The sequence below is a fragment of the Cajanus cajan genome, chromosome 6, assembly GCF_000230855.2.
Source record: "Cajanus cajan strain Asha chromosome 6, NIPB_CcT2T_4, whole genome shotgun sequence".
NCBI classification, from domain to species: Eukaryota; Viridiplantae; Streptophyta; class Magnoliopsida; order Fabales; family Fabaceae; genus Cajanus; species Cajanus cajan.
This window is the reverse complement of record NC_138522.1, coordinates 57,771,228-57,889,125: the sequence shown is the minus strand read 5'-3', so window position 1 is coordinate 57,889,125 and position 117,898 is coordinate 57,771,228. Positions and strand designations below refer to the sequence as shown.

General features: G+C 31.2%; 14 protein-coding genes across 17 annotated transcripts; 8 read left to right on the top strand and 6 right to left on the bottom strand.

The window, feature by feature from the left end:
• Positions 1-5,814: 5,814 nt before the first annotated feature.
• LOC109812268 (bifunctional protein FolD 2) lies at positions 5,815-8,476 on the top strand. Its single transcript, XM_020376193.3, has 5 exons — positions 5,815-6,020; positions 6,113-6,296; positions 6,459-6,616; positions 7,293-7,505; positions 7,911-8,476. The coding sequence occupies exons 1-5, from the start codon at positions 5,928-5,930 to the stop codon at positions 8,145-8,147; spliced, it is 885 nt and encodes a 294-aa protein (XP_020231782.1). The 5' UTR covers positions 5,815-5,927; the 3' UTR covers positions 8,148-8,476.
• Positions 8,477-9,865: 1,389 nt separating this feature from the next.
• Positions 9,866-14,426, top strand: LPA1 (tetratricopeptide repeat (TPR)-containing protein). Of its 2 annotated transcripts, XM_020376192.3 has the most exons (9): positions 9,875-10,239; positions 10,351-10,454; positions 10,934-11,069; positions 11,402-11,633; positions 11,845-12,002; positions 12,842-13,030; positions 13,139-13,239; positions 13,441-13,537; positions 14,054-14,426. In XM_020376192.3, exons 1-9 carry the CDS (start codon positions 9,997-9,999, stop codon positions 14,126-14,128), a joined length of 1,335 nt encoding a protein of 444 aa, XP_020231781.1. In that variant the 5' UTR covers positions 9,875-9,996; the 3' UTR covers positions 14,129-14,426. The 2 variants fall into 2 exon arrangements, 1 of the variants encoding a protein (XP_020231781.1); XR_002240915.3 differs by lacking the exon at positions 14,054-14,426 and having other exon boundaries at positions 9,866-10,239; positions 13,143-13,239.
• A 2,076-nt stretch (positions 14,427-16,502) lies between these two features.
• LOC109812262 (rapid alkalinization factor) lies at positions 16,503-16,856 on the top strand. The gene has a single exon (XM_020376186.2). It carries the CDS (start codon positions 16,503-16,505, stop codon positions 16,854-16,856), a length of 354 nt encoding a protein of 117 aa, XP_020231775.1.
• A 1,333-nt stretch (positions 16,857-18,189) lies between these two features.
• On the bottom strand, positions 18,190-20,165 carry HSBP (heat shock factor binding protein). Of its 2 annotated transcripts, none has more exons than XM_020376165.3 (5): positions 19,992-20,165; positions 19,638-19,691; positions 19,264-19,287; positions 19,132-19,174; positions 18,190-18,603 (listed from the first exon to the last, which is right to left on the bottom strand). In XM_020376165.3, exons 1-5 carry the CDS (start codon positions 19,992-19,994, stop codon positions 18,461-18,463), a joined length of 267 nt encoding a protein of 88 aa, XP_020231754.1. In that variant the 5' UTR covers positions 19,995-20,165; the 3' UTR covers positions 18,190-18,460. The 2 variants fall into 2 exon arrangements, with proteins under 2 accessions (XP_020231754.1, XP_020231753.1); XM_020376164.3 differs by having other exon boundaries at positions 20,068-20,128.
• A 1,060-nt stretch (positions 20,166-21,225) lies between these two features.
• On the bottom strand, positions 21,226-26,032 carry ALG3 (asparagine-linked glycosylation 3). Its single transcript, XM_020376188.3, has 12 exons — positions 25,736-26,032; positions 25,486-25,658; positions 25,330-25,398; positions 24,897-25,054; positions 24,744-24,810; positions 24,593-24,646; positions 24,258-24,346; positions 23,970-24,086; positions 22,621-22,760; positions 22,455-22,533; positions 21,743-21,799; positions 21,226-21,648 (listed from the first exon to the last, which is right to left on the bottom strand). The coding sequence occupies exons 1-12, from the start codon at positions 25,920-25,922 to the stop codon at positions 21,480-21,482; spliced, it is 1,359 nt and encodes a 452-aa protein (XP_020231777.1). The 5' UTR covers positions 25,923-26,032; the 3' UTR covers positions 21,226-21,479.
• A 912-nt stretch (positions 26,033-26,944) lies between these two features.
• Positions 26,945-27,833, top strand: TSPO (TSPO(outer membrane tryptophan-rich sensory protein)-like protein). The gene has a single exon (XM_083059074.1). It carries the CDS (start codon positions 26,960-26,962, stop codon positions 27,710-27,712), a length of 753 nt encoding a protein of 250 aa, XP_082915200.1. The 5' UTR covers positions 26,945-26,959; the 3' UTR covers positions 27,713-27,833.
• Positions 27,834-29,077: 1,244 nt separating this feature from the next.
• LOC109812236 (xyloglucan 6-xylosyltransferase 2) lies at positions 29,078-30,942 on the bottom strand. Its single transcript, XM_020376158.3, has one exon. It carries the CDS (start codon positions 30,711-30,713, stop codon positions 29,343-29,345), a length of 1,371 nt encoding a protein of 456 aa, XP_020231747.1. The 5' UTR covers positions 30,714-30,942; the 3' UTR covers positions 29,078-29,342.
• A 5,217-nt stretch (positions 30,943-36,159) lies between these two features.
• Positions 36,160-39,599, top strand: TPK1 (thiamine pyrophosphokinase1). The gene is made up of 6 exons (XM_020376128.3): positions 36,160-36,355; positions 36,449-36,545; positions 37,810-37,882; positions 38,080-38,181; positions 38,441-38,690; positions 39,088-39,599. Exons 1-6 carry the CDS (start codon positions 36,220-36,222, stop codon positions 39,204-39,206), a joined length of 777 nt encoding a protein of 258 aa, XP_020231717.1. The 5' UTR covers positions 36,160-36,219; the 3' UTR covers positions 39,207-39,599.
• Positions 39,600-42,106: 2,507 nt separating this feature from the next.
• Positions 42,107-44,470, top strand: EMB1644 (Small nuclear ribonucleoprotein family protein). Its single transcript, XM_029274159.2, has 7 exons — positions 42,107-42,276; positions 42,442-42,483; positions 42,557-42,655; positions 42,728-42,805; positions 43,078-43,117; positions 43,627-43,794; positions 44,121-44,470. Exons 1-7 carry the CDS (start codon positions 42,274-42,276, stop codon positions 44,135-44,137), a joined length of 447 nt encoding a protein of 148 aa, XP_029129992.1. The 5' UTR covers positions 42,107-42,273; the 3' UTR covers positions 44,138-44,470.
• Positions 44,471-44,824: 354 nt separating this feature from the next.
• On the bottom strand, positions 44,825-48,561 carry LOC109812229 (Transducin/WD40 repeat-like superfamily protein). The gene is made up of 8 exons (XM_020376149.3): positions 48,377-48,561; positions 48,043-48,250; positions 47,836-47,931; positions 47,673-47,747; positions 46,810-46,920; positions 46,342-46,433; positions 45,919-46,003; positions 44,825-45,492 (listed from the first exon to the last, which is right to left on the bottom strand). Exons 1-8 carry the CDS (start codon positions 48,505-48,507, stop codon positions 45,121-45,123), a joined length of 1,170 nt encoding a protein of 389 aa, XP_020231738.2. The 5' UTR covers positions 48,508-48,561; the 3' UTR covers positions 44,825-45,120.
• A 2,188-nt stretch (positions 48,562-50,749) lies between these two features.
• On the bottom strand, positions 50,750-54,080 carry LOC109812261 (HSP20-like chaperones superfamily protein). Its single transcript, XM_020376185.3, has 7 exons — positions 53,920-54,080; positions 53,037-53,223; positions 52,664-52,823; positions 52,521-52,552; positions 52,383-52,439; positions 52,247-52,307; positions 50,750-51,074 (listed from the first exon to the last, which is right to left on the bottom strand). Exons 1-7 carry the CDS (start codon positions 53,922-53,924, stop codon positions 50,995-50,997), a joined length of 582 nt encoding a protein of 193 aa, XP_020231774.1. The 5' UTR covers positions 53,925-54,080; the 3' UTR covers positions 50,750-50,994.
• A 25,895-nt stretch (positions 54,081-79,975) lies between these two features.
• ABCC4 (multidrug resistance-associated protein 4) lies at positions 79,976-86,501 on the top strand. The gene is made up of 11 exons (XM_020376140.3): positions 79,976-82,280; positions 82,370-82,690; positions 82,993-83,079; positions 83,176-83,805; positions 83,948-84,112; positions 84,429-84,723; positions 84,955-85,169; positions 85,343-85,648; positions 85,736-85,799; positions 85,990-86,229; positions 86,317-86,501. Exons 1-11 carry the CDS (start codon positions 80,214-80,216, stop codon positions 86,415-86,417), a joined length of 4,491 nt encoding a protein of 1,496 aa, XP_020231729.1. The 5' UTR covers positions 79,976-80,213; the 3' UTR covers positions 86,418-86,501.
• Positions 86,502-89,745: 3,244 nt separating this feature from the next.
• Positions 89,746-101,719, top strand: LOC109812219 (ABC transporter C family member 14). 2 transcript variants are annotated; one of them, XM_020376138.3, is made up of 11 exons: positions 89,759-92,062; positions 92,157-92,477; positions 92,741-92,827; positions 92,924-93,553; positions 93,696-93,860; positions 94,084-94,378; positions 94,659-94,873; positions 95,416-95,721; positions 100,942-101,005; positions 101,085-101,324; positions 101,412-101,719. In XM_020376138.3, the coding sequence occupies exons 1-11, from the start codon at positions 89,942-89,944 to the stop codon at positions 101,510-101,512; spliced, it is 4,545 nt and encodes a 1,514-aa protein (XP_020231727.1). In that variant the 5' UTR covers positions 89,759-89,941; the 3' UTR covers positions 101,513-101,719. The 2 variants fall into 2 exon arrangements, with proteins under 2 accessions (XP_020231728.1, XP_020231727.1); XM_020376139.3 differs by lacking the exon at positions 95,416-95,721 and having other exon boundaries at positions 89,746-92,062.
• A 5,847-nt stretch (positions 101,720-107,566) lies between these two features.
• Positions 107,567-110,661, bottom strand: NLA (SPX (SYG1/Pho81/XPR1) domain-containing protein). Its single transcript, XM_020376142.3, has 6 exons — positions 110,302-110,661; positions 109,676-109,920; positions 109,084-109,338; positions 108,551-108,688; positions 107,886-107,944; positions 107,567-107,798 (listed from the first exon to the last, which is right to left on the bottom strand). Exons 1-6 carry the CDS (start codon positions 110,471-110,473, stop codon positions 107,693-107,695), a joined length of 975 nt encoding a protein of 324 aa, XP_020231731.1. The 5' UTR covers positions 110,474-110,661; the 3' UTR covers positions 107,567-107,692.
• Between the last annotated feature and the right edge of the window lie 7,237 nt (positions 110,662-117,898).

Below are 117,898 nucleotides of genomic sequence, written 5' to 3'. Positions count from 1 at the left end.
TTCATATATTTTGAATTAAAATTAGTATTTTATTTTAACAATCTATGTAATAGTATTGTCATTAAAAGTTGATGCTAATTATACAAAATAAATAAATTTTAATTAAAATTTTAAAAAATATATTTAAGATTTTTTTTGAAAGGTGAAACCATTTAAGATATTACACTTAAATTTTGTCTGAAATTATTGTGACGTATTACATAAAATAATGTGCAATCGATGAAAACTATGACATGGTTAATAAATTTTAAAACTAATTAATTACACCACATATGATTTTTTATAATTATTTTTATTAAATAATAATAATAAACAAATTTTTATATTTATTTATGTATCACGATTTGTACGAGTGTACGACCTTAAAATTATTACATTCAACCGAAATAAAGATATTTGTAACATTTACATCTCAACACATATAAAACTAGATGTAGGGTTTGCATGAGTAAGTTTTTTTCTAGAAATATTTTTAAAAGAGAAAAATAGAAAAAATAAATAAATAATTTTTTCATAAGCTGAATTTAGCACAAGCCAACTTATAAAAATTATCTTTTTAATTCCTTCAATTTTATTTTAATTTATGTATAAGTTAGTTTTACCTTATATAAGTTAGTTTTACCTTATAGAGAAACTTATCAATTTTTTTTGTTATTTTTCTTTCTTAGAAATATTTTTAAAGAAATTTATCTAAAAAGACCACAAAAGATAAATACTAATTGTATTTTGTTTTATAACTATTATCTTTATTTGTTTGTTAAATAGGTTAAATATTTTTATATTTTTTAAATTTAAAATTATCAAATATATTTAAATATATAAATTATATTTTTAAATTTATAGCGATGATTTTAAATTATGGTATAAGATTTATTTTTAATTATTAATATTTTAAAAAATTATTGAAATTTAATTTAGAAATAGATATAAAAATATATTAAACTGGGATGAATATTTAAGTATATCAAATATACAAATAAATATTAAAAAAAAAAGAGAGAGAGAGAGACTAAGTTGAGATGGCCGAATTTTTTTATTTATATTTTTACTATAAAAAATAGTACGTGAAATGTATATTTAAAAATAGTGAAAAGTATTTTAAAAAATATATTTAATTAAGAAAGTTAAGAAAATGAGTCTCACTTATCAAGTTATGTATTTTAATTTATAATATAAGAATAAATAATTTATATAAATGGAAAGAAATAAGAAATAAAGGTATATATACATCGTACATATCTATGCTATTACCAATTTTTGGTGTATATTGTACACATTTTATTATTGCTTTTTTTTTTTTTTTTTTAACTTTTAAAATACGAATTTTTTTCTGAAATAATATTTTTTTTAAAAAAAATTACAAGAATGATCACTGTGCAGGATTATTTACCAAGATAGAACCATTTACTGTTCAAGCTCAGAATTCGGTTCCCCGGGAACCGAATTCTGAGCATCAAAATGTAATTTTTTTTGTTTTTTCAACTCAGGGAACCGAATTCTGAGTTGGTTTTAAATTTTTTTTTTTCGTGTATGGGGGCAAATGTGGGCTGATCTGGGAAGCGGAACGGCCCGTTCCAAAAGCAGAACGGGCCGTTCTGCTTAAAAAAACAGAGTGCAAATTCTGAATGTGAAACGGCCCGTTCTGCTTAAAGAATTTGCACTCTATTTCTTTAAGCAGAACGGCCCGTTCTGCTTTTAGAACGGGCCGTTCCGCTTCCCAGATCAGCCTACATTTGCCCCATACACGAAAAAAAAAAAAATTTAAAACCAACTCAGAATTCGGTTCCCCGGGAACCGAATTCTGAGTTGAAAAAACAAAAAAAATTACATTTTGATGCTCAGAATTCGGTTCCCGGGGAATCGAATTCTGAGCTTGAACAGTAAATGGTTCTATCTTGGTAAATAATCCTGCACAGTGATCATTCTTGTAATTTTTTTTTAAAAAAATATTATTCCAGTAAAAAATTCTTTAAAATACTCTCTTCAATATTTTTTATTTTTTTTATTTCATAACTTTATTTGTCAAATATCTCACACCTTTTAATTAAACTACTCATCCATATTTAACATCAATTATTTTATTATTATCATTTTTTTTTACATAAAATACACGAAAGTATGAAATACTTTTTGATGCTAGTTATTAATAAAAACAATACTAGGCAATCACTTTTCATGTTTATTTTTATGCGAATACATTTATTTCTATGTAATCAAATTTAAGTTGAACTCATCAATAACTTCACTTTGGTAAATTGCCTTATTTTATGAAGAAGTTGTGATGTAAATTAATACATATTTTATTTTAATTTAAAAAAATAAATAAAATACACAGAAACACGTAAAGTGTATAATAAAGTTGATATTAATTAATTGATGGTATGAAATGTGACAGCACTAGCTCATGTATGGATCTGTCATCCAACAGAAGGAATCTTGTTATCTTGCCCCCACATGAACAGAATAGAATGCTAGCTAGCTACCACTCCATACTTTGTTTCATTTCATTTGTCTATATATATCTCCATTACTCCACCCTCTAATATCTTCTACTTTATAATATACCACCACAACACACATATATAGAAGAATTATGAAACCTCACGTTTCTGGTGAAGGCTCTTTGGCCAAGGAGTCTCGCAGATCCGTCGGAGAGAAGCTCCACCAGGTTTGTAAGGCAGCCATGGTGGCCATCACCACCGATGCCACCAACCACCGTACCCTTCTCACCTGCAACCACGTCCACAAGCCAGAAGACCCAATTCGAACCTTAATGTTCTTAGGCTCTTGGAGTCACACATAGATCATATCATAGATATCATTCACAAAATTCAATAATATAACTATGCTATACTCATTCATAGTGTCACATGTGTACATGCAGGCCTTAAAATTGTTATAAGCTTCATGGCAGCAAATTAATTAAGTAACCTATGGACAAAAAATACTATGCATCTGTGTCTGTATATATCAGATCAGATCAGATCAGATATGTAAAATGTTTTCTTATAATTATTAGATTCCATTTCATCTTCAGTTTCTGCAGTCTGAAACACTATACCACCTGCTTCATTCCTTTTGCCATTAGATTTAGGACCCCATCTCAAAAACAAATGAAATGATTTTTGGAAATTAATTTAGATTAGTTCGGAGATTCCGTCTTATTATTTTTTTTTATTATTTCAATTTTATTTTACTTTTATAAATACTTTTTCCAAAATAAAAATGAAAACATATATATACAATCTAGACTATTCTCTCTTCTATTTAAATTTTAATTTGATTTTCTTTGTGAAGCAACTTTTAAAATAAAAAATTAGTATATATAACTTGATGATTTAATCCTCACTCGAGTATAATTAAAATGGTCAAGTTGGCTCATTTAAAAAATATTATTAAACTTAATATGATGTTACTCAAACTTAATTAAATATATAGTTCGGAATTTTTTTTCTTTCAAAATATATATCTTACCCAAGTAACCCAACCCCACACGTGCAGCCGCCTAAGCACCCCTCCATTGGGAACAAATTATTATAGCTAGTGGCACACTGCCTTTGTATATTTTATTTAAATAAAAAATATAATATAAAAATGTAAGAGAAAAATATTCGGTTTAATACATGTATTATATTGGTGAGTGGTGACAATAAATGTTAATAGTGATTTTATTTAAAGGAGTGTTAAAGTTAGAAAGAAAACAGTTTACAAATAATAAATAAAGATATTAATAAATAAAGGAGAGTTGCAGTTATAAATAGGTAAATATATCTTAAGAAGAGTAGAAATGAAAAACATAATATTTTGTATTTATTGTTATCATTTTAAAAAAAAATTCCTTAATTGATTTAAAAGTAAAATGGGAATTTTGGTGGTGACTTGCCTAAATTGGAGAAAGAATCTTGATCAAAAAACAAAGGACATACCCATAGTTTTAACAAATTTTGGCTGATATATATTCTTTTACCCTTACCATACCTTTCTCATAAGAATTTAAAAAAAAAAAAAAAAAAATTTTGGTAATAAAAATATAAAAATATATATAAAGTTCATTATTATATAAATTAAAAGAATTTATCCATAACCAAAATAAAGGTAATAGCTTTCTTTTTACACATTTTTTTTCTTCTAATTTTACCCTCCTAACTATTCCATAGATTATTCCATAGATTACTTTAAAAACTATTTACTCTCTAACAATTTTTTAATACAAATAGTAATGACTTATATCTTTAACTAAATTTTCTCGAATTAGGATTTTAGCTTTAAATATAAAATAAATTATATTAAAAAATAATTAATATTTGTTTTATGTGCGTTCATAATTTTCAATAATATCAATACTATGATTAAAAAAAAATTATTCACATTCTCGAATTAACCATCCCCTTATATATAATTTTCATAATTTTTCATTTTTTATAAATAAAGAAACACCAAGTACTTTTTTCTCATAGTAAAATAATTTGAGAACTCGTATAAACTAACTATAAGGGAGTACGTATAATTTATTTTATATTTTAAAAATATAATTAAATATAAATTTTCTAATATGTACACACGATTAAAATAATGTATTAAAAAACTAAAGGTAGGCTTCATTGGAACAACATATAAAATATGACAATCAAACATTTTTCTTAACCAAAAACTGTATAAGGTTAAGATTTTGATTCGAGTATAAAACAAATTATGATAAAAAAGTATATGCTTATCTTATGTCTGTTCACAAAATCACAGTTCTCAATGATGGTGAATATTTTTTTATTATGTCATAGATTTAAAAAACAAGTAAATCAAATTGGTCCCAAATTTAAATTATGTTGTAAATATGTAATTATGTTATAAGAAATTTTTTTATCAATAATAATAATCTTATCTAACTTAAATAAAATTATCTCCAATAAAGAATATATACTATATAAAAAAAATATAAAATTACACCTGAATTGTTTAATTTGGTTAAAATTAGTTGTACTAAATAATGTTAAAATTAAAGATACTTAATTTGGATAAAAATCCTTCTTTTAAAGGTGGCTTGTTCATAAAAATACATAAATAAAATATATATTAATTTTATTAATTATTAAGCATGATTAAAGAATTAAAAAATATATTTCTAAATACATTTATTGTAATTTATATATAAAAAAAAAGATTATTAATTTTTACCCATTCATGTATGATGTGATTTGAAGAGTAAAATTGTAATTTTTATATAATAAAAACATTAATAACATACTTTTTAGCACATTATATTAAACATTCTTTATTATTAATTAAAATTTATTAAAAACCACATTTATGGGTGTCCTTTTGTAATATTACCAGAAGAAAAATATACTAACAGTACATTCTTTCAAATGATAAATTATTAAGTAGTGCATAGTTACTTAGCGTGTTTTAGATTATTTGTGAGTTAAACTCACCATAACAAATAGTTGTTTATTTTATTTTATGAATTTTTCATAGTTTTATAATTACCATGATTTTCTATTATCAAACTAAACACACTGAGTGTCCATAATTTTAACTAAGTTATTTATAACATGTATTTAAATTTTTGAATTTTTAAAAATATTAATAACACTTGATTGTCTGTCATACAGAATTAATTAATTTGTGTTTTATAATTAAAAAAATTAACTGATAAAGATTAATTATCAATAAAATCATTAAATATTTTACATTAATAACGTACTTTACCATACCACCTATTTTGGATGCAATTTTATTTATTTATTTTTATTGTTTTGAAATTGACTACAGTGTAACAAGTGGTTGCATAGAGGAAGTTTATAACATTGGAGCAAACGACATGTCGTTGAGGTGCGTCTGGTGATATTGAGACCATTTCCGAAGTGATAAGAGATTGGTAGCAACAGACAACAGTTACAGAAGGTCTCAGCTCTTGCTCACTCTCACAAATGGCGACCGTCATCGACGGCAAAGTCGTTGCACAAACTATCCGATCTGAAATCGCCCAAGAGGTGCGTCTCCTCTCTAACAAATACGGCAAGGTGAGTCCTTTTTCCAAATTGGAACATTACAACAATTTCCATTTCCCAATTCATAATAAGCATCCGCGAGTGAGTGTGTGAAAATGTTGCAGGTTCCTGGATTAGCAGTGGTCATAGTAGGGAACCGAAAGGATTCACAAAGCTATGTCGGAATGAAGAGAAAAGCCTGCGCTGAATTGGGAATCAAATCCTTCGATATCGACCTTCCCGAGCAAGTTTCCCAAGATGAAGTAATCAAGCAAGTTCATGACTTGAATGCTAACCCCGATGTTCATGGTTGGTCCTTTTTTATTATTTCCTTTCATTCGATTTCATCCTAGTTAGTTATGAATTAGACTCACGTTTTTGTGCCTCAATTACTTTACAGGTGCTTTTTATTTCATGTATGTGCTATTTTAATGTTGATTATACTTTTTGTTTGGACCTTTCTTATTGCAGGTATATTGGTTCAGCTTCCGTTGCCTAAGCACATAAATGAAGAGAAGGTTCTCACTGAAATTAGCATTGAGAAGGATGTAGATGGCTTTCACCCTTTGAACATTGGCAAGCTTGCAATGAAAGGCAGAGACCCCCTGTTCCTTCCCTGCACCCCCAAGGCAAATGCTCTTCGATTCGAAAGATTTTGGAATAATCTCTATTACTATGTCAACAATTGAATGAATTTTGCATGCCAATTTTCTTTCTTTATAATATAGGATTTTTTTTCCCTTGCTATTTATCAAGAAAGACGGTTTTGGAGTTTGGCTACTTAGATTAGAAGGGGGGAAAACACAACTCAAACTGTTATTTTGTATTATTATTTTTTTTTAAGAAACTAACCTGTCAATAGTGTCTTATTTTTTCATCAAGGTGTTCCTTTTATTGACTGGAATTTGGTGTGAAATTTACTGGCGTTGGGAAATTTTATTTTTCAAAATTTCTGTCTGAAGCATAATTTTACATGCGAGTTAGCTTTAGCTGAGACATTGGTGTTTGATAGAACCTTTTTATCTTATGTTGTTCTTGAGAGGTGAGAAACTCCGGCCAGGAATGATGTATGTAAGAAAATATTTGAACCCTATTAATCATTTAGAATAAATGTGTTGGATATATTCTTCATTATTACTAAAAGTAAAAAACTTTTTATACTAGTTACTTAACTCTCTGTGATCCTCACTAAACCTATGGGAAGGTTGTTCTAATTATGCTTTTTCTTGGTTTGATTTAAATAGCTCTTGCTGATCAAGTTTGTCAATTACATGCTTATCATTTAAGTTTGCTATCTGTGTGCAGGCATGTATTGAACTATTACAGCGAAGTGGTGTAAGTATAAAGGGAAAGAAGGCAGTTGTGGTTGGTAGAAGCAACATAGTTGGATTACCAGCTTCATTGCTGCTTTTGAAAGCTGATGCTACAGTTACTATTGTCCATTCACACACAAGTCAATCAGAGAGTATCGTACGTGAAGCAGATATTGTTATTGCAGCAGCAGGACAGCCAATGATGGTAATTAGCAAAATATATATTTTTTTATCTGCCTCTCTATTCTATGTCCTTGTGCATTACTTGTGGAGTTTCGAATTCTATCCCTTGGGACTTGGATGTTTCTTATTCTAAAGTGTCATGGATAACATTAAGTATATGTCAAATGCATTAAGCAGCTTACTGTAAGTTTCTCCCATGCAACCCCCCGTCCCTGGTACTTGTGCAAATATGTTAGATGTGCAATAGCTCTCAAATGCAACTGATAACTGGTGCTATTCAATGTCATTTTTTAAACTTAAGTTGATCTTCCTATCACGACACTGGTATAATCAGTGGCTGCACAAAATGAACCATAAAGTTTTTAAAAATTTAGTGGTTCAGGGCCTTGTATTTTATCCCTTCAAGTCAAATTCTTTACCTTTTCAGATCAAGGGCAGTTGGATCAAACCTGGAGCTGCTGTCATTGATGTTGGCACTAATGCTGTTGATGACCCAACAAGGAAGTCTGGTTACAGGCTTGTTGGAGATGTAGATTTTCAGGAAGCATCTAAAGTTGCTGGTTGGATTACTCCTGTTCCAGGTGGAGTAGGTCCAATGACAGTCACAATGTTGCTGAAGAATACTTTGGATGGAGCCAAGCGCCACATTGAGCAAAATAACTGATCTTCCTTTAATTTGAATAAAGAAAGGTACTTACTTCTAGGTGAAATTTTTTGGAGAATTGGTTTTATCTTCAATTTGGCTTCTGCTAAGGTCGATGAATGTATTTTATGAAATCGCAAGGATCGGTTATCAAAATAGATAAGTATGTAAAATTGGTTCGACCAATTAATAGTCTTGTTGCTTAGATCCCCCTTAAGCATCTTGAGTAAAAGTCCAAAATTGTCTTCCCCGCTTTCCCCTCCCCAAAAGAAAAGGATAGTCGATGTTGTATGATTGGTGAGGTTGAATATCAATCAAATAAAAAGTACCAAGAAAATTACTTGTTGCAACTTTCAGGTTGTTAGTAATATGTACACTGTGTCGAAATAGAAATGTCGAAAAAACATGTAATGCCTCTTGTCATTGGCGGATCCTCATACAAAAATTTAAGCTTCGTGAGGGAAAAATCACTGCAATTACGTATCACGATTATAATTCTATTCAAACAAGAAACTTCATGATTATGTTATTGATCTTGTTCTCCCAAAAGGAATTCTTGCAGATTTTATTTTATTTTTATTTATTCATGTAAGCTCATGCAGATTATTAATCAAGGGCAATGGCTTGTTACTTGCTAGGAAAGTAGAATTGGCATGTCATTAGTATGAAGTACGTGTTAATTTTTTTATGATTAATTTTTGTCAAAAAATTTGATTCACTATTTTTAAGGAGATAATTATGTATTTTTTTTCATCCAGAGATTGATGGTTGAAAGAATTTAAGCTCTTGCCATCTCTAGCTAATCTCCTATCATTCCGTAATTTTTACACCACCTCAAATTTACAAAGCCCTCCCTTTTCCATCTTTTACTGGTATAGATACAATACACCATAATGATCTTATTCTTTGACATGTTATTCAAATTCAAGTTTGCATTCCCATGAACTGAGCTCCGTAGCCAAAAAAATGCTGTTCCGGTGCTTTCACAATCTGTCGCTTCTTTTGAAAATTTTGCCACACGCATGGGGAGATACAATTATATCACACTATGAAATAAGCGTATGACTGCACAAAATGTGGGGCACTCTTGAAGCCTCCGGATTTACAAAATCCAATGTCTCAGATGATCATTGGCCGATGAAGATTGGTCTGTCTTTAAGAAAGTGACGTGTTATCTAAATCTGGGAACCAGTAACACGCGTAGATTTTATGAAATATACCTTAATTATCCACAAGTAGAACTAGTGTTAAAATGTCATCAAGCAATAGCAATTGTACCATAACGCTATCTTCTTGTCATAACAGTGCCTCGGTTAATTTGTTTTAGATGCCATATGAACAAGTGTATGTACTGTTTTCGTTATCTAAAAAGTAAGTATATCTTAAGACCATAAGGTATTCTTTTAACCTTGGGATCAGAGCAACTTAATAAAGGCTCCGTTACTTTAGTTTATAAGAATTAACTTTAAAGCAAGTGATTTATTTTTAACATATTCTTGTATGAATAAAAATCGATTTATGTTTAGCTATTATTACAAAAACAATTTAAAAAAAAAAAAATCTTTCTCTAGCAACTTTTTTTTAAGTAATAACTCAAAGATGACATTTTTCTTTTGCTGTTTTTGCTGCTTCTAATTTTTTGAAAAGATTATCTAAACATCTCTAAAATTTCAATAAATACTTTTCTAAAAAAAAGGGGAGCTTAAAATAAGATAGTGTGTACCATGGAAAGAAGCGACGTCGTTGAAATGAAAGTCAGGGAGCTCTGTACCTTAAGATCCTCACCGTCCGTTTCCGCAATTGGCAAAAGCCGAAGGTTCAGATTGTGGCTTGTTTGGATAACACGTTAATAGCAGTAACACTTAAAGAAATGGAGATACGAAACTTGGCCATGGCTGTGGTGGCAGTGCAGCAATTCCTGTGCTTCACAGACTTAAATTGGAGGAACATAACAAGGCCATGCATTCCCCCTCACTGTGCAATTCTTCTACGCTCACAGAAAAGGGTTAAATATTCTGTGATTTCATGCTCTTCATCACAGACCCCAGAAGCTGATACTCAAACTGCTGAATCTTGCGTAAATTTGGGTCTTGAGCTCTTCTCCAAAGGACGGGTATTATTATCTTCAACTCTCCTCATTCTTCTATTTCCCTATATGGTAGAACCAACCATGTAGTTTAAGTGGGGCATTAAAAGTTCCTTTTTTTCTTAATGGATTTTGCAGGTTAAAGATGCTTTGACCCAGTTTGATACCGCACTTTCCTTGAACCCTAATCCTGTGGAGGCCCAAGCTGCGTTCTACAACAAAGCTTGCTGCCATGCATACAGGTATAATATCTTTTCACAATGGATGAGTATGAATTAAATAATTTTCTGTCGGTAATTATTATTGTCATTGGTAATAAATAATTTCCTGAAACTGTCCCCAGATAAGTCTGCAAATTTTGGCCTATAGTTTATTAGTAAAGATTATGTCCGCGGGTATGGTGTTTAGTCAATAGAACATACTACTTGAGTCATGGGACTTGTATATTGTGAAATTATAAGGCAGTATCTACTTGCCATCACTATATGTCCTTGATGAGTTTTAATTCTTAATCCTGGGTAGTTCCTAGGCTTTTAGCAACCAAATGACTAAGCGTGTAGGTGTCTTAAATTTGTTAAATTTCTTTGGTTTCTTGCATTTTCTAGATATAACAAGACATATGAAAAAAAAAATGATTTATACAGGGTACTGGTTAGCTAATACCTCTATTTTTATCTTTACATTCTAATATGGATGTTATTCGATCATTATTTTCACGAAGGGGAGAAGGAAAGAAAGCAGCTGATTGTCTCCGCACTGCTTTGAGGGAATACAATCTAAAATTTGGTACAATCCTCAATGATCCCGACTTGGCCTCCTTCAGAGCTCTACCTGAATTCAAAGAACTACAAGAAGAGGTTTTCTAATCAGTTCTCAAGCATTTTGTAATGCTAAGTTGGCTGATCTTTGTGTGCTTTATTATAGCTGTCAATGACTGACTTTACTAAAAGTTTATGTTAAATGAAGGTTCAAAATGACTTAATATGTATCTTGAACATTAGTGTCTCTGAAGATTATTATATTCTCTAAATCAATGATCAAATAAGTCTTTGACTCTGATGTTTCCTCCCCCTGCCCCCATAGCTATTGTTGAGACAGCCTGCAATATCATTGAGAGGAATAACACTTGAATGTTAAATATATGATGTTTTTAACATTGATTCTTATTACTGTTCTGATATGTAACCAGGCTAGGCTGGGTGGGGAAGATATTGGCTACAGTTTTCGGCGAGATCTAAAACTTATTAGCGAAGTTCAAGCACCATTCCGTGGGGTTAGGAGATTCTTTTATGTGGCACTGACAGCAGCTGCAGGAATATCATTGTTTTTTACTGTGCCGAGGCTCATTCGTGCTATTAATGGTGGTGATGGTGCTCCTGATCTCTTAGCAACTGCTGGGAATGCTGCCATTAATATTGGAGGTGAATAATGATCTATTTAACTTCCTGAAGAAACAATTCAGGATCAATTTATAGTTATTAATTTAGTGTGCTACACTCTCTGTGTATTTGTCTCTTTGTGTGCTTGTGTGTATTTGTTTTCTTTCAAGATAATTTGAGGGTGTAATACCTGAGAAAATACCTTTTACATTGCTTCATTAAATGACTAAGCACCGGAATCAGCAATGTGCAGGTATTGTCGTTCTTGTGGCATTATTCTTTTGGGACAATAAAAAAGAGGAGGAACAACTTGCACAAATATCTCGAGATGAGACACTATCAAGGTTGCCTTTGCGCCTTTCAACTAATCGTGTAGTTGAACTTGTGCAGCTACGGGATACAGTTCGACCAGTCAGTATCTTTGTTCCTTTTACCTCTGCTCGTTCCCTGTCTCTCTCTACCACATTATATTGGACTTTTTTTTTGCTTTACTATTTATATATTGTTTACTTTATGGGGGAAGGGGTTCTTACAATACCTAGAATATTTTCCCTACATTAGGTTTTCGACTAACAAATTTTTTAAATGTTTATATATTATATATACATACATAGATACAAATAGTTACTGTATTAATATCTCCTCTCCCTAATTCTGTCCTGTACTAATTATTACTCTCTTGGATCCTTTATATATGAAACAAATAGCTACTCTTTTTTTGTCCTAATTATTTGAAACATAGACTCACTTAAAGAAGTATTAATTGCTAATTTCCTTTTTATACTTTCTTTTTGACACCAATTTCCTTTTATACTTTTCATTTGTTGTGAAATCATTAATGAGACTCCTACTCATTTCTCATGCAAATGGATGCAATTATTGGTCTATTAACAATACAAGTCAAATTCATTGGTGAGAAAAATTATCCCTTGAATTAGGTGTAATGTCATTAAATTTTACCATTTTAAACCATTTAAGTGGAAGGATATTTTTGGAATAAAAATTAAATTTATGACATTATTAATTAAAATTAACTATTTTAACCAGTTTTGTTGGTTTTCATGAATCATTTATTTCTTATATAAAGGACTGAAGAGAGTATTATTTAGTGACAAACTAATATGAGTATCAAGTGATGACTATTTGTTCTTTCTTGTAGCAACCTCTACTGTTTTCTCTTATTTATTCCCTTTTGTTCTTTTCCTTTTCAACACGAATGTTTAATGCTTTAACCGAATCTTTGTTTTTAGGTTATAATAGCAGGAAAAAAGGAAACAGTGTCTTCAGCTATTCAAAGAGCAGAGAGGTTTCGCACTGAGCTCCTTAGACGTGGTGTTCTGTTAGTTCCTGTTATCTGGGGAGAAGGCCGGGAAACAAAAATTGAGAAAAAAGGTTTTGGTCTACAGCCAAAGGCTGCTGAAGCTCTTCCATCTATTGGGGTAAGACTCGATATAGCAATGTACCTTCATGAATCCCACCAATCCCACCCTTCGTTAGAAGCCTTTGTTTCTTTGATGAGATGATACTGACCCATAAAACATTGCTAGGAAGATTTTGAGAAGCGAGCACAGTCCATAACTGCGAAATCAAAGTTGAAATCTGAAATTAGGTTCAAAGCTGAGGTTGTATCGCCAGCAGAATGGGAACGGTAATATGCTCTGATTTCTTGTATATTGTCTTGGCTACTATTATAATCTATTTCTTCATTAAATGAGGGGGAAATTAACATCAGCATATATAGTCAAAGGTGGATTGATGTCAACTAAGAAGTTCATTGCAGAGAAATGTGGAGAGAGAGAGAGAAGAGTTGCTAATAGTTGTATTCTAATTCGTTCTAACTTATAACTAGGTGGATAAGAGATCAGCAGAAGTCTGAAGGAGTATCACCTGGTGAAGATGTGTACATATTACTGCGCTTGGATGGACGGGTTCGAAGATCAGGGAAAGTAAGTTCCATTTCAGAGCAAACTTGTTTTGTTTTTCTTACCATTGTTATGGAATTATCATTTATTAGCTTGCTGGTTCTCATAAAAAACTATGAGCTTCACAAGACTTGATTTACAAGCCGGATCTGCTCTTAATACTGTCTTTAAGGCAAGCATAACGTGAAAGGATTACTACTTTATACGGATTCATCATTTTGGATGCCTTTATGTGATGACTTGTTTACAAAGCTTGAAGATCATGCAGATACTGTTGTATACTTCGAATTCATTTTACATCTGTGTTATCAGTAATTGTGATATTTTTCACTTGACTAGCTGAAATTGTATAAAGGGGTTATTAATATATATTACTTCTCAACTATGAACTTTTAACAAACCAGTTTGATTCAACGGAAATTTTGTGTGACGAGTTCTTAAAACTATTAAAGAAATTCACTATCCGATTCTTTTACCTCCCGTGATTGCAATACTGTATCTCATACTCAGTAATGTACTAATAAGTGCTAATGCTTACAGGGTATGCCTGACTGGCAGCAAATTGTGAAGGAGCTACCCCCAATGGAAGCATTTTTAAGCAAGCTGGAAAGATGAGAAGTATTGTGAAGAATTCGGAGGGTGCAAATTTTTTTTTTTTCCCCTGTCCAAGTGTCATTATAGTCCTGGTATCACCTTTGTTGGTAATGTCCCACATCAATATTTTTCGTGACCATTGAGCTAAACACTGTACATCCATTCCTCCACGATCACTACAGACAATTGCAAAGTAAATGTTACAAAGGAATATTAATATTGATAAAATATTTTGGTGACAAATCTATTTTGTACTTGAGCGAAGTTGTGTATTTAGACTAAGATTGACACGTGAATGCATCTGAATTTATTAATCCTACTTAAATTTGATTTTAATTCCGCGAATTGAGCTTGGTACTAATCATGCAGTTTGAAAGTAACACTGTCAGCTGCCAAGGCTTAAGTTGTTAATTATGCATATATTGGACTAATAATATTACTTTCAAATACATAATTAAAAACTATCAACTGTGGCCTGTGGGGATAATTCAGCTGTAAAATTTAGCAAAGAGAATATATTTCAATATTTCATGTAATTTCATTTTATTTTTTGTGTATAACGGTCCAAAACCCCATCATCGATTGTAGCGGGTTTGTATAATATGATATGGCGACAAGAGTTAACATCTGTTGCAATCGTAATGGATTCTGCCTGAGGCGAATCTTTAGAAGTCAAATACATTCAACTTTTGAAAAAATAAAATATTATTCTAAAAAATGTTCTTTCTTTTGTAAAATAAATTACTTCATCTTAATCCACCTGGCAGGAGAGAAATTACGGGGAAAAAACGAGTTATTTATTTATAGAACACCTGAGTTATAAATTACGAATATTTTCAATGTTACAAAACACAACAAACACGTGAATCACTCTTTTTTTTTTTCCGTCTTAATTTTTTAATATTTAAAATTACATTGGATCCTATGTAATCCAAGTCTAAGTCATAAACTTACTTAAAGGTAGGGTTAAACTTCTTTCAAGATTTACATTCTTTGCTCATAAAACTCAAATTCAATATCTTATTTAAGAATAACCAAGCTTTTGTTGTTCGATTTGACACTTGTTGACATGCATATTTTTCGTATTAATTTATTTTAAAAAAATATATTTTTTAACTTTTCCAGAAAATTTTTAAAACAAATAAAAAAATATTTCTCAAAAAGATTTATTTTACATACAGGCTCTAAGGGCCATTCACAATATGAAGGATGCACTCTCAATATATATGGGTTAGTGTGTTTGGAAATTATCATACATAGTAAAGAGCATACTATTACCTATCACTAAACTGACCCATGGTTTCACCCGTTTGATTTAAAATCAATTGATTACGCCTTTAACATTTTATGGATATGGTATTGATGTTGTTCTTTTAGGATAAGCACGATTGCTTGCTTTAAGAAGAAGCAGATCCTGAATGTGAATCTGCCAACGGAATTTGGCAGGTAAAATGACTTATAGTGGTCTTTCGTGGCCAACATGATTTCAAACCCAACATCAATTTTTAAGGGCTCTAAACGCAACAAAACATTGATTTTATCCGTCTGCGTAATCCATACATCTTAGGCCCAATACTGCACTTTTCAGACTTAACTAGTTAGTGCTTTGAATCTAAACCTAGTATCATTCATTCCCCTTCATTCTTAATATCATTTTCTTGGTAGGTTTTGAATCATCTTGTTTATCGTGTACCTAACTTTCTTCTCAGCAATTGAAACACATTTGAACTTGAAAATTACTAGAAGGTTAGTATTATTATTTTCATTATCACTATTATTCTAACATTAAGAGAGCCAAACAATTGGATATTAACTATTTTTAACCTAGTGAAAAACAAAAGTGTCATTTCCGTAAAACAGCCCCTTGTTATACAATTGAAATCCTTTTTTATTTTTTAAATTGCACCAAATATATCTCTCAACCAATTGTGTCTTACTATTTTTTTTTAATAATGAATTTTATCTCTTTTAACAAATTCTTTTTTAGAATCAAATTCGTGACAACATAATTAAGAAGACAAATAATAATGACACTCACTTTAACATTCTCTTTTTAATATTTTTTCTATTATTAATTGAAAATTACAAATTTTACTGAATTCTATCGAAAGAGAAATTCATTAAATGAGATACAAAATTCACAAAACTTTTTATTAATTATCAACTAATAATAAATATATATATATATATATATATATATAAAAGTGAGTGTTAGAAAGTATGCTAAGACTCCTCAATTTAAAAAAAAACTCATATATCTATCAACTTTATTGTAGTTTATCAGTAAACTTAAATTCTCCTAGAAGTAAGTTTAGTCCAAGTAAGCTTCTATAAAAGGGTAGAATAGAAAGAATGGAAGAGTTGAAACTAAGAGCAGCTTCTTCACTAGAAAACAATGTCAAGTGCTTCTTTTGTAATGGCCTTGTACGTGTTCATGGTGGCCATGTTGTTCTTTCCCACCATAGCGGGTGCAATAGGTGAGCACCGCCTAAGGTGGGTGCCTAAGACAACAGCACCACCTTGCGAAGGCTCCATAGAAGAGTGCATAGGAGATGGTGAGTTTGGAATGGATTCTGAGTCACACCGGCGCATTTTAGCAACCTCACAGTATATAAGCTACAAGGCGCTGCAACGTAACACTGTGCCATGCTCAAGGAGGGGTGCTTCCTACTACAACTGCAAGCCAGGTGCAGAAGCTAATCCTTACACTCGTGGCTGCCCCACCATCACCCGTTGTCGTAATTCTTAAAACAACCTCAACTTTCTTTCTAAGGAAAATGATACTTATTACAACAAATTCATGCAACATTTTATACGTCTATCTATCTCTATTACATCATTTATTAATGATTTAGAGAAATAGACATTCAAAATGATGTTATGAAAATTGTTGATGTGCATTATTACCCTTACTTTAATTACACCTATGCCTTCTAGTTATGAATTATGATGTTCAGCCTTGTTATGTTTTACCTTAAATGTTGTTTTCCTTTGCTTTTGTAATTTTATGTAAATTAATCTTAACTGGTGTGCTATACAAAAAATGTTTGTGCACTTTCATTTGCTTATTTCACCTTAAACACGAGTTTCTGATTACGGGGAAAAAAGAATGCTAGAAACATGATGTTTACATACAATGTTTGCATTCATAACTAAACAATTTTATAAGGAGTTTAACCGATTAAAAAACTCGTCAATTCAGATGGTGTTGAGTTTTCAATACGGATTTGCAAATCTCAAAATCTTTTTTAATGCACATAAACAGCTAGGCAGCTATTGGGAACTGTAAGTAAACAGTAGTAAAACCAAATGAATTGTTCATGTTAAGTCAATCCATATGAACTTTTTTACACTGAACCGATTATCTCGGACTCTACATGCTTTAATAGTTACTTATTGAAGCTCATGTGCGAAGAATAGTAGTAAAGATATGATATATCTTGTGCATCTCTTCTTTCAAGAATCTAGAAATAAACAAGATTAAAATAACATATCTTTTATGCATTGTTAATATAATTTTTTTTACTATTAATTAGAAATCACCATAAATGTAATTTTAATAGCAATTACAAAAGTCAACACCTACCATTCACTCATGACAAATTGATTAAATAACAGTACAAAATAAAATATTATCATAATTAAATTCTTAAATGTATCTATTTTACTTTTAGGCTTTTATTTTGATCTGAAAACAACAACAGTAATAATAAGTTTTAGGCTAGACTATTTTTCTTTCGGGCACCGTGTTTGGTCCTCCTACGGGGATGAGTAAAACTTGTTAGAGCACTATTACAGCTATATATAATAGAATAGAGCTGCTGCGTAAGATGTCCAAAGAGGGATGAAAAAGTTAGGTGGTAGACGTGAAATTAAAAGGCACACAACATTTACCTATTGTTTTTCCAGGGAAATATTTTCGAGTAACAGTTGTTCATTATATTGAAATGAAGTGCACAAAATCTGTTTTGTTTAAAAACTGCCCTGGTTCTTGTCTTTATGAAATTTTGGAGGTTGTGCAATCCAAAACTAATGAACAGAGACAACCCAAAACATGCAAAAAGAAGAGGGGAGGAGGGAAATGAAGTAATCGAAATTTAAATATTAAAATATCGAAAATAGAAATATCATCCACAAATAGCACCCAGTCTAGCTCATCTCAAATTGGAAGAAAAAAAAACACACACACACACACACACACTCACACAATTAATCAACAGTACTGTGATTTTTACTTAGTTTGAACTGTGAGTTTTAGCTACCAAAGAGAAAGTCCACTAGATACACAGTAACAAAATCCGGAATGTATCACGAGACCCATTGAAAACACGGCAGTTGAACAGGAAATGTTACTCAAGCAGAACCCTCTTCTTTCTTCGACTCTTCTTCCTTTGGCTTAGCAGGGGACAGTGATGGAGTGCTCTCCACTCCCATCTCTGCTCTTAGATCGTTGATGTTTTGCTCCAACTCCTCTATACGGTTTCCCATCTCATCAAGTGCATTGACGTCAAGAAAAACATTACTTAAGCAATTTGAATAATAAGCAAATCAGCAGCAATCATGCAATAGCATTGGTATCATAGCCCATCCTGGCTTAGCCAGCATAGATGACACCACTCAATCACACTCGTAGTACATAAATAGCACAAAGTCAAAAGTCACAAATTTTGCACACTTTGCACAGGTTGATGTCTTGAGTTTATAAAGAAAAGGATCAAGATGCAACTGTGTGCAGAAATAATTTACCATCTGTGTGTAAATATGCAATCATATTCATATTATGGATTTGAATTTTGATTCCCATTTTATAGTATAATGGAGTGGCCCGTGAATTACAAGGAGCAATTCAAAACAAACAATTCAAGGATTTAAACATGACATAACCAAACTTTGAAACTCCCTACTTAACCAAATCTCCAAAGGCATTCCTTGCAAGATTGTTATTATCGAAAGTAAGTTAGCAACAAGAAAACCACCTAAGATCTCCTGTCATCTATCAACTTGAACAGTGTCAAAAAGGATATTCTTTGAAATGATGGAGTCGGACATTGTCTGGAACCTAGTTTGCTGGAAACAAAATTCTTGTTAGCAGCAGTGTAATATATACTGAAAATCAGCGATACAGGACTACATGCGTAGTTGAGTATTCAACTCACCATCTGCTGAAGAAGATTTTGCACCTGAAGAGAGAGAAAGAGGACAGACAAAGGTCAAAACTTGACAAACAAGAGCATAGATTAAAGCATCTAACTGGAACCTATCCCTAATGTAAACAACATATAGATGAATTTGCATATTCGCACTCTCGTTATGGAATTTGGGACAACACTCAACAGAAATGGCTCAAAACATTACACCAGTAGTCTAAAATCTATTAGATGTTACAATCGGTACGACACCAATTTGCATACTATTCCCACTTTCATCGTGAGGACAACCAGTTACTAGCATTATTTACATTCACATAAACACATGCAAATGAAAATCGTGGATCAGAACGATTAACTTTTCAAGATGCTTAAAAACTTACAAAAGCTGTCATATCAGCCGTGTTTTGCTTTGGGTCTTCTGAATCATGTCCGTCCTGTCATCAAAAGGAAAGGGGAACCAAAGCTTAACAAGTGAGATAAAATAGAAATGACAATTAACCATCCAATGCAATAAGCTCCAATATATTAATACCACAGAAGATCCCTAATTAAGCCATACAAACTCAAAAAGGAAACTGAATTGGTTACTGGTACTCTACATTAATGAGCCGGTTTTGGAATTGGATTTTGAAAATCCTAAGCGATTAAATATTAAAATTGATAATCGTATATGAACACGCACAGAATAAAGCCAGGCAACGAATAGGAACAATAATAGAAAGAGAGAGCCTAACCATGATGCTGCACCTGCAAATCCAATCAATTTCCAAGCCTAAACAACGAACAAACAAGGGTCAAGGGGGTACTCACACTTCCACTAGGGTCCATTTAATCTTACCCAGCAAGTATAAGTATATTCTTCACTCTACGACTCACGCAATTACATATTTACATAAAACACACCAAACACTACCATTTTTCCTCTCCACGCACACTTTAATAAGAAAGAAGTAAAAAAATGCCGACATAATTTTTAATTAAATTTAATTAGAATATTTTGACATAGTAAATGTTCTAATTACACATTATGAATTTTATTTGACTTTTATAATACCAATTATTTTTAAAATTATACCTGAAATAATTTCTGTTTAGACTGTAAAATCTTTATATTGACAGTGCGTTAAAATTAATTTCTCACTCACTTCAGGGCCAATGCTTATTAAATTTTACCCTAAACAGTTTAGCCTTGCTTTTTATTTTAATTTACTATTCTATTCTTTTATTTTAATTTTATATTAATGGATAAAAAATATTAGCTCATACACATTTTTTTATAATTAAAAAAACATAAGATTGGTTATCTATATATTATACTAATGAGTCATTTCCTCATTTTTTTAATTAATTTTAAAAAATACAAATAACAAAAAATTCATATCACTTAATCAAGTGATAAGAAATTGAATTTTAACCTTTACAAATAAAAAAAATAAATAAAATAAAAACTCAACCGACAAAAGATGTCAATTTTTATTTGATGTCTGTCAAGCCTTCAAGAGCTTACCCGTATTTGGCAAAACACACTCCTTATTAATGAACCAATTATTTTTTTCTCATTTTAAAAAAGGAAAAGTTGAAGAGTCTTTCAGCGTTATTCGATTCTATTTAAATAATTTGCACGCACGGGATCATATTTGAAGAGTTTATGCCATTTCACTCCATTATTGATAATTTTAACATTATAAAAGGACGGGAAATCGTCACATATCAAATGCATAACTTAAAGGAGGAAAAAAAAACAATAGATGCATGGGCAAGTCATTCCCCACTTTTGAAATAACCATACTACTCACATTAAAATTAAAACACAAAAGAAACCAATAACAATAAATTGCAGGATACCAACAAATTTAGTGATATTCGTCTGGCAACTTATTCGACAAAGAAAAATTCTCATTTCCTCATTTTAGTTATCAAATATCAACATATTTTCTTTCTAAATATCAATTCCTTTATGCTATTAAATGCCAATAATTCCCTTTGACACACTCATCATTTAATTACTAAATGCAAAATTTACAAAATGTTGACACCGATATCTAAAGAATTGTCGCTCCTACATTCTGTTTTACGTAAGTTAGTTATCCTTAGGCTTGCACCAAGATACGCCACATACATCTACATCAACGGGGAAGGGGTGATAACTGATAAGGAAAATATCATTTGTCCAGGTCATATTTTTTTCCTCCACAAAATAGGGGGAAAACCTTTGGGAATTTCTATTTGTTTTTGTGAGAGGATGGTTTACTTTCTGCATAAGGATACTCTGTCGGAGCAGACCACAAACCCCATAGAATAATTAAGTGAAGGCAGAGAAGTAGCGCAGAAGAAAGGCTGTTAGAAGGATAGATATTCCAGCACAGCTCCACTCCCACGAACAAAATCAAACTGCTTGAGCGCGTAGAGAAATAAATTACTTATGAATTCAATACAAAATAAATTCGTTAAAAAAAATAAACAACTTGGATGTGGGTTAACCTACCGCAGCAATGTTGGGTAATGCGTTCTCCACAACAAGTAAGGTAAGCTATAGAAGTACCTGTATCATAAGCCAAATTACAAGAGTTAGCACACTGTATTTTTAGAATAAAAAACCACGGAATAATACTAAATCGTCCTACAACATCCTCCTACTAATCTTCCTACTTCCTTTGCGTGGAAAATATTGAATACATCTACTTTTCCATATAGATTTATGGGAGGATTTAGCATTACTCAACCACAAAAGCGAACAAATGTTTTGTGTGTATAATATCTGTCTACCATAATTTGTTCAAGGTTCAACAAAAACAACGAAAATACTTTATGAGAAAATATGATCTATTGTATAAGAGAATTAGTAATTGGCCATCAATGGGAAAAGTTGGTTTACCCATAACACATATACAAGAAGGACAACACCAATTGAAATATCAGCAAAGATGAAAACTCGGAGGAAAAGCTGGCCAATATACAATCATCTCGTACATGGCAATAAGTGGAAAAATAATTCTATGAAGAATGACTCACTGTATTAGAAATAGAACACATTGGTCATAGGTGCATTTCCCATCATCTTAATAGAATGTATATAACCTGATTCTGTTACAAGGTTTTTTTTCCCCCTTTTATACATCATTTTGATGAGTAAAAATAAACTAAGCAGCAAGCTAGTGGTTGTATCATTAACAGAAAAATATTCCCAGCAGACTCACCATGAATAGAACTGGTAATGCAATGACCGAGCACATACAATGCCAATGAAGTTCCCGACAAACATAGTTGTCACAATATCTGAGCAAAATTCAAAACTTAGCATCACCTATCATAAAAATTGCAAGTAATGTTATCTTCTTAAATCCTATAAGACTGATTCCTTACGTTCTTTAGTAAGGACCTTGAGGGATGATGAACTGCTCTTGCCAACCTTCTTAGAAAAAGTGGAAGAGAAGAAAAGCGCAAACCTCAGTCTCATAAAGACATATCTAGAATGCAGAAAGTTGCATAGCCCTCCTTCATGTCTGTAAGCAAATAAATAAGTGAACATATATATAACCCAGCTGCATGAATATTTCAATTATATATACATCAGAAATCCTATATATCCAAATTATGATAGAAACTTTTGGGAGGCAGGTCCATGGCATGGCCAATATTAAAATATTAGTCACACCATCACCACCACCATCAAAGTCAAAAGCCATTTCCCCCTACTTGGGACTAACTGTATATATATATATATATATATATATATATATATATATATCAAACAATGCCATTGTGTAATGTCAAAAAGTAGATCTTTGGAGAAGCCATCTAGATCCAAATCTTTTTTAGGCTATGCCATAAGTACTTGCAGGAGAAAAAAATAAGAAAAACAAAATGAATTGAGCTTCTTCCATAAGTTAAAATCAACTTATACTTTCACATAAGTTCTCTCGTCTATCTTCTTCGAAAAGTAAGAAACATAAGTTAATTTTAACTTAAGGGAGATGCTCCATTTTAACTTAATGGAGAAGTTTATCCAAACAGGGTCTTTATGGGTTTCACTAAGGATCTTTCCTGGTCTTCTTCTGCCTTCAACTATTAGGCTATCCTCTATCTAATCAACTCTAGTCATTTGAGCTTCTATTGGTCTTCTTCCAACATGGCCAACCCATCATAGATGCAATTTTACCATCTTTTCCCAAATAAGTGCCTCTACTACTTTCTCTCTAATGCATTCATTCATCTTATCTATTCTAAATTTCTAACATGTATAATAACCATCACAACATTTTCACCTCTACAACACTTAGTTTATGCTCACTGCCCAGCATTTGGTACTATAAAAGCATCAGTGGTTCTCATTATTTATTGAGTCAAAACAGAAGATAAGGAACTGTCAAATATATAAGTTGACCAGATAAATTAAGGTTTCCTTATCTAATATACATATAAACCCTCCTGCTATAGGTTAATATCAGAAAACCCCCAAAACTCAGCAATTCACCTCCCTAACTTTAATAAATTGTGCAGGCTAGAGTTAAACTGCAAATTTAACCCCTCATACATGTGCAGAAAGCCCCTGTAGGGAGTCAATATGTACAGTTTGGTAAGTTCAAGAAGTCTTGCTGAGTTTTAAACAAAGGAGGGCTTTTCAGCAATTGACTTATAGTTGAAGGGGGTTCCTACCATTTTTTATTAGAAAATAATAATAAAATAAAATATAATAAACCTCTTATACCTACTTGCACCAACTATAATGCGCAAATGCAGCAAGTGATAGCAGGTGGGCAGCCAACAAAAAGATTGCAAATCCCTTGGACACAAATACTGGTTCAGGGATGAATTTGAAGTTAACAGACCTGATAACACAATTGAAATAATGCATCAGGAACACCTAACTGAACCTAGTAAAAAAAGTACACTTAAACCCTCAAATTTAAGGGTAACACAAACTCAGTACACCAACCTCAAGATCCTACTCTAAATCATTTGATGTTTGAATTAAATGAAACAGTTTGCATCTCAATTACCAGAAATGGATGAAGACACGGCCAAGATTGAAGGCACCTGATATGTATGCAATTGGATACGAAACCAGGAAAGGAAGCCCCAATAATATCTGTATAGGTAGTTAACCATGTAGGAGTTAACTAATGTTACCAAAATTGGACATTGCTCACTATAGAGCACCAATCATTCTTGAAGCTCAAGAAGAAACTCACCTGACAATATGGAAAGATTATTTAAGGAAAAATAACACCCAACCATCAGGTATCTACTATTAAAAGCATTTTGTATGATGAAAATAACAGCCGCATGCAATTATAGAATCACAAATATACAGAGAAAATGAAAGGTAAAAGACCTGAACCAGTGCTGCACCAGCTAATGCCAATAACACACCACTGATATCCATAGCCTGCATGTATGTGAAGAAAAGCAGGCTATCATCATGTAATGAGACAAAAAATGCACCACAAGATAACTGTAAACATTGCATGTATGTATGTGTGTACCTTGAGCATGAGGAGCAGTAAAGGTGGAGCATAAAGAAGCACATTCATCTTCACCGAAACAGCTCCACTAAAAATTCAATCACGAGAAGCCACGTAAACATGTCATCCAATCATCCTTACAAAAAAAAACAAGTTTAGGAAGCGAGCATTTACCTAAACAAAATCAACCCAAGATTCCACCTTCGGTGCACGAGCAAGAGCAATGCAGCATGAAGAAGTGTCATCGCCACACAATCATTGAATAGACGAAGCACGAAGATGGAATGCACTCTTTTCGACAGAGAAAGCAAGCAGAGTGCCCACCACGGAACCTGTCAAACATTCCAGTTTTCAAAAAACAATGAGAACAAATTTACTTGAATCATTGCTATGATGGAGAATGATTGTATTAAAGTCTGTTTACATAAACTTTTTCGGAAACACTTCTAAGAAGAAAAAAATAAGACTAAAATTTCAGAGAAGGTAACGGGAAAGCTCCTAGATTAACTCATGCATAAGTGAATTAGAGAAGCTCATTTCATTTTAATTCTCATTTTTCTCTAAAAAAAAAGTGCTTCTAAAAGAGTTTATCCAAACATGCCCTTACCACATCGGTCTTGACATAGATGGCGAGAACGATAGCTAGGTTAATGATATACAACACTCCGAACAAAATCTGCAATAAGAAAAGAAGAACGCATAACTTAAGCATGAATGATTTGATTTGTTAAAAATTGAGTAAAAGATTAGTAGAATGCGTGACCTGGGCAGGGTAAACTTGTCCTCCAGTGAGATACTGAAATGCAGAGTAAATGTATAGAAAACCTGCAGGGTAAACAAGAGGACCAGTGTCTCCCTTAAGGTTGCGGTAATCTCTCTCTCCTTCGAGAAACCCGGTAACCTGTGACATGTAAGCGTCCCAATCTATCTTCGTATCTGAAATTGTTAAACGCTCAGTTCCAGCTTCTGCATTGAATTGAAATTGAAGGAGAAGATGTGGAATTGAAACTTACAGGGGACGAATGCGATTATGAGGAAGACGAGGAGTGCGTCGGCGAAGAGAAGAGCGAATGCGAAGGGTGTTTTGGGGTTTTGGAGTAGAGAGGTTCTTCCTCTTGATCTCGGAGGAGGTGACGACTGCGTCACCGATTTGACGGCCATCGTTTCTCTGCTTTTCAACTTTCTGCCTCCAATTTCCATTTCATCGATCAACACCCTCACTTGGATTTGGATTCATTCAAACATGAATAAGAAGCTTTTCTCTCTTTTAGTTTTCGTTTCTGGGCTTAATCCCGTGGGCCATTTCACCCAACGACTACACTCTTCCTTTTATTGCAAGAAAAAAAAACATGTTTTCATTCTCTCTAAAAAAATTAAATTCAGTTTTACTTTCTGTAAGCAAAATTATTTTATTTTTATATTTTTAATTTGAAAATACATCACATTTAGTTTAAATAGTGCTTAAAAACAGTTATAAAGCACTATTTAAATCTCTTTAAAAACTAAAACTAGCACATTTTTAAATTAAAGGAATTAAAATAAAACAAAAAAAATTAGAGGATTAAAAATGAATTTTAGAAATTTCACAGAATAAAAAATAATATAAATTATACACTGTTGGTACAAAGTACAAACGGTTAATAAAGAACAATTCTTAAAAATAGTTATTAGTTTTAATTGAACTTTTACATACCAAAACTACACAATCTTATCAAATTTATTTTCATAGAGTTTTATCGCTCAATTTACAAAAATAAATCACAAACTTTGTCCTCTCGTATATAAACTCTCACAATTAAAATAATTTTTATGGTTAATATTTTTTAAAAATTTATAATAATTTATAAAGACAATACAATTTTTCATATACACATTTTTCTTTAGATGTTTTTATCCTCTTGATTATCTTTAAATTACTCACTTTTCAAGAATGAAGGACAAATATATTCTTTCAATATTGAGTTAAGAGAGGATTTGAACTCATTCTACGTATATGTTATACCTCATCATCAGCATTATGGTTCGTTTTACCTTGTACTATTACAGTATTGAATTGGTAGACTATAGCAATGATTGAATTAACGGCAGTAACATTAAGTGTTTGGATTCATTAAATTCCTGAGAGTTTGTTTAGTTTTATAATAGTATGTCGGCAAAGGCAAGGCGAATGAAGTAAAGAGAAGAGAACAGGTGTCGGTGTGGTGTGGGGTGGGGTGAGGTCATGAGTTCCTAATCCTATGGTGTATGTGGATAGGGAAAGCCGAAAAAGAACGAAATGGCATATATCCACGTGCAGTTTGGAGCTGCTTCCACAACATTCCTATCTACGTCTTCCTCTGTCACTGTACATGTCTCATGCACACGTGTCCACGCAATCTCCTTTAAAACCAAAAATGCCACCCTTCACTTCCCCACTCGCTTCTCTTTCCATGGCTTCCAACGACCTCAAACACCGACTCACACGCGATGCAGACACCTCTCCGGCCGCCACGAGGAAGAGCAGCGGAGGAGGCAAACGAACGGTGATGGCGAAACGCGGCCTCAAGTCACTGGCCATAGCTCTTTCCCTCCCTCTCTCGCTTTCCGCTTTATCAGCTTCCATAGCTTCCAATCATGCTCTTACTACGGCAACGGCAAGGCCCTTCTGGTTCCCACCCTCATGGGCCCTACACTTGACGTGTCCGGCTTCAAGCTTCTTGATGGGCCTCGCCGCCTGGATGGTCTGGGCCGACGGAGGCTTTCACAGGAACCCCACGGCTCTCTTTCTTTACTTCACTCACCTCCTTCTCGCAGTACTGTGGGATCCTCTTGTCTTCGCCGCTGGGGCCACACGTCTCGGCTTCATCCTCTCTTTAGCCTTGCTTCTCACCCAGCTCGCCTGCTTCCGTGCGTTTCGCCCCGTCAATCCCATCGCCGCTGATCTCGTCAAGCCTTCTTTGGCATGGATCGCTTTTCTGTCTCTTGTAAATCTTAAGCTCCTTTTTCTCTGAACTCAACGCATCACATGTCGATGGACTCCAGACTCTGTTACGTAGTATGCTTATGCTTCTGTATACTATCACGTCACATGTTCATGTTGTAAATAACATATGTTGTACTCTCTTTTCTTTCTTTTTTTTTTCTTTTTTTTCTGCTTTCTGCTCTGCTCTTTAATTTTACCGTGTTTTCAGATCTTTTAAATTTCAGAAACTTTCTACTTTTTGTTTTCTTTTTTAAAATTGGTTTCACCAACTATTTATTCGTGAGGGATCTATATGTATAAACAGAATCTGTAACTTTATTTACTTAATAGCTGAATTTTACTTGAAACGTTTTATTAGATGGATTTTAATCCAGATAAATCTATTGAGTAAACTAATTGTTTAGTATGTTACGTTACGGTTTCCTTTTAGAAACTTGACATAAACTAAACACAAATTTGACGTTTCTATTTTATTTTTATTTTTTTGTCATCCTCTTCTTTACTATGGTGCATAGGATGTCCAATGTTCTTTTCATTACTCTCTCTTGGTTATAAATTTATAACAGCGCTATATCCGGGGGGATTGGAAACATATACGCGAGTGTTTAAATATTACTATGTAGTCTCAAGTTACCTTAATGAAGAGGCAAAAACATAGTATTGTTTACAGAAATAAGACGGACGTTACCTTCTCCTAAGCATACCACGGCTCTTAGAAACTAGAGTGGGGTTTGATACAGCAGGAAAAAACGAATTGAAGCCATAGGACGAGAGGAAAGTAAGACAAAAACCAGATCATGAAAATGAGATTTGATCAAAAAAAAATAGGGAAGGCTGAATGTAACGTGTAAGGTGTGTTATTTTTTTTATCAAAAAGAAATTGAAGCAGCTATATGACTAGTTTGGCCTAGAAGGTTGATCCATTCAACCATTGAATCTGACTTCTGACTTAGCACGTCACCTGCTGACTCAACGACTCCACCAGGGAACCAGGCTAATAATAACAATGAATGGTCATGAATTCAGTAACAATGCAGACAAAGTATTGTTTTTCCTGCCTCTAAATCTAGATTTATTTTAAATCACATATAGCCTTATAAACTTGTATGGGCAGGGAGTCCATTCACTGTTTCGCATGGACCATATTAATTATTAAATTGCAGCTCAGTTTTCATAAGAAAGATTTAGACACAATTTTCATACACGAGATTAAAATCAAAAAAGTCCAAAACCCTAGGAATACAGATATAATGTAAAATTCGGTTAAGAATTGAGATTGCGATAATTCCTTGTACTATCAGATCCCCAACCGATAGTGCAATGGATATTTTAACTTCATAACTACCAATAGAAACAAAGATTAAAGCTACAAGGGACCATTGACAACGAATAGTGATATGTGCAGAACCACCATGCAAATGCAACTTTTTCCATTGTACAAATTTTGTGTTACAAACTTACAATCCACGGATATGAATAATTTACAAACATTAGTTGAGAAACTTAAGACCGAGAGAGAGAGGCTACAAATTAATCAACAGCATTTAATTAGTATATGTATATATATATAACTATGACAAATAAACGTGAAGAGCGAAAATGCTAAAAACTCCTATTTCTGTAACTAAACATGACATTTTCCACCAACACCGACATGCTCATTTAGATGATGATACCTTGACTGCTTTGAATGATGGATGAAGCAACCCAAATTCGTCTTTGACCTCAAGAGGGTTGCTAGTCTCATCCCGTATTCTCTTAACTCCCCTACTACCCAACGACTTATGCGTAAACCCATAAATCTGCAGAATCTGATTATCCCCAAAATTGAAAGCCCTATCCATCTGCTTCAAGCACCTCTCAACAGGGTAATCCCCAAACTTCCCACAAGGCTTGCACCCCACGAAATGAGTCACCAAGGGCCACCTATGGTCACCAAAACCAGGACGATAATTCTCAATCATCTCCTCGTACCTATCAACCAAAATCCCCCAATAGCCATGCAAGTAATAACCATTCTCAAGATAAACCTTCCCACCCCACTTTTCCTTCTCCTTAGCCAGCAAATAAACCATGGCAGATTGATCATCAGCTTCAAAAACAGGCCTATCCTTGAGCTCACGCGTGAGCACTTTCCCAGCCTCATCCCTAACCCTACCCTTGGGCCCCATTGGAGCCCAAGCATCAAGAATATCCAACGACCACTGACAGTTCCTCAACAGAAAACTCCCAGTGTTCAACCCAATCCAATTCTTGTCATCATAAACCATCTCATCCCACCCATGCATCACCAAGTTATACTCCTTGTACCTCTCCCATGGCACCTCAAACGCCATGTCCGTGAACATGGCATCACTATCCATCCACCATAAAAACTCCACCTCAGGGTGAGACAAAAGAAGCTTCCTAATCAAAGGAAGCTTAGCCCAAAACCCCGCCATTTCAGCGTCGAGAAGGGCCATATTGTAAAAAACCTCAATCCCATGCAAACGACAATAATCAATTTTGTTCTTAATGGACTTCAAAAGGTAATGATCCCCAACGGGATTCTCACACGGTTTCGGCGACGACCCAGTTACCAAAAGCACACGAGGCTTGTTGGGTCGAAGGTAATTCGGGAAATCAGGGTTCTTGCGGAGCCAGCGAGATCTCTGTTCGTCCCAATCCGAGATTTTGGGGCCGAGACGATAGTTGAAATTCTCGCGGTCTGTTTCTTCTTCTGGTTCGTCGAGCAATATGGTGTTGATGTCGAAGGCATTGTAGTTGTTGGTGGAAGAGTCGGAGGAGGAAACCGACGTCGTTGTGGAATGAAGCTCGCCGAGAAGACGTTGGGGTTCGGGGAGCTTGCGGGAGTAGAAGCGGTTGCGGATGTCGACGAAGTCCTGCTCCGGCGTGCCGAACTTGCCGGCGCCGATGGTGCCGCGCAGGACAACGACGGTGAGGAACAAGCAGAGGATCGTGACCTTGCAATGCCTGAGAGCTCGCTGGAACCTTTTCGCCCTTTGAGCTCCCAAACACTTTTCTAACATTTTTTTTCTTCTTTTTTGTTACCTTCCGCCAATCTCAATTTCAATCTCCGGAATACGAGAAGAAGAAATTGAGAATGGGAATTGGGTACAATTTGAAAACGCAGAAACGCAGCACTAATTTGAAAACATGGTTAGCGCAATTGCCCCGTTGGCGAATGCAGAAACGCGTTGTTTCCTTCGATGCATGCTTTGCCACGAAAAATAAAATATAAACAAAACACAAATGACAAAACCAGACAGGATTTGGTTAAGACAGAAGATTCTCGAGAGAGAGAATATCTGTGTTACCCTATTTCTGTTTTTTTTTTTAATTATTATTAGGGGCGTTTCTTACGTGGAAATCTTTTGGTATTTCTTAAAATTAAAAAAATTAAAATATTTATTCTCATTTATTAGGCGGTTAAAAAAATATTTTCAAATATGTTTTTATTACCTAGAATGTCAAACTTTTGTAACTTACATGTTTCCTATTTTCATGTTGGAGGATGGATATTTTATATTTTCAAGATAATAAAATTTACTTTTTTTAATAAGTACAAATCTTTTCACTTTTTCATTCATATTTCTTCACTCACTTTGTATTCTTCATTTTTAATTGACAAAATATTTTGTTTCTAAAATTATTAATGTCAAACAAATGCATTTATGAAAATTTTGGATATAATATTGCTGAAAATAAATTTTTCAAAAATATAATATTATACCTAATAAAAATAGTTTTGTAAAAAATAATGTCTTAGATTCTTCGATTAACAATGTTTTTTAATAATAAATTAAATATGAATAATTAATATTTTCAAATTCATTTTCTGTGAGGGAAAATTTTTCATGTAACAAATACTCCCTTAATATTTCAACCCGGTTGTTTCATTGAATACCATTATACCAGTGACTAGCATGTTATATATATGTTGGAAAGAAAGAAAAAAAAAAAATATATATATATATATATATATATATATATATATAGGTGATTTTGATTAGATTTATATTTGTGGCCATGTAGGTGAATTCTGAATTTAATTAATTCTATACAAATTCAAATTTGTGTGTATTTTACATGTAATTTTGTAGGTGTGAATGTGTGATTATATATTTGGTCAACCCGCACTTAGAAAAAAAAGAGTCATGAATGGTGGGTTAACAATTACATCAGGTAGACCTCTTGATGAATGTATAAATGGTTGAAAATCGTGAAGGGTGGGGTCTCCAAGGGAAGAAGAATACTGTATTAGTCAAGTGTAATGAATTGAATTTTCATATTTATGAGATTATTATTTTTTATTTATGTTGTCTAAATTGTATTAAAATAAAGAAGAAAATGTACATGCAAATAAGAAATTATCATCAAAAATGATATAGAAAAATATATCCACAAAATTTTTTTTATCACTGTTATTTCATTTCATATATGAAAAATTCTACATTCTCCGACTGAATTGTCCGAAACATATTCCAAACGTTTAAGAAATTAATTTAAATTATAAAATATTAAATTAAATAAATATTTAATAATAAATTTATTAAAAATGTTAATATTTTAAAATTTCAGACTGTACTGGTTCGACTTCAGAGGATATAGCAATCCTCTTCATATATTCCTTCTAAATCAAGCATAAAAACAAGTGGAAAATAGGTGTTGGGAGTGTTTTAAAAGATAAACTTTCTATACGGAGTGTATCGCAACTGATCTCATAAATCTATTTTTATATATTAGGGTATGATTGGTTATTCATCAAATATGTCAAGAACTAATTTTATTGTATTTAAAATGATTGGAATTAGTTTGTAATATATTTGATTATTAACATAATTAATTTCAAGATATGAAAATTCATATATACTTAAATGTAATTATTTACTTTTTTATCAAATAAAATTAATTATAAAATTGTATTTATCCAGATTAATAATTGCACACTATGAATTAATTTTGATAAGAAGTTTCAAACAATATTTAATATGAAAATTAAATTGGTATCTTTTGACATCTAAACAAAAACCATGTTATTTTTATCTCACATTTACTCAAAATCAATTTTATATACTCATTGATTCTAAATGAATTATATAAATGTATGTCGTCTAAACACACTTAGTTGATTCTACATCTACATACACAGTTAGTATAAAATGTTATAAAAAAAAAATTATGTTGTTAAAAGTCAATTTTTTATATATGTGTGTGAGAGAAAGGATTTATATATTTCAAGAATAAATCTACATGTGAAAAGAACTTCAACGCACTGCATTAAAATAATAATAATAATAATAATAAACAATAAATAAATAAATAAATAAAAAGTTCCATGCATTTTCATGTCATGCATGCGAAAAGAATGTTAAATGTTTTGGTTATGGACACTGTTTTCAACTTTTCAGTGTTATTTTTATTTTTGTGTGTGATGTCGGGACAGACAGAAAGTGAAGAACGTTGCATTTTCAATGTGCCTTTACTATGCCGTCTCTGTTCCTTCCTTTCACAATTCCAGAATCCGATCCTTTGCGGGCCTACTCATTACCAATGCTTGGTACCTCACACCTTCAGTTGACAATAATAAAATTACAAATAACTAATTATTTATTAAAGTTTAAAATTATTGCTATCGTTGATATCAAGTTATTAACTATGTAATTTAAAATTATATTTAAGCATGTCTCCAATTCTCTAATATACAATCTGGTCTCTTAGTCTAATAGTTGTAAGATCTATCCTAAAATATAGGTTAAATTAATGTTTTTGGATTCAATTTTTTTTATATGAAAATAATGTTTGGTCAACAAAAATTACATTTCACAAATACAAATTAATTTTTAGTTGTTAATTTTAAAATATTATGTAAATATATCTATGAAAAAAATGCTTAATATACATACCTTGGTTTACATGTATGCCATTAAGTACATAGTTTTAAAAATCGGACCGGTCATCGAACCGGTTAAGGTACTGGGTCAGTGGGTCAAAGGTTGAACCGGTGAGTCATTAATTGAACCGCATGACTCGGTTTTTATTTATTTTTATTAAAAAAATATTCATATTAAATATATTTTATACTTATAAATTTTAATAAATTCATTATTTTAAATTTTAATTTTTCTATCTTATTTAAAATTATTTTTATTTTTATTTTGTAAAAAAATACATAAAAAATTACATGTTAAACGGTATACTAATACAAATTAAAAATATAAATAATATGTACATATATAATATGCTTGCAATTAATATCACAAAATAATATATGTAATATTTACATAAATATTATATTATTAAATATATAATTTAAAATTAATAATATACTATAAAAGTTATTTAAGTTGTATATATTGCAAACAAATATATTAGAACAAGTAATCATTGTTATATTTAATAAGACTCTTTGCTTTTCCATTAAGAGATTCAATTTTCATTATTATTTTTTGTGGTTTATGGTCCCTTAAAAAAGTTAAAAAAAAAGAAAAAAAAATGGTTGAACCAGTTTGACCCACCGATTCACCAGTTGAACCGGAAAATTGACCGGTTCAATCGGGTTTGAAACGGGTCGACTGCATAACCGATCCAACTTAAGATTCGGACCGGCTGGACCACCGGTTCCCGGTCCAACCGGTTCGACCGGCCGGTTTGGTCCGGTTTTTAAATCACTGATTAAGTATGCCTTTAACTTTATAACATGCAATTAAAGTTTAAAAAGTAAAACGTGAAAATAAAAGCTTTTATATTTATAAATAAAAATAAATAGGTTTGTTTTAATGAAAATTTTGAAGTGCAAAATGATTTTATTAAAAATGAGACAAAATAGCTAAGGAGAAATATCCTCTTTATTTATTATTATAAATACTTTTATATGTAATTGTAAGAAAATAAAAAGCTAAATAAAAATCAAATAGATTCTTCCCCTCAAAAAAAAAAATCAAATAGATTCAATATCTTTTGTACATACTTTTTGTTCAACTTGACCATCAAGTTGAGTCAAAATATGACGATATTTTTTTCGAATTTAAAAATGAAGAATTTAGCCTAACAACTCAATTAATTAATCCATAACGTTAGATTAATTTTAACAACTTTATTTCTTGTATGACTTTTTTATCCTATGACATCTTAACCTTAAATAAAAATAAGAGATAAAATTTAAATAATAATAATAAATATATAAAATTTTTAGATTTTCACATTATGAGATACATTATTCCACAATTTACCATCCTAGAGTATCATAGTTTTTTTTTATAAACATTTTTATTGTTTTTGGTACATGGACCATAGTTTGTATGAGTTGGTATTAAAAATTTATAAATAAATTTATATTTAAATAAGTTCTTAGTTTTTTGTAAAATAAGTGATTTTTTTTATTTTGATTCTTATAATTTTTTTTATCTTTTTAAAAAATATAAATATTATTTTTGGATCTTGTAAAAAATAATTATTCTTATAAAATAAGTAAATTTTAATTTCGATTCTTATAAAAAAAAAATCATCTTCTAATATTTAAAATCACTATTTTTAAGTTAGATATATAACATTATTTTAAGGACTTATAAGAAAATTAGAGGTGTTTACTATTGTTTAGGGTTTAGTACAAAGATTATTTTTCCTTTTCTAAATGAATGAGATTAAGAAAGTTAGTTTCTCATATTTGATTTATTAATTAAAAATAACATTTTTAAAAAACATTTAACCTAAACTTTGTTTTCTCATAATATTTTTTATATATGTTTTTCATAAAATCATTCACATGCAGAAGATGAAAATCTTACATTTACAAATTAAAAAAAATTGATATTATATAATCTTTTTATTTTATTATTTAATATGATAAAAATCTTTAAAATATATCATGTTATATTTATTTTATTTATTCAATACATTAAAAAATTATTTTTAAATAATATTTATAAATATGTTTTAAAAAAATCCTATGACCAATAAGTAAATTTTAATTATTCTTAAGAATCATCATTTTTCAAATTTTACAATTCTTAAAAATTATTACTCCTAAACAAGATTTTTTTACTAAACATGTTTTAATAGTTATAAATAATATTTGAGATAATTACTAACTTTTTATTAACAAATAAAAAATTCAAAATAATTTTATATAACAATAAAAATTAAAAATAATAATTTAAAATTTTATAAAGATGAAAATTAAAAAAAAAATTAAAAAGCAAAACCAAATATTTTACATAGCATAAATTGATATTAAAGGCATTGGCATGTGGCACGTTGCGTAGAGCAGTGGAACGCATCGATGTGCGTATAGGAGGAAAGGGATGTAATTGTAATTTCAGGTACAGTTGAAGTTTCACGAGATCAAATCGTGGAAAATTGAGCACATTAATAAATGAATGACGAAAGCAGCGAATTATAGAGGCATAAGCATGTGCATTGAACTTTGTAACGAAGCATATATATAATATAATAAAAAAGAAAAATGGTGTAGACAAGTAAACGGTACTATAAATATTTAGGGAGCAAAAGAAACATCTGGTCTCGTCTCAAAAGATGGAATTGTGTCATTGTTCGACTTTTCTTCTTCCGCCGGAGAGCCCCAACGCGACGTGTTCTCTTTCTCTTAACTACGCTCTTGTTATTCTCAACCAAAGCCTCCCGAGATTCGCTCCTCTGCTTTGGGACCACGGTATGGATTATGGGGCCCTGCACCGCACCCCTCTTTCTCTTTCATATGCATATTATTCATCATTCATCATTCATGCATTCATGCTTGCTACAGCTCATGTACGAGTGTGCGCTGATGGAGGTGCCAATAGGGTGTATGATGAAATGCCTCTTTTCTTCCCACATCAACAACCTTCCCATGTTCGCACCAGGTTGCTTCCTATTTCCAACTTTTTATCTTCTCAATTTTTTATTTTTTTTTAATTTACTTCTAAAATCTTCTTTCTTTAGCTTAGTTCCGATTCCGTGACTCTCTGCTTTGGGTCTGATTGTTTTGCGCAATTGGGGTACTATGTGAAAATTTTCTCACTTCTGACTTTCTCACGATCACTTTTGGGTACTCTCATTTGGTGGTCCAGGATAAGTTCATAAAAGGGCAGGTGTAGTAATAAAATAAAGTTGTTGTTTTTTCTTTTTATACATGATGAAATCCTTCACGTTTGGATTGATGAGTATGATGTCTTTATTGGAAGTTTCAAAGCGGCTGCTATTTTCTGCAACTTCTATTTTACGTATTTGTGGTGGGGATGTGCTTCTCTTAAAAGGAAATAGTCAAATAAAATATGTGAGTTATTGTAGGTTAACATCAATTAGATTCTTTTTGAATCATTTTTGCTAATGTTGTATTAAAGAATTGAGTCCATTATGATTGATCATCTGCTCGATAGATACAATGATATGTCACTCTTACCTCTGGTCATCGGTGACATATAGTGCTTAGTAGTGTCTTGTTTGTTTCTGCTTGTCGTGGAATTCCTATGTAATGCATTTGGTATCATCAATTTCCATGTTAAATATATTGAACCTTGTTATATTTCCTTATTTATATTTTAACTGGTATGTTTGATTGGGGGGAAAGAAAATAGAGAGGAAAGAAAACATAGATAATGATGTCTTTTCCTTTGTTTGATATGAGGGAAAATGAAAATATAAAAAATAAAAAGGAAGAGAAAAGTTGACTTGGAGAAATAAAGTTTCAAAATTTTCCTTCCTTCCACTTTTCCTTCAGTACAAGTTTCAAAATTTTCTATCCTTCCTCACTTTCTTTCCTCGGGGCAGAATTATTAGTTTTTCATGGATATATGTGGAATGTCGCATCCTTCACCTATGAGTGCTAGTCATTAGTCGACAATATCTTTCAATTAATTAGTCTAACTTTTCTTATAAGACGCATGTATATTCATTTTCACTTTTGGGATTGGTGTCAGTGGCATAAGCTCTCCAAATGATCTTTATTTCCATTTTCTAGTCTAAGCAATTAATTGTTGGAGGACTTGGTTAGACTGAAAACGGTGTCACAAATGATTGTTTTATGTGCTACTCTGTTTTGCTGTCGGTAGAGGTGAGAGCATGGTTTGCCATGTTGAGTATATGGTTGCAGATTTCCTTTTATCTAACTCGCCTGGTTTCTATCAGGTTCAAGCCTGATGTTATCAAAGGAGACATGGATTCAATCAGGAAAGAAGTACTTGACTTCTATGCAAAACTGGTATTTTCTCCATCTATATATGTCTATGATTTTTTGTGTGACTCACCTTGCACATGTGCATGTAGTGATGAGAATAAATTTAAAACTCGTCTTTCTGGTTCATACCAAAGTGCCACTTTTTTAATAAATTTGTTACTGTTAAATATACAATTTTGTATAATCATGTCAAGGGTCTTATGTTCGTTTTCCTCGTGCAGGGAACTAAGATAATTGACGAGTCTCATGATCAGGACACCACTGATTTACACAAATGTGTTGCATACATACGTGACCTCACCCCTGATACTGATCGATCAGCTGTGAGTTGAATATCTGGTTATATTATTTATTTTCTGATTTTCTTTTGGAGAGAGGATACATGAGAGTGAACTGGTGTCAATTTTAACCGTGGACTAAGTTAATTTTGGAATAACTGAAATGAATCAAGTATGGTGCTGTATCTGCTTAATCCCTTCTTGACAGTAAAGATTGCTATCATGTTAGGTGTATTTAGTTGTACACTTGTACCATTGGAATTAATCTCAGTTTGGCACCCTTTTTTCCTTAATGGAATGACAGCTTTGCATTCTTGTTGCTGGAGCACTTGGTGGGAGATTCGACCATGAGATTGGAAATATTAATGTGCTTTGCCGATTTTCAAACACACGAATTATCCTTCTATCTGATGATTGCCTCATTCACCTTCTTCCAAAGACCCACTGTCATAAAATCTTTATTCAATCTTCTGTTGAGGGTCCGCATTGTGGACTCATTCCCATTGGGATGCCGTCTGGAAGTTCTACTACCACAGGACTGAAGTGGGACCTCAGTAAGTATTTTATGTGTTCTTTGATAATAATGTTAGGTGACTACTCTAAGTATATAAGTCTGTAAATGAAATTGTGCATTCTGAGGCTCTGCCTGAGTAGGTGGTAGTCATTGCCACTATATCAGAAAAAAATTACTGTGCCTGTTACTACAGTATATAAGATGGATTCGTTTATCCTATGCTAACTAATAAACAATTAGTTAAACACGCTAATTAGCAATCTATCCGAACAGCAACACATGACAGAATAAATATGATGCTGTAGTGTGATGGAGAGCATAAATGGTTCAGAATTTCAGATAAAATCATTATCTTCCATTGCCTTTTTGAATCGCCCAGTTCTTATCTTGTTTGTTAATGGAGTCTGACGATGAACATTTTATTTTGACTATTTCAGAAAACACGGCAATGAGATTTGGAGGTTTAGTAAGCACATCAAATATTGTAAAAGGGGAAATCGTCACAGTACAGTCTGATTCAGATCTTCTTTGGACTATTTCTATCAAGAAGCTCTAGGTTTTACATGTTGTATAATGCGGTGACTCTTCAGATCTTCCACACCTATTAATATGCTCCTATTCCATTTGAAGGCCAGAGCTTCTGCTGACCTTTCTTTATGTTTCATTCTTTTAATTTACTGTGTTTTATGGGAGGGAATTAGGGAATTATTCATTAATATAGGAAGTTCTATTCCTAACAACTGTTAAGCCTTCGAAGTTCAGTTTTCAAAGAGGTTACCTACATTCTTTTACATGTTGTATGTTTTTGTTTTCCGTAAATGAAATAGCAGAATACAATGTCCAAAAAACAAAAGTATAAAGAAAAAAAAAGGAGAAAAGTAGAAAACCTTGTCTTGTACTACTATTGCTTATGCATATTGAAATACTTAACGTACTTTTTTAGTTAGCATTCTACATTGTGTAACAGTGAAATTATTGATTTTTTTTTTTACAATGATCAAACTGAGATTAAAAAATATGACTACCTACCACTATTATATGATATATGATATAGGGAGCCTATCAAGTGAGAGAAAATTTATTATGAAAGATGAGATGGTTAAAATATAATTCTTAGATTAATTTTTTCTCACTTGATACGTTATATATATATATATATATATATATATATATATATATATATATATATATTTATTTATTTATTTATTTATTTATTTATTTTGACAAGGCTTTTCTAACCTCTTAATTATTACTAAGGAATTCAAATACTATTTTTTGCGGGTGCATGTCCTTAGCTTAATCACGAGCTATGAAGGGGGGCAATAATCTAATGAAATCAGCTACTGAAGTTAATGGGCTCACTTAGCACATATAGAGGATTTCCGTATAGAGATGTGTTGTGCTTATAGACTAAGAGGAAAAAATATTTTAATAATTAATATAATTATTTTCAAAAATTATATTTAAATAAATACTTTTAGGATAACTTACTTCAATTGTATTGTTTAAATTTTTTTGTTGTAAAAATTACGAAAAAGATATGAAATATATGATGGTCTGCTTTATATTTAAAATAATTATTAGAAATAAAATGTAAAATATAAGTTAGATAGAAAAAAAATAAGGTTTTTAATCATAAATTCTAAAAAAAATCTCAAAAACATTTTTTTTATGTTTTTTTAGTACTTATGATATTTTTTTATAACAACAAACTCATTATTTCAAGGAAAAAAAGAAAAGTTCAACAACACAAGATATTACATGTTGAATAGAGTGAGGCAAAATAGATTTTTAAAAGCTCTAAACTACTAAATTTTCTTGTCTTTTAACAAAGTCAACTTGACAATGTAACAATTTAAGAAGGCTTTGACAATGAGACATTAATAATTTCAAATTTTGTGAGATTTAAGAAAGGATCGTGAATTTCGTTCACTACTTGATTGCAATCAAATTCGAGGAAAATAGATAGGTATTCTTTCCCAATTAACTGTTGTAAAAAGGCTAGTAGCTTCACTCTCTCATACACTAGACAATTATGTTTTGTGGTCTATCAATGCATTTACAAATTGGTCACTTGCATGTCTCTGATACATACCAACACTAGAGTTGTTTTGGTTAGAGAAAAATGTTGCATCAATATTACACTTTAAGGTATCATCAGGAGGAGAGAGACCATTTTGTTTAGATTTGTTGTTTGGAAGAAGGGTACAGGGACATCAAGTTTTTGCTTAACCTTCTTTCAATCTAGCAAAACTTCAGTGACTTATCGAACGATGTGAGTGTAGTCAAAATATATGTTATTCCAAGTGTTTACATCTATGCTTTTGCAGTTGGACCATAAAGTCATATACTAGAATAGTCGTGTTATTTATTTTTGCCTCCTCATAGACTTAAAGTTGATAGCTCATTTTCAATATTTGTGGTTAACTTTAACCAAATCTTTTCGTGCTTACATGCTTGATGCTAGAGGGTTGTGGACCTTCTTAAGCTTAAATTTGATAGAATATTTTCAATCAATCTGATTACTCTTTCCTCAACTCTCTTTGCGCTTATGCGCTTGAGGTTGGAAGGTCATGGACCCTCTTAAGCCTAAGATTGATTATATTTGAGTCTATCGATGATCTAATATTGATGTATATATATTTACAACCTATTTATCCATATTTAAAACCCAACATGTTAATTCGATATATAGTTATCAATTATCACACATTCATGTGTTAAAAAAATATAATGATAAATAAAACAAAAGATAATTTGCATCCAAGATAAGTTATTTTAATAATATAAGATTAATATACTAAAAGATAAAGCAGATCCAAATTATTGGTAATAAAGAGATAGAATAAATGTTATCTTTATATAATGTGATCATTGTATAATAAAAGAAAAAATAAAATTTAAGTTAATTTGTACATTTGATCTTTTATAATATCTAATTTATAATTTTGGTTCTATACATTTTACTTTCATAATTTTAGTCCCTCAATTTTATGAAATTCACAATTTTGATTCTATTACTAAATACTTATTCCTTGACCATTAAAATTGTAATATTAAACATGAAGTAATATTAAATACATGATATAATAATTAATATTTAAAATAAATTACACTTTTTATTTTATTTTTACTTATAAAAAGGATATAAAAAAAATAAAAAATAGAGAATAAAATTATAAATTAACATAAATATTATTTATCATAATATCTATTTAATAATAATTCATAATCACTGTTATAATTTTAATATTTAATAATAAAATTAAAATTATAGATTTAATAAAATTCGAGACTAAAGTTATAAAATAAAAAATTGACAAATCAAAATTAGAAATAGAATATAATAAAGGACCGCAATACAATTTAGTCATAAACTTATTAACATAAATTTTAAAATAAAGTTTTATAAATATTTTTAAACCCTAATATTGTTACTTTGGCAGCAATTCCTTTAGTGGCTAGAGCCTAGAGGCGTTCGTAAACCCTTGGAGAAGAAGATTGAACATTTGTTTTGTATAAACAGTTGAGTTGAATTGAAGGCTATAAAGAGAGCAATCATAGAGACACGTTTCCTTCTCTTCCGCCTTGGCTTCTTCTTTGAAACGCTCTGCATCAACGACATGGTAAGTACCTCTCCTTTTTTTCAAACGCTAACCTTAGTGCTCATTGGGATTCAACTTCCCCCAACTCATCATTGAATTCGAAGCTCTAGGGTTACCGTTAACCTTAGGCTACACTCTCTTGATTTTACGCTTTTGCCCTCATTCTCAGTTTACTCTTGCTTGCAGCTTCCTCTCTCCCTTCTCAAGACTGCCCAAGGCCACCCTATGGTAACTCTCTTCACCTTTTTATTTCCTTCTGCTTGATTTTGTTATTAATATTATCTTGATGGTGATGGAACAGTTGGTGGAACTGAAAAATGGGGAGACTTATAACGGGCATTTGGTTAATTGCGATACATGGATGAACATCCATCTCCGAGAAGTCATCTGTACCTCTAAAGTAATCTTCTTTTTACGATCCCTTGTCTTTTGTTGGCTGCATGATTGCTGATGAAGATTGATTGTAATGTAGGACGGAGATAGGTTTTGGAGGATGCCTGAGTGCTACATACGAGGCAATACAATCAAGTACCTTCGAGTTCCTGATGAGGTGTGTACACTGTGTAGTGGTGGTAACATTTTATTTTTTATTTCAAAAAAGAAAAGAAGAAACTTTTGGTAAATGGGTTGTGAAGAAGGTGAGCCTTGGCACAATAGTAGAGTTGTTGTCTTGTGATCTGTTGGTCATAGAAAAAAGTCTCATCATTGGGCAATATCGTTTCGGTGAATAGAATTGAGAGTTTGTTGAGTGATGTTTGAGATGGACATCAATTTATTTTATTCTACTAATCTTGCTTTATTGCCATTTGCCAATTATTTTAGGTAATTGACAAAGTTCAGGAAGAAACCAAGACCCGTGCAGGTAACCATTGTTTTGGCTTCTTGTTGGTTTGAGTTTTAAGTGTATGTATAATGTGGATGTCAGTTTAAAAGTTCTACATTGTATTGAAATGCATAAGGTAAGGACCATATAAAATGGAAGGACCACAAACCTAATTCTCTTAAGAGTTTCGGTTGATATGTGGTGTCAGGCCATAACGACATAGGTTCCAAATCATTCGTAGGTATATTGAAACAGATCTCTTTGGTGTTTTGAACTCTGCCTAATGAACCCAGCTAACTTCCCCTGATCAATCTGATAGTTGGTCGTTCAGTTTCGTGTGAGTTAAACTAGGTGATCTTATAAGGGGGGAAATGGGAGATTGCAATGCTCATTATAATAAAAATATATATCATCTTATATTGGTGAATAATAACTTAATATTGCTTATATGAAATGTTAATTTAGCTTTGTATTATGAACAGCTATTCATGCTGCTTCCAGTTGCTGGAAAAACTAGACATTCTCTGATTAATATCACCTTTTTTCAGATCGCAAACCACCTGGTGTGGGGCGTGGAAGGGGAAGAGGCAGAGAGGAAGGTCCTGGAGGACGAGGACCAAAAGGAATTGGGCGTGGTCTTGATGATGGTGGTGCTAAGGGAGCTGGAGGAGGCCGAGGCAGGGGTGGCCCGGGTGGAAAGCCTGGTGGAGGCAGAGGTAAATATAAATCCACTCATTCCATGCATTACCCCTTCATAATCATTTATAGCCTTCTATCGCTCTATTTCACCTTGCCAGAGTTTGAAGAATTTCACTGTCTAGCTATTTTGCTTCATTTTCACATAGTTTAGATGAGTTCCCAGTGTATAAATAAGTATATAGTTATTCGATGAACACATTACTGATTCTTTAATTGGTTGGTTTTAATGTAAAATTTGTGTTTTGTATATGCCTTTTTTTTTTTTTTGTAAAAAAAGTAGCTTAAAGTTAAATTCAGCGTATGAATATTGTCCAGTGTATTTACTTTTTTTTGGTACATACAGGGCGAGGTAGAGGCTGATTCAAACCAGTGGCATGAACTGCTTCAAATGGGCTAGTTGACTACTTTCAGAAGCATTTGTGTTCGTTCTTAATGTGTATTGGTAGCAATTTCACTGCCCGTGTTTCTGTGCATCCTTGAATTTTTATCTTCCAATGTTTTTCTTGTGTTTATTATGATTACAAAAATGTTAGTGCTATTATATTACTCTCGAAAAGCTTCTCTGCTTCCATCTTTTAATTCCTTCCCAACGGCAAACGTGCCTTTGTCTATCTTTCCCTCCAATGAGAAGTAATGATGTAGCAATATGTTGAATTCTCAACCTTGGTATATTTAGATACGTTACTTTGACAATTGTACATGAAACGTTTGAGAGTTTTAACTTGAACTTATGTTTTACTGTTCTAGTAATGACAAAGGCAATAAGAGTCGATTTTTTTTTTAAATTCCTCGTGTCGAATATTTAGCACCCAAGTATTACACTACCTGTATTTGGCAAAGTTGACCATGCGTTTCGTTTTTCCGATTTTTTTTTTTTTGGGTGAATTTGCCGCTAACTACCGAGTATGGAGTTAAATCCATACTTGAGGGATAAAGTGCCAATGTCCAAAATGTCATCAACTTTTCCAAATAAAATCTGATGATTTTTCCGTAAATGATTGTATAGAGTACATAATCGTCAGAGGAATCTAGTAAATGAGAATCAAGTTACTGGTAACCTAGAATGCCATCATATAAAAACGACACTACACACAGATACAATATTACAAAACAAATCAAGTGTTCTGTATATTTTAGTAAAAACAAAAAAGAGCTATATAAAAATGGCCACGTACAAATATTACAAGTGGTGAGGACATATCTGACTACAAACAAATAATGTTTATCAAAATCCAACACCTCGACCCATGTTGTGGTGAAAAATTAAACTATTGGCAAATAAAACAAAAAAAAAGCTCCTTCGTCATTGAACTAATGAAGTTAATGGCTCTGCATGCTATTTGCTAATAGGGGTGATGACGATTTTTCTTGCGAGTTCTTTCTGGCTTCATAACCAATGTGCTTGAAATCCAAGATTGATTTGATTCAGAGGAATCATCAGAGAGCCAACAACATAACCGACCATCTTCCCCACCCGTCCATCCAAAAATGCCTTGGCTAGGACTATTAGTTGGCCCACTATGAAATTTTGACATGGGTAAAATACTCCTAATAACACTTGTATGGCCACCTTCAAGAATTGCTTCTGCAGCTCCAATTGTTGCCACTCCTTCGTAATTTACAGGGAAGTAGCCCATAGTACCAGCATTAGTGCCACCAATCACCCATAGTTTATCAGCTTCTCTGGAGTATTGACAATCAATGAAATAGTCAACCTGCCAAAGGAAACTATCAATTTATGTGACAGTGATATAACATTTGTACATTGGACAATTGAAGCATTATAAAAGTTTTGGAAGATCATCTATTCAGCTTGCTCAGCCAATGTCATGCATTTTTGTCCATAGCACGAAATCTAGAGATATGTATATATATAAATGCAAACTATTCCTTTTACAGAATTTTTCCTCGAAGCTGTGCTGTCATTCCAATTATAAAGACTCTACATGGCTCAAAAGTACAAGAAGCAAAGCCTCTTTAAAGGAATGTTCCAGAAGATTAATGTCGTCCACATACGAAGCCTACACATAAATTCATCTTTATTTTTATTGAGACAAGAACTATGAAGCATGTTGCTATAAAAGCAGTGTTTTTCCAGTTCAGCAAAAAAAGCATATTCCATCAAATTAGGAGGAACTCACGTGATCCAAATTCCAACTTTCTGAAGCTAAAGTACGAGCATCTGAGAAGTTTCCTTCATTTCTACCATCTTTCCAGTTCCAGATACTAGACAGCAGAATAGAATTAAATATTAACATAAAACTTTGAAAACAAGGAAATAGTAAACATATGCAAAGTCATATAACCCACACTAGGAGCATAAGAGTGTAATTGATAGCATAATCAGTATAGTAGAAGTACTATCTGAATGCGCACTACTCTGATCATGACAGTTATGTCAATATGATGATTGTTTGTGTATGAATTTACCTTCAGCAACAATAACTACATTGAATGTGTGACATACAACCATATCAGGCAGAAATACAGTATGAGTAAGCTATGTATAACTGCTACGATTTAATAACAATAAAAAAACAAAAACTAATGGAGGATAACTGTACCCCAGGGTTTCAATATGTGTTAAACACCAAAGCTTCTGGTAATTCTCTCCAAAAATCCCCACCTTTGCAATTGAAGTCCCCATATTAATCACCTACATTTTTGTAAACAAAATTTATAATTTTGTATGAGAAAAATACTGTAGCTCAAGCAAAAAAAAATAACTCAAAGATAAAACATCCTTCATGCAATAGATAGAAAGATGGATCCATCAGAGAGACAAAGATATTTATCTATCTGAGGAGGGAAGATAAGAAATCCTTCAAAACAAAGAATAAGTTGCACGAAAAGAAATATAAGTTGGAATAGGCATTCTCTAGAAATACCCAATAGCAGAGAACCGAGGAGACCTAAAAATACAATCCAATCCCAATGAGTGCTTAGCTACCTTTAATATCGTAACAATCAAGATGGTTGCAACTTGCAAGAATTATCAACTGATGGAAACTGAATTGAAGTCCCAAACTTACTGATTCTAGATGATCATCATCATTGATATCTCCGGCAGTATCAAATGTACAGATCAACCCATCTTCTGAAGCAGAAATAAGCTTGCCTTGGTCATTAGGGACAAAATGAACCTAGCATCAATCGAACATTTTCAACAAATCAGACATAAATCCATCCTCACATTGAATAATTAAATAATTTCATTTTATTCACTAAAAGAATAAAAGCTAGTATAGTACATGTTAAAGGTTTAAAGGATTGATATTGTCTTCTTCATCTTATGTACAGCATACTTTGTGAATGTAACACATTTTCCTTTCCTTGTTCTATGACAGGTTACACTGAACCAGAAATATAAATACATTGATTATGGTGAAGTAGGGTCTAGGAGGACGGGGGTAACTGGTAAAGAAACAAGTTCTAAGAGAAGCCATCAAGCCATAAAATATGTGAGGTCTTCATATTGATCGAGTAATGTTGAAGTAAAGAAAATGGCTACTGGTTGAACAACAAAAATTCCAATCAGTCTGACTAACTAACAATGTTCAACCAAGAAAATGAAGAATCAATTATACTGTTTCATAAATCTGTAAGTAACATCCTCCATTAATTCTTCAAATCTAGCAACATTCCCACAGTTTTTTCTTAGAGAAATACTCTGAAGCTCATTTATTGCCAGTGTTAATTATCCTACAATTTCTAAAAGATATTGAATTAGTTATACTGCATTTCTCATGACAAAATTCTTCTGGGAGGGCATCACCAAGCAAAACAACCTTTCCCCACAGGATTATTATTTTCAGCTAGTTCCATTAAATCAAAGTTTTTGATTAAAATATAAATTGCCATTACACGTAATTCAAGAAATTCAAACAGCACAAACCTGAGTGACATCATCAACATGAGAGTCCTCCAGGCATGCAATTTGCTTCATATTTCTCCAATCCCAGAACAGTATCTGAGGAAAATCATATACTTGAGGACATAGCTTACATAAAACTAGTTCAAATCATGAATCACATAAATCACCACAACCAAAAGCAAACCTGCGATTTACACCCGGCGGCAACTAAATTTCCACTAGTCCCTCCAAGACAGAAGCTGAAAACCTCCTGAGAAGAACCAGCAATGATGGAAGAAACCTACAATTCGACATTCAATCCAACACACTCAAGCATCAAATTACTCATACACTAAAAAAAAAAAAAAAAGACTTATAATTAAACAATAAAAATAATATTAAAAAAATCTACCTGCTGAAATGTCCGTGTGTCCCAAGCTCTAATAGTGCCATCAGAAGAACACGAACACAAAACATGGGGATTTGAAGGACCCGAAAAAGAAATCTGATTGATGGTTGCAGAGTGACCCTTGCACTCTCCATAATATTGACCCGCCACAGGCGAATACAGTTTCACCGCGTTCGTTGACAGTGACACCGCCATTGCACTCCAATCATCCCTTTAATTCACAAAAATAATTGGAACCCAAGTCACGTGTAAGAACAAAAAATAAAACTTTACTATTTTCAATCGAGTTTAAGCATGAATTCATAGCTTCAACGGGGAACTAAAAGAAAGCACGTACTTTGGGACAATTTGGAAAACATAGTCATCACCGAAGTTAGTTTGAATCGAATTTTTGAGGCCGAAGCATTTAACGTTAGTGGGGTTGGGCGAAGGTTGCTCCTCGACATCCATGGCCGCACTGGTTTCCATTTTCTATAGGTTAGAAGAAGAGCGTCGCGTGCCTCATAACAACCAGGGTTTTAGTTATAAGGCTTTCAGGTCCACTTAATTATTTCCACCCACACAAATAAAATATGTTATATATTTTCGCGTTTTTTTTTAATTTAATTAAATTAGAATGCACTGGGGATTTCATTTTTCATGTCCAAAATTAAGAGCTTAAATTTTCATTTTTGTTTATTGTTTAATCAACAGAGATAAATGCTGATTAGTAAAATATAAAATTTATCAACTCTTTAAAATATTTATCCATTTAAAAGAGGGAATTAAAAAAAAAGAGAATTTCAATCACAGATCGAAAGATTGAGCCTTTATTTAGTGTAGTGGAATATGGACATAGGAGGAGAAAAAAAAAATTAAAGTAAAAGGAAGTTAACTTTTAAAAGAGGTGTGTGGAATTATGACTTTAAAATAGTTTTAATAGTATAAATAAATATTATGATGTTTAATTAAGATTATCGTAAAATTTTAAAGAGTATATCAAAATTTAATAATAATTATTTTATCAGTATAAATTAATTCTTGATTGTTAATTTTGAAACACTGTATGAATCATATTTTTGGTAGAAAAAATTGATAATATCAAATTAAATTCATTGATAAATTTAATTAAATTTTGGAGTATCAAAATCGTGATATTGTGATACTTAATTGATTAAAATTAATTAATTAAAATTCTAGAGATTAAATTATACAATTATAATTAACTTCACAAGTACAAAAAAAAATTACAATTAAGCAAAAAAAAACTTATAAAGATGTAAGAAAACTGAAATAATTTGGTCGAAAGAAATTATCACTTTTGCTTGAGAATTGTTGGGAGTTTGAGATAATTTTAAATTGCATGTCTTATCAGTTATCACTTTTCTTTTAGATTGGTAGAAGTTAAGACAAGCATTTTTTTTTCCAAGAATATTGATTAATTTTTACTTTTTACGTTGATTTTCATTTTTACCTGCTCATCATTCTTTATCAAACAAATATAAAAAAAATTCTAAAATTCAATGCGTATTGATTTAACCAAATAATAGATATAATTTTATCAACCAATCTCATTAAGTCATGCTATTATAACATACTTTCTCCAATTTTAAATATAAGAGCATCTTCCATAATTAATTATTTTAGGGGAGTTGTTTATCTTAATTTTGTGAATCATATAATGTCACATAAATTTAAGAACTATTTACAAATTTGACTCCAAGGGTTTTCTCTATATAATCATAGTAAATATAATTAAAAGATAATTTTGTCCTAAAAAAAGTCTTAAGTTGATAAAAGTATCGACTCCAATTTCGACAAGAAAGAACATCTATAATAATTTTCATTGACCTTTTGGATTTTTATAATATTAAATATGTGTCTATTAATATGAATTCATAAAATTCCCTTAGTTTGTAGAATTCATATGGAATATAATAAAATTGAGGTGCAAGAATGTTTTTTAAGTTAGTTTTCTTAGAGAAAGTTGTACCTAATACCATTATTAAAATAATCACAGGTTTTTCTTAATTTTTCTGAAATGGAGAAGAAGCCCATGTTTTATTTAATATATAAGATCTTACAAAGCATATCATAATATCATATATAAGATAAACTTATTGTAACAATAAAATAAGGTATTTTGAGTGATCATATTCTTTTTTTCTTAGTTTTTTGAAGAACTTAAACGAAAATAGTTTACCTTAATAATGGGACTCAAGGGGCATTTGGTATACATAAAATATTAGATTTTTTACGAGTCTAAATTCGAATGCTTTAGTTCTTCATATTTAGTTTATCATATAAAGAATAACGTAGTTCAAAACACATTATTTGATGTCGGACATCTTATAAAAACGCTTTTCTCTTACCATGCTCACCCTGTGTTTAAAACAGTGTATTGGTGACGAGTTACTATGTCAACCTTTAACTCCAGTTCTAGAGCTTGTAAATTTTAATTTATCTAAAAAGCGTAAATCATCTTCTGTAGTAAAGCATTTTAAGAAAGCTTTAAAAAATTGTCTCTAGTATGCTATAATCGAACACAAGTCAAAAGTTTGAATTTCAGTAAACAATCTTCAAGTCATAATTTGAACAAATGTTAGTTTGAAACTTGTCGCAACTGCAAACACACTCGTGTGAGCTACAATTACATGGTAATTTCGAATTTTCACTATCCAGTTATAGAATACCGGATCAATCATCTAAGCAGGTTCAAAGACATGCAATATAAAAATATAGAAATCCAGATACCGCCATTCATGCATGAAAATAAATATCCTCAAATTATACAATATCCTAATTCAACTAGAAGGAGCTTTTTTCTGGTAAATTATAACTGCTAAATGTTTAGCCAACACAGAGAGACACATGAACGTCTCCGCTTAAAACAACTACCAATCAATGGTACAGAAAGAAAATTTCACTCGAGAATTTTCATAAGCATCTATGGCAGCGTCCTGAACTGCAAGGGCATTATGTGCTCGGAGCAGCCTCTTTTTTCTCTGTAGATGCCTCGCCAGCCTCTTGTTCTACAGGCTTTGACACTTCTTGCTCTGCAGAGATGGCAAACAAGTATATTTCAGTCAGCAGAGTAAATAAATCCTTGAATTAAACAACAATGGTCCAGAAATCTATACGAAATATATTAAGGATATTGTAACCGCAAGATATCTTTCTAACACCATATGTAAAACTTCATTCTCATTTTATTCATTGAAATGAATTATAACCACACAGATAAGCCAGATTCAACATTGTAGCAAACATCAAATTATGAAGAAAAAAAATGCGGGAAAATAAGGTAAGCAAATAACCGAGCTGCAGCACATTGAAGATAACACCAAGAAGAATTCAAGATAATTCCTTTCTTTTCGAGATAAATAATCTTGTTCCCCTTGTCCAAATTACAATACCCTTGAAGCATGCAATAAATTATGCAGTACATATTAAACGTTGTCAACTTTGTTGGAGTTAAGGGTTTCTATTTCCACCGATTCTAGTCAATGCATTTAATATCATATCTTGAAAACAAAAGGCAATACTTTCTGAAATTAGGAGGATATAAAATCTCCTTTGTATTTACATATACATTTTGATCCTTCGAAATAGTTTTGTTTACAGATTCAAATTTCAAGTTCTGATAAACTTCACTATCAGAAGTGCCTCCAATTAAGTGATAAATTATCAATTCCATACTTGCCGGGTTCCAACCATACACGAGGCTAATCAATCAACTTAAACTGTTAGTTTCATCACTTATAAGCTAAGAACCAACGCAAAGATGCCCTTACAAAATTAAGTTTATACCATAGAACTGCACGTTTCAATCACAAAGAACCGACACTTCACAATCATCTTCAATTCTCCATCATAGTTCTAATCTGCTGCCCTACTAAATCAACACTCTCCTCCCAACTCCACCACCATACACACCCATCAAAACCCATATAATTAACGGAAACAAGAATCCTTAACTCCAACAAGAATCATTTAACATTTAATAACCCTACAGCTACCTTTAATGCCAGAATTTGCAAAAACTGTAACTCAGTTTTCCTAGTGTTCCTATTTCCTAAAATAGTTAACCAAGGAACATGCACATATAGGCATATTACCATTCAGCACAACTTACTTAATCCCTAATTCAAGAAAAAATGCATGTTTAATTATTGTCAAGTACCATGAAAAAAAAAAAAGTGTCAACCACAAAACAGCACACACATACCTTCATCATCGCTCTCATCAATGTCATCCATTGCATCATCACCACCCATTCCGCCAAATTTCTGCATCATCCAAAAAGTAATCAAGACATGTAACAGTAATAAAAGAATAGTAAATCAAGTGAGCAAATTACATACAGAGAAGTCCATTCCTCCCATTCCTCCCATTGCATCAGCACCCATCCCGCCAAATTTCTGCATAAGAAAATAGTAGGGATAAAATAATATAATTCGATAAGAGTTTTAAACAGAGAATCAAATGAACACGATGGATACCGAGAAATCCATCCCTCCCAAGTCCAGTTCACCTAAATTAACAAAAAAAAAAGGCAATTTAATTAGACTGCGTAAAATTAGAATTATAATGCATTTATGCATTATATAACACATTAAAAGTTTTAATTAGAAGTCATGCATACCGTTACCATCATCTTCATCCTCATCCACCCATTTATCCCAATCTACTTTCACGTAATGTGGAGGCTTGCCTTCTGCACGCAGTAACCTTTTCCACCATCCATTCTCTGCCTTCTGCACTACACAGAATATGCTTCGCACTCCTACATTAATTTTGCTCTCCTGAAAGAGAACGGTGAAGGAAATGCATTAAAAAAATAAATCAAATATAATAAAAAATTTGCAAGTGAAGCATGACACAAACACATACACAATTGCATAAAAAAAAATGCATATAAAGCATTTAAGCTATCAGAACAAATCATTGTACAATTCACAGGAAAAAAGTGAAAGTAAGCATTATTAAAGATGTCATGCTTGGGAACATCTTCTCACCTCTACGTTAACCTTGTCAAAGAGCTCCAGTTTAAGCTCATACTGACGGTCTGCAGCACCAGCACTGCCAGAGAAGGTAAAAACACCCTCTGGCGTAAGATCCACTTTTGCATTTTTGGAATCGGCTAATTGCACCGTGATATAAACCTTGTCAACTCTCTGAGCCCACTTAACCTCAGGGTGAAGACTGCATCGCAAAATGCATTTATAAACAGATGACGTGGAACAATTAAAGAAGACTCAGAAATGCATTACAGGCAAGGAATATTAAACGGGAAAACAGTCGACCCACGGAAAACTCGTATCCCTGACATTACATAATATCGAACAGAGTCACAAATCACCAGCCACGAAAAAAAAAAAGGGAAGGGGGAGGCACGAAGAAGGAAAAAATGAAACGATAGAAAAATTTAGTGGAAATGCAAATTTGTCACATTATCCAACAAAATCTAATAATTAAGCATCGGACCCCCAATTCCCCAAATAAATTTTGGCAACAAAATCTGCCTCCTACCCCTATTTTACCTATCTCTAGAAGTTATTTTCAATCGACACTAGAGTTACAAAATGCCCCCAAAATAATTCATTTCTAGGTTAACTATCATATTTCACAAAAATTTCAAAAAAAAAATGTTCGCGATGTAGGTAAAAAATAGGAAGGACTCTGCATTCTTCAGGATCGCAAATCGGTAGCTAGAGAAACAAACAATTTGGCCGATTACAAGCCCAAGTTACAAAAGAAGAGTGGCATGAAGAAAACAGTTCCAGAAAGAAAAAAAAAATTGTCGATAAGATAGAGGGAAAAAAACCGCGATAATAAGCAGAGGTTAACAACGTATAAGCATTAACCAGAAAAGGAAGATGCAGAGTTCACAGTTTGTACCTCATATTTGATTTGGAAAGGGTTGGATTGAGGAAAAGCGAAGAGAGAGAGGTTGTCTTGTAAAACCCTAGTTAGCGAGAGAAACCCCAAAGTGACCCTCCTTCAACTATGGCTTTTGAACAAAGTATTTATATGCCATAAGATACGTTTGTTGAACGACACTTCTGGACTTCTAGTACCTTCCTTGCGCTCAATCCATTTTAGTTTCTAGAATATGCTCAACTACTCACACATGGCCGAATATAGTAACTACATCGGCCCAACCCAACTTTCATTTTGGGCCCCTTTTACAATCAACTTAAAGGGAAGCCCATATTAAAACACCATCACGACATAGGCCTACATAACTATTTCTTGGTTGATGATATATACACCTCCATTTTTTTATACATACACCCCCTTTTTAAAAAAAAATATTAAATTCCTAAATTATTCTTAATATTATTTGAATAAAAAAAATTATTCTGGAAAGTGTTTTTCAAAAGTTGATGATATATACACCTCATTTTTCCTATAAGTACACCTCTTTTTTCCTATAAGTACAACTCCTTTTCAAAAAAAAATAATTAAAATTTTAAAATATTCTTAAATTTTTGCTTTTTTTTTTAATTTTACATTCACAACATTTAATTTAGTACTTTTTTTTTACAGATTTTTTTTTCTTCCAATTTTTACATGCACCCCATTATCTTTCCTTCACTCCACCTATTTTGGTAGCATGTAAAAATTGAAAGAAAAAAAAAAGTGTGTGAAAAAAAAGAAAAAAGTAGAAAATTGAAAGTTAAAGGTATAAAATTAAAAAATATATATATAATATTTTATAAATTTTTTAAAAAAAATAAAGAAGGTGTACTTATAAAAAAAAACAGGAGGTGTATATATCATGAGCCTTCCGAAAAGAACTTTCCGTCAGAATAATTACGGAAAGTACTTTCCGGAATACTAAAATTACTATTCCGAAAATAACTTTCCGTCGAAATAATTATGGAAAATACTTTCCGTAACACTAGAATTACTATTGTAGAAAATTCTTTCCGGAATATTAACCGTGTGTATTTGTTACCATAATTCCGGAAAGAACTTTCCGCAATAATAATTTTAGTGTTACGGAAAGTACTTTCTAGAATTATTCCGACGGAAAGTTATTTCCGGAATAGTAATTTTAGTATTCCGAAAAGTACTTTCCGGAATTATTCCGGCGAAAAGTTCTTTCCGGAATAATAATATTAGTATTCCGGAAAGTACTTTCCATAATTATGTACAAATACACCTCCAAAAAAAACTTTCCAGGATAATTTTTTTTTATTCCAAATAATATTAAGAATAATTTAGAAATTTAATATTTTTTTTTTTAAAAGAAGGTGTATGTATAAAAAAATGGAGGTGTATATATCATCAGCCCTATTTCTTTGGTTCTTCTATCTGCAGTATGTCTGTCTCCAGTTTCAGCTTTCTACGACATGGGCCTGAATTAACATTTTCTTCGGTTCTTCTACTTGTTTGGATTCTTCGGATGAATATTGTAAAATAACTACGGATTAAAATTATTAAAAACATATATATTCTATGCAAAAACTACTTAAAATTGCTTCAATTAAAACCAATTTTAGTTATAAAATTAATTCATCAACGTAAAACTAAACAAGTAAAAATTACTCAAATTTACGTTATTCTAAAAATTTCAGTATAAAATCAACACAGACTAAAATTTAAGTTGGATGTATGTCAGGATACATATTCAAATAAAAATCACATCAATTAATAAAAAAAAAATAACTCTTTATTATTTTCGTTAGTATGAATTCTAAATTTGATTTTAAATATACACTAACTGATTTTTGGACTATGATATTAGATTTTTTAGAATTACATTGAAATATGAGTGAATGTTATTTTAGATTAATTTTTACATTTTTTTATAGAAGTTTAAATTAATGGACGAACTTATTCAAATTTAAATTCAACTGTTAACTTCAGAAATTTTTAGTTACAGATCATTTACTTGATGTCTATCACCAATTTTCACATATTTGATTTTACGTTAAAAAATTATTCTGAAATTTATAATTATTTACTTTTATATTGAAACATTCAAATATAAATCACAATTCCATCATTTCGAAATCAAATTTAATCAAAACTAATTTTATAAAAATCAATTTTTATTTAAAAACGATTGTGTCAACTTCTCTTTTACCCTTTTACCCTTTATTTGATAGAGAATAAATAGGATAGACAGAGAAAAACAAATACGTGAAGAAAAAAAAAAGTAATTAGGTTTGGTCGTAGAATGAAAGAAGGAAACAAAAAGAGTACGAAATTTTCATTCTATTTTTCATTTAATCTCTATTTCTCTTAAATCAAATACTTTTATTTTATTATATTATATTTCTCATGTATTTTATTTATTTCTATTCATCTTATTTGTTACTTTTTGTTTTTCTTTCGTAAAAAAGGGGTCGCTAAACACGCAACTACCATTCTGAATGAAAAATAAATAAATAAACGCAGCTACTTAATGTGGCTACTGGCTATCCCATCAAAGTCCATAGTTGAGGGGTGTCATGTTTATGATCACGAGTTCAAAATCGACAAATCCAAATAAATGAAACAAGCAACCCTGTGAGCGAAAACGCTCATCATATATACATTTTTTTTAATAAGTACACCGTTTTTTTTTCAAATAATTAAAATTTAAAATATTCTTATTTTTTATAATTTTTAAATTTAATTTTACATCTCCAATATTTAATTTAGCATTTTTTCATACACCTTCCATCTTCCTTTCAATTTTGACATGCATCTACTTACTTTTCTTTTATTCTCACCTATTTTGCCAGATAATTTTAATTTTTTCATCTCTACATTACTTTCTTCCCCCCTTTTCTTTCAATTTTCTTACTGTTATTTTCTTTCTTCTCGCTTTTAGTTTTCACATACACTTAGAACATATAATTAGTTTTCGACAATATTATAAGCACGTGTGACTTTCTCGATAGTATCAAAAGTATTGAGCCAATTAGGCATTTTTTATTCAAGCACTTCTCCCATTTATACGTCTGGAAAACACCACATCAAATAATTTTAGTATTTCAAAAAGTACTTTTTGGAATAATAAAATTATTGTTACTGAAAACATGTTTCAAAATTGGTTTTTTAACATACTTCCAGAAAGTATTTTCTAGATCACCATATTTAGTGTTCCGGAAAGTATTTTTCAAAATTATGTAAAACAATATACTTTCAAAAAGTACTTTCTAGAAATTAATTTCACTGTTTCAAAAAGTACTTTTTGAAAATGTAAAACAACATACTTTCGAAAAGTGCTTTTCAAAAAATTAATTTTATTATTTTAAAAAGTACTTTCTGAAAGTGTGTTATTTTACATAATTCCAAACAATTCTTTCTGGAATAGTAAATTTAGTATTTGAGAAAGTAATTTCCAAAGTTATGTAAAACAACATACTTTCAGAAAGTACTTTCCAAAAAATTAATTTCACTATTTCAAAAAGTACTTTTTTAAAAGTGTGTTATTTTACATAATTCCAAACAATTCTTTCTATAACAGTAAATTTAGTGTTTTGGAAAGTACTTTCTGAAGTTATATGTAAAACAACATACTTTCGGAAAGTACTTTCCATAACAGTAAAGTTAATGCATATCTGTCAAAATGGGTCAGCCTGACCCGTTTGACTTGACCCACCTCAACCCACTTTTAAAGTGGGTCGACCCGACCTGACCCACCAAATTTATTGTGTAGATTTTTCTAGCCCGGCCCGACCACCACGGGTTGGTGGACTAAACGGGTCAGCCCACCAACCCACTTAGTTTTTTTTAAAAAAATTATGATTTAAAATAAATTTTAATATAAAATAATCTTTAATCTAAGGTAAAAATTATTAAATTAAGTATCATGGATACAACATTAAACTTAAATTAAAAAGTGTACAATTTTAAAAAATCAAAACAAAAAAATAAAAATCCTTTCATGAGAGTGATTATTAATCAATATTAAATTTTATTGAAGGTTTAGGTAGATAAATTTATAGCAATTTCATATTGTTTAACATTAATTTTATCTTTATCTATAAAAAAATGATATCTTATTAAAATAATATATATATATATATATATATATATATATAATAAATAGTTAAATGAGTTGTTAGTGGGTTAAGTTGATGGGTTGATAAGTGGGTCAGGTGGGCAGCCCGGCCCGCCACGGTTCAACCCGGGTGGACTGGGTCGAAAGTGGGTCGGGTCACATTTTTTCACCCATCATAAGTTTTTCATTTTTTTGGCCCGACTTGACCCGTTTTCAAGGTGGGTTGGGTTGACCCACGGGCTGGAGCCCACTTTGACAGTTCTAAGTTAATGTTATGGAAAACTACTTTTTTGGAATAGTAAAATTAATGTACTTTGGAAAGTACTTTTTGAAAGTGTGTTATTTTACATATTTTTGAAAAGTACTTTCCAGAATTTTGTGTTCCAAAAAATACTTTCTAAAAGTATATAAAAAATACAATCCCAAAAAATTCTTTGCAAAACACTATTTTCACTATTTTGTATGGTACTTTAGAATAATAAAAATATCTTTTTTCATAACACTAAACTTAATGTCAAGGTTTTTAGAGGGGTGAAATGAGAGGAAGTGTTGGAAGAGAAAATGTGTGTCTAGTTTGATAGAAAATGTCGAGGAAGTCGCACGTACTTATAATGTTATCGTATACCCATTTTATGGTATAGGTGCATGTAAAAAGTAAAAGAAGTAAGAAAATAAGATAATAATGTAAAAATCGAGAAAACTAAAACTACCTATTGAAATAAGTAGGGAATTAGAAAAAGACAAGATAGTGCATATGAAAATTAAAGAAAAAAAAATTGTGTGAAAAAGAAGAAAAAAAGTAATAAATTGAAAGATGGACGTGAAAAATAAAAATAAAAATTAAAGAATAAAAAAAAACTAGAGATATTTTAGATTTTTTTTTAAAGAAAAAGGTGTTTATACCATGAGCCCAACAAAAATCAAGGATAGGTAAAGTTCAAATGTCAATGTGGCCTAGGTCTTGGACCACTTCAAGGCTTCATGTCCAAACAACAACAATCCTCTTTGCAAGTTTTATTTCCACATTGCAAACACAATTATATAATTAAGACAATTATATAAATACTCATGCGATGTACATATTATTTTGATAACTTGTATAATATGATATCTAATTTTTTCTTAATAAATGTTATGTAAGTTGAGACATTTATATTATATGTTTAAATGACAAGGTGGCCCATGTCTCTGGACCACTTCAAGGCTTCAAAGCCCAATAACTCCAACAATTCCAAATTTTATTTCCACATTGCAAACTCATCTTTATATAATTTAGACAATTGTATTAATACTCATGCAATGCACATATTATTTTGATAAATTGTATAGTGTAACGATCTGGCTGGTCACTACACACAGCACAACACAATAGCACCACACAGAAAAGAGCCAATATATATATAAACAACTAGAATATATACACAAGGTTCAATCTGGGGCTAAAAATAGAGTAAACAAATTACATCCAGCGATGCTACACAAGTAACTAAAACAACAAAACATCAAAAGAATAGCTCCATCTGCCAGCTGCAGACCTGCCTCTAGACACCAACCTATCCCTACTCTGCTCCCATACAAAGTATAATTATCGCAGTCCAAACCACATGGAAACAACAAAGGGTAAGCTAGTAAAAAGAATCAACATACATATATATAAATACATGAATGGTAAACAGCTACAACTATCAGCACATCATCAGCATACAACTCATCAGATATACAACATAAATAGCAGTAAACAGACAATGCGTCGTCACGCATATCAGCTAGATTTGGTCGCTTGTAAGCGGTATAGCTCGACCTGACCCATATACCGTGGTCGCTTTGTACACGTGTGTCTCGACCTTGTCCACACACGGGACCACTAAGAACTTAGAGGAGAACAGCAAATTACCACTCCAAGGGTCAGCTTTTCAAGGAGGGTTTTCAACAAATTGGGCTCTAAGAGCACCACGACCACTCAATCCACACAATGGGATGAGGAATTTCGAAAAACATCTCCTCTAATCCTAATGATCAACAGCCTAGCCTTACGGCCTACAACAGTTTATATCAGCATGCAGCACGGCATAACATTCCAGCAATAACAGCATACAACACGGCTCAACATTATACAACACAACTTAAACATCATAATTCAACATTATTATCTAACAACACAACAATATTCATTATTTACAGCTCAACTCAGCATATAACAACATCCATCAGCAATTTCAGCATAATTCAACACATATCAGCATATAATACAACATCTCATCTGCGCCCGGTGCACTCATGGTCATGCCCAGCATGGCACAACCAGAGAGCATCAGGGCTCAAACGCGCCCGGCGCAATACCTATTGCGCCCGGTGTACCAGGAGGCAAAGACCTCAAAGGGCCTCACCCGCCCGACATGCAAACCCGTGCTCGGTGCAGGGTAAGCAGAGACTTCCCCAAGGTCTCACGCCCGGCGCAATACCAATTGCGCCCGACGCCACCTCTGGTAGAGACTCCCAAGGAGTCTCCACGACCGGCGAGACGTGGTCACGCCCGTCACCACACCAGAATCACAATAGGGTGGGTCACTGACTGATAGCGCGCCCAACGTGGTCCAACCACGTCCGGCATGAGCCATCTAGGGGCATCCATCTTCAAGCTCACCCGGTGCACACAACCTTGTGCCCGGCGTGCTCGACCAATGGAGCCCTCTGATGGTCACGCACTCGGCGCCAAGAACTGCGCCCGACGTGCTCTCAATCAGAAACTCTCCAACTTCGAAAATTTCTTCAAAACCTGCACAAAATCATCTTCCCAAGCACATGCAATTGGCCCAAAACTCCACATTTTCATCAAACAGCTAAAAAACATCATCTTTTTCAACATGCAACCACAAACAAGGAAAAATCCCAAATTTTCACCCAAAACCCGAAAACCCCAAAAAAATGAGTTTTCTTCAAGTCAAAATCATCCATCATCAAGCAGCTAAAGAGCTTCTATAACTCATTTACAACCCAAAATCAGCAAAATCTAGCTTCTCTTACCTCGGTACGAAGAATCTGAGCTCCAGGAAGAATAAGAAGCTTGAACGAAAGAAGAGAGCTCAACGGAGAAGAGAATGAGAAGGAATTTGTCTTCCGGCTAGCTCCACACGGCTTGCGTTTGAGAATATGAATCTCTAGGAGTCCACAACTTCAGCTAGAGAGAAAAGAGTGAGTGAGAGTGAGGGGAGAAAAGGAAGAGAAAAAAGGGGTCTCACATATAATATGACATCTAACTTTTTCTTTATAAATGTCATGTAAGTTAAGACATTTATATTATATATGTTTAGAAAATTATGATTAAAGTAATATTATAATTTTTCTACCAATAAATTATAATATAATTTAAAAGTTAATTTTATTTCATGAACACAAATTAACCTCATTACTTTTTTATTAAACAATACAATTATTGCATATTTTTTAAATAAAATTAATTCAATACTTATTTTTATTTATTGTAGTTTTTTTTGTTGTATACATTGCATACTTAATATGTTAGTTAAATATTTTAGTACTTTCTTAAAGTGAATATAACACTTGTTAATATATTTACTGAGAAAATAATCGATTGTGTGATATTATCATATTACTTTATTTTATTTTAGCATTCATACTTCTTAAAAAAAATATTGAAAAACTTTTTATAAATTAATCACATGTAAAAAAATACATTAAGGATCAGATTTGATAATTCAAATATTTCCTAAACCAAGTTAATTGGGTTTTGGTAAAATCCTTATAATTGATTAAAGTTGAGCCAAATAATATATATAGTTATGAAATAACAACTATATAGTGGACTAGATAAATATATATTTAAATAATTTCATTTAATTATCTCATCATCACATAAAAAAATAACATTTTTATTCTTATGTTACATTTAAAAAAATTTCTATCGTCATTAATTGATTCGAATTCGTCAAGGTCTTTTTCATTAATAAATTTTCTTCTAATGTTTATTCACACATTCTACTCATCAGATGCTAAAAGGAAATAATATCAAATATATTAAATGTACTAATTTGTGATATAAATTTGTAATAATTTACATATTAAAAATAGTAAATATGGTATTTTATTATATAAATTTTTAAAATATATAATTTTGGTATTAAACTTTTTTCATAGAGGCGTGAATGTTTTCATATTATAATTTTTCAATCATAATTAAAATATTTTAATAAAATGTTACGCTTAAAGAATAAATAGTTATTATAATAACATAAAAAAACACTCAAAAAATAACTTAAAATTTACTTTTTCATTAAGAAGCAATATTTATATTTGTTTACAAGAATAAAAGACAATAAAAATAACTATCATAAAATCAAAAGAATAAAAAAAGAAGGAATATGAATATGCTATAAATGAGAACATACATATAGTATTATATATATATATATATATATATATATATATATATATATATATATATATATATATATATATAGTATAATTGAGTTTGGCCAAATAAAAGGCTTAAAGAAACTAAAATCATTGCCAGATTAAATATTAATTATATCAGATAACAATGTTAAAAAAAATTAAATAAAATAAATAATAGTTGTAATATTTATGAAGTGTTAAATTATAGAAAGTAGAGTGAATGCATAATAAGGGTAAATTAAATTGAAAGAAAGTATAATTAGTAATTAGTAATAATATTGAAACGAAAATCTAATAGTTATTGGTAATTAGTTACATTATAAAATTTTATTAATAATATATATATATATATATAAATATATATTCTTTTAATTTTATTGATGTATTTATATTTTTGTTAATATATTTAAATTATAATAAATAATTTCCTAATATAGTTGTATTAATAATTTTATAATTTATATTTTATTTGAATTCTAAATATAGTAGTGTTGATAACTAGTTAATTAATATTATTAGTATCAATAATTATTAGTTATTGCAACGTAAATGTAATTTATTATAATTAGTTAATTAATAATTTTATACTAACATTATATTCAAGTTATGTATATATACGCGTGTTTGTGTGTGTATATGTGAATGTGGTTTTATTCCGTAGTAACATGATGCATTTTAGTTATCAAGTTAGTTTCCGTTAACGGATAGTTACACTAATATATTTTTATTAATAATTTTACAATTTATATTTTTATTTAAAGTTTAAATATAGTATTATTTATGAAGCTAATTAACAGATGTTATTAGTAAATGATTTTATACTTTTTTTTAGTAAATTGATTATTTTTTGTATTAGCTTTTTTTTTTTTATAAAAAAATTATTTATATAATTACATTTATATTTAGTTTTGTTGAAATAAGTTTTGGAGGGAAAAAAAGTTAGAAATTTTGGAAGAAAATAAGTTATTGCAAAACTTTTTCCTTTTATATTATTAATTAATATATGGCTGAATAACATATAATTCTTATATATAACTTGTACTTTAATTAATATTGCTACAAATGCTACTATTTAAGGTAATTATCCCTAATATGTATTTTATTAAAAATATTAAAAATTAAATAAACATAATGTTAGTCAAAAGTCAGTTATCGATCTCTTAAACTTAAAGATTTAATATTAACAAACAAAATATTTTTACAAAGAGAAAATATTTGTAAAAACATTTTTGAAAAATGTATTTGAAACACTTATCAGGTGAAGTATAAGACACAAATAATCTGAGTTGTTGTAAATCAAACAAAATACACAATCTATCTCATATATATTAAGTGTTTATTATTTATTGAGACCAACGACAAAATTTCTTAAATGCTTCATTCCTTAATAGATCGAACCAAAAGATTATCTTGAAACTCACAAACCTGTTAAAAAAAATAAGATCATACTTTTTGTTAAGACCAAGGATAAAGATTCCTAAAATCATGAAGAAAAGCAAATGAAGTTACTATTATTATTGTACTACACTGACATTACCTCTACAAACTTTGTTTGATATAAATGATGATAAGTAATCTTTATTAAATAAAGGATATCATTTGGTAAAAAATAATTAATGCTTGCATTAAATGAGTCAAATACTCACTTGTCATCATAAGAAAAAATGATGAAGACAGGCAAAACAAACTTGTAATTTAGACTCAAAGTGTTGCAATGATCATCTTTTTCGAGCTACTATATAAAAAAATATTCAAAGCATAAGAAATAAGAGAGACACCAATTTTAAGTGATACATATACTTTGTCCAAAAACATAGTATTTGTAAAAAAAAATTATTGTAAACACTCATTGTTTTGTACTAATTGTATAACATTTAAGTAAGATGAACATAACACTTGCGAAACCTTCATAACCATTGTTTTAAGGTTGAGCTTGAAAATGTTTGTTTTAAAAGAATAATTGTTTTAAGTCTGAAGAAGTTTGATTATAAAAAATACTTGGACGTTTTGAGTCTAAAGAAACTCGACTATAAAAAAATACTTGGTTATTTTGAGCTTAAAGAGATCTGATTGGAAAAGAATACTTGATTGTCAACCTTGAAGAGGCTTGTTGTTAAAAGAATAATTGGACAATTATTTATAGAGACAAATCAAATAATACTTAAGGTCAAACTTGTTGCGGGTTGCATCAATTGTCCCGTGGCGGAGGCTAGGTGGGCCAAGTCACTGTCGAATCATGGCGCTTGAGCTGCTGCGCTCTTAAGTAAAAAGAGTTGCGCCTTGACTATCAGCTATAACTTTTGGCCTAGTGATAAGCGTTCGATCCAACAATTGGTATCAGAGCCAAGGTCATGAGTTCGATACCTAGCGGAGCAATTGCTGAGGGGGAGATTGTTGCGGGTTGCATCAATTGTGACTTGTTAAAAGAATACTTGTATATTTGTTTAAAAATAGTGAAACTTAATATAGTTTGACTAAAAATTGTACATATTCTTAATGATTGAGACAAATTAACATAATTTTCTCGATGTTTCATTTGACTGTTCTTCATATTTTATCTGATTATAATTCTTACTTCACTATCAAAAATAACACGAAATTTTGAAATACATTATTCAAATCCTTTTTAGTGTTTATCCTCTCGTTACACATAATTAGATTTTTTATGTTTAGATATTTAAATCAATAAATATAGTTTTAAATTATATAATTAATATAATTATATATTTAACTTAACTAGTTAAATGATCAATTATAAATTATGAAGGTAGATATTTAAAAAATGTATAGTAATTATATAAACAAATTAAACCTTGTTAACTCGGTCTGAATGGAAAATGATACCTTACTTATCGAGTTGACTATTTGTTGACAAAGTCGCGATTACTTTTAATACCACATTTTAGTGAATTTGCCTAATAATTTTGGAGCAAATGGTATTGTCGAGGAGAATTGTCACATTGATCATTAATATGCTTGGAGATACATATAATCGATAGAGAACTCAAGTATGATATTGTTGGTCCATGGCTTGGTGTTTCTTTCACGCGCGAGTATTGATACTTTGCATAGGGATGGCAAATATACCCGTACTCGCGGGTAATACCCGAACTCGTCCCGACTTTGACGGGGAATATCCGGTTTGACCGGGTACGGGTACGGGTACGGGTACAGATAAAACCCGATATATTAAATCGAGTACGAGTACGGGTACGGGTACGGGTATGTACTTACCCGCCCCGTACCCGTACCCGTACCCATCACCGTTTCCATTTTTAATTTAATACTCACTTTTAATTTAATTATATTAAAAAAAATTAATATTTTTTATGTGTGATTTTTTATTATAATATGAGATAGAAAAATAATTTAATTATAATTATAATATAATAAAAAAAAAATTTAAAAATATTATTTTTTTTACAAAAAATAAAAAATAAAAAAAATTGACGGGTACGGATACGGGTACGGGTATACCCGATACCCGACGAGAACGGAAATGGGGATGAAAATCACATACCCAGCGGGTACGGGGACGGGGACGGGGATGAATTTAACTTGCGGGGACGGGGACGGGTATCATAAAACCCGTACCCGCCCCGCCCCGTTGCCATCCCTACCTTTGCATGCACTTTTTTAATATAGTTTTATTTTTTTAATAATGTGCACCAGTTTAGTCTTTTGTATAAAATTAATGAACATTAATTTGTCTTGCTAGTATTTCTTTTAGTACATTCAATTGAGGGGAAGAAAGTAACAATTATGCATAAAATTAAGGTATGAATATCTTTCGTCGTTTGTATAAAATTAATGAACATCTTTAATGAGCATTAATTTGTCTTGCCAGTATTTCTTTCGGGATATTCAATTGAGGGGAAAAAGTAACCATTATTTATATAAAATTTTAAATATATAATATTTTAAATTTATGATAATTAATTTATATTACAGTACAATATTATTTTCATTTTTTTAATAATTTATTTTAAATATAAAAATTAATTCATAGTAATTATAATAAATAAAATCAAATTAGATATGAAGTTATAAAATTTCTAGAATTCAAAATAAATATAAACTACTTTTTCTACAAATTTTTAAACTCAATAAAAAATTTCAAATTAATAATCTACGTTACTATGTACACACACATTTATAATTTGTATAATCTTAATAATAAATTAACTAGAAATAATATATGAAAATATAACACCTATTAATTAAAATTAAAATTGCCTATTTGAAAACAATATAAAAATAATAATAATAGTGGCCTTGTTTTAGCCACGTACGTCCCCTTTTGGTCTTTCACATTGTTTGGTCATTATTGCGTAGTGTTGTTGAGATTACCACCGTGTATCATATGACGTCTTACCATAACAACATCGCATGCATTAATATGATTGATAGTACGTCTATTTTTGTATCGTGTGGTACTCTTCTAATACTTGTGGCTAAATGTTTATCATGTTTTTTTTCCTGTTCTGTTTCTTTTATTGAGAGACAAAGTATGCAATTAAACCGTTAATTTTAAACTGCACAGATCTCAACCTTTCAAAATATTTTATTATTTTTTGATAAGTGTGAATTCAACTTGTTTTGAAAAATGACACACCACTAGATGAAAAACTAAGGTTGATAATATTGAAAAATAATGCAGCCGTGTTTATCAAAATTCGTACGATCATTAAAAAAATTGTCGTCTGGTCATGGTAGGACAACAAAAGATAGCGACTCTGTCATCTGTCACATTTATGATTTATTAACTTTTGCCGTGACAAGAAAGTTGTGCTCCACAATTTGTTTGTTGGTTTACGTTCAATTTTTGGTCAAAGTCAAATTATGTAAATTAACTTGGATATTTTTTTTAGGAATATTTATATTTTTTAATGAACAACTTAAGTCATGTGTGACAAAGATTCTTAACATAGTTCATAAACATAAGAATTGATCTTTTCAAATTTTATTATTAAAATAGAATGATGTAGATATTACGAGTAAAAATAATTTTTATATAAGAATGATTCTTAAACAATAAAATAATTCTAAATAAAAAAAATGTAGATCTATTGTGTAACTTTTATAAGATGAATTAAAAACTCAAATTTTTCAATGATGGAAAATAAAAAAGTTTTAGAATCCTAGGTGACGTAAAATCTTTAAAAGAAGTAAATTAACAATCCAAAATAGATTCTAATTCTATCACTAAAAATACTTTTATAACCTTTTATTTTATTTTATTTTATTTTTATTTATGTGTAACTTCAAACAAATCATTAAGCTCGTGTTTATTTTTTTATACTGTCCAATAAAATCATATGTGTAGATGAATATAGAATTCAAATTAATTTAGATATATATATTTTAATCACATTTTATAATCTAAAAATAGTTTTGTCAATATCAGCCAACCGATACCGTGTATTATTTCTTTTTAAAAAAAATTGTGCACATGTAATATAAAATATTTTTAAATTGTCATTACGTATATATCACCATATGTAATAAATTTGGTAATTTTTATAATAATTATTTTAAAAACATACTAACAATGATTTTTAATTATTAACAATATTATCCCAAATCACCAAGTATATTAGTTTGATAATTTCAAATTACAGGATTGATGCTTGAATAATTAAAAAAAACATTTATTTTTCTTACAAATTATTTTTAATTTAATTTGCATTTCAACTATCTAAAAACATATAAAAAGAAACAACCATTTTCTTAAAATTAAAAATACATGAAAAATCGGGTGGCATTTGAATGATTTATTGGGATGGGGATGTAGATTGGTGAGTGATTCGTTGTTGCATTTGCATAAAAAATTTATAGCATTCATTACATCCCACGTACAATAGTTGAATACTAACTGGAATCATAAATAATTTGGTGAATCCAGCACAGCAAACACAATAACTGCAGTACTGCACCTATCAAATTTATTATCTGCCATGATTGATGATTGTGAATTTTCAGTTCTGAGGGGAGGAATATTTGATGAAAAATTCTACGAACACGATATGACATGAACCATGGTAGGTGAATTTTCCCACTCGCCAATTACCTACAAATTAAAATAGAGCACTGCAATACAAATCGAAACATATTTTGAATTAACGTTTGAATTATTAAAATATTAATAATTTTTTAATAATTTTATCATAAAATAATTATTTAGTTTAATTTTTTATTATTTAAATTAATTTTTTAATAATTCAGAACAAATTTCGGAGACTTCTTTCGAAGGATGTAATGTAGCTAGCATTCTTCATTAAAATATTCCTTCCCAGTCATAAAAGCTTTCTTGGAATGTCTGATAGGTGATTTTTCTTTTAAAAAATATAATTAAAGAAGTATATGAACAATAAATTTTCCGAACAATTGAAAAACTGAAAACTCTTTTTCAATTATTTGTGAACTTGCTTCTTAATGTGATTTTCATTATGTTAATGATTTTTTTTCTTGGTTTAAATATTAAATAAGTTTCATAATTTTTATGAGAATAAATTTAATGTCTCAGATCAATAAAAAAAAAAATCAAAGCCACGTCACAAAATAAAAAATAATTATTATTTTAAGAGAATAATATTAACTCAGTTTTTAAAATTAAAAGATTAAAATAAATTTTTAAAAGATAAAAGACTAAAAACAAATTCTAACAATAAAATACAAGATAAAAAAAATCACCTTATTAATTTTAAGAACTATAAAGACAACGTCATCAAATTTCAAAGATTTACTTGATTTGATTACTCTAAAAAAATATATATTCTTAAGTTATTATTATATAAGTTAATCACTTATATATTATAAATATAAAAAAAATTATATTGACAATTAATTATATTTTAATTGTACTGTGTCATTATAAACACATTTACCCTTAACGGTAACATTACATAATTAAAAGATATAATTGGTTACCGATGTAAAAAAAAACTTTACATTGACACTATATAGATGATTAACTCATAATGATAAATGATAATTTTTCTCAAACTTGTGTGAGTTTTATGTCTTTGCCATTCCCTTGAGCTTATTTCATAGCTTTTGAAGAAAGATTATAAAGAAAATAAAGAAAAAAATGCCCATCAGTAATTTTTATTTATCAATCATCAAACTAAGATCCTATGAATCATTCATCGACAATAAGATTTCAATGAGTTGTTTGGGTTGATATTAAATAATCTTAAATCACGTTAAAATATCAGCTAACATAATTTCAGGTAAATGTTATATTGAAACTAGAATTGATATTATGTTAGAATAACTTTATATAAATTTTACATATTTCAATTTATATATTGAGTTTGATTATCAACTTAATTTTAAAGTAAAAACATTTAAACACGAAACACAACGTTGATAATATTGGGAAAAACCTGAGTCCCACATCGACTAGAGATTAGGCAATTGAATAGTATATAAGTGGAAAGCAACCCTCACCTTACAAGCCTGTTTTGTAGGGTTGAGTTAGGTTTAATCCACTATTCTAACATGGTATCAGAGCCATTTAGATCCACTTTAAAAATGGGTCACCCACCATTGATGCATGCCTCATAAGTATGAGGGGGTGTATTGGGAAAAACCCAAGTCCCGCCTATCCTAGATCATTAAAAAAGGGCCACCCACCATTTATCCACGTACCAAGCCCAATAGTACTGGACGTGAGGGGGTGTATTCGGAAAAACCCGAGTCTCACATCGACGGTTGAGTTAGGCTTAATCCACTATTCTAACATATAAGATGATAACTATGTACGCACTAAAGGTGGGTTGCTACTCAATTGCATGTTTGCATTCTCAAAGCCAAAGGTGTTTTTTCTCAAAAGACACCAAATTTTGATGGTTATGGCACCAGTGAATTCCTTTATAGTGTGTTTGGATGAAGAATTTTACAAATTCAAGGAATTTTAAATTTTTAGTATTTGAATTACTTTGATTTCAATTTCTATCATTCTTAAAATATTTTGTTTGGATGAGTCAATTCAAATTTCTTAAATTTTAAATTATTAGGTTGAATATGATAATTTGATTCCATCATAGTAAAATTAATTTTAAAAATATATTTATATGTTGAAATTTTTAAATTAAATTTTATAAAAATAAATATTAATCCATTTTTAAATATTTAATAATTTTAAAAATTAATATTAGATAATATTTAATAATTTTAAAAATTAATATAAGATAATATTTAATAATTTTAAAAATATTTTTGAATATCCAATAATTAAAAGAATGAAGAGATAAGATAAAATATATAGGTGAAATAAGAAAAACAAATATGAGGAATTTTAAATTCTCCCACTTTTGGAAGAATTTGAAATTATACTATTTTAAAGAATTTTACAAATGCTTGGATTTCAAATTTTTTGTAAATTCATCATCCAAACAAAGCATTTCACCTCAAGAAATTTAAAATTCTTCAAATAAATGAATTACCCTATATAAATTCTTCATCCAAACATACTATTACTTTTTTTAAAATCTCATGTTTGCCCTACCAAATAAAGACTGATGTGAACCCTTAGCTGTTCTCAAATAACAAGTTCACGGGGAAGAAGACTAAGCAAATAATGCCTTGAGTTCAACAATTGAATGATGAGATGTCGAAAGAATGCATTCAATAACTTGGATCTCATAATAAATGTCGTATATCTTTGCAATAAATTAATATTACTTTATTTTAAAAAATTAAATGAACTAAATTTATAATAAAAAAATTAAAACTATATAGAATATATAAAAGTAGATTCAAGTCAAACTAATAAAAAACAAAAAATATGATCTTATTATGCAGTAATCAGTGCCAGATTCAATACAATATTTTTAATAAATAAAAAAAAAGAGATATTTGTATCTACTCTCTCTTCATTATAAGTTCGTTACCGACAACAACTATATACAGTTTTCACACATAAGGAGGTAAAGTGCATATTATATTTCTCTAGACCTAAATACATGGGATGGTCGCAAATAACGAAAAATAATAGAACTAACTAACAAATTATTTATGAGTGGTCATAGCTGAACTGCTATCTTCATCTATCAAAATTAACTCTGTTAACGTCTTTTTAGAATAATAAATTAAAGTCTATTTAAATTATGATAAATGATAGATGATTTTTTTTTAATAATTTAAAATAGATCTGATATGTAGTAAATTTAAGGTAATAATTTAATTGTTTAATATTTAATTAATGTGAGATAATTTTTTTTAATACGTCCTAAGTTGGAGGAAGCACCTTAGTGATTAAGTTTGCTAACTGATGGAGCTGGAGATGAAATGGAGTCAAAATTTCAGCTTGTATGTTTTTTTCTCAAACTAAGTTACAAAACGCTTTCAAGATGTTCAGTGCGCTCATAAAATACCAAATTTACAACGATGGCCAACCAACAACATATTACAAGGAGACATTGAATTTACTATTCACATATAGGTGAGTAAGTAAAGTGTCATTGAAGCTCCTAACCTACATTAAACACGTGTATATATGATTTTACATTTTATTTTATAACACTTTTTACAAGAATGCTGCCGTAAAAGTTAAGAACAAGTTAACTTGTCACTACTCATTATTTTTTTAATATATATAATTATTGTGAAACAGTATGCTTTGGAATTGGAAGTAATGGTTAGTCTCTGCCAAAAACTAGGAGTATACACACGGTAATGTAAAAAATACTCTCGTTAAAAAATTCCTAAATTAAAATATTCTGGTTTAAAATAATTATTTTAATTTGTATTTAAAAGAATTTGATTGAATTATATTAATTGTAAATTATTTTAGACTATTACTTAATTGATATGATAATTTTTAAATTTTAAAAATTGTTTTAGTAATAAATTTTCATTGATTGAAAGATAAACTCTTATCCTACATACGAATAAAATCGACTAATGTGAATTTTTTTTATTTAATAAGTAGTTTTAAATTTAAATTTTATAATAATTAAACCCTAGGCAAATACTTTTTTACGATGTTACATGATAGATAGCTGGTCGTTTGTAGCCAATAAACAAATACTGGCTGATATTTTTTTATCAACAAACAAACAAGTGAATTTTAAGTTGCTTTGGAAAACTAATTTTTGTGGTAATCCTTGGACATACGTCACAACGTCTCATTCACTCCTGTTTTTTCCACTCTCATGTAAACGGTACCGTGGCCTTCAGTCTAATGAATAATGTTTGACATTTTAAGGATTTCTTCTACAACTTTGTCAGTAGTAGTACTACCCCTCCCTCCCCACATCATCAATCTGCACAATGTATTCTTGTGATTCATTGATGGATTAAAAACTCATTTTAAAAAAACATAGTTCAAAATATTATATTTTTATATTTGTGTGCAGTTTTGAAAAATATATTTTTTGATATAATTTATTTTTAAGAAAGTAATCACAACATAATTTGTTTCATTTTATTCTCTTAGTGAAACATGAGAAAATTACATTTTCATGAGAACATAAAAGTTATATTTTAATCCACTTATTTAAATTTTACTTTTTATTTAATTAATTTAAAATTTAAAAATGTTTTCAAACAAGTTGAAATTCTATAAGCACAATTTTAAATATTTCAAAAATAACATTCTAATAATAATAAATATGATTTCTGGTGAAATAAATGTTAGATTTTAAATCGAAGTAAGTTTTAGCTTAATTTTTTGTATTGTTTGGAAAGATAAAACTAAGAAAAAAATAATATAAGTTTATTTGTTTTTGTTTATTTGATTACACGGGGGATTAGAAAAAAGAAAAAGAAATATTGTGAAAGTATGATTTTATTATATAATTATATTAAATTTAAAATCAAATCAAATTTTCAATTATTAATATGACAAAATTTGCATTAAAAATATAATATGTTTAACTATTTTCATTTAATTAAGTTTTGAAAAATCATAAAATAACTATTTAAAAAAGTAATTATTTCAAACAAATTTATTTTCATATATGCCCAACACTGCCCACGTGATAGAAAAAGAAAATTAATTTAATTTATTTTTAATATACTTTTGGTTAACATTCTATCCACTTATAATGTTAATAGAATAATATCAAGAGTTAATCACCTGTATATTATCGGTGTAAAGTTTTTTTACACTAATAATTAATTATATTTTTTAATTGTAACATGTCACTATAAACACATTTATTTTTAACAATGATATGAAATAATTAAAAAATATAATTAATTACCAATGTAAAAAAATTTTATATTAAAAGTGTATAAGTGATTAATTCTAATACCAATGCTCCAAATTTTGATTTCCACTCGAAATCACCACCGTGGAGGAAGGAAATTGAATATTGTAATTTCTAGGAGACATTAATTTCTATCACTTTTTTTTTTCTTTTTCCTTTTTTTGTTAAACAAATTATTTAATTTTCGTGAAATGGAAGTGGCTGGATTTCCATTTCATTTTTTAATTTTAAAAAGTATTTAATTAACCAATAAAAATTGTTGTATTGATACATATTTGTTTATAATTTTTTATTAATCAAAATTATAATGTTGAAACTCTAAATCCTAAATCATAAAATTATAATAATGAAATATGATTCAAATTTAAAGTTATATATATATATATATATATATATATTATTTTAACTTTATTACTAAATTAATCTTTAATTTATTTGATTAAAATGTTCTAGTATTACATCTTTTAAAGTCTAAATGATTTTTTTTTATAAATATATCATTCACAATTAAAGATTAATATGAATTTATAAAAAGTAGTATTTGTTAATTATATATTATTTTAATATAAATAAAAATTAATCTATAAATACTAAATTCATCCTATATTTTAAAATGAACCTTATAATTATTAAAATAAAATACTTAATTAAATTTTAAATAATTTAAGAGATAATGATTATACACACATGTTTAAGACACGGCTGTAGTTAGGGTAGGTATACGGTCCGGCCCGTTTAAGGCCCGGTCCGTAAAACTCGCATTTTATACGGGCTGGATAAGTCCGGTCCGTAAAATAAATGAACTTATTTTTTAAGTCCGTATCCGGCCTGCCAAAATCCGCAGATAACGGACCGGTCCGCGGGCCTAAATAATGGTTCAAAAAAAATAATTTTTAAAAAATAAAAATACATAAAATTAGAATAAAAAAATATATTTTTTATTTATAAGCTAAATTTTATCATACCAAAATTTATCAATAGTTAAAATAGTTTAAAATACTAAATATTAAAATATTAAAATAAAAATAATTACAAATACTTAAATAATAGTACTGAACTTTCAATAATAAAAACATTAAAATGTCAAAAAAGTATTTCAATTGAAAAATACATACTAACTAAACATAATTTTAATGTCATCATAATTTAAAAAATTAAATACACAACTTAATATTAAAATCATAATATTTAAGAATATTAATTAGTGAAGTCTGCGGACTAGCCCACGAGCCTGCGGATTAAATTCGCCAAGTCCACGAGCTTCACGGACTAGGCTCAAAAATTGGACATAATCATACGAATTTAAAAAAAACAGATCCATTATTCGCGAAATCTACAGACTTACATACCAGTCCGCAGACCCGATTCCGTCTACCACCCCTAGCTGTAACCCGTCTTTTATTTATTTAAAAGCTACTTTTAGTTAAATACTTTTAAAAAATTCTTAAAATAATAAGTTACTTGTTCTCAAAAGAACAAATAATAGAAAATAAAAAAATATATAAAAAGGTAACTTTTGTACTATTTTATTGGGAACTTCAGCGGTACCTTTTCCGTGGGATCCCTCCTCCCATTCGAATCTTACACCCAATAAGTAAGATTTTTTATTCATGCCTTTTGTACTTTTCCAGTTTTAATTTTGTCCTTCTTTGTTGTTCTTAACTTTTTACATAAAAAATATATACAGTATCTATTCGGTCGTTTTCCTCGCGTATAATATTATAATATAGATTTCGTTAGTGTGTTTATTTTATTTTTATTATAATATTAATGTGAATTATTTATTAACTTTACCTATTACTCCCTCCAAATCATAATTTTTTTTATGTTTAAAGTTTTTATATACTCCTTGTGAATATATATGTATATATAAGAAAAAAAAATCAGATAAATTAAAGAAAAATAGTTAAATATATTTAATTTTTATGATTTATATAAAATATATATTATATAATGACTCAACAGATTCTTACACTTTATAGTTCAATGATTAAAACAACGAATAATCTATATAATTCTAATTAGCTAAGTTTAATATACAAATAATTATTATATATACATAATATATATATATATATATATATATATATATATGTGTGTGTGTGTGTGCGCGCGCGCGTGCGTGTGTGAAAAAAAAATCAATTAGAAATCATGAATGTTTTTCAGTGAAACACAACATAAATCTTGTACATTCATATATATACACACTAAATTCGAAACTAAAAACATAAATTATAGTTATCGATCAAGCAACAACTACAAAACAATTACATCAAAATAGTTCCAAAATAACAAATTTGGATCCTCTCCTGCAATCTTCTCTCTCCAACTTATCTCCAACAATACTAATAACCATTGGATATATCTAATGGCTCAAATTTAATCTTATAAAAATTATTTAAGAAATTATATTAATTATAAGATTAAATTTGAGCCATTAGATATATCCAATGATTATTAATGTTGCTAGAGAGAGGCTGGAAAGAGAAAATTGTAAGAGAGGATCCAAATTCCAAAACAACCAAGTCATTTTCTAGCATGGCTCATAAGATGTGTACAACTTCTAGCCAGTTCCTGTACTACTTACATAACAAGTATGATTATTACAATTCAACTACAAGAAAAATGCAACAGTAAGTCAATATTTAAAAGAAACAATATAGTATAGAAGTGTTAAACAAAATATACGACCACTTCAACATATCACCTACACTTACAATTATTCAACACGACATGTGATCAACATACAGGCTCATTCAACAACACACATGTAATCAACACAATAGTTCACAACACTATTTATAGCACAACTTTACAACATATCAACACATGACAACTTTCAACAAACATTATCTTCACATCATATCAACACAACTACATGATGCATCGTTGCACATTTCAACCAAAAGATCTTTTGCAATATAAGTGAATGATTTAAATGGTTTGACCCTACTAAACCTATTTAATAACGCGATCTTTTTGGATTGGTTAGATCAACAATTTTGGATAACAATCCATAACACATGATTTTTCGGATTTTACTAATTAAGCTAAAAAAGTATAGTAATCATTTTAGGAATAAGACAACTTGGATGTTAACTTGTCACGATCTTAACATATATAACCAAACCTATGTAACTTAGTACAACTGGGCTTGTATAGTATCACAACACCACATTCTCACAATGAGATATTTATCTTCTTAAAACAACATTTCTTTTTTAATCTTAAGTTAATCAACACAACTCAATTACATGTTTCAAGCAATCACAACACAACTACTTTCAACATTACACTTTATACAATGTTATTATTGTTCAACTTGCTTTCATAATTAACTTGCAACTTAAACAACTCAAAAATATCATATATCATCATAGATCAATACATAATTAATTAGAATCTCATAACAACATGGTTCATGTGAGGATTTTAATTTATTACACACATATTCAACATTTAATTAAATAAACAACGCATTTTCATTTGGTAACCCACGTCCGATGCCATTTTCCTTGCACCCGACATCATCAAGGTAAAAAGGCTCTAACTCACCTATGCTTGATACCATTCCACCTACGCCTGATGTGGATTAGGTAGAGAGAGCCCTTATGACAATCACGCCTAGCATAACTAATTCTACGTCTAGCCTTGTTTAAGTGAAAAACCTCTACTTGACTCACACATAGTATCATTCAACTTATGTCCAACATCATTTAGGCAGAGAGTTACTACTTTGATCACGCTTGACACCACTCAAATTGGGACTCAATGTCATTACGCCCCACACCCCTCAACCTACGTTTGGTGTGACTAAGTTAAGAAACTCTCCTCAAACTCACACTCAATACTACCAATCATTCGTTTAACGTTAGTGAGCCAAAGAACCTTTGACCTGCATCACACTTGACACCATGAAGTTGCACCCAACATGATAGTGATTTTTTTGCACTTGCCAAAATCGTATTTTTGCTCAATCCACAACTCAACAAATTACTAACATGCAAAGCATAACAACACAAATATATAACTCAAACAACTCAATTTTAGCATCAAAATTAACATGCAACCATTAACCATTATCCATTTCAAATTGTAAATTTTATTCCAAAATGTCCAAATGAAACAAACCACAAAATGAGCAACTCTAAATCTTGAATTCAATCAAAATAGCCATTAAGAGATTCATTTGTACAAAAGTCAGCAAAACCAACTCAACAACCATCAATTATAAGTTTTCCTTACCTCAATCACAAGAAAAACAAAAGAAGTTATAAGTTTTCCTTACCTCAATCACAAGAAAAACAAAAGAAGGAAGAAGGAAAGATGAAGAACCTAGATTCTCTAAGCAATTATGCACAATAATGTCCACCCTCTGATTCTCAACTCGAGAAGCTTTAAATCTCTACATAGCTATTCGACTTCACTCAAGAAAAGACTCCTAATACTCTTTGGGGACTTAGATGAAAAAGGAATTTTTCTGGCTCCATAGTTATTCTCTTTAGCTCTTCTTAAAAAATGAATTTATGAAATTCACATCTCAATAAAAATCTTATATAATATCCCCAACTGGTCAACTTAACCTTAACTTAAAACGATTCCTACACAATAAAATTCATGAGAATTCATAAATCCTTAGAATTTTTACGATAATTAAACAACTAATCATAATAATAATTAAATCAATAAAGTCAACAAACATAATTAAATTTTACAGTATTAGACACTATATTTATTAAAATGTTTTTAATCACATTTACTATATATAATATTCTTATTTATTGTTTTAGGGGTATTTTTGTGTTGAAAATATTAAATAAAGTTGATTTGATTGAAATTTATTTATACTTGAGTTCAAAAAATTTAAATATTTTTTGCTTATAGCTTATATATAGATTCACGAGGAGTAACTTCTAAGAAATATTTACTACTAATATGTTAAGTTTACCTCATTTAATATTTTAAAATGTGTAGAGTAGGAATAACTATGATTATGAAGTATAAATGTTATTTGTCAAATAAGAATATACATTAAAAATATGATTAATATAACTTAAAATATGTAAAACATTAATTTTTTTTAAAACATAAAAAATTATAATTGAAAGGGAGTACTAAATTTTACAAGATGACTTGATTATTTTAATATTTTCTATTCCACCTACATTTTTTTACTCGGAACTCAACACTTTTAAGTATTTGTTTTACTTTATTTTCGAGAATATAAGTTTGAGATGTAATTTTTTTTTTAATGTTTGTTTGTTTGGAGTTTTAAAAAATTATATAAGAATATTATTTATGTGTGGGAAAGTAGTTATAATTTACGACATGGTTTATTTTATTTTTACTCTCATGGTAGAGAATAAGAAAATTGTATTTTTATAAAAATTAGAAGTTATATTTTAACTAACTTCTTTAACTCTTTTATTTATTTTTTTATTTTATTTTAATTAATTAAAAATTTTAAAATATTTTTAGAAATGTTGAAATTTTGTCAAACACATTTTTAAATATTTCCAAGAATGACATTCTTAATAACAATGTTTCAAAAAAATGTGGTTCTTAATTAAGAATGTAATATCATACCTTGAAATAAACATTTCAAAAAGAATTTAAGTCAAAATTTACTTAAATCAATAAAATTTTGACTTCATGGATATAATATTTTGGATGAAAAATATTAGATTATGGTAGTATATAATTATATTCTCAGCACAAATCCACATGAAAGGAATCTATATAAAAAAAGTTGAATCCGATCTCACGTCCTAATTAATGAGAGTGAATGAACTTAATTAGTTGTGTCATCTTTATATTTTGTTTTATATTATTGAATTATGTCTAATTTTTTTTCTTTCTTGAAAAATATTTTTGAACAATATACAATAACTTTAATTAATATTTTATTATTTTACTATGCATTATTTATATATAATTGTTCAAATAAAATTTTACTTAAAGTATTTCCAACATTTTTAAAACTAGAAGTATTATATATTTGTGTATTAGTTGAAATTATTATCATTAAACTAAGTATAAATTCTCTTAAATATATATTTTTTCAATACACTTTCTTTAATTATTTAAAATTTATTAAAAATCAGAATGTTTTTTTTAATAAATCTCCTTTTTATTTAATGAATATTTTATTACTTTATTACTTTTAATAAATTTTAGTTAAGAAAGGTGTGTTGACTCGTCATCACCTAATGTCATAGGAAAAGAGTGAGAAGAGAAATTGTAAACACTATTAACTAGGTGAGGCCACGAAGGCCTCAACTACGTGCCAGTACCACTAGTGTATGTACAATTTCTCTCGTCTCTTCCATTTTTGTTTTTACCATTCTGTCACTCCATCATTAAATAGAGTTTGGTGTACACCGAACTTAGTTGAGGCCATAATTAAACCGCAAAGATATGAACATTTGGAAATATTTATTTTTCCATTAGAATAGAGCATAAAGCAACATAGTAGAAGAAGTGCATGAAGTAGGTAGCAGAGAGGTAGAGTTTGTGAGAGCAAAGTTGAAGGTGAAGTTTCCCAAGGGTGCACAAACATGTCCTTCGCATCCTTCTCGTGTGCATTCCCTGAGAAACAAACCTCAGGGGACAAGTTTCTCTCAACTCTGCTTCAATGGCTTGGATTTATTTTCCTCTCACCTTGTCCTCAGAGAGCGATGTTGACCTTCGTTGATGTCGTACTTCTCTTGTTTCTCTCTGTGTTCTCTGCTACCAAGCTTTGGAAAAGGTTCACCTCCGACGGAGGGTCCCACATCGATCTCAACAAACCGCTCATCAGAAACAACAGATCCATTTTCTCTACAACTATCCAGTTTAAGCTAACCTTATCTGTAACAGTTGTTTTGACTATACTATACACTGTTGCTTGCGTTTTTGCATTCAGAAGCTCCTCCAAGGGGCCATGGAAGCAAGTTGATGAGGTGTGTTGGTTGGTCCAGGCCATAACACATGCGGTGCTTGCAGTGTTAATCATCCACGAGAAAAGATTTGAAGCCGTTACACACCCTCTATCGGTTCGAGTTTATTGGATTGTCAATTTCTTTGTCATTTTATTCTTTACCGTTTCGGCGGTTATTCGTTTGGTCTCAGTCGACGTGGATGAAACCAAAGGCTTCAAGGTGGACGATGTGGTCTCTTTTGTTTCGCTTCCTCTGTCGTTGTTTCTGTTTTTTATGGCGGTTAAGGGATCCACAGGCGTTGTTTTGTGGACAGAAGAAACAGAACCACTTGTTGACGAGGGAAAATCTGAGGTTACTGGCTTTGCTTCAGCTTCTCTATTTTCCAAGGCATTTTGGATTTGGATAAACCCCTTGTTGCGTAAAGGGTACAAATCTGCATTAAAGATTGATGAGATTCCAACGCTTTCTCCCGAGCATAGAACTGAGAGGATGTCATCCATTTTTGAATCAAAATGGCCTAAGCCAAACGAGAGGTCGAAGCATCCGGTTAGAATCACCTTGCTTCGATGCTTTTGGAAGGAGTTAGCCTTCATTGCATTCCTTGGATTTATAAGGCTGAGTGTCATGTTTGTGGGGCCGCTTCTCATACAAAGCTTCGTTGATTTCACTTCAGGGAAGAGAAGCTCTCCATATGAAGGATACTACCTCGTCTTGATTCTTCTCGTTGCTAAGTTCGTTGAAATCTTGAGTACTCATCATTTCAACTTCAACGCTCAGAAGCTTGGGACGCTTATACGCTGCACTCTCGTCCCTTCTTTGTATAGAAAGGGATTAATGCTGTCGTTCACTGCTCGGCAAGATCACGGAGTTGGAACCATTGTGAATTACATGGCTGTTGATACTCAGCAACTCTCTGACATGATGCTTCAGTTACATTCTGTGTGGATGATGCCACTTCAAGTTAGTATTGGCTTACTTCTGCTTTACAATTCTCTAGGTGCCTCGGTGGTCACTGCTTTTCTTGGTCTTCTTGGTGTTTTTGTGTTTGCTGTGATTGGCACTCGTATGAACAACACCTTCCAGTATAATGTGATGAAGAACCGTGACTCGAGAATGAAAGCTGTGAATGAGATGCTTAATTACATGCGCGTGATCAAGTTTCAGGCCTGGGAGGAACATTTCAACCAGAGGATTATGGGTTTCCGCGAGAAGGAGTATGGGTGGCTCTCCAAGTTGATGTTCTCAATTTGCGGCAATATTGTGGTGATGTGGAGCACGCCGTTGTTGGTATCAACTCTCACGTTTGGTACGGCTGTTTTGCTGGGAGTTAAACTTGATGCAGCCACGGTCTTCACCACTACATCTGTGTTCAAGATCTTGCAGGAGCCTATTAGGACCTTCCCACAGTCTATGATATCTCTTTCACAGGCAATGATATCACTGGAGAGGTTAGATAGGTTCATGTTGAGCAGGGAATTGTCGAATGATTCAGTTGAGAGAGAGGAAGGGTGTGGTGCACAAACAGCTGTGGAAATTATTGATGGGACTTTTAGTTGGGATGATGATAACACACAGCAGGACTTGAAAAATATTAATTTGGAGATCAAAAAGGGGGAGCTTACAGCAATTGTTGGGACTGTAGGGTCAGGAAAGTCCTCTCTTCTTGCGTCAATTCTTGGAGAGATGCGCAAGATCTCTGGAAAGGTATAATTTTGGGTTTAGAATTGAGAATTATTTTTTATTTAAGAATGTTCGCAGTTGAGTCTGATTATAACTATATATTTTTGTAACAGGTACGGGTTTGTGGGAGTGTTGCCTATGTTGCACAAACATCTTGGATTCAGAATGGGACTATTGAAGAAAATATTCTCTTTGGTTTACCAATGGACAGACAGAGGTACAATGAAGCTATCAGGGTGTGTTGTTTGGAGAAAGATTTGGAAATGATGGATTATGGGGATCAGACAGAAATTGGAGAGCGTGGTATCAACCTGAGTGGAGGTCAGAAGCAGCGTATACAACTTGCCAGGGCGGTATATCAGGACTGTGATATATATCTTCTTGATGATGTCTTCAGTGCTGTTGATGCTCATACTGGCTCTGAAATATTTAAGGTCATTCTTAATGTTGAAGTGTTTTAAATATAATTTTATTCATTCGTATATTTCTAAACGGTATCACGCATGTGCTAGTTTGAATTCATAGATTCTTTATTGAATTGTAACATTGAGAAATGATATGTAATTCAGTTTGATTGGTTGCTAATTCAAGAGGTTTAAGCTCAAAACCTTGTCAAGACTCTTCAGTGTTTTTGTCATGATGCAATTTATTTGACATCGTAAACAAAGTCGAGATATTCTGCCATTTACTAAAAATTTATGAATTTTCTAATGTTTGTCGTATGCCTTTTATACAGGAATGCGTGAGGGGAGCTCTAAAGGGCAAGACCACTGTTCTTGTAACACACCAAGTTGATTTCCTACATAATGTGGATCTTATATTAGTAAGTCTCTCTTTCTCACGCTGTTATCCTTCATCTGTTTAATCTTCAATTTGATTCTGAGAGTAATCCAAGTACTTTTTTATGTGCTTGCTAAAGGTGACGAGGGACGGTATGATAGTCGAATCAGGGAAATACAATGATATATTAGATTCTGGAATGGATTTTAAAGCCCTAGTAACTGCACATGAGACCTCCATGGAACTAGTAGAGCAGGGTGTGGTCATACCTGGTGAAAATTTGAGCAAACCAATGAAAGCTCCAGAGGCAGCTTCTAATTATGAGGGAACCGATGGTGAAAGCAATTCTGTTGACCCGCTTGAGTCTAGTAAGAAAAGTTCTAAACTTATCAAAGAAGAGGAGAGAGAAACCGGCAAAGTGAGCTTACATGTGTATAAACTATACTGCACTGAGGCTTTTGGGTGGTGGGGTATTACAATTGTATTGGTTCTTTCTTTGTTATGGCAAGCGTCTATGATGGCAAGTGATTATTGGCTGGCATATGAAACCTCAGAAGAACGTGCTGAAGTGTTTAACCCTTCTCTGTTCTTGTCCATCTATGCAATTATTACTGCCATTTCGGTTATTTTGGTAGTGATAAGATCCTACTTCTTTACACTCTTGGGGCTAAAGACTGCACAACTTTTCTTCACACAAATTCTTCGTAGCATCTTGCATGCACCCATGTCTTTCTTTGACACTACGCCATCTGGGAGAATTCTAAGTAGGGTAAGAACTTTAGTGCCCAACTATGCTTCATTAATTCTTTAAATAGAAGAATCTAATCTTTATTGATATAAACTTTGATTTCATATTTCATATGTACATCACGCACTTGTAATGACTTATTTTTATTTTTTAACTTTTACAGGCATCCACTGATCAGACCAATGTTGATGTCCTCCTCCCCTTGTTCACGGGAATTGTTATTGCCATGTACATTACAGTGCTCAGCACCTTAATCATCACCTGTCAAAATGCTTGGCCAACAGTGCTTTTGATAATTCCTCTTGTTTGGTTGAATATATGGTACCGGGTATGAATGTGAATGCCCTGCTTGTCAAATGTTTTGCCTTTCTTTGGTTGCTAATATGTAAAACCCGAAAATTTGTTACTAACATGAATCAATTAATTTATACAATACAACTTCTGATGTGATGAAGTTATTTAGAGAGTTTTTGGTTCTAATATGGAATTAATTCGAATGCCTGTGTTTCATAATGCGGTGAACAATAACCACTGTACTCACTTGTTTGACAGATAAAATTCATATTAGTCAATAGTCAGAATGTAATTTGTTCTCAATTTAACATATCTAATATACTTTATGTTAACGGTTTCTGTGTTTTCAGGGTTACTATCTTGCATCATCTCGTGAGTTAACTCGGTTGGATTCAATTACCAAAGCACCAGTTATTCATCACTTCTCTGAAAGCATTGCGGGAGTCATGACAATCCGCGCATTCAGAAAGCAAAAGAAATTTTGCGAAGAAAATCTCAAACGGGTGAATGCTAATTTGCGTATGGATTTCCACAACTATAGTTGTAATGTGTGGTTGGGAGTACGCTTAGAATTGCTTGGAAGCTTTGTCTTTTGCGTTTCTGCCTTGTTCATGATCATCTTACCCAGCAGTATCATAAAGCCAGGTAAACTGACACTGAAGGAATTCTAAACTGCCGTGTCTATTGTCTGTTTATAAATTAGTTACACATTTTCACTACAATAATACCTTGCAGTCTTGCATTGTGTAATATATATTTTACCCTGGATTATGTTGAGTAACTCATTTTGTAAACATGTGATATTCATGTCGCTGTCAATTATTCTCTTGCGTGTATTTACATAATAAACTGACTGGATTGTTCTGCTTTATGTAGAAAATGTTGGTTTATCTCTCTCTTATGGGTTGTCCTTAAATAGTGTCTTGTTCTTTGCTGTATACTTGAGCTGTTTCATCGAAAACAAGATGGTGTCTGTTGAGAGGATAAAGCAGTTCACAAATATTCCATCGGAACCAGAATGGAAAATCAAGGATCATCTGCCTCCTTCAATTTGGCCTGGTCAAGGCAATGTAGATATCAAAGACTTGAAGGTAACTTGAGTTAAACAATTTGATTATACGATAATTGTCGAAAGTTACCAACCTATTTGCAAAATAATTTATTTATGTTTATTGGTTTAAGTTACTATCCTTGGCACTATTTCCCAATATTGATATTTGTTTTGAGCAACACAGTTATGATGACTTGAACTTCTGGTGAACAGGTCAGATATCGTCCAAACACTCCTCTGGTTCTTAAAGGCATTAGTTTAAGCATTAGTGGAGGTGAAAAGGTTGGTGTTGTTGGTCGAACTGGGAGCGGAAAGTCAACTTTGATTCAAGTATTCTTTAGGCTGGTGGAACCTTCAGGAGGGAAAATAGTAATTGATAGTATTGACATATCCCTCTTGGGGCTTCATGATCTTAGATCACGGTTTGGTATCATTCCTCAAGAGCCAGTCCTTTTTGAAGGAACTGTCAGAAGCAACATTGATCCAATTGGACAGTACACAGATGATCAAATATGGAAGGTAATGCATGTGCCAATTGAAATGTATTTACCTGCATCATTATCATTTTCAATGCATTGGTCTCATAATAGCTTTTTTATTGTGTAGAGCTTGGAACGCTGTCGACTAAAAGAGGTTGTTGCTGCTAAGCCTGAAAAACTTGACTCTTTAGGTAGAGACTTTTAACATATTTCGAGTCTATTGGGATATATAAGCTTAAAAGTACTTTTTAGAGTTTTTCTGTTAAAACTAGTAGAAAAGCTCTTTAAAGAGCTTTTAACTTGTTTCCAAACATGCTTTTGATTGAGCTGCTTCGGTTTGATATTTTACTAAAGGGAATGTTGTTTGAACTTTTTTCTCAGTGGTGGATAATGGAGAGAACTGGAGTGTAGGGCAGAGACAGTTACTTTGTCTAGGGAGGGTTATGCTTAAGCGAAGCCGTCTCTTGTTCATGGATGAGGCAACTGCTTCTGTTGATTCTCAAACGGATGGTGTGATTCAGAAGATCATTAGAGAGGACTTTGCAGCATGTACCATCATCAGCATTGCTCACAGAATACCCACAGTTATGGACTGTGACAGAGTTTTAGTTGTAGATGCAGGTATGATATCATCTTTGCATTGCATTATTGCATTGCTCACTAAATGATCCTCTTATCTTAAATATGTTCTTGTTGTCTTTGTATTAGGGCGAGCGAAAGAGTTTGATAAGCCTTCCAACTTGCTCCAGAGGCAATCTCTGTTTGGGGCATTAGTTCAAGAGTATGCCAACCGCTCCAATGGAATATAACATATCTGCCTTCACCACTTGTTTGATCTAGAAATGTAACTTTCACACATCATGATAAATTTATAATTTTCACTCTTCCTTCCACACACCCTTTCATGTTATATATATATAATAATAATAATAATAATAATTAATATTACATTAAAAAATGAAAACATCATTATTTTTTAACATTTTCTAGTTTCTAAAACTGCATAGTAAATCGGAAGGAGTATCTATCACCATGTGCATCAAGAAGAGTATATCTTTGATACATTAATTGCATCACAAGTCTTAATTAAGAACAAAAACTAATAAGAATCATGAGGGTTATATTTCATTAATTTCATGTATTATTATCGCTGTTCTTAAATCTTAATAGTCATTTAATTTTGTGTTATACAAATTAAGAAACGTAATTAGTAATCATATATTTTATATTTTTATAAAATGATTTTGATATTTTTTAGTATATTCTATGTTTTCTTCCATTTTTACTACATAATAAATATATTAGTTGTCAATGAGAAAATTAATCAAAAGTTACATGCAAATCAAATACCTTAATATTCACCCTAACCTCGTTTATTATTGGGTATAAGTATAATCATTTAAATTATTCACAAGTCCCCATTTGATAATTATCTATTAATTATTTTTTTATGATAATTTTTGTTAAAAATTTCACATTTATTTATTAAAATATAACATATAAGAAGAGACAATTTCTACCTCACAAGTTGATTTTCTGCTATCAACTAACAGAATTTTTCAATAATATAAATAATTATTGGGGTTTTCAATCAGAATTATCGGGATTTTTTATATATAACGAATATGTCAAATTTTGATTGATTTCAATTGAGAGTTTTTTTTCTTCCACTTACACAAAGTTTCCTTTCTTTCTATTTCCTCTCTCCATTTTTCTCTTCTTTTTTATATATATTATTTTATCCATGTTTTATGTAAAAATTATTGATATTTATATTTTTAAGTTCTTAATTATTTAAAAATAATTTAAAATTATTAAACATTATCAATTGCCAAAATTATTATTTTTGAACTATTAATATTGAAAATTCAAAATCTTAATCATATATCTCAAGAAGAATTTTGCTTAGAAATTAAACTTTGTCTAAATTAAGTAATTTTAAAATATTTTTATTTTCACAATTAATTATCAAAATTTCCTCCTTTAATTTCTATTTAATTTAATATTTAAAGAAATAATTATTTACTCTTGTTAATTTCATGAGAGATTCTTTAAAATATAAGTAATTATTATTATACTTGAGTTTCACACACATATCTTTATGTTAGTTAGTATAATATTATTTACTTTAAATTTAAATTCTCATCAATTTAATTTTGGTAATCACTCAAACGATCTTATATCAATAGAGACTTTGTTGTAACTATAAACCTATATTTATTTTCATATTCTAATGATTTGAGACTTTATTTATATTTTAAATATCTTTTCTTTAAACTTAAACTTTTTAGGATAACAATTTAGTGATCGATTTTTTAAAGTTATCATTTATTTATTTATCCCTATTTTGTCATATATTTCCCGATTTTTTCATTTATTTTGTTAAATAAATATTTATATATCTCTAAAATTAGAAAAAATGAATATCTTGTAAATCATAGTATTTAAAGAATTAGAAAATTCATTATATTAATAAATGAAATATTAATATAAACGCAATTAATAATTTTTGTTAAAAAAGAAATGCCAGTGAATTCAGATTCTCTCCTGCTTCAATTTTCACCCGCAATTACTGTAACACTTTTTAATAACAATTTTTTTTTTTGTATTAAAATCTAAAAAGTTTTGCGTTGTCAGTTTAATTTTTCTTGAGGTCAATTAATTAAAATTCATCTTCAATATAAATATTATAAAAAAGTTTACGTATACAAAAGCATATACATACTCAAATAAATGTTCAAATTTCTCATCAGTTTTTAATTTGGAATTCAGACTATTCCTAGTCAAGAGTAAATGATTAATTCTGGATATATTGAAATTTATTTAAAAAATTAACCTTTTAATAAATAATTTTTTTATACATATAATCATATATTCAAGAGTAAACGTTTATATATACTTATCATAGTATTTTGTTATTATTATCCCTTTATTGTTGTTCTAAAAATTATTATGAAAAAATATTACATATTTTATAATATTTATAGACGGAAAGTTTAATCCTAACTTTATACCTCTATTTGATGGGGTGATTTAACACGGAGGAAATGATTAGAGTGGATTAAAAAAACACCTATGTTCAGTGAAGGGTATTTAAGAAAAATTGCGAGAAATTAAAAGCATGTCTAACATTATTTTTTATTCTTTCTTAATTGAAGAAATTCTTGTGAAATTTAGGAAATAATATGTAAAATTATTAAGTTAATATAGTGGTCACTATTATATGTCATGTGTTTATTAGAAACCTATCATATTCAACTATGTTTCAATGATAATAAATTATGCAATTAATCATATATAATAGTGTTTATAAAAAACTCACAATATTCTTTCCTAACTTGATTTTATCAAATAATTACAGATTTTATTTTATTTTATATTAAATCAATTATGTTATTAATTTATTTCCCTTTCTTTTTCTCTCCATATGCATACAAAGCATAAATGAGGAAAGGTAATTGGTTGTCTGTAAAAAGAAAAGAGAGACAGGATGACTAATTTTGTCTACAAAGGTACCAGTCATTTTAAGGTAGTCCGTGAACTTACTTACGTAGCCCGCTGAGCAACGCGAAGGAACACCGTTTCAGTTTTGTTCTGCACCTTTCCAAATTTGCTCACACTAATTAATTTAGATTTTGCTTTCACGTGTTGGCAAAAGGAGTGTTGTTCTCAAAAAGGATATTCCAAGTTCAAGATACAACTTTTCGCTACACCCTAATAACATCACATCACTCTTTTTTCCTTATCAGGACTTCAAACCTTTTCTTCTCACTCCCATGTGAGCTGTGACCTCTCTTCACTCTCAAGATCACTACTACAATTTTGTCACACTTTTTTCCTTTTTCTATTTTTGGTATAATCTAAGATATTTCACCCGACGCAAGTTAAATAAATCTTACACGAATTAAATATTATTATGAATAACAAATTTTATTTTTAAATATTTAACTCATTGTTTAGAGTCTTGTAGATAAAAAAATATAATTATAAAAATTACTTATGAGCGAAGATGATAAATTAATACGTTACATGAATGAATAATAAAATTATAAAAAAAACTAGCTGAATAGGAGACTCAAACTCCATACCTTTCATTAAGATTAATTCACTTGCATGCAGTGTTTGATAACTACTAACAAGTAATTAATAATTGAAATTTTAATCATTTAATTTGTTGATTAACCAAAAAAAACTTATTCCCATGTACGGGTTCAAATTGGTGCATAATGTTTTGGTACATGTACAGCATCTAGCATTAATGTTAAAATAACACTGGTGATTCTGAGAGGTGCATGAAGAAGTAGCAGAGACCTTGAGTTTGGTGAGTGAGAGCATGGTTGAAGGTGCAGTTTCTCCAGGGAGCACAAACATGTCCTTCACATCCCTCTCATGTGCATTCCCTGAGAAACAAAACTCAGGGGACACGTTTCTCTCAACTCTGCTTCAATGGTTGGGATTTATCTTCCTCTCACCATGTCCTCAGAGAGCGATATTATCCTTCGTTGATGTCGTGCTCCTCTTGTTTCTCTTGGTGTTTGCTGTCACCAAGCTATGGAAGAGGTTCACCTCCAATGACGCTTCTCACACCCAACTACACAGACCACTCATCAGAAAAAGCCCACCCATTTTCTCAACAACTATAAGGTTTAAGCTTACTTTAACTGCGGCGGTTGTTTTGACTGTACTATACACTGTTGCTTGTGTTTTTGCCTTTAGAACCTCCTCCTCCGAGGTGCAATGGAAGCAAGTTGATGAGGTGTTTTGGTTGGTCCAGGCCATAACACATGCCGTGCTTGCAGTGTTAATCATTCACGAGAAAAGATTTGAAGCAGTTACACACCCTCGATCGGTTCGAGTTTATTGGATTGTCAATTTCTTTGTCATTTTATTCTTTGCCGTTTCTGCTGTTATTCGTTTGGTCTCCGTGGACGTGGATGAAACTAAAGGCTTCAAGGTGGACGATGGGGTCTCTTTTGTTTCACTCCCTCTGTCGTTGTTTCTGTTTTTTGTGGCGGTTAAGGGAGCCACCGGCGTTGTTTTGTCGGAGGAAACAAGACCACTTGTTGACGAGGAAACGAAGTTGTACGAGGGAAAATCCGAGGTTACTGGTTATGCTTCAGCTTCTGTGTTATCCAAGGCATTTTGGATTTGGATAAACCCCTTGTTGCGTAAAGGGTACAAGTCGGCGTTGAAGATTGATGAGATTCCAACGCTTTCTCCTGAGCATAGAGCTGAGAGGATGTCATCTGTTTTTGAATCAAAATGGCCTAAATCAAACGAGAATTCGAAGCATCCGGTTAGAGTCACTTTGCTTCGGTGCTTTTGGAAGGAGTTAGCCTTCACTGCGTTCCTTGCAATTATTAGGATGTGTGTCATGTTTGTGGGACCAGTTCTCATACAAAGTTTCGTTGATTTCACTTCAGGGAAGAGAAGCTCTCCGTATGAAGGATACTACCTCGTCTTGATTCTTCTCGTTGCTAAGTTCATTGAAGTCATGGCAACACATCATTTCAACTTCAATGCTCAGAAGCTTGGGATGCTTATACGGTCCACTCTTATCCCTTCTCTGTATAGAAAGGGGTTAAAGCTATCGTTCTCTGCTCGGCAGGATCATGGGGTTGGGACCATTGTGAATTACATGGCTGTTGATACTCAGCAACTCTCTGACATGATGCTTCAGTTACATGCCATATGGATGATGCCGATTCAAGTTGGTATTGGCTTGGTTATACTTTATAAATGCTTAGGTGCCTCAGTAATCACGGCTTTTTTTGGTCTTGTTTGTGTTTTTGTGTATTCCCTGATTGGTAATCGAAGGAACAACACATTCCAATTCAATGTGATGACGAACCGTGACTCAAGAATGAAGGGTGTGAATGAAATGCTTAATTATATGCGTGTGATCAAGTTTCAGGCCTGGGAGGATCATTTTAACCAGAGAATTTTGGATTTCCGTACCACGGAGTATGGGTGGCTCTCAAAGTTGATGTTCTCAATTAGTAGCACTATTGTTGTGATGTGGAGCACGCCGTTGATGATTTCAACTATCACGTTTGGTACGGCTATGTTGCTTGGAGTTAAACTTGATGCAGCCACGGTCTTCACCGCTACAACTGTGTTCAAGCTGTTGCAGGAGCCTATTAGGACATTCCCACAGTCTATGATATCTCTTTCCCAAGCAATGATATCACTGGAGAGGTTAGATAAGTTCATGTTGAGCAGGGAATTGTTGAATGATTCAGTTGAGAGAGTGGAAGGCTGTGGTGGACAAACAGCAGTGGAAATCATAGATGGGACTTTTAGTTGGGATGACGATAGCTTGCTAAAGGACTTGAAAAATATTAACTTGGAGATCAAAAAGGGGGAGCTCACAGCAATCGTTGGGACTGTAGGGTCTGGAAAGTCATCTCTTCTAGCATCAATTCTTGGAGAGATGCGTAAGGTTTCTGGAAAGGTACGATTTCTGGTTCAATATTAGAACTATTTTTTTTTACTTGAGGATGTTTATAGTTGACTCTGATTCTAATGATAATATATTTATGTGACAGGTTCGGGTTAGTGGGAGTGTTGCCTATGTTGCTCAAACATCATGGATTCAGAATGGGACCATTGAAGAAAACATTCTCTTTGGTTTACCGATGAACAGGCAGTGGTACAATGAAGTTATCAAAGTTTGTTGTTTGGAGAGAGATTTGGAACTGATGGATTATGGGGACCAGACAGAAATTGGAGAGCGTGGTATCAACATGAGTGGAGGCCAGAAGCAGCGTATACAACTTGCCAGGGCCGTTTATCAAGACTGTGATATATATCTTCTTGATGATGTCTTCAGTGCTGTTGATGCTCATACTGGCTCTGAAATATTTAAGGTGGTTATTCTCAAGTTGGTTATGTTTTTAAGTACAATTTTACTCATTCGTATATTGCTGAATAGAATCAGGCTTTTGCTAGTTTGTTGCTTGAAAATTTTAAGTAATCTATATTGAATTGTTACATTAAGAAATAACATATAATTAAGTTTGATAGGTTACTAATTGAAGAGGTTTAAGTTCAAAACTTTGTCAAGACTCTCAAGTGTTTTTGTGATAATGTCATTATGATATTTAATGTTTGTCTTATGACTTTCATGCAGGAATGTGTGAGGGGAGCTCTAAAAGACAAGACCACTATTCTTGTAACACACCAAGTAGATTTCCTACATAACGTGGATCGCATATTAGTAAGTCTTTTTTCTCATATTATCATCCTTCATCTGTTTTAATCTTCAATTTGATTCGGAGATTAATTCAAACACTTCTGTATTTGCTTGCTAAAGGTGATGAGGGACGGTGTGATAGTTCAATCAGGGAAGTACAATGATATATTAGATTCTGGAATGGATTTTAAAGCTCTGGTAGTTGCACACGAGACCTCCATGGAACTGGTAGAGCAGGGTGGGGTCATACCTGGTGAAAATTTGAACGTACCAACGAAATCTCCAGAAGCAGCTTCTGAACTCAAGGTAGCCAATGGTGAAAGCAATTCTCTTGATCAACCTGAGTCTAGCAAGAAAAGTTCTAAACTCATCAAAGAAGAGGGGAAAGAAACCGGCAAAGTGAGCTTAGATATCTACAAACTCTACCTCACTGAGGCTTTTGGGTGGTGGGGCGTTACACTAGTATTAGTTCTTTCAATGTTATGGCAAGCATCCTTGATGGCGAGTGATTATTGGCTGGCATATGAAACCTCAGAAGAACGTGCTAAAATATTTAACCCTTCTTTGTTCATGTCCATCTATGCAATTATTGCTGTTGTTTCAATTATTTTGGTATCGGCAAGAACATACTTGTTTACACTCTGGGGGCTAAAGACAGCACAAACTTTATTCACACAAATTCTTCGTAGCATCTTGCATGCACCCATGTCTTTCTTTGACACTACGCCATCCGGGAGAATTCTAAGTAGGGTAAGGACTTAACGCAGTATGCTGTGTTGAACGTTCATTATATGTCAGAATTTAATCCTTATTGAAATACTCTTTTATATTTCATATGTTAATCACACACTTATGTTATTGACTATTTTTTTTTTTTTTTTAACTTGTACAGGCATCCACTGATCAGACCAATGTTGATGTCCTTCTCCCCTTGTTCACGGGAGTTGTTATGGCTATGTACATTACAGTGCTCAGCATCTTCATCATCACCTGTCAAAATTCTTGGCCAACAGTGTTTTTGATAATTCCTCTTCTTTGGTTGAATATATGGTACCGGGTATGGATGTTATTACCCTGATTGTCAAGTGCATTGGTTTTCTAATTTCTTTGATTGCCAATGTGTAAAATCGAAGATTTGTTTCATCTAGTAACACGAATAAATGGAAATTCGAATGTAACCACCATATTCACGTTGACATATTAGTCACTAGTCAGAATGTAATTTGTTTGCAATTGAATATTTCTTATATACTTTATGTTAACGATTTCTGTGTTTTCAGGGTTACTATCTTGCATCATCTCGGGAGTTAACTCGCATGGATTCAATTACCAAAGCACCAGTTATTCATTACTTCTCTGAAAGCATTGCAGGGGTCATGACAATCCGTGCATTCAAAAATCAAAATAAATTTTGTGAAGAAAATCTCAAACGGGTGAATGCTAATTTGCGAATGGATTTCCACAACTACAGTTCTAACGAATGGTTGGGAGTACGCTTAGAATTGCTTGGAAGCTTTGTCTTTTGCATTTCTGCCATGTTCATGATCATCTTACCCAGCAATATCATAAAGCCTGGTAAACTGACACGAAACGAATTCTATACTTGTCTGTCTATTGTCTGTTTATAAATTAGTTACCCATTGTCATTATAATAATAGTTCCTCAAATTACTCATTTCTTATTCCTGTGTGTCTGTGTAGAAATCAGTTAAAATTATAGTATCTTGCAGTCTTACGTACGTTGTATATTTTATCTTGGATAATGTTGAGTAGCTTATTTTGTAAACCTGTGATATTTATGTCGCTGTCAATTTTATTAATATAATAAACTGATTAAGTTGTTCTGCTTGATGTAGAAAATGTTGGCTTAACTCTCTCTTATGGGATGTCCTTAAACGCTGTCTTGTTCTGGTCTGTATACATGAGCTGTATTATCGAAAACAAAATGGTGTCTGTTGAGAGGATAAAGCAGTTCACAGATATTCCATCGGAACCAGCGTGGAATATCAAGGATCGTCTGCCTCCTTCAAATTGGCCAGGTCAAGGCAATGTAGATATCAAAGGCTTGCAGGTAACCTGAGTATGAACAAATATGAAAGTGATTATTCTACATTTTCATACCCTTAGTATTCTTGCCTTTTTGAATATAGAACCAATTTGGATATAAACTTAAAAGAGTTTTCAGAGAGTTTTTCTATTTTAAAAGACTTTTTATTTTTGGAATAAAAACTCTTCTACACTTATATTCAAACATGCTTATAATACTTGTTAAAAGTCATGTCCTTTATGTATGAACAAGATTTAGGTACATTTTTTTAGACGTAATTAGTGTTGTTTTCTGATCAAAATTGGAGACTTACCTTAGTAATATGTACTTGCATTTAGATTTCATTAATATACATTTACACATATTATCAAAGTAAATATTCAATTATGATAGAAGAAAATCACCGGCCGTAACTAAGAAACTATTGAAGTTTGTATTTGTTAAATAATTCATTGATTTCTATTGGTTCAAGACATTAAGCTTGCACTATTTCCCAATGTTGAGTTTTCTATTATTAGTTTTCGTTGAGCAAAATAGTTATGATGAGTTGAGGTTCTGGTGAACAGGTCAGGTATCGTCCAAACACTCCCCTGGTTCTTAAAGGCATTAGTTTAAGCATTAGTGGAGGTGAAAAGGTTGGTGTTGTTGGTCGAACTGGAAGCGGAAAATCAACTTTAGTTCAAGTATTCTTTAGGCTGGTGGAACCTTCAGGAGGCAAAATAATCATTGATGGTATTGACATATCCGTTTTGGGGCTGCATGATCTTAGATCACGGTTTGGTATCATTCCTCAGGAACCCGTTCTTTTTGAAGGAACTGTCAGAAGCAACGTTGATCCAATTGGACAGTACACAGATGATGAAATATGGAAGGTAAGTAATGCATGTTGTTAGGAAAAATTACGCTGATCTTTCCCGTAACTTCAGATTTGATAATGGAGCAAAAATAATTGTGGACTAATAGCACACACAATATTGATAACGGAGTTCGGCCAATACTGCCTACGTCTCCGGGCTGCTGCAGATATTTTACTGAAAAGGGAAATATAAACAGTGTTTACAAAACACTCACAATCTCTCGAAATACTCACAACCACTCACAACCCACGACCCAACTACACCCAGAAAAATTAAGAGCTTCTCTCTTTCTCAATTTTCTTATGTGTTTATGCTTTCGTTGGATTCATAAAATGAACGGAGTGGCTTGCTATTTATAAGGAACGATTGCAGTGTGAACGCTCCAAATTCGGTGCCTCCAATTTGGAATTCGGTGGTCTGCCTGCCAAATTTGATTTTGCATTCTGCCAAGCCTCCAATTTTGACTTTTCAAAGTTTGATTTCTGCCAAAATTGATTTCTGCTTTCAGCTGCCAATTTGGACTTTTCAACAATCTCCCACTTGAAGACTGATTTCAATCTGTCTTCACACTTTAATCAATACAGCAGCCTTTCCTGGTCTGTTACTCTAGCAGGCCAACTGAAGTTGAGCACAACTTCAGTTTGTCAATGGTCACCACCTTTGTCAACATGTCTGCTGGGTTCCTGCTTCCTAAGATCTTCTTCAATGTTAACACCTCATCCTCTAGCAGAGATCTGATAAAGTGATAACGGATATCGATGTGTTTTGTCCTAGAATGAAATGCTGAATTCTTTGCCAGATGTATTGCACTCTGACTATCACTATGCAAAACACTCTTCTCTTGGATGAATCCCAGCTCTGTTAACAAACCCTGAAGCCATATCAATTCTTTACTGGCTTCTGTCACTGCTACGTACTCAGCTTCTGTAGTGGATAAAGCGACAATTTTCTGTACCTGCGACATCCAACTAACAGCTGTAGTACCAACAGTAAAAATGTAACCGGTGGTACTTCTTCGGTGATCGACTTCACCTCCATAGTCTGCATCTACATATCCTTGCACCTTTATTTTGCCTTTACCAAAGTGCAAACATCTTTCTGTGGTGCCTCGTAGATACCTCAAAATCCATTTAACTGCTTCCCAATGAGCTTTTCCTGGATTCGACATAAACCTGCTAACAACTCCCACTGCATGGCCAATGTCTGGCCTTGTACAGACCATTGCGTACATCAAACTTCCAATGGCTGAAGCATATGGAACTTTAGCCATAAAATATCTTTCTTCCTCCGTCTGAGGAGACTGATCCTTGGATAGGCGAAAATGACTAGCCAAAGGTGTACTAACTGGCTTGGCGTCGCCCATGTTAAATCTTTGCAAAACACGGTTGATGTACTCTGCTTGAGATAACTGCAAAATCCCTCTTTGCTTATCTCTCGTGATTTGCATTCCAAGAATCTTCTTTGCAGGACCTAAGTCCTTCATGTCAAATTCTCTTGACAATCGCTGCTTCAAGCTTCTTATCTCATTCATATCTAAACCAGCTACTAACATATCATCAACATAAAGTAGCAGAATGATATAACTGGACTTATATCTCTTGAAGTAGCAACAATGGTCAGCATTGCACTTATGGAAGCCTTCTTTGTGCATGAAGCCATCAAACTTCTTGTACCACTGTCTTGGAGCTTGTTTCAGACCATACAAGCTCTTCTTCAACCTGCACACCATATTCTCTTTTCCTTTCTCTGAGAAGCCTTCTGGTTGGTGCATGTATATCTCCTCATCTAGATCTCCATGAAGAAATGCAGTCTTCACATCTAACTGCTCTAGGTAGAGCTCTTCACTAGCAACAATGCTCAACACTGTTCTGATTGTATTGAGCTTCACAACTGGAGAATAAATCTCTGTATAGTCAACTCCTTCCTTTTGCTGGAATCCTTTGACTACTAATCGAGCTTTGTATCTTTTGGAGCCATCATGCTCCTCTTTTACTCGATACACCCATTTGTTGTGAAGTGCTTTCTTATCTCTGGGTAACTCAGCTAGTTCCCACGTCTGATTTGAGATCAAAGACTTCATTTCGTCCTTCATGGCATGCTCCCACTTGCTGGCATCTGTGGCCTGACATGCTTCATCATAATCTTCAGGCTCACCTCCATCAGTCAGCAACATATAGTTCATATATCTCCTGTTAGGTACATGAGGCCGGGATGATCTCCTCACAGGAGCTGAAGTTGAAGACTCTGGTGTGTCAGATTGTTGTTCACAACTTTGTTCCGTTGATTCCTCTAGCTGAGGAGTTTCAACTATAGGACTTTCTGGGACATCATCCACCTCTGCATACACTGGCCTACTCTCTTCTGAGTTACTGGCATCAGTGTTATGTCTGTCCTTGTACATCACTCTCTCATTGAAGATAACATCTCTGCTGCGGATCATCTTTCTGTTTTCATCTTCCCATAGGCGATAGCCAAACTCATCTTCACCATAACCGATGAGAGTGCACTTCTTCGATTTGGGATCAAGCTTATTTCTGCCTTGATCACTGATGTGCACATATGCTACGCAACCGAAAACTTTAAGATGTGTGAGTTTTACCTCCTTTCCGCTCCATACCTCTTCTGGTATTCTATACTCCAATGGTACCGATGGACCTCGGTTGATCAAGTATGCTGCTGTGTTGACTGCTTCTGCCCAAAACTGTTTTGGTAAGCCTGACTGCATACGCAAGCTTCTGGCTCTCTCAGTCAACGTTCGGTTCATCCGCTCAGCTACACCATTGTGTTGCGGTGTACCAGGCACGGTTCTTTCCATTCTGATTCCGTGCTCATAGCAGAACTTCTTGAATCTGGTGTCTTCATATTCACCACCATTGTCGGTTCTGAGCTTTTTAATCTTCAATCCTGTCTCATTTTCAACCATGGCTTTCTATATCTTGAAAGCCTCAAATACATCTGACTTATGTTTTAGAAAGTATACCCATACTTTCCGAGAGTGATCATCAATAAAAGTCACGAAGTATTGCTTCCCACTAATAGATGAGATAGTCGTTGGACCCCACACATCGGAGTGAACAAGCTCGAGTTTCTCCTTCTTTGGGGTTCTTCCACTTGTCTGAAAGCTGACTCTTTTCTGCTTTCCAAGTATACAGTCTTCACACATGTCAATTTCCACTGACTGAAGACCTGGTAATTTTCCCTTCGAGTGCATAATCTTCATCCCTTTCTCACTCATATGGCCAAGTCTCTGGTGCCATAGATTGGGATTGTCATTTGCTGCAACTGCAATTAAATGACACGCTCCTGCTGTTTTGTAAAGAGTACCACTCTTTTTACCACGAGCAATCGTCATTGCACCCTTGGAAATCTTCCAATCATCACCATGGAAGGTCGTTGTGTAGCCTTCACTGGCCAACTGGCCTACTGAGATTAAATTCTTCGTCAGGTCGGGAATATGTCTGACATTCTTTAATTCCCATTCAGACCCTTTTAGCTTAATCTTCACTACACCTTTACCAACAATCTCACAAGATTGTTCATTACCAAGGTAGACTTTACCAAGGTTTCCGGGAACATAATTCTCGAAGAATTCTCTCTGCGAAGTAGCGTGGAAAGATGCTCCAGAGTCTAACACCCAAGACTCCTCCTTGCTCTCCAAAGAGCATATTAATGCATCATCTCTTCCTGAGGTAGAAGCAATATTTGCCTCTGCTTTCGCCTCCTGATTCTTCGGTGCATTTTTGCACTGATTTTTGTAGTGCCCGGTCTGCCCACAGTTCCAACACTTGATAGTTTTTGAGTTGTTAGAACTACGATGATTTCTGGATTTGGACCTATTATCTCTTGATTTTCCACGTCCATTTCCTCTAGTTGGAGCCCTCCCTCTTGACTCTGTATGTAATACTGAAGAGGTTGAGGATTCACCCGACTCTCTCCGTCGGATCTCTTCACTAAGAACCAGATCACGAACATCATCTGATTTCAACTTATTGCTTCCCGATGAGCTACTCACAGCTGTGACAGTAGCATTCCAACTTTCTGGTAGAGAAGACAAAAGTATCAATGCTCGTACTTCATCGTCAAATTCAATTCCAACTGAACTCAACTGGGTTGTGACTGTACTGAGTTCATTTAAGTGTTGCGCTACTGATGCGCCTTCCGCCATCCGCAAGTTAAACAACCGCCTCATCAAATGAACTTTGTTTGAGGCTGACGGCTTTTCATACATACTGGAAAGAGCCGTCATAAGACCCACTGTGGTCTTTTCCTTTGCAATGTTGAAAGCAACATTACGAGATAATGTCAAGCGGATAACTCCAAGGGCTTGTCTATCAAGAAGGAACCATTCATCATCCTTCATGCCCTCTGGTTTCTTTCCTTCGAGAGGTTGATGTAGCTTTTTCTGGTACAGGTAATCTTCGATCTGCATCTTCCAAAAGCTAAAGTCCGCACCATCGAACTTTTCAATTTTCACCTTTCCTTCATCTACCGCCATTGCTCCCACTCAAATCTGACTTCTCGGATCGCTTCTGCCAACAAATTGGTAACGCTGACCAATTTACACTATTCACTATTCACGTGAATAGTAAAATACTATTCATATGAATAGTACTCTCGCCAGAGTTTAGCAGAAACAACCGGCTCTGATACCAGTTGTTAGGAAAAATTACGCTGATCTTTCCCGTAACTTCAGATTTGATAATGGAGCAAAAATAATTGTGGACTAATAGCACACACAATATTGATAACGGAGTTCGGCCAATACTGCCTACGTCTCCGGGCTGCTGCAGATATTTTACTGAAAAGGGAAATATAAACAGTGTTTACAAAACACTCACAATCTCTCGAAATACTCACAACCACTCACAACCCACGACCCAACTACACCCAGAAAAATTAAGAGCTTCTCTCTTTCTCAATTTTCTTATGTGTTTATGCTTTCGTTGGATTCATAAAATGAACGGAGTGGCTTGCTATTTACAAGGAACGATTGCAGTGTGAACGCTCCAAATTCGGTGCCTCCAATTTGGAATTCGGTGGTCTGCCTGCCAAATTTGATTTTGCATTCTGCCAAGCCTCCAATTTTGACTTTTCAAAGTTTGATTTCTGCCAAAATTGATTTCTGCTTTCAGCTGCCAATTTGGACTTTTCAACACATGTGCCAATTGAAATGCATTTACCTGCATCATGAGCATTTTCAAAGCATTGGTCTAATAATAACTTTTTATTGTGTAGAGCTTGGAACGCTGTCAACTAAAAGAGGTTGTTGCTGCCAAGCCTGAAAAACTTGACTCTTTAGGTAGAGACTTTTACCATGTTTCTTTGAGCTGCTTCCGTTTCATCAATTTACTAATGGGAAAATTGTTTGAACTTTTCAGTGGCTGATAACGGAGAGAACTGGAGTGTGGGGCAGAGACAGTTGCTTTGTCTTGGGCGAGTTATACTAAAGAGAAGCCGGCTCTTGTTCATGGATGAGGCAACTGCTTCTGTTGATTCTCAAACGGATGGCGTGATTCAGAATATCATTAGAGAGGACTTTGCAGCATGTACCATCATCAGTATTGCTCACAGAATACCCACAGTTATGGACTGTGACAAAGTTTTAGTTGTAGATGCAGGTATGATATCATCTTTGCATTGCATTATTGCATTGCTCACTAAATGATCCTCTTATCTTAAATATGTTCTTGTTGTCTTTGTATTAGGGCGAGCGAAAGAGTTTGATAAGCCTTCCAACTTGCTTCAGAGACAATCTCTGTTTGGGGCATTAGTTCAAGAGTATGCCAATCGCTCCAATGGAATATAAGAATTCTCTCTCTGCTAGTTTTGACATGTCTGCCTCCGCCATCCATGTATGAATGACAAAATAATGTCTTCCTAAAGAAGCACAAACCATTTGTTTGATCATATAAATATCATGTAAAGCAAATGGTCTGCACTCAGATCGACAGAAAATTGACCAATGGAGGTGCAGTCAGTATTGCCAATAATGTCACTTATTATTCTTATAATATTCCTTGGCCCTTGCTGATTTTCTTAATACTTTATAAAATGATAGTAAGTTACAAGTAAGTTATTGATCTTAGTTACAAGTTACTTTCTAAAATGATACTTTCTTGGGTCATATAAAAGTACAGTACGTGATTCAGCAAAAGTGAATTCATGTTTTAAATAAAGTCTGATAATACAAACAAAACCTATACTCATAAAAGACAAAGCTGGTTTTTTCTTAATTTTCTCAATTCTATTCTATGACTGGTTGATTTCTAACGTGTACGGTGTGGGTGTGTTTAATGATAAGAAGACAAAAAAAGAAGAAGAAGAAACAGAGTAAATAAAAATAAGTAAAAAAGAAAAAAGAGTTACGGGAATAAAGACGTGAGGTGAGAAATATATAACGAGTAAGGGTGTGTTTGGTAGAGATGAAATTTAGAATTGAAAAGGTGAAAGAGACCGTAGCGTGTTTGGCAATGGGAAATCACCCCTGCCATGCCTTCACGTAACACGTACTTTATGAGATGAAGCTGAAAGTGGAACTACGTATTCAGAGTCACAAACTTTGTGGCAGATACCACTTGGAGAAAAAACAAATCTTGTACAAATAGAATCTCTCCTATTTCTTCTTTTTGGATATTCCGTTAGTCGATGTTTAGACTTCAGATGTTAGTATTTTTTTTTAATTATTTTTCTTTGCCTACGGCCTTTTTTTTATTTATTTTTTATTTATTTTTTATTTTTTTAAAGAAAATTATTAGATAGTAATAAATTACGTAATCTCTAATTAATTTTTACATAACATATAATTAAGTATTATTAATTTTTTTTATAAATTAAAAACTTAAATACATATTTTGTACTAATTGATCGAGATCATGCACACATTTTTAGGCCTTTTTACGGTTGACTAATTAGTAACCGTGTGTGATATACCGATACGTTAATTTTTATTGATTACTTGTTTTACAACATTGATTAAATAAAAATTATTAAATTAGATAGAAGGTCATTAAATCGAGAGTGAAATTTATTAAATTTTGTTATTTTAAAAATATTCAATAATAATAAAAAATGTTTAAATGAGGGTGTTTTTACTTTCTAGTATTTTTCTAATACATATATCTGTATCAATTTAGCTATATTTAGTTATATATGAGGCTGTGTTTTTTAAAGTTACAAATAAGAAATGATTAAAGAATATAAATAATTGTCAAGAGGAATATATATATTTGCATCAAATTTAGCTATATTTATTAGTTATATAAGGGTTAGTTATGCAATGGCTTGGGGTCGGATGTTGTGGTTAGGGGTTCGTCACGTCATGGTAAGGATATGGGTATATGTATAAGTATATTTGATATTTGACGAGAAAAAAGATGAGACAAATTTCATATTCATTAAATATTGATGATACAATGAGTTTGAGTTTGAACAATAGGAATGATATTTTTTAAAATACTAAAATTATTGTTATATAAAGAATTTTATGGAATTATGTAAAATAATATATTTTTATAAAGTACTTTTTGAAAGTTGGTTGTTTTACATAATATTGAAAAGTTTATTCTGAAATACTAAATTTAGTATTTCAAAATGTTCTTTCCAAAAGTTAAAAAAAAAATTGAATTTTTTTTTTTGAAACATTAATTTCATTATTTTGAAAAGTATTTTTGGAATATTAAATTAATGTTCTAAAATACTAAATTTTATTTTAAGGTTTCTAGAAGTGTGAAAGGAGGTGTTTTAAAAAATAGCTTGACACCTTCGACACTTTTAAGTAAGTCACACATGCCTACAATGTTGTCATGCATCAATTTTATAATTTGATGCATGTGAAAATTGAAAGAAGGGAGGAGGAAAAGAGAAATGTAAAAATTAGAAGAATTAAAATTACCTACTATACTAGTTGGAGAGTGGAGACAAAATACATAGATGTATGTGAAAATTGAAAGAGAGAAAAAAAGAGGTGTATGGACAAGAAGAAAATATTAAATTGAATGTTGGGGTGTAAAAAATTAAAAAATTAAAAAACGTACTTATTAAATATATATATATATATATATATATATATATATATATATATATATATATATATATATATATATATTATGAGCCTAAGCTAATTAGGGTTAAAGTGAATTGGACCATGATGGGCTTTATTATATAAGCTTGGGTCCATTTTACATAATGTCAAATTTAACCTTTATCCGGGCCTTATTTTGAGTATTACATGATATGAAAACCTAACAGAATAAGTCGAGAAACTTGACATTTTCACTCACAATTTGCAAAAAAAAAGTTAATTTTAATATTTTTTAAAATCTATAATTCATGCATATAGGTAAGAATATAAAATGAACCGATTGATCTCAACTTTTTTTTTTAAAGTGAGTTAACTTGGTCTCATTTATGTCCTTGAATGTTTGAAGTTTTCTAATTTGACCTAACCCATCATGGATTAGTAGCTAAATGAATTTGTCCACCAACTCATCTATTTTTTTTAAAATTCTAATTTAAAATAAAAATTATCAAACTAAATATTATGAATACAATATTAATTAAAAAGTTAACAACTTTAAATAATTAAACAAAAAAAAAATTTGTTCACAAAAGTGGTTGTTTATAAATATTAAATTTCATAAAAAAACTTAAATAAATAAATTCATACCAATTTTATGTTATTCAACATCAACTTTATTTTTATTTTAAAAAAAAAAACATCTTATTAAACTAATACACAGACACACACATATATACATATATATAAAATATATATATATATATATATATATATATAACAATAAATTATTAAGTAAATCATTAATAAATTGAATTAACAAAAGATATAAATACATAACTCATTTCAGCACAAGTTCAATCCAAATGGACCGGTCAAAAGTAAATCAATTTGAGTTTTCTTACCGATTAATAATTTTTTCTTTTGACCTCCTGATCCATTTTCAAAGTGAGCAAGGTTAACCCATGAACTATACTCACTTTTAGGGGTGGGTAGATGGACCCGGGTTCGCAGACCGGTCCGTAAGCCCGTGGATTTCGCGGATAACGGGCTCGTTTTTTTCAAATCCGTATGATTATGCCTAATTTTTGAGCCCGGGCTGTTAAGTTCGCCGACTTGGCAGATTTAATTCGCGGGCTCGCGGGCTAGTCCGCGAACTTCACATTTAATATTTTTAAATATTATGATTTTAATATTAAGTTGTGTATTTAATTTTTTAAAATTATTATGACATTAAAATTATATTTAGTTGATATATATTTGTCATTTGAATTATTTTTATGACATTTTGATGCTTTTATTATTAAAAATTTGGTACTATTATTTAAGTATTTGTAATTATTTTTATTTAAATATTTAAATATTTAGTATTTTAAACCATTTTAACTATTGATAAATTTTATATGATAAAATTTAGCATATAAATAAAAAATATTTTTTTTTCTAATTTTATGTATTTTTATTTTTAAAAAATTTATTTTTTGAACCATTATTTAGGCCCGCGGACCGGTCCGTTATCCGCAAATTTTGGCGGACCGGATACGAACTTAAAAAATAAGTCCATTTATTTTACGGACCGAACTTATCTGACCCGTATAAAACGCGGGTCTTACGGACCGAGCCTTAAACGGGCCAGACCAGTCCGTATAACCACCCCTACTCACTTTAACAACTTTAACGTTCTGATCTAAAATTTGTTTGTTTTCTATGGAAGGTACCATCATGTACAAGTCAGGTAGAAAGTTTTGAAAAACTACAACTACAATATAGAAAAATGCTGTGTGTAATGTAAATAATCCTTTCAGACTTACGTCACCCTTTCCCTTTTTTTTAGCTATTATTCTTTCATGACCCATTAGTTTGTTTTTGCTATTTTTCTTTATCCATTAGTTTAAATTTTAAAGTAGTCACTGTTATTTAGTAACTGAAATTATAACAAATAAAAAAAGGATATTTTTATGGTTGGTTATAACCTAATACAGAGAAGATTACAGTGCATTAAAAAATATAAATAAACCCAAAAAAACAATTTTAATTTTTAACTTAATAGTTAATACACCTCAGTTTTAAAAAAATCTAATATGTTAACAAAAACACAATTCTGAAGAACCTCTTCAAAAAATTGTTAATAAACAAAAGCTCCATTCTCCATAAATAAAGTAATAAACCTTCTATAGAAACTAAACAGGAAAACTTTTACCAAAAAAGAAAGAAAGAAAAACTACTTTTAACAAAATAAGTCTATAAAAAAATTGAAGCAAAAACACTATTTAAAAGAATTCCCTCATTTTTAAAGACGAATCAACTCGGTCCATTTTTGGAAGAATGGGTGACAACTCACTTTATATTGAGTGTTTATTATTCATTTTTTTGTTTAAGCATTTGACACTCTTTTTGGATAAAATTGTAAATACGTTGATGATATTTAACCCCAAAATAGAAAAAACCAAATGAATATAAGAAGGTTAGAAGAGTAGTAGGAATCTAATGAAAATTTTCTCTCTTTTTGTAAAAAACATTGGAAATCAGAATTCTGCAGCCATGGCTGTGGTTTTGTAGCCATAGCTGTGAGAATCTGGAATGCAATCAGGAGGCACTAGAGACTTGTAGTCATGGCTATGGATTTGCAGCCATAGTTATGAAAACCTGGAGTGCAATCAGGGAGAATCCGGAGACTTGCAGCCATGACTGTAAATTCATAGCTCGAGCCATGAATGCTGGAGAGCAAGGAAAGAGTCTAGAGAGTCACAATCATGATTGTGGATTCTACAACTATAATGCTAGGATTACTTAAGCATGAAGGACTTTCCACAGCCATGGTTGTAGACCACAACTGAAGCGGTGGGATTAAAAAATGGATTAATTCTCCTATTTTTGAGACCAATATAAAAGGGAAAACGAGGAGAGAGACGAACACATAGGAGAAAGCAGAGGAGAGCTCACGAATAGAGAAAAACAAAGTTGAAGAGAAGATCTCGAGGCTGGATCGCTTGGGAACAAGGATCAACTCCATTTCTTCGTCTTTTTCTTTGTAATTTCTTCTTCTCCTTTGATTCTGTAATGGCCCTCACCATGAGTGGCTAAATCTTTTGGGATTGGTTCCGGTGTAACTACTAACTCTTCTTTTTCTTGATTATATATGCATTTCATTCTCATTATTTGTGCATGATTCTTTTCCCAATGCTTATTTCGGTTTGATCACCCGTTATATGATTTTTTGATTTTTGAATCTTGTTGGAAAACATTTTCGAAAACCTGAACTAAATCTCACACCTAATCATCTCTTAATCTAGGAATAGACTGAATTTGGTTAGCCACCTTTGTTCAAGTTGTCGTTCTTAGTGCAAAGTGTTAATCTCAAAGCATAGAGGAATCATATTTAGGATTAATCACTTTAAGATTCAATTTTGAGGAATTTGGTTGAGTTACTAAATGAACGTGGAAGTAATGAAATTGAAATCATATTTGTTTAAGGAAGATATAAGAGTTAGCGAGTACACCTGAATCTAATCCACTCTTTATACAATTGTTCTTCTAGACTTTATTTTGTTGTTCTAATTCATTTTCATATTGAATCAACTCTCAATTATATTGATGTTATTTCATAAATCATTAAAATAGAAATTACTAATATAACAAATTCCTGAGAACGATACTAAACTAAATGAAGCTTGGTCCGCTTGCCAAGGGTGTTGATATAAATATTTCACCACTTTACTATCTCTATTAGTTAGTTAACCTTCTAGAATAGACACTATTATTAACCTTTACTCATTTATGAAGTTGAATCCCTTACTTCACAAGTCATGCAATAAGTAAGAACATTGCCACCAACAAACTAGTAAATGGTTTATAAGCAGCTTCACCTTATTCAGAATGTTACATACATAAACAATCAAACAGATGCATATTCACATTTCAGCCTAAAACTATAAACATTATACTCTAAAACAAGAAAATTGCATGATGTACTTAGACGCCCACGAATGCTCTACACTGTGAATCCCAGTGTTCCTTTATTTGCTTAACCCTCTCCACCCTCTCTGTCTGCAGCCTCTGCTCCCAGTATTCCTGGCAGCTGTAAAAGGATTGAATTTGTAAAACACTAGTTTCATCCATCTTTTCCTTTACCACCTCAAATAATGGAACAAAAATAGGATCATACCTTCGGCCTAACAGAATATTTAGTTCTTCCAAGTGCACAGCACCTTCATAAACTGCACCCTGCAATGAACAACAGTAGAATTAAGTATAAGTAGCCAATTATTTTAATTGGTTCGAATCCAGAAAACGAAAAGAATATAAAATGATTTTGCTAGCCAATTCTTAACAGCCTAAAGTTGTTCAGAACTAATGTGCCTAAAATATTGAAGAGAGCCTCCTTTAAAAATTGCTATTAATCACTCATCAGGCATCACAGAATTAAAAAAATAACCAAGGTCAAGAATGGAACAGGAAATGCACAAACTTGACCTTAACTTACTCGGCAGATCTAAATATTAGATGGTAAAACTAGCTTCAATGCTTGAATTCTAGCAAATTTCACATAAAATATGCTCTAAAAAGTTAACGGCAAGTAAAGATTTGAGTATGATCCTGATCTCATGAGAAAGGTTATTAACAGGTGATTGGTGAACATCCATTGGTCAGCTCTAATGACAAGCAAAGGGTGAATCTTGAGTAATTAACATGATGTATACACGTGTTTTAAAAGTTACGGAATCAATTAAAATGAAAATTTTCGCCCATGTTTTACACTCCAGTTACAATAATCAGGTTGTAGGGGAGCTTGCAACATAAATGTCACATATCTGGATTCTGGAAGCTTACCACACGACATAGAGGACATTTCTCTTTAGGTTCTGCAGCCTTAAGTCCATTAACAATAGATACTGATGCAGCCGAGCAAGCACACATATAGCAGAATATATGGCCACAAGTCAGAGAAACTGGATCAAACACTGTGTCCTGTCACAGAGGAGCCAATGAACAATATCAGAGGATAACAAAAGGAAGCAAAATATAGGACTCTGTCTCTGAAACATATTGTTTGAAGTTGAAAATCTAAGATGATAATGTTATTACTGTCTTTATTTTTTAAAGTCGAATGCTTTTCATTCAGAAAAGCAAAGCTGCTGGTGTATATTAGATAAGTGAAACCATATACAAATAAGATAGTTGATGAAAAAGTATCATTATTTTTGTTAGGAATAGAAGTCTACTTCAGTTTAAAATTGTAATGCATTTTCTTTGACTTGACTAGATCTTGCTTGCATTCTAGAAACAATAATATTCTAATATACTATGAATAAAACACTAAATTGAGACCAAATTCATCCAATCATGGGCAGTGAACCACTCACCAAGCATACTGAACAAGTTAAGTCAATGTCAACTTTGATAGAATCAAAGAGCTCACAAGTAAGTGACGGTTTCCCATCCTTAAATGTGAGAGAACATCCTTCGAAGAAAGCAGGTGCCTTCCTTGATTTGACCTTAGTTTCCCTTAAATTGATGTGGAAAGCCATAAGCTCACAAAGCCAGGGACTCTGAAGAATCTCCTTGTGCATACTCTGGACCTGTGACTTGAATAATTGCCCTTGCTTGGAATAATGAATCTGCAGTGACAGTAGTAGAAGGAACATACAACAAACACTTCTCATAAATTTTTCACCGAAATTGACTAAACTTACTAGTTACTATTAGCACAGCTACCAAATTAGAAGGATTTTTAAAAGCACATAACTTAAATTACATGATTTTGATATTATTCTTCATTCAAAATTAGAGTTTTTCTGCATTGATGTGAATTTGTTAACCTATATTTCCTCTGTGTTACGTAAACCGTCAATTTTAATTGGAGAGCAACGTCAAAATAGCAAAAGCATCTGACCAACTATATCTAAGTTTTGTCCTAATTAAAATTGATCTGAGAAGCAGAAAACATAGGCACACCTTATCATATTTCTTTAGTATTTTCCTAATTGCAATGGCATTTATGAGTGCATAAGTAACAAGATCTTTGCCTTCTTGAATCAGAGCAGTATGGTCCCCTTTCAATTTGCCTTTGATCCAGAAAAAATACTTTCTGAAGCCAGAAGCGAGATGTAGCTCCAGCAATTTCTGCGCACGCCGATTAAAGCACCCTACTACCTCTGACATTTCATTGAGAAGGGAAGGGAAGAAGGTCCCATCGCACACTAAATAAATATATTGCATTAGCCAAAGGATACATAGATGGAAATACATTCATGCATCAAATAACAAAAGCTGAAACATCTCTCTCAATAACAACAAAACAAGAGTCTCATTATATAAAAAAGAAAAAAAGCTTTGGAATTGGTTTATAGAAAAAGCAGAGAGAAGAGTCTCTTTTTCTCCCTCCATCTCTCTATTTATTCTATCTCCAGTTGATCGAGCTTATTATTAATAGTAAGTGAATGGATTGGTGTAGTGGTTAGTTACACTGTTGTCCCAGCCGTGAGGGTATCCCGAATTTGATCGGGACAGCCATGGCCGGACAAAAGAAAAAAAAGTTAAATTTTGAAACGAAAGGTAAAAGAAAAAGAACATTTTGTGACCTGGGCAATGATCGGGACAGGTTTTAGCGGCGAAGGGTCCATCAATGGTTTTCTGGGATGGACACTGTTTACGGCACTTTTTCAAGATCTTCTTGAGCTTCTTGAAGCCAACGCCAGGAAGCTTCTTCTCCTGGCCTTGCATGTATTCCTGGTATTTTTTGCAGAACTTCATGTTTTTTTTTTTCCGATGAAGAAAGCAAAGTGAAGGAGTCGGAGAAAGAAGGTGGCGGGGATTGGGATGAGATGGATCGAAAATTTGGTCGTGTTTTTGTGGCGTCTCTTTATATCTGAATCCGTTGCCAAATGTTAAAGAAGAGATTGACGTGTGCAACTGCAAGTCATTATCCGAGAAAACGTCACCTTTTCCGTCTTATCTCGGCGAAAAAGTCAAAATATCGGATGTTGCTCTCCTCCTTTATACATGAACGGATCGCCACCCATATCTGATAATTTGTTAAATATTATGTTTTTTTGACGGCAGTTTGTTAAAATTTATTATAAATTATAAATTTTAATATGTTATAATCGATAAAAAAATATATATTTTTACATTCTCATTCAATTATAAATTATTATTAATCACTAGGATTAGCTTAATTATAATTATTATTAATCACTAGGATTAGCCCAATGGTTGGGAGGGAAAAGATCGAGATAGTTAGAAACATGAGGACCTAGATTCAATTCACATTACGGCCATCTTTATAATATTTTTTATTTTTATAAAAAAAAGTTATAAATTATTATTTTAGAAAAATAACTAAAAATATTTAATAATTATATTTAATTGGTTGAATATGTAAAATTTACATTGTTTGCATGACTATTAAACTAAAAAGATACATATTTTCATAACATTTTTTTTTAAAGATAACATCTTTTAAATTAAATCGTTATTCCTGTCTTGTATGTGTTTTTAGTCTTTATTATTAATAAAAAAATTGTGAATCGATATAAATTATGCTAACGTATAATTATCATTTATCAAGAAAAACAGTTTTGCTATATCTCTAACACGGTTTTCAATGAATAATTAACGAGTAAACTGTATCTGCAAAAGTATTGAAAAATATTTCAACAGATTTCGAATATATATATATATATATATATATATATATATATATATATATAAAAGTCATATTTATTAATACTAAATATAAGTAAATATTAATTAATTTAACTTTGCTTAATGCTATTATTCACAAAATATCCTTTTACTTTATTAAGGTTGTATTTATGATATTTTTTTAATATCAGATTTTAAGAAAGAAAAATCTAAAAAAATAACTTTTTTAAATGAAATTAGTGAAATTAAATAATTTTTTAATTGGCATGATTTTTTTTATACTTATATTTAGAATAGAAAATTTATTTATTTATTTATTTATTTTGATCAGGATAAAAAATATTATAAAAATAATCATAATAAAGATTGAATATAGATCTTCATATACTTAAACTTAAATATTTTTTAAATATTATATAAATGATCATAATAAAGATTGAATATAGGTCCTCGTATACTTAAATTTAAATATATATTTTTAAAATATAAAGGGGTAAGTGCCTCTATATGTTTTATACACACAAAAAAAAAAAAAGTAGTACTTTTATGTAAAAAAGTGTCAATCTTAATTATTTACGGATAAAATGAAAACAAATAGAAAGCAACTAAATGAAACCACTATTCAATTAGTAAAATTTTGATACTTAAAAAGGATAAGCCATTTAGGTATTTTGATAAAATAAACAAAGACAAAAAGATTTATATAAAAATAAAAATCAAAGTGATTATCAAAAGAGATAAAAAATTTATATAATAATATAAATTATTTTTTTTTTAAAAATTAGAATAACTGTATTGAATTAGGACTTTTTAGATTATTTTTTAAGGGATTTTGTTTTTTCAGAGTGAAAATATTTTGGATATTTGTTTAACATTTTATCTCTTCTAACTTATTATTTTGGCTTAGTTATATTTTTATCTCTCAATATTATAATATACAATTTTGGTTTTTAAGATTTTAAGTGAGTAATTTTAGTTTTTTAAGTATCGTAATTATGTGATTTTAATCCTTCAAAATTTATTAAGTAATTTGAGTCTCTTAAATATAACAATTATACACTTTTTAACCCATAAAATATTATAATTATATAAATTTTAACTTATTTAAGTTACACATATTATATTTTTCATTCATATATTAAATTATATATATATTTATCATTACTAACAATTGTATAATTGTAAATAGATGAAAAATAATAATTTCATAAAGTTAATCTTATTATTAATAATTTTATTAGAAATAATGCAATAAAACAATAACTTTTTAAAAGATATTATTAGGGACTAGAAGAAAAAAAAAGACACCTCAATTTACAAAACATAAATATAAAAGTAATAAGTAATTATTTTAAGGGTGATAAGTTTAAAAATTGAATGTAAAGTTGAAATAGAAAAAAGAGAGAATAATTAAATAAAAAGACATGAGAAAATAATTTAGAAAGAGTTATAGAAGTACATTAATCAAAAATTTATATACACTAAAAAATATATTTCCTTTGTTAACAATAAAGATATAAATATAAATAATATATTTATATATTTATTTATTTATTTATTCTCAACACTTATTATAAAATAAAAGAAGTAATAATTATTTAATAATAATACTTTAAATTTTAAAATAATAATTACTTAATGAATGATGTTATTGATTTATTGAATTAATTAAATATTCTTTCTTAAAAAATAATTCATAAGGAAGAATTTTTATTATTATTCATTAAAATTTATTATAAACTATGAATGCATTATGAAAATTAATGATTAAGGATTAGGAGATGAAAGAGAGTGACAAAATAAAATATAAAAGATAAGAAAAAACTAAAATATATAAGCGAGACAAGAAAGAAAAAATATGAAAATTTGTAAATTTTTATTTTTTGGAGAAAATTTAAAATTCTAGTATGTTAAAAAAAATTATAAATACTTATATTTTAAATTCTTTAAAAATTTTCAATCCAAACGATATTTCATCTAAAAATATTTAAAATTCTTAAAAAAATAAATTATTTTATTTAAATTTTAAAAGTGATATATTCAAATTACAAACATTGGTTTAGACAATGTGAAATCATATTTACTTAATTTATTTGTCTTTGTATTTATTTTTATAAAAGAATAAACTGTTATCAATTAAATGCTTGTATAAGAAATTTTTAACTAATTTCAAAAGTTAACTAGTAATTGAATATTTGTTTCCAAGGAATATAATTATTAAAAAAAACATTTTTAATTTTGTTCATGTTAAAAATAGCCGTTGAAATTTGAAAATTTTGAAAAAGAATTATCTTCATAACTTTATTTATTAACCGAATGTATTTGTGTAGTCATTTATGCGTTGACTTGATGTTTGATGTACGTTTGCATGAGATTTTAGAATTTGGAAACGATAAATTGGGCACCGCTTGGAAACGATAAATCAGATATTTCGTGATGTGTGAAAAAATTATCACTCATGCCACATCTACGATGGTCTTAATGGGTAGGAGACTATGGCCCCAAACAGCACACGCATTTGCAAAAGCAAACTTTGTATTTATCCTTTATCCAAAACACATAGTATAATTGCTTGATAATTTAATATAATTTTTAAATTAATGGTAAAATATTTGATTTTAAGAAAACTAATAATCTTTAAGACTTTTCTTTTTGCTAATTTGTTAGGGAAATTAATTTCATTTAAATAAAAAAATGAATCATTTTTTAAAATAAATAATTTTGCAAACCTTGTCGATCAACATGCATTAGTTTATTCTTAATACAAAACAAAAAAATTTAATGTACAAAAGTTAATTTTAAAAACTTTAAAACTAAACCAACACATTGATTTATTACGTTAACGTTATTCATTTGGGTTCATTATGCTACAATTCCACAAACATGATTACGTTGATGTTCAAGTTCAAGCATTATGCCATGATCACAATGAGAAATATACGAATCTGTGTGTACTGTGGGCATCAAATGTTGATGAGAAATCGTCCAATAAAATACACCTTTTCCATAAGCAACCATGACCAACTATTAACTTAGTAATGTATATAACTGAGTTCATGTCGATATATTAACTTGGTGTCATATGTGGTTGAGATCATATCCTAAGCCAGATTGGTACACCAACAAATATACATATCGGAACCTTTAAGAGGGTGTGTAACTTAATTGGTTGAAGAGAGAACATAGGGTATTCTAAACTCTTATATCAAATGGGTAATAAAAATTGAGCACTGCAACCAAATTCAAAAGGTCTCGTACGTAACACTTTTGGTGTGAGAATAAACGCGGTTTGCTCAGTTAGTTGCGTCCACGAAACAGAGTGGTCCCCCACCCCCTCCTTTTCCTTTCCCTTTGTGATGGTTGCCAACTTTTGCTATGAATATCACTAACATTTATTGTTCTCATCCCAATTCATATATTATCCGTTTTCACAGTTGTATGTTCACAAGCAAACTGCAAAAGCAATTTATATTACACTTTAATTTTTGTGACACAAAATTGGTTAACAGCTAGCTTCTGTTACCGTGAAATCATCTGGAGTTTATACAGGAGTAATCACACGTGGTGCATGCATGTCATGATCAATGGAAGAAATAGTTAATACCCCTTTTTAAATCTCTAGCCAAATTTAAATATACAATTTCAAAGGTTTGTTTCTGCAACCTTCGGAATAAAGTGGAGAGTAAATTGTTCTTCTAATCAAATATATATTGTTATATCGGTTACGTACTAACTTGAACAAGACAAACACTCAATAGTACCTTAAGAACTATGGATATTTAGGATAATTAGAATAATAGGAAATCATGCAGAATTTTTTAGAAGTTATCTCCATAGAATTTGCAAACACAAGTATATAACCTCCTTCAAAAATTAAGTAGAGGTAAATTCCTTTTGGTGAATGTTGATCAGGACTGTTGCCAAGTTTTTCTACAGGAAGTTTTCCGTACCAAAACAGTTTTCATATATAACGATCATCTTTTTTTTTTTTACTTTTAATAATATGACCCCTTTTCTCTTAAGTACTTTAGAATGTGCTGAAGAGATATTAAGCACCGTTACTTACACGAGAGTAATTGGATCAATATGATATAATCTAGTTGCAAGTGCTTTGCTAATTATTAACTAGTTCTTTTTTCCACCAAAGTGTGTTGGCACTCAAATTCACTTATGGATCACCCATACACGGCACACAGAAAAATCTTGACAGTGGTTTGCAAGATCTATTGACGACGAAGATGCCATAATAGGTTTCATTTTGGTTCAAAATTGGTATCACTTTAGTTCCTCAGCAACACTGTTGTATATATTTTATACTCCTCAACCACATACACATACATCACATGCGGTCAAATCATTTTAATGATCCTTTAGATGGATGGCTGTGGTTCATACTCTTTATTCAGGAGCTAAAATGGGCCGTAAATCATTGTCTTTTGACTGTTTAGGAATTATAGGGACATCAAGTGGGAGGATCACTTTTCACAAGAAAAGAAAATTAAAGTGGAAGGATCACTAATAATTGTCGAGTATTAATCCAATTCATAAAGGCAACCTAAGTATATAAACAAGCATAGAGGCACCAATAGTCGTGTCCACGGATTGAGCGCAATTTTCTCACGCACCATTAGTAGTAATGGTAGAATGACATAGGTAATACTGACCATCATCAACAAATAAATAGTTTTTCCCCATAAATTAGTTTGATGAGAAATTAAAAGATGTTAAAATAAACAAGATTTTTAAGATAAAATTAGTGTGAAATATATAATCACAGCGGAATCTTCAAAAGCCATTAATAAAGATCGTAAGCAGAAAGAAAGTGCGATATCACTAAGAAGTTTAAAGAAATATAATATTATATTTCAGCATTAGTAAATATTGTAAGAAGTATATATATAAAAAATTATTAATCAATGTAATTCATATTATGAATTCAAAATATTTTTTTTAATAATTTAACAATAAAACACTAACAGAGTCATTTTTTGTGTACATCACAAAGTAAACTTTAGTTGAATTTGAATGAGTTATTTTTTCGCAAGTTAATAACGAAATATGATTAAAAATTTTACCAAAAAAAAAAAAAGCGTTTATATTTAATATTGGATTATGTCTCATGAATACACGTAAGAGAGAAAAATCAAACGATAGAAAAGATAATTTATGCATTATTTTTCTTTTATTTTACACCATCGTAAGTTATTCCATTTGTAGATTGCCTATTGATGTTATCCTTCCATACTTATCCCTCATGCAACTACAACAACCCACTTTGAGAAAGTGGCAACCTTTTCTCAGTCAAATACAAGCCATTGCTTTGCTCTGTTTTTTGTATTCAAGTCGTCACTTAGCATTAATTAATTACTTTATATATGGGAGAAATAGTTGGATTCCAATGTGAAAAAGTTTATCTTATTTAATTAATGCCATAAGTTAGAAGCACATAGAAGAATAGAATGTCCATACTCATTCAGGTAACCAAATTGACAATGTCATATAGACACATTTTAAAAAAATAAAAAATAAAGATTAAAATGAGCAATATTACATGTACAACAAAAATTATACAATAATATGTATAACATCACTTTTATATTTATTTCTTTTTATAATAAATGAAAACATGGATAAAAATGATTATAAAAGTAAATATTATACAAATTATTATATAATTTTCGTTTTACATGTATCATTATTTTATTAAAATATATATTGTTAATAGTGGTATGCCATAAATGGGAAAATACTCGAGAGGGTGGTGTAGTTATTCGAGTACCAAGCTCTCACGAGTCAGGTCCAGTTATGAAGCATAGACGGCATGTAATCAAAAGATGGGCCTTAAGTCCAATTGATCATCTTGTTTGGGCTAATGTGTAAGTGTGTAACAAATAGTGAGTAAACAGGTTCGTTTCGACCTGCTTAAGATCCTGCTTGTGAAACTCAAACTGAAACATGCATTTAAACAACTTCGATAAGTCTAATTTGCTAAATTAAGGCAAAAATCCATCGAATTCAAAATACATTTATAACAATATGAAAAATTCTAAATAAAAGATCAAAATCTTAATATATCCATACTTGCACATTCTAATTTTTTTTATATTAAAATCTTCATATTTTAAAAATTTAAAAACTCAAATATATCGATCAAATATCAAAATTTTGATATCTTATAAAATTTAAAAGTCTTATACATTAACTAAATATAGAAGTCTTAATGTTTTAAAAATAAACATAAATCATATTAGTGCAAAGCAAGATAACGTTGAAGTTCACTAGTTGATCCAAAAAAATTCTTACAACTATACAAATTAAAATAGAAAAAGGTCTGCACACGCTTATACAATTCAATAAACATATTATATTTAATTAATGTAATATTTAAAGTACTATAAAATTAATTACTTTATTTTTATTTATATTTATAAATTATGTATTATAATTAATGAATATAATATTAAAAAATAATATTTATTAACGATATTAAATATTATATTATTTTTCTGTCTTTGTGTACTTTCTTTTAAT

Bases quoted from the DNA above. Each gene is read 5' to 3' on its own strand.
- LOC109812219 (XM_020376138.3), top strand. From the start codon at position 89,942: ATGGTTGAAGGTGCAGTTTCTCCAGGGAGCACAAACATGTCCTTCACA. The intron at 92,063-92,156 runs GTACGATTTCTG...TTTATGTGACAG, and splicing joins TGCGTAAGGTTTCTGGAAAG to GTTCGGGTTAGTGGGAGTGT. The intron at 101,006-101,084 runs GTAGAGACTTTT...TGAACTTTTCAG, and splicing joins TGAAAAACTTGACTCTTTAG to TGGCTGATAACGGAGAGAAC.
- LOC109812236 (XM_020376158.3), bottom strand. From the start codon at position 30,713: ATGTTAGAAAAGTGTTTGGGAGCTCAAAGGGCGAAAAGGTTCCAGCGA.
- LOC109812268 (XM_020376193.3), top strand. From the start codon at position 5,928: ATGGCGACCGTCATCGACGGCAAAGTCGTTGCACAAACTATCCGATCT. The intron at 6,021-6,112 runs GTGAGTCCTTTT...AAAATGTTGCAG, and splicing joins TCTCTAACAAATACGGCAAG to GTTCCTGGATTAGCAGTGGT. The intron at 7,506-7,910 runs GTAATTAGCAAA...TTACCTTTTCAG, and splicing joins CAGCAGGACAGCCAATGATG to ATCAAGGGCAGTTGGATCAA.
- ALG3 (XM_020376188.3), bottom strand. From the start codon at position 25,922: ATGGAAATTGGAGGCAGAAAGTTGAAAAGCAGAGAAACGATGGCCGTC. The intron at 25,659-25,735 runs GTAAGTTTCAAT...TAACAATTTCAG, and splicing joins CATAATCGCATTCGTCCCCT to ATACGAAGATAGATTGGGAC. The intron at 22,761-23,969 runs GTAGGTATAAGA...ATTTGCTTACAG, and splicing joins GCGCATTATAGTTGGTGCAA to ACATGAAGGAGGGCTATGCA.
- LOC109812229 (XM_020376149.3), bottom strand. From the start codon at position 48,507: ATGGAAACCAGTGCGGCCATGGATGTCGAGGAGCAACCTTCGCCCAAC. The intron at 47,932-48,042 runs GTAGATTTTTTT...GTCGAATTGTAG, and splicing joins ACACACGGACATTTCAGCAG to GTTTCTTCCATCATTGCTGG. The intron at 46,921-47,672 runs GTTTGTGCTGTT...GATTGATGCTAG, and splicing joins ATGTTGATGATGTCACTCAG to GTTCATTTTGTCCCTAATGA.
- LOC109812262 (XM_020376186.2), top strand. From the start codon at position 16,503: ATGTCAAGTGCTTCTTTTGTAATGGCCTTGTACGTGTTCATGGTGGCC.
- LPA1 (XM_020376192.3), top strand. From the start codon at position 9,997: ATGGAGATACGAAACTTGGCCATGGCTGTGGTGGCAGTGCAGCAATTC. The intron at 11,070-11,401 runs GTTTTCTAATCA...ATATGTAACCAG, and splicing joins TCAAAGAACTACAAGAAGAG to GCTAGGCTGGGTGGGGAAGA. The intron at 11,634-11,844 runs GTGAATAATGAT...AGCAATGTGCAG, and splicing joins TGCTGCCATTAATATTGGAG to GTATTGTCGTTCTTGTGGCA.
- TSPO (XM_083059074.1), top strand. From the start codon at position 26,960: ATGGTGTATGTGGATAGGGAAAGCCGAAAAAGAACGAAATGGCATATA.
- ABCC4 (XM_020376140.3), top strand. From the start codon at position 80,214: ATGTCCTTCGCATCCTTCTCGTGTGCATTCCCTGAGAAACAAACCTCA. The intron at 84,724-84,954 runs GTAAACTGACAC...TGCTTTATGTAG, and splicing joins CAGCAGTATCATAAAGCCAG to AAAATGTTGGTTTATCTCTC. The intron at 85,649-85,735 runs GTAATGCATGTG...TTTATTGTGTAG, and splicing joins CAGATGATCAAATATGGAAG to AGCTTGGAACGCTGTCGACT.
- EMB1644 (XM_029274159.2), top strand. The intron at 42,484-42,556 runs GTAACTCTCTTC...GTGATGGAACAG, and splicing joins CTGCCCAAGGCCACCCTATG to TTGGTGGAACTGAAAAATGG. The intron at 43,118-43,626 runs GTAACCATTGTT...ACCTTTTTTCAG, and splicing joins AGAAACCAAGACCCGTGCAG to ATCGCAAACCACCTGGTGTG.
- NLA (XM_020376142.3), bottom strand. From the start codon at position 110,473: ATGAAGTTCTGCAAAAAATACCAGGAATACATGCAAGGCCAGGAGAAG. The intron at 109,921-110,301 runs GTCACAAAATGT...ATATTTATTTAG, and splicing joins CTGTCCCGATCATTGCCCAG to TGTGCGATGGGACCTTCTTC. The intron at 107,799-107,885 runs GTATGATCCTAT...ATCCTTTTACAG, and splicing joins AATATTCTGTTAGGCCGAAG to CTGCCAGGAATACTGGGAGC.
- HSBP (XM_020376164.3), bottom strand. The intron at 19,288-19,637 runs GTAAGTTTTTAA...CTCTCTCTTCAG, and splicing joins CGGCTGATATGACAGCTTTT to GTGCAAAATCTTCTTCAGCA. The intron at 19,175-19,263 runs GTGAGTTGAATA...TTTTGTTTCCAG, and splicing joins AAAATCTTCTTCAGCAGATG to CAAACTAGGTTCCAGACAAT.
- TPK1 (XM_020376128.3), top strand. From the start codon at position 36,220: ATGGAATTGTGTCATTGTTCGACTTTTCTTCTTCCGCCGGAGAGCCCC. The intron at 37,883-38,079 runs GTATTTTCTCCA...TTCCTCGTGCAG, and splicing joins TTGACTTCTATGCAAAACTG to GGAACTAAGATAATTGACGA. The intron at 38,182-38,440 runs GTGAGTTGAATA...ATGGAATGACAG, and splicing joins CTGATACTGATCGATCAGCT to CTTTGCATTCTTGTTGCTGG.
- LOC109812261 (XM_020376185.3), bottom strand. The intron at 52,824-53,036 runs GTGAGAAGATGT...GTTCTCTTTCAG, and splicing joins TTGACAAGGTTAACGTAGAG to GAGAGCAAAATTAATGTAGG. The intron at 52,440-52,520 runs GTATCCATCGTG...TTTCTTATGCAG, and splicing joins TGGGAGGGATGGATTTCTCG to AAATTTGGCGGGATGGGTGC.